The sequence below is a fragment of the Apus apus genome, chromosome 1 (genome assembly GCF_020740795.1).
Source record: "Apus apus isolate bApuApu2 chromosome 1, bApuApu2.pri.cur, whole genome shotgun sequence".
Classification (NCBI taxonomy): domain Eukaryota; kingdom Metazoa; phylum Chordata; class Aves; order Apodiformes; family Apodidae; genus Apus; species Apus apus.
Window position 1 is genome coordinate 89,121,004 of NC_067282.1, and position 144,179 is coordinate 89,265,182.

At 37.8% G+C, this 144,179-nt stretch overlaps 2 protein-coding genes across 2 annotated transcripts; one reads left to right on the forward strand and one right to left on the reverse strand.

The window, feature by feature from the left end:
• The first annotated feature begins 16,897 nt into the window (after positions 1 to 16,897).
• On the forward strand, positions 16,898 to 44,708 carry CHODL (chondrolectin). Its single transcript, XM_051613574.1, has 8 exons — positions 16,898 to 16,991; positions 33,325 to 33,637; positions 34,371 to 34,528; positions 37,790 to 37,837; positions 38,203 to 38,286; positions 39,907 to 40,009; positions 42,223 to 42,295; positions 44,171 to 44,708. Exons 1-7 carry the CDS (start codon positions 16,898 to 16,900, stop codon positions 42,290 to 42,292), a joined length of 870 nt encoding a protein of 289 aa, XP_051469534.1. The 3' UTR covers positions 42,293 to 42,295; positions 44,171 to 44,708.
• Positions 44,709 to 49,122: 4,414 nt separating this feature from the next.
• Positions 49,123 to 108,828, reverse strand: TMPRSS15 (transmembrane serine protease 15). The gene is made up of 26 exons (XM_051613703.1): positions 108,684 to 108,828; positions 106,466 to 106,596; positions 106,112 to 106,179; positions 103,906 to 103,947; positions 101,846 to 101,988; positions 100,090 to 100,134; positions 95,189 to 95,308; positions 88,962 to 89,070; positions 86,112 to 86,221; positions 84,900 to 85,037; positions 83,494 to 83,643; positions 81,069 to 81,171; positions 80,446 to 80,596; positions 79,318 to 79,459; positions 74,575 to 74,664; positions 73,178 to 73,303; positions 72,573 to 72,704; positions 70,077 to 70,187; positions 64,137 to 64,269; positions 58,315 to 58,410; positions 55,041 to 55,090; positions 54,431 to 54,605; positions 52,346 to 52,527; positions 52,005 to 52,100; positions 50,943 to 51,082; positions 49,123 to 49,278 (listed from the first exon to the last, which is right to left on the reverse strand). Exons 1-26 carry the CDS (start codon positions 108,826 to 108,828, stop codon positions 49,123 to 49,125), a joined length of 3,084 nt encoding a protein of 1,027 aa, XP_051469663.1.
• Positions 108,829 to 144,179: the final 35,351 nt, after the last annotated feature.

Genomic DNA, 144,179 nt, shown 5'->3' on the forward strand with positions numbered 1-144,179 from the left:
GAAGATGTTCAGATACACAAAACTTTTGAAATACAGCTCTTCCTATAACAGAGAGAAGAACCATTCATTTCTAGCCTCTGTGCTTTCAAGATGGAGACAGTCTTGATGTGAATGGACAACTGGGGAAGAACACTTAATGACAGACAAGCAAAACAAAATTTAAATTAAAAATCAATTTCTACTCAAGTATTGCTACAGCATTATTAGTAAACATTATCAAGTTCTCAATGGTTATAAAGATAACTTGCCATTGTTTTATTTTCTTTAACATGTTTGGGAAAATGTTTGAAATACACTTTAATATAATATGTAATTTAACTCACAGTTTTTTTCTGATGTTTCTAACAATTAGACAAAAACAATCCTTTCCTGAGCTAATTCAGCACCACAATATACCTACAGCCAATTCTGCCAATTAAGACAGCTACATCTAGGACATTTCCCATGCAGTCACTTGGCTGCAATCCCTTGGTCCATCTTACTTAGAAACACTCTCTGGTTTTCCATATTAGGCAGCTGGAACAACCACAAACACTACGATGTTTTGTATTTAATGATTTCATCAACTTAGCTCCTGGCTCAGAAAAAAGAAACAAACACCTTGTATATGAGAAATAACATTATCTTTTCATCTATGTCAAGATAACCTTATACTTTCAATGCTTTCCTAAAGGGTGGTTTTGTTATTAGCATTCTCTCTCTACAGAAAAGAAAGGGGACCATGAGTAGAGAAATGCATGCAACAAATGTTAATGGATGGTTCTCTTGGGAGTGGGATTGCTCAGCCTCAGTGCAAGACAGAACAGACTGATCTCACGTAAAAATCTAGAGAGAAGATAAGGGAGAATCTACAAAGAAAGGAGAGGAAAATAGCCTGATACAATTTTTTTTTTTGGAGGGGGAATAATAAGAGAGAGGAATAAGAAAGTAGTAATTATGATTTAAATGTACAAAGGTACTTTCCTGACACTATCTCCTGCTCCCCAACAGACATGCTCTTGATCCTTTAAAAATTTGGTCAGGTATATGTGTTATAAGGTTTTAGCTTCCAAAAAGAACCCCACCACAACCCTAAAAAGAATCAAAAACAAAATTCTGAACACTTTAAAAGTAATACAACTATTAGACACTTGGTTAAAGTTAAAATAGGAAGATACAGCAATCTTGCTTTCCTGATTGTATTAGACGTGTCACTAAAACTCTTTTAATTCCAGCAAAAAGATGGATACATACAATAAAAAGATCAGCTTTTTTTTTTTTTTTTTCTTTTTTTCCCCAGTTTAATGATTGAAGCAGCATATATAGAACACAGGAATTAATAGAATTTTGAATTTTGTTGAGACAGATCACTTACAGCATTTGATTGTTTTATAGCTATCATCACTGTACTTGGATAGTGGGTAATTTTATAATCTAACATGAAATATATACACATATGTATATAGATAAATAAATAAATAAATAATATATATTCTGTAACCTTTAATGCAGTTTGGTTCTCCCTGAAACTAAGTACTAAAAGAAGGTTTTGTCTCCTATTGAAGCAATCTTAATTAAACAACTCCAAGAGAACAGATATTTTGTCCATAATGTGAACTTCCAAAGATGAATGAAAATTCTTTCTCTTGCTGCTCTTAGGTATAATTTCAACTTGCATGAGCAATTCACCTAATCTGATGCTTTGGAAATTGCTAACCTGTATGAAGCTAATAGAAACCAAAAACGGGTTCTATTGCAACTTTTAGCAATTTTTGTTCTATTTTAATATAATTATGTATTTACTTTCATTTTATTGAACTATGAAATGTAACTAGCTTTTATTGCTGGGTAAGTAGCCTATTTACCTAACCAAAATGCTTGTCAGCAGGATTTTGGGAAAGAAGAGAATCCAGACTCAAGACTCACTCAGAGACTGAGTGGCCTTAGGAAGATGATTCTAAAAGGTTAAGAGTAATTCATACCTGGCTCACCTGAGGACTATCCACATGGTGAAAGCTTTGCCAGTAAAACTAACTCCAGAGTTTAACTGTCGACATTCCCTAATATCTGAATTGTTCTACAGCATGTTTACAAAAGTAAATGTAAGAGTTTATATCACACACACAAGAATGGACAGGTGACTTCAGAAGGAATAATAAATATTCAAGTCAATTTTCTGCAGTGAGTTTCTTCCAAGAGGATATGAAGCATTTTCCATCCCATGCCTTCAAAGATGCAGCCTGTCATTTGTCATTCAGCTCTAAATAGCTGAAAGAAACATTCCAGGTTTGGAAGCTCATGAAGCCATGGGTCAACTTCTGCAATATAGCGTTTGACAAGAATCATATTAATGAGCAGATACCCTTGAGGTATGCCCCATTTAAAATCAGAGTATGTATTGAATAAGCTTCTTACATAGACTTTTCATTGTAGCAAGTGTAACTGGCATTCTTGGCCAGTATTTGTTTTTGCTCAGGCTTAGTTAAGACAAATGCATCCAGATGTTTGTTTTTGAAGCAGCATCCTGTGTAGTATACCCTCTGGCAATGAAACTAACCTTTGCTAGAAGGTCTCTAGGAACAGAATAATCTCCTCCTTCCTTCCATAAAGCTATACACTTCTTTTCAGGCTTTTACTAATAAAAACTTTCATATAGGAATCTTTATTTTTTACATTTCTAGATTTCTTTTTGTGGTGCAGATGTCAGCAGCTCTTTTTACTTTGTCCCTGAACAAAACCTTCTACTCTTGGAACAATGGAAGCTTTCATTCAGTGATGTAGTCTCATGAGATTCTTCAGTCTTCTCTGTAAAGATGAACTAAAATCTACTGATTAGACTTTCTAGAGAGGATGATTTTGTATTGCATGCATGCTACCCATTAAAATTGCTGCTGTGTGGACTGACTCTTCTCTCCCTCCACTCCCAATGCCCCCAGGTGGTTTGCTTCTGGAAGATGAAGGGAGAAGGAGATGAAAAGAAATAAGGAAAACAGAATGATTTAGGATCAGTAACATGTTCAGATGGTATCAGTTGCCAAAACTCAGTTTTGGACAGAAGCATGACTGCCAAGGCTTCGGAGTTCCTGGCATCCCCACGATTGCATTGGGAATGCAAGAATAGTAGTTATAACTAGCATTCCTGCTTCTGTAAGCTAGGGAAGATCACAAATAGCTTAGCTCATGAAAAAAGATACCAGCACATACCTAGAAGAAAATGAATTATTTTTCTTGCTGAATCAGCCACCTTATTGTTGTAGAGCTGAATTAGCAACAATCAACATCTGCAACTGAATTAATCCCAGCTCTCCAGGAATTAGAATAATGAAACAGCAAGGAGTCACTGCCACCCTATTACTCCCTGAATTACTGAAAGTCATGAGATCATGGCAGTTGTTCTTACTGAAGAGAGATCTACCATAAATATACCTGTTGTTAGAGAAGCAACCCTTCAAGATATAGGTAGCCTCAACAGACCTTTCATCTGGAAAACACCAACACCTATAATTCAAGGGAACAAATCCATGGAGATAACTTTTTGTGCTACATGTTAGATTACAACAGCAACATGATACTTGGTTTAGCTTCTTCCAGAACTTTAGTATTTCAGCTCATTTGGTTCCAATCAGAGAATCATATCATGTTAACAAGTCACACTGTCTAGTCCTTCAAATGAAATGCTAAAAGACCAGTAAACAAGGCAGAGGACAACACAGGTATGGCAATGTACACTATGAATGAAAGGCAAGTATCATACTTTACAAATATCAAGCATTTTCCCTAACTAGAGCACCAAGGTTAGGTGCATTTGAGCTAACAAGTCTATACTTTTCCAGATTTTGCCTTATTTGCAGACAGCTACCAGCTGAAGTCCAAGTTTTTCTCCACTCCACCCCATTCCTCTTTCTCAAGCTGTATTTATACAAGCAACCCATCTTCATGACAGAAACATTTTAAACTGTAGCTATAGACAAAAAGTGCAAATGCATACAAGTCTGAAACTCTTGCTGCCTGGGCAGAAAGGCTGAGATCCAGCTGCCATGGGATCCTGTTTCCAGCAGTTGAATCAGAAAGATGGTAGGCCAGAAATCTGGAATTTTACAGGAAAACCATCACTCACCACCCCCTTCTGCTTTCATAAAGGGGCAGCTTTTGGCAGCCTCTGATTTCTGGTGGAACAAAGCCAGTGCTGTGAAGGACTGTTTTATGTAGGAAACATACTTGCATCTGGGAATGAAGGAAAAGACAAAGGTAGCAAGGGCAGCAACACCTAACTGCAAATCTTCAGTATTGAAGCCTGAGAACTAGAATGATTCCTTCTCAGAGAGAGGAATTACAGATTTAAGACACTAGATGTGAAGTTCTTAGTCATCCTTCAGATTACTGAAAAAGGTTGTAAAACGAAAAGTGGGGTTTGTTTTGTGTTTTTCTTTTTTCTTCTAATTGAATGCTGATTTGCTTTAGAGTTACTTGGGTCATTAAAAAGTTGAGACACTGACAAAAGCAATTGCTGAATGACAGGTAGGAGGTAGGATTCTTTGTTCTACTTAAGAAACATTGTATCCTTCTGAGAGATGCTGAGGACCAGCAGGGAGTGTGAGAGGGAAATAGACGCTTGGAGTTGATCCCTGTCTCCCAAGGTAGAAACCCAACAGGTGGAGAGAGCCCAAGCTACTCCAAACTCCCTGCCCTCTCTCCTACCAACTCAAGGTGATGCCCTGGAAGACAAGGGGCAATGGCAAGATGTTCCTGCCTGACGCAAGAGGCAAGGCAAATGCGTCTGCCAAAAGACCACGCCTTAACAAGTGTCACTCAATAACAGGTACAGTGCCTTGGAAGTGGGACAAGATAATGGTGAGATCAAAAATTCTCCTAGCTCGGAGATGCCATCCAAGTCTAGCCGGACCCCCCCACTGATCAAAACATCTGCAATAAAGAAAGAAAGATGGGTCCTTGTTGTAGGGGACTCAATCCCACAGGGAGCAGAAGGCCCGATATGTAGATCAGACTTGCTACATAGGGAGGTTTGCTGCCTCCCTGGTGCTAGGATCAAGGTTGTTCAGAAAAACCTCCCTACCCTAGTTAAACTGTTTACTATCCACTGCTGGTTTTTCTAGTTGGCAGTGATGACATTGTTACAAGGACTCCGAGGGCAATGAAGAGAGACTTCAGGGCCCTGGGACGGCTGGTTAGGGGGTCTGGAGCACAAGTAGTGTTTGCCTCTATACCTGTTGCAAGAAAGGGTGAAGACAGAAACGGGAGGAGTCTGCAGATCAATGCATGGCTACATGACTGGTGCCATAGGCAAGGCTTTGGGTTTTTTTGATCATGGGCTGCTATATGAGACACCTGGCCTGCTGGTGGCAGGTGGGATGCACCTGTCCCAGAGGGGCGAAAGGCTTTTGGGGCAGGAGTAGAGGGGCTCATTGACAGGGCTTTAAACTAGATATGAAGGGGGAGGGGAGACAACTGCGCCTGTTAGGAACAAACCCAAGAGAAGCATGCCAGGGCTTGAAGGTTGGTGGGCTAGGGAGGATCCTCACTCTGTCATTTCATTTGAGAGAAAGGATAGATATTTAGAAATCATGGAAGCACCTGAGAAGTGTCTGGTAGGAAACGGGGCCCACAGTAAAAAAAAACAGTTGTTGGAATCATTAGCTCATCTGAAGTGCATTTATACCAATGCACGCAGTATGAGCAACAAACAAGGGGAGCTTGAAGCCATAATACACCAGAAAAACTATGACATAGTGGCTATCACAGAAACGTGGTGGGATGCATCACATGACTGGGGTGCCACAATTGATGGCTACAAGCTCTTCAGGAGGGATAGAAAGGGAAGGAGAGGGGTGTGAAGTGGTCCTGTATGGTACAGAATGCCATGAGAGCCTGGAAATCAACCATGATGAGGTTGAGAGTGTTTGGATTAGGTTAAGGGCCAATAAAGCTGATATCGCTGTGGGAGTCTGCTATAGACCTCCCAACCAAAGCAGTGAGGTGGATGAAGCTTTCTATGAGCTGCTGGGAGAAATCTCCCAGTCACTTGCCATTGTTATTGTGCGGGACTTTAACCTCCCAGACATGTGCTGGGAATACAACACAGCAGAGAGGGAACATTCCAAGAGGTTCCTGGAATGTGAGGAGGATACCCTCCTCATACAGCTGATAAATGAGCTGACCAGGGAAGGTGCCCTCCTGGACCTGCTTCTTCTGAACAAGGAAGATTTTGCGGGGGAAGTAAAGGTTGGAGGCCATCTAGGGCACAGTGATCATGAGATGATTGAGTTTTTGATCCTTGGAGAAAAAAGGAGAGGGGCTAGTAAAACAGCCACCTTAGACTTCCGGAGGACAGACTTTGACCTGCTCAGAAGACTGATTGACAAAGTCCCTTGGGAGGCTGCCTTGAAGGATAAAGGAGTCCAGAAAGGCTGGACATACTTCAAGAAAGAATTCTTAAAGGCACAGGAGCAGGTTGTCCCCGTGTGCCAAAAAAACCCGTAAGCGGGGATAGGAGACCAGCCTGGCTAAATAGGAACCTCTGGCTGGACCTTAGGAACACAAGGAGCATCTATGACCTTTGGAAGAGGGGACAGGTCACTCATGAAGTCTATAAAGATGAAGTGAACCTATGCTGGGTGAAAATTAGGAGAGCCAAAGCACAGCTACAGCTCAAACTAGCTACAGCTGTTAGGGATAATAAAAAATGTTTCTATAAGTTCATTAACAGCAAAAGGAGGATTAGGGAAAAATCTCCATCCTTTATTGGATGCAAAGGGAATCTTGGTAACAAAGGATGAGGAAAAGCCTGAGATGCTTAACACCTACTTTGCCTCAGTCTTTAGCAGTGGAACTAGCTGTTCCATGGATGCACAGCCACATGAGCTAGGAGACACGGAGGGGATGCAGAATGAGGTTATCACGATTAAAGAGGAAGTGGTCAGAGACCTCCTACACCACCCAATGGACCAGAGGGTAGCAAATGTAACACGCATCTATAAGAAAAGCAGAAAGGAGGATCTGGAAAACTATAGACTTGTCAGTCTGACCTCGGTACCAGGGAAGGTCATGATCATCTTGAGTGTCATTAGAAGACACATAGAGGATAACCAGGGGATCAAGCCCAGTCAGCATGGGTTTATGAAAGGCAGGTCCTGCTTGACGAACCTGATCTTCTTCTATGACCTGATGACCTGACTATTGGATAAGGGAAAGGCTGTGGATATTATCTATCTGGACCTCCAAAAAGCATTTGACACTGTTCCCCACAGAAGTCTCATTAAAAAACTGGCTGCTCATGGCCTGGATGAGCATACGATCTGTTGGATCAAGCACTGGCTGGACAGTCAGGCCCAAAGAGTGGTGGTTAATGGAGTAAAATCCAGCTGGGGCCAGTCACAAGTGGTGTTCCTCAGGGCTCAGTGTTGGGACCGTTTCTATTTAACATCTTTATTGATGATCTTGGTAAGGACATAGAGTGTATTATCTATTTATTATAAGCCTATTTATAAACCTATAAACCTATTTATTATAGAGTTTGTAGATGACACCAAGCTATGTGGGAGTGTTGATCTGCATGAGAGGATAGGGAGGCTCTACAGAGAGACTTGGATAGATTGGATCATTGGGCTAATGTTAATGGTCTGGGCTTCAACAAGGCCAAGTGCTGGGTCCTGCACTTGGGCCACAACAACCCCGTGCAATGCTACAGGCTTGGGGAAGTGGCTGGAAAGCTGGCTGGCAGAAAAGGACTTGGGGGATCTAATTGACAAGCAGCTGAATATGAGCCAGCAGTGTGCCCAGGTGGCCAAGAAAGCCAGTGGCATCTTGGCTTTTATTAGAAATAGTGTGACCAGCAGAAGTAGAGAGGTGATTGTCCCCCTGTACTCAGCACTGGTGAGGCCACACCTGGAGTACTGCATCCAGTTTTGGGCACCTCAATTCAAGAGAGATCTTGAGGTGCTGGAGTGAGTACAGAGGAGGGCAATGAAGCTGGTGAAGGGCCTAGAAAAAATATCTTATGAAGAACGCTTGAAAGAGCTGGGAATGTTTAGTCTGAGGAAGAGGAGGCTGAGGGGAGACCTCATCAGTCTCTACAACTACCTGAAAGGGCATTGTCGAGAGGTTGGTGCTGGTCTCTTTTCACAGGTAATCAGTGACAGAACAAGAGGGAATGGCTTCAAGCTGCAACACGGTAGATTTAGACTGGACATTAGGAACATTTTTTTCACAGAAAGAGTGGTCAGACACTGGAATAGGCTGCCCAGGGAGGTGGTTGAGTCACCATCCCTGGATGTGTTTAAGGGTCGTTTGGATGTGGTGTTGGTGGATATGGTTTAGGGGAGAACTTTGTAGAGTAGGGATGATGGTTGGACTTGGTGATCCCAAGGGTCTTTTCCAGCCTGAATGGTTCTATGATTCTATGAACACAACCTGCAGCTCAGGTTCCACAGAGAAAGAAAGGAACCTGAGGCCATCAGGCAACCACTACTGCTGAGCAGACCTAATAGGTATCAACCTTTATTGGTTACCACCTCTCCTTTGAATCACTATTTCTTTTCAAATGCCTGAAAATCAATGGAATGGGAAGAATAGGTGTGTTGGCCTAGTAGCAATGCTTTAATAAACAGATATGGTTCTTAGGAGAAAATAAAACTATGACTAAAAAGCTGTACTCCCTCTCACATGCTTACTGGTTCACAAAAGCACTTGATCAACCTTCCTAGCAAACCTGTCCTGCTCGACTGTTCTTACAATAGTAGCTAAAAGTAAGCAGTGAACACAAGGTCTGAAAAATGTGACGAGTAACTCTCATGACATTCCTGAACTAACTTGCTGTCCAAAAAGTCTATAGAAAATTACAGACTTCAAAGGTTTTGATAAAATTTTTGAGCAAAAAGAACATCAATCACAAAGGTCACAAGAAAAACTAAATGTGCTGTTCATCTTTCCTGTGGGATTCAATGGCAAGACTTATGAAAATACTGCTGATATCTGCAACATGTAGAGATCCTAATACCCAAATGAGGTCCTATCATTGTCTCTTGTACACAGGGAAAACTGGGTAATGCAGTGAAAAAGCAATCTTAATCTTAATACTTCCAATCTCACAGATTTGCTATCTGATATTTGATGAATGCAAATAACCAGAAATTAAGTTCTCATTCAGGCAAATCAAGTAAAGATATATAGATGCTTGAGCTCAGCCAAAGATGTAACAGTCTCCTCCAGTAGAGGCCACCTGAGCATATGTCTTAAGAGAATGCTGCTGTATGCTTCCTGCTTCCCCTGAGAGGGCAGGGAAAGAAGTGTCCAGAAATTTGACTCGGCTGTGAATTCTGGTGAACCACTATTTTCTAACAATTTAGAAAATTGTTAGAATTTTCTAACAACAGTTGTTTTCAATTACCCACTTGCCTTGAATGTGTTTTAATAACAAAGCTTTAAAGTTGTCAAAATACTGACCTAGGTAGTTCAACACATGACTTATTGACTTGGTTTGGGACAGAACTCCTGCTCACTTACAGTTACTATTTTGCATCTGGTTTGATAATCAGGATTAATTAACACGCAGAGTATCATTCTACTGATTAGTCTGATCCAAGCCCAAAAAATATTAATAAATTTGTTCTGTAGCCATGAAAATTTTGCTGAAGAATTAGATGTTAAGGTATTTTAAGTGAGAGGAAAAGTGTGTTCTTTTAGTAGATAGAAGATACCACAGTTTAAGGATGCTTAAAAAATCTTTGAACTTAGAATTTTTGTGCTAATAAGTAAAAAATGTCCTGTGGCCTTTAAAAAACCTTGTTTATCTAAAACATTTTCTTAATTTTTTTAAAGCTACTTCTGCTATATGTTACATCTAAATGGGTTATAATCGAAGGAAATTAAATTACTTTGCTTCTCCTTGGCAGAAATTGGTGTAACTGTCAGTTACACTGCATTGCACGTACAGCCACCATGGCGTTTTGCACCGTGCACTGCAGCACTATGCAGAAATAGCTGAGTTAGCACTGAATTAGCTGGCTTCAGAGCTGGACAGATTAAGGTGGGAACAGTGCCATGCTAACTGGGGTATCACAGTTCTAGCCAGCATTCCTCCTTGGCCCCAGATATGCAGATCACTATCTGGCCGGTAGTTTGGAAGTTTGTAAGTGACACTATATTGTGCAGGCTGGACATACATTTTTAGACACTTGAATAATGAACAATGGTACATTTCATTTCTTCTCTCTTCTCTCCTGCTCCTATTTTTCTTTTGACTCGCATTAACTTCATGGGTGGATGGTACCTCAAATACTGCTAAAGGGGGGTGATGGAATAATAGAATCATAGAATCATTAAGGTTGGAAAAGATCATTGAGTTCAACCATAATCCAGCTACCACAACCACTAAACTATATCCTGAAGCACCACATCTAAATGCTTCTTGAACACCTCCAGGGATGGTGACTCCACCAACTCCCCAGGCAGCCCATTCCAGTGCCTCACCATTCTATCAGTAAAGAAATTTTTCCCAATATCCAACCTAAACCCATTTCTTCTCATCCTATCAATAGTTGGGAGACCAACACTGGCCTCTCTACAACACCCCTTCAGGTAGTTGTAGGGAGCAATACAAACTCCCCTGAGCCTTTTCTTCTTCGGACTAAACAACCCCGATTCCCTCAGCCTCTCGTCATACAACATGCCCTCCAAACCCCTCACCAGCCTTGTGGCTCTTTTCTGGACATGCTCCAGAACCTCAATGTCTTTCTTATACCGTGGCAACCAGAATAGATCAGAGTACTCAGCATGTGGCCTCACCAGCGCTGAGTACAGGGGCATGATCACTTCCCAACTCCTGCTGGACACAGTGTTTTTGATACAGGCCAGGAAGCCATTGGCCTTCTTGGCCACCTCGGCACACTGCTGGCTCATGTTCAGCCAGCCACCCACTGGTACTCCCAGATCCTTTTCCACCAGGCTGCTTTCCAACCACTCTTCCCCAAGCCTGTAGCATTGCTTGGGGTTATTGTGATCAAAATGCAGAACCTGGCACTTGGTCTTGTTAAACCTCATCCCATTGACCTCAGTCCACCAATCTAATCTGTGCCTTCCTACCTTCAAGCAGATCAACATACCCACTCAATTTAGTGTTGTAGTAAACTTGCTGAGGGTGCACTCGATCCCCTCATCCAAATAATTGATAAAAATATTAAAAAGAACTGCCCCAGTACTGAGCCCTGGGGGACACTGCTTGTGACAAGCTGCCAGCTGAATTTATCTCCATTTTTCACAGTTCTTTGGGCCCAGCCTTCGAGCCAGTTTTTAATCCACCGAAGAGTTCACCTGTCTATGCCGTGGACTGCAAGTTTCTCAAGGAGAATGCTGTGGGAGACAGTGTCTAAGGCCTTAATAAAGTTCAGGTAGACAACAACCACAGCCTTGCCCTCATCCACTAGGCAGGTCACCTGGTCATGGAAGGACATCAGTGTGGTCAGGGGGAACTGCCTTTCATTAATCCATGCTGGTTGCGCCTGATCTCACCATTAGCCTCCACTTGCTGTGTGAGCACACCCAAGATGAACCACTCCATAATCTTCCCTGGTACTGAGGTCAGGATGACAGGACTGTAGTTCCCTGGATCCTCCTTTTGGCCTTTTTTGTAGATGGGTGTCACACTGGAAAGCCTCCAATCATCTGGCACCTCTCCTGTTAACCAGGACTGCTGATGGATGATGGAGAGCAGCTTGGCAAGCTCCTCTGCCAGCTCCCTCAGCACTCACAGGTCAATCCCACCCAGCTCCATAGACCTGTGAGTGTCCAAGTGGTGTAACAGGTCATTAACTGCTTCCTTCTGGATTATGGGGAGTTGCTGTTGCTCTCCATCCCTATCAGGAGGTTGAATACCCTGAGGATAAATGGGTCTGACTATTAAAGACTCAGGCAAAGAAGGCTTTCAGTACCTCAGCCTTTTCCTCATCTTTGATAGCAAAGTTCCCCCATGCATCCAATAAAGGGTGGAAATTCTTCTTAACTATCTCTTTGTTGTTAGTGTATTTGCAAAAACCTTTTTTGTTATTTCTCACGGCAGTGACCAGGTTGATTTATAGCTATGCTTTTGCCTTTCTGATGTTCTCTCTGCATGACCTAGCTAGATCCCTGTGCTCTCCTTGAGTTGCCTGCCCCTTTTTCCAAAAGGTGGTAGACTCTCCTTTTTTACCTGAGACCCTGCAAGAAAGAGCTCCCTGTTCAGCCAGGTCAGTTGCCTTCACTGAGAAGAAGCTTAAAATTTCTTTAATCCCTTCCCTCCTCTAGTACATCTTGCATCTTCTCAAATATTTTTGGCATCCATACTGAATTATTTTCACAGAATCACAGAATGTTAGGGTTGGAAGGAACCTCTGGAGATCTTCGAGTCCAACCCCCTTGCCAGAGCAGAACCACCTAGGGCAGGTCATACAGAATGCATCCAGACAAGTCTTGAAAGTCTCCAGAGAAGGAGACCCCACAGCCTCTCTGGGCAGCCTGCTCCAGTGCTCCATAACTCTTAAAGTAAATAGGGTTTTTCTCATGTTGAGGTGGAACTTCCTGTGTTCTAGTTTGCATTCATTGCCCCTTGTCCTATCACAGGACATGACTGAAAAGAGATTAGCCCCTCCTTCTTGACACCCACCTTTCAGATATTTATATACGTTAGTAAGATCCCCTTTCAGTCTTCTCTTTAGACTAAACAGCCCCAGATCTCTCAGCCTTTTCTCTTAAGACAGATATTCCAGACCCTTAACCATCTCTCAAGCAAATCCCTGTCCCTCTTGAACTGGGGAGCTCAGAACTGGACACAATACTCCAGGTGGAGTCTCAGTAGGGGAGAACAGAGGGGGAGGAGAACCTCCCTCAACCTGCTGGACACACTCTTCTTAATGCACCCCAGGATACCATCGGCCTTCTTGGCCACAAGGGCACATTGCTGTTCCATGGAGAACTTGTTGTCCACCAGGACTCCCAGGTCCTTCCCCACAGAGCTGCTTTCTAGCAGGTCAGCTCCTAATCTGTATTGGTGCATGTTGTTATTTCTCCCCAAGTGCAGGACTGTACACTTATTCCTGCTGAACCTCATTAGGTTCCCCTTTGCCCAGCTCTCCAGTCTGTCCAAACCTCACTGAACGGCTGCACAGCCTTCCGGCAAATCAGCCAATCCTCCCAGTTTCATATCATCAGCAAACTTACTGATGATATACTCTGTCCTGTCATCCAGGTTGCTGATCCATAACTACTGAATAAAAAAAAAAAAATAAATGCTATTATAGTCCCAAGAAAATTGGCAAAAGCTATGTAGCTTAAACCAGTTTTGGAAGCCAATGAGATATCAAATTGATAGAGCTCTAGCAAAGCTACTTAATAAATTTTCCATATGCAAGGCACTGCACATGGTAAATGTACATTTTTTTTTCTCCTCTTACTTTCTGTTGTTTACCAGGGCAGCTTCAGAGACTGCATCATCTAAGTTCATGGGCAAATGTCAGAAGAATTTAAGATACAAGTGGAAAAACTAAAAAGAAAAATGAAAATAATTATTGCTGGGAAATGAACTCAGCAAACAGCTGTAACTCAGATTTTAAACAGCACTTCATGAAAGCAAAGTACACAGCACTACCACTTTGGTCAATGGCAAAACAGAGGAACTCCCAGGCCACCTCAAAGGGCAGCTATTTCAACTTAATTTTCTCTTCTTCCCTTCTAGGTTTGTTTGAAAATTGATTTGTTATGCTAAATAGTAACCATCTTTTAAAATGGGCTAACTCTGTTCTTTAAAGTGTTTAAAAAGCAATAAGGAGAAACACATCAGCATTTAATTATCATACTTATTTACAAATTCATAGGATAAATACCAGTTATCCTGGTAGTTATCCAACAACTTAGCTACCTTATGGAACAAAACTCAAGTTCACTAATTTTCTTCTGTGGTTTAGCAAATAATTCGACTTAGACTAAAATTTACATTATAAAAGTACCTAGCCTTGATTTGAAATTAACAATACTTTGAAAGCTTTATGTTCAGTTAAACTATTATCTTTCTAATTTTGTATTCTCCATATTATGAAATAAAACCTTGTAATGTGGCAAAATACTGATCCCTGAGAAAAGACAGTCCACCTTAAAAAGGGTCATTTAATGGACATACAAGATATTAGGCTTTTGCAATAATAATTATAAACTTTAATGCACTAGAAGTTATTCTGGGTACCAGAACCCTGAAATATGCATTGCCAGGTTTTTGAGTTCTAATACAATTACTGTAATTTGTTAAAATTCTAGGTTGCTCAGTCACTTCACAATGCCATCATATTCTAATGTTCATACATCAACAAGGTTAATGTATTTTAAAGACCATAAACCTGGTCCCAGCAGTGAGTCCTGTTTTCATCATTTAGAAGGCCCAAATGAACAATTGCAATTTATGCGGTTGCCAGGTCTGGGAAGTAATTCTTTTTAACTGAAAGTGAAATTGCTGTTTCCTGAAAAAAAGGACTGTGAAAGGGACAGAGAGAAGTAGACAAATTAATAGGTACCTTATTTGCTGGTGTGAATTGGCACTGGTAAGGAAAGCTTCTCTGATGAAGTATCACAAGGCTCTGTGTTTAGCATTTTTGTTTGTTTGTTTTTTGTTTTTCTGCAGGAAAGCAAGCTGCAAGTGGTTGCAAATATGATGAAGACAAGCCTGGAATGTTTCTGCAGATAATTATTGAAATGTGGTTTGGTCTCAACATGACTGCACTTATTTTTTTATATATATTTTTTTTTCCCAAGAGGCCTGTGTGATGAAAAGTGCAGCAAAGCTCAACAGAATGCCAGGAACAGTCACTGTATATGCAGTTTTGGCTAATAAACCAGCATAATGCATGTCAAAAAAGTCCTGCACAGTTTACTCTAGACCGAATTTGTTTTCTTTCCCTCTGCATGCTGTAAATTCCCTGGAAAAGAGATGGTGGTGTGGATGTCTGGAGAGTTTCTTCAGCTGTGTGAAAATACAACTATTTAATTTCAACATGGCTTTAGGAACCGGTAAGCTAACAAGGTTTTGTGAAGGCATAGGAAGAAGTAAGGAGACCTTTTCAGTATCTATGGCTGGTATTCAGCATAAGATTCCCACAAATTTGGAGGGTTTAATCCCTTAGTATCCATATGTCATTTCTGAGACAGTAGGAGACTTTCCACTCTGGAAAATTTGTAACATTTTTCTAGTTTTCCCAACCACCTTTGGCTGGACATCACTTGAGATCTAAGGTTATTCAGTTAAACTTGATCTTCCTCATATTTGCAACACAGGAGCAGGTTAAAAACATATAGACCTGAAAGGCTTTGATTAACAAGCATCTTTTAAAATTCTCATTGTATTCATTGTAGGTTTTGGTCATGCTATTCTCTTTCTGCATACAACCAGTTTTACATGAAGAAAGTGTTGAATCCCAGATGCCATGGATATTTAAGTTAAATTCCCTATTTCAGAGTGTATTGTTCAGTACACCAGGTTTAGATCACAGCTGAATGTACCTATCTGTGTAGAAATAATTAGTTATTGGCTTGGAAGTCTAAAAGCCACATGGAAAATAGTCGTATCAGTCAAGCTGTAACAGTCAGACTGCAAAATTTGTATCAAATAAATAACTCTGCTATTAAATAAAAAAAGTTGGTAGCAAAGCAGTGCTTGAAATAATTTTCCATCACTGCTTATAAATTTCAAGGGCTTTTTTAGTAAGAAACCGATCTCAGTTAGCTTTAAGGAGGCTAGAAAATCCATCAGGTTTTAAAATCTATAGTAATCTGAGATGTATTGACTTCAAAACCTGGCTATAAAAATCCAAAGGGAAAATGACTTACCAATATGCCATATATACTATCTCTAGCTAAGTTCTGAAAAAGGTGTTGACTGGCAAACCATTGAATAACTTGCATACAAGATGTCCTTTAAGCCTAGCTATAATGATCTAACCCATTTAAAAGCAAACCACTCACAAGTACCCAAGTAATTAAAGAAATTTACAAACTGTATTTGTAGAAAAAACCGTAACAACATGTTGGACTCTGAAGAACAAAGTCTTTAAAGTGGTTCTTTGAAGAGGTCCAAAGGAATTACCACAGTGTATTTTCAGTGTGACAGTAATGTACATTTCACTGCAGTATCTTCTAGGGCAGTGAGAAAAGGGGACTCTCCAGTACATAAGCCTGTATACATGGATATACAATTAATATGTTTTAAGTTTGCAACAGTACATTTCTATACTTGCTAGGGAAAACACAGACCAGGAGGGTCTATAAAGCCGTTAAAAGACATGAAATTCACACGGACTCAGGTCTAGATCACACTCACCAGCCGGCAAAACAGTTACAAACTCCGAATGACCGACGGCTGGAGGATCGACGGCGGCCGCCACGCCGAGCCTCCAGCCCGCAGCGGGAGGTGCCAGCCCCGACGGCCGCCGCACGCCGGTACCTCCGCCATTCTATGCCCAGCTCAGAGGCAGATGCGGAGAGTGTGCCCGTCGGTCACCCATCCCCTGCCACCTGGGACCCAGGCTGCCTGCGCTCCCCGGCCGCCACTCCCGCGCGGGACCCTCCGCGCTCCCCCCGCACCCAACCTCCCGCAGGCGCTACCCCCGCCCCTGGCCAGCCCCTACGGCGGGGCCGGGGTCTGCCGCCGCCGGGGGCCGCCGAGGGGCTGTGGGAGGCGGTGCTGGGGCGGTCCCGGCCGCCCGTCTGGGCCGGCCCCCGGCGTGGGGAGCAGATATAGGCAGGGCGGCGAGGCGGAGGGAAGGCGGTGGCAGCCAGAGCGCGGAGGGGGGAAGGTGCCCGTCTCTTCCCCGCCGGCGGGTTTCGGCCTCCCCTCAGCGCCCGGGCGCTTCTCGTTGGGGATCGGGCAGTGGCCAGCGGGGCCGGTACCATGGGATCCGGAGGCGGACTGGGGCTGGCGGCGGTGCTGGCGGCCGCCGCGGTGCTGTGCGCACCCGGGGGGCTCGCCGGGCGCGTCCTCAGCGGTGAGTGCGCGGGGACTCCGCGGGGGACTGGGAGGCGGAGCGTGTCCGGCACCGGCGCGGGGGCCGGCGTGGGAGTTTAGCGCTCACAGGAGCAGGAAAGCACCGAGGGGAAGGGCTGAGACCAGACCCCTCTCGTTAAATGTCCCGCGTGCTGGAGGCGGGCTGTGTAACCTTTTTCCGAGCCGGCGCAGCTCTGCCTCGGCGGCTTCTGAGGAGCTCTCGCTGCAGCCCCAGGCTTTAGTGTGAGCCTGTCCTGGCCAGTGAGGCTCACCTGGGGTCAGCGCATCCCTCCTCAGAGCTGGAGGCAACTCTCGGTTTGGGTCTGCAGAGGCGGAAAGCTGGGCTGCCAAACTTCTGCAGCAGCCTCAAGTCAGTTCCTTCCAGCACGGTATTGTCTTGTAGAGATAGATTTTTAGATTTGATCGATTGTCTGCATAATGTAGCTTTGTTTTAATTGCTTAAAAAGATGGAGCATGCACTTGCTACAGTGTCTTCTTGAGGAACAGCTGTACAGGGATGTCTCTCTTTGCAATACAGTTAGGAAGAAAAAAAACCTAAACTTTTAAGAACACACAGCATTAATAGTTTTGTTATGTGTGGGTATATCTACAATTCTCAAAAACCGAGAGGAAGACAGTACGTCAGAAATCTGTATCTAACATTTGAGTTTAGGTTCGATTTAGGATCTGTGGAATCACATTGTGTATTTCCAGCACACAGGTGCCTATGCACAGAAGCTGCTAAATTTAATTTAAAAATGCTATTTTTAATTATACCTTGGGTCAAATTGTCCAAGCTAAAGATAAAAGGATCCTGGAGTCATGTTGGATGTGTAAGCACATCCATATATTTGTCTTGAAACAAAGGTTTACACACTTGACTGCACTTGTTAACAAGTTCTGTGTGTAAATTGCAATATGTGCAGATGAAAATGTGGCTCCTTACAAACTGATTCCAGAGCAATGCAAATTATTTGTAGACAGCTGTTTCTGGGGCTGTAATCGTAGTGTGTCAAAAAACCTTTTGGTCGTTTTCTTGTAGCAAACACTTTGTTGCTGAATTCAGCTAATTTTCTTAGTTGCTCATGGAGTACAGTCACTCAGCAGTTTCAGTGATGTTGTATTTGAAGCAAATTCATATACAGAGCTGACACGTGCTGCTCAGCTTTTGGTGAAACTCTGTCTTCCAGGAAACAATAATGAAGCAGCAGTACTTCCAACATTTTGAAAAACGTTGCCTGTCTGAAGTTTACCCTGAAATATTTTCATCTACCTCTGTTATAATGTAAACTATAATGTCATGTAGGATACAGCAACACTCTTATTTTATATGAATACTAGGTAACACTTGGCTGTTTAAGGAATAGTGAAGATTACTCATCCATGAGATGCATTTTGCATTAGTATTCTCAGTGCTGGAGTCCACGTGTGACTGAAGAAACCCCAATCCCTTAATCTTCCATCTGAAGCTTTTGCATTTAAGTGGCATATGTATCAAACTGACTTGAGGTCCATCTTTTAAAACAATGTGTAATATGTGTATAGTGCTTAGTCAAACTGTTCCTAGATACATGTAAGGCTTTGTGGCTTTTAAAGAATACAGGCTCTACCCCAGATTTCACTGAAGCATTTCAAAGCATGTGATGAGTCTCATGCCACTCTATTATGTGACTAATAGAGTGCAGGAGGGGATTGGAAGCCACTTAGAGAAGGAACCATTTATGTACTATCACGTATATTAGATGAAATTGTATTTATTAGGTAAAGGGAATCCATACTAGGCAATGACAGCCAAACATATTTTGTGTGTTTGTGCCAGAATATCCTGAAATACTGGCAGGAGAACCCTGTATTTCTCACAAGGACCACACCCCTATCCTGCCACATGCACATGGATAAGTCTAATACTAGTAGTAGTTTACACTCTTTAAACAAGCAGTACTATGGAATTATTGGTCTGTGTGTGCTCTCTACCTAACTTAACTGGATATGAGTCAATACTTACACAGACTTAAACAGACTTTTATTTAAAATGTTGTCTACATCTTAAACAGATCTGTTTCTGAAAAATTGCTAACTGAAGCTTCAATTACAATAATCTAGAATAAATGGAAACCTCAGTGCTCTTACTCCAAATAAGTTAAATACATAATCCCTGTTACTCACATAGAAAATGTTGCTGAAACTGACTTGAGTGGTGGTTGGAACTTGTGGAAAGATTCCCATTTACTACAGTAAATATGCAGCAGATCTAGCAATAATTGGAAAATTGCAACCCTTTTGACCACAGTGTCAAGAGAACAGAAGGAAGGATCTACCTTTTCAAAATGTCACTTGTTTAGGTAAAGGTTTTATATTGCTTTCTCCAAGTATGTAAATTTTCCTAGAATATAATAAAAATGATTGTTGTGTCAAACAATTCTCATTTAGGTGTCATTTCTTTGTCATCTTTAATTTGGGAATTAGTAAAGAAATTAATACAAACACTTTCTAATTTTTAATGTAGTTGGATGGATTTTTTGTGATCTGTGCTCACAGCCTCCATATTGGAGTATCTAGTGTTGCCAGTCTTCACAGAGAAATGTTTCTTAAAAAAAAAAAAAATCAAAGCAGGCTCATGAGAAAGTGCTGAGTCTGCTTTGCTGTCCTATGACATCATGAAGAACATGAAGTGATGATAATGCAGTTTGCAAAGATGCAATTACTTTAAGTATCTGTTGGGCAGGAAAGATGCAAGCTAATCTTATTACTAATATTTAACAGCCTATGTATTAATCATAGATGTTACAGCTTAGTGACTGCTGTTTGCTGTCTTTTTGTATTTCTATGGCTTTAAAATTTTTGCTCTTTGCTCTTGCTGTGCATCAATAGCTGATTAAATACTTATACAGCAGTTTAAAGCAATAAGTACCTATTTTGGTGTACAACTATTTGAATATATAAAACACTAAATGAAGAAAAACATTTGGTGGGTCATGAAACAAGAGTTGCCCCTAAACTAAAGGCTGATTTGCCCTTAAGGATGTGGGTATGCTTATTCATATAGTTTACAACTGGATTTGAGTTGGTCATAAAACATTGTAAAGTAAGATAATTAAAGAAGTATCTTCATGAGTAATAAATTGTGAATAGAGATTAAAAAAAACCTTTCTCAAAAGGCAGAATTTAATTTTGTTCCATTGGCTTGGCCTGCTTATTACACCTGAGTTTTCTCTGTCAGACTAAAGCATTTTCTGTAGATGAAGCCTATTTGGTGGGGTATTTTTGGGCATGGACTGTTAATTTTAGGCTATATTTGTAGTTCAGAATTTGAGAAAGTGTAATTTGAAAAACCACTGCCAGTATCACCCAAGGATACACATGTAAGAGTTCTATGTTGAACACAACATTTTGTTGTTAATCTCCAGCATTCCAGTCCATACTAAAAAAGTTTAATGGACATGCATGCCAACATGGTATAAGAATTATTGTTCATTTGTAGGTCTCTGTAATCACTAAAGCTGAGATTTAGAAGATTGCTAGTAAAGCTGGGCACTTAACTCCCCTAGATGCTTTTATTTATTCCTCTCCTTATGCACCTATTCTGCACAATGTCTTCTTGGGGACAATTCTGTGTTCTTAAAATGAAATGAGGTGGTGACATTTGGATATAATATATTTATAATAAGCATGCCTTGCTCTTAACCAAGAAATTCCACAATACCCCATGGAAAGACACTTACATTAGGTAAGCTGCTGTGACTCATAAATGAGAATGTGGTTTTGATAACATGATATGTGTGATGGTGAATGAGCCCTAGAGTAGAAATAGCAAAGTACTTAAGTCAGTTTCAGGAATCAGAGTTCTGGATTAGAGATGATCCCTGTGTATCAACCCTGTAAAGCTTACCTTGCCTGTGGCAGGTTGTGGGTGGGGGGAGGAGAGCTATGCAGTTTGGCCACATTGTCTCTCTATTCAGGGACTAAGGAAGGAGTGATTAAAAACGTAGCATTTTGACTCAGGCAAGCATGCTGTTTTTCCAGGAATCAAACTTATTCTGAGTATATTTTGCAAATACGGAGGAAGGCATTACCATTCTCAAACTCATGATTGCTAAGCCCCACTTGGCTAATGAGCCCAAGAGAAAATACCTAACATGGAAGGAGTAATGCTAAATAATGGGTGGGATAGTATGGATAGCCTGCTTGTATTTCACATGGTTTTTCTTGCTTCCAGGGATACAAGGCTGGTGTGCTGTCCCAGTGCATCAGCTAGGTGCAAAAAAGTCTCTCACCTTGTTAAGTCATGTTCTGTACGTTGACCTGACTTCTCTGTAGCTGAGGGCTGATTCTATGTAGAACAAACTTCTTGGTTATAAGATGTTTGCTGAAAAACATGCTTTGTTTCTTAAAGTGCTCTATACAGCATTATTTTTTGAAACTATTTTTTGAAACTAATTTCTCTTTGCAAATCTCTCATGGATCAGGAAATAATTTATAGTACTAATGCAAAATAAGTAATATAAAGCAGTACCTTGATAGTAATTTCTGCATTGTAACCCTGTCCTCATGCCTGTCACTCAGTGGTAGGAAATAATGAAGTTCTTGCTGAAGTAGTCCCCACTCCCACCACTGACAGACTTCCAGTTCCAAGCAATCTTTAGAGATACTGTCCTGACTAGGCACTTGGCATGGATCTAGCAGTATACAGCTAGTCATTGTAGGCTCACTTTATAAGCATTGAAGGAAAAAAAAAATACGGTATTTTTAGTGTGATTAATTTTATTTTAACATTGATCTTTAGAACACTGCAGATACATCCTAAAAATGCCTCTTTCTTTCAGCTGTCTACACAGTGAGGTCAGTGAGCCAGCGAGCCAGCTCAGATATGGACAGGCACATAGTGAATTGCTAAATTTTGGTGAGATCAATCCCGCTCTATATATCTCAGCTGTTTCTTCCCAGACAGGATTGTGTACATGTGAATTAACCAATGATGCTTTGCCTCCACTTGACGTTATCATAAGGATAATGTACCCTAAGAGAAAAATACTCTTAAGTTATTTCTCCTCCCTTCGAAGGACCCTTCTATTTTTGCCTTAAGTGAACTGTCACCAGCTCCAAGATTCCATGTGGTTTGACTTTTTCCACTTTTTCAATGAAATATGAATGAACAAGGATCTGTCTCTTGCATTCTCCTTTAATTGTGGAACTACAGCAAACAGATGGACACTCTATTACACTCTTGTACTGAGATGCATATAAGGTATTCCACATGAAGAAACTCAAAGTCCATAAACCAAGGAAATTAAATTAATTTCACATCCATCCATCCAAATTGTACTTACATTTGTGGCAAATACAGTTATTTTGGCCATGTAAATACACTTCCTTGGAAAATGGCATTCAGATGCCATATCCAGGGACCTTTACAGGCTGGAGAGGTGGGCCCATGCAAGTCACATGAAGTTCAGTAAGGCCAGGTCCATGGACCTGCACATACATTAGGGCAATCCCAAATACAGGCTGGGTGGAGAACGCATTGAGAGCAGCCCTGAGGGGACAGACTTGGGGGTGTTGTTTCATCCAAAGCTCAACAGGAGCTGACAATGTGTGCTTGCAGCCCAGAAAGCCATGTCCTGGCCTGCATGAAAAAAAGAGTGGCCAGCAGGTCAAGGGAGGTGATTCTCCTCTCTGCTCTGCTCTCATGAGACCCAACCTGGAGTACTGTGTCTAGTTTTGGAGTCCCCAACAAAGGAAGGCCATGGAACTGTTGGAGCAAATCCAGAGGAGGGCCACAAAGATGATCAGAGGGCTGGAGCACCTCTCCTATGAAGACAAGCTGAGAGAGTTCGGGAAGCCAAGCTCCTCAGTTGGCAATTGCATCCCAACCAGAAAAGACCCAAACTGGAATGAGCAGATGAAGGTGCCCAAGTCCAGACTCTCAGTGAAAGTCTGCAAGAGCCTTGGAGTAACTGAGCTAGTCCTACTTAAGGAGGCAAGGGAAAGCAATCTGTCTTGATGAGCAATGTTGTTCTCCAGCAAAAAAACAAGATGCAAGCACACCAGCAACACAGGAAGAGATGAAAAAGAAACAAACCCCAATCCAGCCAGCAAGACCAGAGGAATGCTCTCTTAGGAGCCATTTTATACTGAGTACTGTGGGAAAGAATACTGTGATTGGTCCATTTTTGTCACCTGATCCACTCTCTGTGCCTCATAGGCACAGTTGCTCCACCCCATTGTAATGCCACATCCACAGGCTGCTGCTGGAGTCCTGGGTGGTCTCAGGTTGGTATAGCTGTAGGCAATTTTTATCCTGGCTCTCTCAAACCCAAACAGTTTTATAATTGGAGAAGGGTAGATTTAGATTAGGTATTAGGAAGAAGTTATTTACCATGAGGGTGGTGAGACACTGGAACAGGTTGCCTGGAGAAGCTGTGGATGACCCCTCCCTGGAAGAGTTCAAAGCGAGGCTGGATGGGGCTTTGAGCAACCTGATCTAGTGGGAGGTGTCCGTGCCCATGCAGGGGGGTTAGAACTGGATGATTTTTAAGGTCCGTTCCAACCCAAATAATTCTATGATTCTATGAAATTGCACTGAAAAAGAATAAAAAAATGGATGGTGCTTGCTCTGGATAATGATTGATGAAGAATATATTTTAATGGCCAAAAGATTTATGAAGTACTTCCTTCTAGAGACAGTTTAAAAAAAAAAAAAAAAAAAAGACCTGGGTAATCAGCAGAAACTCTCAGAATTGCTTAAATTTATGTCTGTGAGAAATCCTGTTGAGGGGGTCTAGTAATTTATATAAAATTAGGTATGTGTGAAAATGTTTGCTGATTTGGGACAGGAGAATAAGAGTATTCCCTGCTCCCTGATGCTGGTACACAGCATCTACTTGTGTACACCATTCAGACTCTACAGTTTTTGTCAAGTCTGTTCCACAACATGCTAACAAGATCTTACTGGATGGCATATTATATCTGTCTCAAAAGTATCTGGGAAATCTGTTCTGGTTTCACAGTTACACAGAAAACTATTCATGAAAGGACTTAATTTCCCAGTCTTGTTAGTGTTTGTGTCAGTATTTATGCTTTTTTATTGAACAACTGAAATAATGGAGCACTCTTGATGTGTCTTTAGGCTTTGATTTTACTATGTTAGTGTGTGTATATGTATAAGAGTTTTCAGAAAAATGGAAACAATAAAGCAAAAAAACACTGGAAGCAGCTTCAGTGCTAAGTCTTTTGTTTTTTTCAAGTCCTGAGTACATAATCCACATCCTGGATCAGACTTGCAGATGCATAATTCTTTCTAATACATCCTATTTCTTATTATTTTGAATAGGCTGGAATAGATTGCGTTGATATTTGGGTGTTATCATTGGCTTCCCTGCCTATGTCTGTGGAATTGAATAAGGTTATTTATACCCATGAAGAATGTTAAACTTTGGGTAATTTTGCATTTTTTTAACAAACATAATCCATTGTTGGGAAAACTGAGGCACTGAGTATATATTGCAAAACAAAATGTTCATGCTCCATGTCCTGTGCTTGTGGTGACTTTTTTCTTACTGACAATTGGTCAAGATGCATATTGTGCCATCATCTCTGAGGGTGCCAGCAATAAGTTTCTAAGTGCATTGTCCTCATCATGCTCAGTGATGCCAAGGAGCCTGCGTTGCTCACAGTGACATTGTTGCTAGACCTTTCAAAGACAGACAAGGAAAAAATACAGGTATGACACCAGTCTCAGTTCCGTCTTAACATGGGAAAAGGGAAGGAAACTTGCAATTTGGAGGGGGTTGTCTTGGCAATTTCTTTAGCACTTTGCATGAACTCCCAGGACAGTGCAGTTTTGGACTGGCCCCTTGTGAAAGCAAGTGGCTGTCTGCCATGATCAGCCCTATGATATACCCATATAGTTCACATGATCAGAGGAGAGGAAAACTTATTATAGAAAAAGCTAAATGGCTCTCAGGCTTTTAATTTATGATGTGCTAGACAACTGAAACAGAGATGGTGCCAAAAAGTAGGTATGTTTCACTTAGAAGAAAGGAAAACTGTCAGGGCTTTAATGATTTGACTGAAGGTGGGGAAAAATAAGTACTTGGAAATACATTATAGTCCTTTATTTTGACATTGACATATGACTTGAACCAGTGAATAAAAGCTGTCTCATAAAAATTGTTATTTTTTTTTTTTCTGGTTGAAGATACTTTTCCTGTATTGATTTCTGTAGTTGTCATTGTATGTTTTCCTGCAATGATAATTATGGCTGGTGACGTGTTGATTAGCTTCTAATGAGATTTAGACTTCAAGCTACTTCTTTACAGCTCTGTTATCAGTGTCCTGAGATCTCTGCCATGTGTGCCAGGGCTGAGAAGCTAACTATAAGTAATAAATGTGTGAGTTATTTTCTTTTTTAAGTGAGTGAATAAGGCTATCACTGATTGTTGAAGATGGCAGCTTTTCACAAAGGCAGGTATTCCAGTTCTCAGTACATCAAGAACAAGCCAGTTTCTGAAACATCATGTTCCTGATTTTGAAAATCCAGACAAATTTATAGTCTTCTCTGGGGGAGACAAATTCTCCCACTGCTCTATTCAACACAACAAAAAACTTATCTGTGCTTTGCAGAACAAGGAATCCTTGCCTGCATCTTCCCAAGACTTAGAACAGTGAGGATCCTGAGCACATAGAGGCTTAAAAAACCTCTCCAAAAATAATCTATTTGGACCAATACCTGTCATCAGTGTTCATATGTATATTTTTTTAACCACCGCTTTTACAAACCAGCTATCCTGCTGCAATATGCACATAAGCTGTTAGATTTCATAGTAATTACATTTGCATTCAGCCAGATGGCAAAATCCAGGTGTTAATGATAGGCAACATTCTTTAATATTCAAACCAGCACTACCCAATGCTCCTTTACAAACAGTCTCCCATCTGATTGCTTGGATTTGTAAAAGTGTAGCTATTATGGGTCTATTGAGAACAGCTGCTATTTGGAAATAACCAAGTCAACTCCTTGTCCCCAAAAGCACTTGGAAGCAGAATAGCATAAGTAGTAAAGGCTGACATACAGGTGAAGACTCAATTTCAGCAATAAATGAATTGAAAAAACACTTAGCTGGCAAAAGGGAAAACAGAGGATACAGGGACTGAATTGGGGGAAATGCTTCTTGTGTAACTTAATATTCTGTGTAACTGTACTAAATCTCTGTATGAATAGTATAATGCAATACTTTCTTTTTACTTACACCTTTCCTGTTTTGTCTCTGTGCAGAGTTGCGTTAATCCTAGAGAAGGCTATTTGGCTGGTGTCTGAGGAGCTCTATCATAATCTTTGCTAACTGACAAGATATGGGATGATAGATAGATTATCTGGCCTATGCTTGAGAAAGAACAGAAAGAATTTGCCTTTTACCTATCACTGTATACATGCTATCTATAAATCTGTAATTTTTACATGCCACTGTTTAAGAATTAGCAAAAAATGGACTCCATTACAACATGTCTTCTAAGAAGTCTGGCTAATATATCAGTTTTACTTAAGAGAGATAGTGGCCAGCCTCTATTAAGCTACCTAGACTTTGTCTACCTGCTAATGACTATACAATATGATGTATATAAACTGTCTGTACACATATCTACTGGAATTACAGTTACTTAGAAGGCAAATGTATCTCTCAGGTATTTGATATAAGCCCTTAAAAGGGACTTGTAGCCTTTGACATTTTTTCACAAAAGAAAAATCACTTTAGATAAACTGTTTTATGACAGTTAGGCTTAACTCTCGATCCAGAAAAAGTATCAGCCAGTAATCAATCTCTCCTCTTTCTGCAAACTTGGTTATTAGGTGGGTGGTAGAAAAAAATACCTATTAAGTTATGGAAGAGTTAGCTATGAAGATATTAATACAGATATAGGCTGGCATATGATCTGTGTAGCAGTTTGTATTTGAATGGCAAATTTGTTACCATACAGGATTTCTTAGGCAGCTCAGGAGCATCAGCTAAGCAACATCTGTTATTTGAATACTGACTCAACTAGAGAACGATGTGTCTTCAGTATTACAAACTTTGGGAGAGAAGATGGCAATTTGCTTTTATCAGAAATGAAGACAGAATGTAATTATGAGATCTTATCACAGTAGTATTTTTTTAAAAAAGTAATATGAATCATCAAAAAAACAAATTAAATTCAGTAGACGGGCACAAATATGATGCAGTAAAACATCAACAGCAGTAACATAATATTTCAAAACATGACCAGCAGCTGAACCCAGTCAAAATCTGATTGGGTAATACAAAGGTCAGTTGACAAGATGCATCAGCTTTGAATTTAAATGTGATTAAGAAAATTTAATACCTTTTAGCCTCTTACTGGCCAGATTCTGAAGTGCATTACTGGGACTCAGGGACAGGTGAAAACAAATTGTACCCAGTGTCCTGCATGCTGGTTACATAGCCCTTGAGTAAATGTGATCACACAAGCTCAAGACAAAGACTCGTCTTCACAACACGAGTGATATTATTTAACTTTAGTTAACTTATGAAGATTTATTTCTTGCTATTATTTAATTACCACTTTCACTTAAGTCCTTCTGTCTCTGTTTTTTTACTTTCTTTTCAAAGGTCTCCATCAGCCTCATGCTGACCTTTGGGACTCTGTTTAGCATTTAATTTGTACCAAATACTTCTCTGTTTGTTCTGCTAAATCCATTATCTTGTGAAGAAAAAAGTCACAGTATAAAAACATAATGGAGATTTCTACAGCAGGCTTTGTGCATTCCTTTCTTCTCTCCTCACAGATGCTATGCACATGCAGCTGCTGTTCCACACTAGCCTAGGTGGATGCTAATGGTAGTGGACCCTGGACTGTATGTTAGTTTGAGGTTCAAGAAGAAGAGGGATGGGATTTACCAGCAAGGAACTTTCCTACTTGACTGTCTTCAAAACCTCCAGCTGTGTCATGTTTGTTATCAGGAAAACCTTTATGCCCCTTATGGCCCATGGGAGCGTTGTTAGGACTGAGCCTGATGCTCCTAGGGAGATGAAAAATTGAGCTGGGTAATTTATTACTAAATTTTCTTCTAAATTACTCTTAGCTATAATTTCAGTTATGTCAGACCTAAAAGGACCCATTATTTCTTTTTAATGAATCATCATTATTAAAACATAGTGGAAACATAATCGATTGAAATACCAGCTGAGAATTTGCTTGTTTCTCTTTATCCTGAGGGATATTTTTTCCCTGCAGAATTATCTGCAGAAATATTTTAACTAAGTATCAAGAATTTTAACCAAAATCTGGGTTTTTTTGTTTGGGTTTTATTTTTTGTTTGTTTGTTTTGTTGTTGGGTTTTTTTTACTTAATGTTGATATCAAAACATTCTACTAGGGAACTGCTGTGTGACACCCAGGGATGAAAACTGATACAAATGGTAGCTCGTGCTCCTTAGTGCAAGTACTGTATACTTGCTTTCTTCAGCTAAGGGGATGGTGAGAAAAAGGGACTACAAGCGAATTTCAGCCAGTTCAGGTTTGCTACGGTAGGTGACTAGAGCTATGTTGTATGGCTGCTGTATCCAGGAGAGGTAGAAAGAATAAACCTGGAGACGTTTCCATTAAGGAAACTGGAAGGACCTAATCTTGCAGTTTTGCAGCCGGGAAATAAAGAGAACAGTCTTTATCTGCTTCAACACAGCTCTTATCCCTGAACAGGCAAGAAAAACAATTGTTGATGAAAAGGTAAGGTGTGGTTTCATGACACCAAGCCAAGTGTGTGTCTTGCCTATTTCTATGTCTGTTTCTGGCCAGAGTCTAGGCGGTTCTGCTTGGGTGAGGGAAGGTGGTCAAGGATGAAGGAGCTGGTGGAGTCTATGAAAGAAGGACTTAAGCACTCCATCTTCACATCATCATATAATTAGATAAGGTTGGCTGAAACCTCAATTTGTCTGAGCATTTGTAGGGGAAAACAGTAAGAATGAGTTATTTGATCTCATTAAATTAGTTATTTAGATCTTTGATGTTATGCTGAAGGGAGGACTAAATACAATAACAGAATCACAGAATGGTAGGAGCTGGACCTCTGGAGATCATCTCTGGAGAGTCCTGCTAAAACAGGTTTACCTAGAGCAGGTTGTACAGGATTGCATTCAGGTGGATTTTGAGTACCTCGAAAGGAGATACCACAACCTCCTGTGCAGCCCTTGAAGTAAAGAACTTTTTCCATAAATTCAAATGTAACTTCCTGTGTTCCAGTGAGGGCCCATTGCCCCTTGTCCTGTTGCTGGGCACCACTGAAGAGAGTCTAGCACGATCCCCTTGATGCCTGCCCTATAGGTCTTTATAAGCATTGACAAGACCCTCTCTCAGCCTTCTCCAGGCTAAACAGACCCAGGTCTGTCAGCCTTTCACAGAATCACAGATTTTTTTGAGTTGGAAGGGACCTTAAAGATCATCGAGTTCCAACTCCCCTGCATGGGCAGGGTCACCTCCCACTACAACAGGCTGCTCAGAGCCCCATCCAACCTGCCCTTGAAGATCTCCAGGGATGGAGCCCCCACAACATCTCTGGGCAGCCTCTTCCAGTGTCTCACCACCTCTTCATAAGAGAGATACTCCAGTCCCCTGATCAACTTTGTAGCCTTCCACTGGACACTCTCCAGTAGTTCCCTGTCTTTCTTGAACTGAGCAGCTCATAACTGGACACAGTACTCCAGGTTTGGCCTTACTAGGGCAGAGAAGAGGGAGAGGACCCTCTCTTGACCTGCTGGCCACACTCTTCTTAATGCACCCCGTGGTTTTTTTTTGCTTTTTTTTTTTTTTTTGCCTTTTTTTCTTTTTTTTTTCTTTTTCTTTTCTTTTTTCCCTTTCTGGATACCCTGTGATGAAACAATGTTTTCCTTTATGTTTTATTTCATCTCTCAAGCAGCAGAGGGCAGATTTTGTGTAAGGGTTGTAAGGGCCCAACTTGCCTATAGTTATTCACATTGTGTAGCCTGATTAATTCCAACAGACTTACTTACAAATCCAGTTTCAGTTCAATTGTGATGGAAAAACTGGAATTATACAGTTGAAATAGCAAATGTTGCTTTAGAATTAACAGTGGAGTCTTGTTTGCTGCAAAGATGTTAGAAGGTAAAATAGCCTGTAGTTCATGTTTTCATTGTTGTCTTGTGTGCTATATAATGTGGTCCATTCTGTCATTTTTCACTGGTAAATAATTTCTGCTTTGTAGTTCAGAAATTAGTAGTGAGAGCTGTAAAAAATTAAGCTTGAAAATTTGACATCTCATTGTGTTCTAAGAAGAGCACTAAAATGTCAACCGACTTGTCAGCTATTAAGGCACAACTATGGTTTTCCATTAACACATTGAACTAGCTCTGCTATGGCAGATAAAAGTCCCCTTGGAAAGAAGAAAGAAAACATTCAGATGAGGTCATTGCCTATACACAGGAACTAAATTAACTAGAAAAAAAAATCACAGCTTCTTCCAGAAAGTGTACTACTTTGTGTCACATACTTCATTCCCATGGGATGAGACTTAATGCTAAATATTTTTTGGTTCCTTGCTGTTTTCTCTGTTGTTTTCTTGTGCAAATGATCAACCTGTAAGGAATAAATTTTTCCTTTGCTGTAGGTGTAGAGAGCAACAAATGAAAGAGGAGTAATTTAGGAGTTGGATTGTACACAAATTTTCACTTGTTAAGTTCTTTAAGTTTATAATACTTGATTTTAGAGTTATTTAACCTTGCACAAACATCTGCAATAACTATAGCATCCTCAAAAATTATTCAGTTTAGGGGGAGGAAAAAAAAAGTAGTCACAAAAAGTTTGAATATTTTAGCTCATTAACCCTTTCAGATAAGTCCCTTGGTACAGATTAGGCCTTTACATCAAGGAGGCTTCCTGCTCCAAGTGCACAACAAGGGCAAGCTGTTACTGGACTCCACAAAACAAGCACTTATGGGTGGCTGGAGTGGCACCTCTTGAGCAGCTCTGCTGTCCCTGTGCATGACTGGTGCCTGTGCTTCCCATCTAAGCTCCATACAGTTCCATCTTGTTGCCTCAGCTTATTGTGGATGATGGAGCTGGCCCTTGACACTGATGCAGCCTCCTTATTGGACCAGTGTACAGCACAACTTACCATTTATGGACATGAGCCTTGTAGCATCTCCGAAACAGCACCTGTCATTTGGCAACATGAGTCTCTGTGCAGGAGCTGACTGAGAGGCAAGTACTTTGAAGAAGCCTGGACTCATTTGTCCTGTTGGAGAGGTAATTTGAGGTTTTGGGACAATCACAGAGCAGAGACTGTGCAGGAGAACAGGGTATGTGGGGGTCAATTCAGCCGCCTGAGACACACATGGGGAAGTGGAGTGTATGGGTGGAAAGCTAGCTATATACCTGTGAAAGGGAGGTGCATAATAAGAGTTAGAATTGGTAGTGGCATGACCGAAATAATGACAGGGATATATTGATAACTGAATTTGCTTGTAATTTACTACTTGGTGTAAAGAAGGAATATGTGCATAAAGTGAAAAGAATCATAAAAGAGTTTATTTCTAAAAATTGTCTGGGAAATAAAATGACCAAGGCAATGGGAAATGGACTCTCCATAAATTTGCATATGCATTTTTAATTAATGTATTGAATCCAATCTTTACTTACAGGGAGAGGTGTGGTCCCTTTTCCTAGTAAATGATTAGTGTCCTACATAATTCACTGCTAGCCTTTAGATGTTTGCATTGCTGTGTACATATGTGTACTTTGGCAATAAGCCATAGTCACTCACCCAGTGGTGAGGAGTAGAATGTTGAACAGCTACTCCTTCAGCATGCACTCTATCTTGTCAAGGAGGCAGAGCTCCCAGGGGGAAATAAATGAAAACTGTGATCATGTTAGCAAGATTTGAATTGAAACATTATAGATTAAGGGAATAAGTTGCAATTTCACATGCAACTTTCGTTCTTGGACTTTCTGCTTTTGAGAATTTAGTTATCACTTTTATTTTTATAATAGGGTTAGTTTCTTGTTTCAAGAAGTGTTATGAGGAAATTTTATATGCATCTGTAACAAAGAGTCTGCTCCTTGATTCTTCAAAACCATTGCCCAGCTAGGACTATGGCTTTTATGTATTCATTGACAGCAAGGCCTTAACCAATAGGAATAAAGGGAAATGGCAGGAAAAGAATCAGGATGGACATGGCCTTGTCAGAACATTATCTGGAAGAGTCTAAGTAGGCAGTCTCTTCCTGATCTTAGAGCCTGGCTTTTGCCACGGATATCTGTGGCTCACACTTGTCCTTATATTACTTTATTCTTATTCCTGTATTATTTTGGCAGTCACTGATACACAAGTGACTTTTCAGAAGTCTATTTGCCAAACCTAAATAAGAGTGAGATTGCAAAGACACTTCTACTGACAGTTTTTCTCCCAGATGAACTTTAATAGGGTGTCATAAATAAAAGGTTTCAGAGTTGTTGTTTGTTTGTGGTGGGTTTTTTTTAGAAAGATTGCAAGAATCATGGGAAACACTAGAAAACCAAACATAATTTATCCCTGTTTCCCCTATAATTTAGATAATTTTTCACAATTAAAAAGATCCCAAAAGAGGAGAGATTTGTGAGATTTAGATGTAAAGCATGAGATGGTCTTGTTTTTTACATTCCTATGTTTATGTAACGTTGATATAGTACTCATATTCTCTGCAAATTCTTGAAACTGTGCTCTGTGCGACTATAAAGGAGTCTTTCATCACCTCTTGTGTTATATGAAATCTGCTATGGAAAATATGTTACTCTGTCAATAAATACAAAAATGAAGCAACATTGAAGCAAGAAGAATTAATGTTATTGTCTATTTTAGGCTTCTTTGTTCACTTCTATGTTTGTTCGTTGTGTATAGAAAAGCAGAGCCTTCAAAAACTTAAGTACAACTTAAGCTATAGAATGATGTTGCGGTTTCCCAGTGACAATTAGTGTGAAGTAGTTAAGAAACTGCCTTCCAAACAGATCCTGGCTTTAACAGAGGGGCCTGATGGTACAGTCATTAAAGTAGAGAACATTCTTCTAGAAGTCAGTGGGAGTTTTGAGTGTCTTGCGGAGTTTCACAGGCCTTGGGAGGAATGCCATAATCCCCGTGTATTGTATGATATCTGCAATTTGAATTAAAGCTAAGGTTCTCTGCAATGTCACTGTATGACCGTGTCCCCTTCATAGAGGGGCACAGGAAAAAAAACTAACAGCCTTCTCCATCACTGAATGCATGCTGAGCATTTTTTTTTTTTTTCAGTTGTATGAGTATACTCTAAACACACTCTTATTTGTATTTTCCAGGACAGAAGGTGTGCTACGGTGACCACAAGCGTTCTTGTTACAAGTTAGCTTATTTCCAGGACTTGTCTAGACGTGTGGGCTTTCAGGAGGCCCGCCAAGCTTGTGAAATTGATGGTGGGGCTTTACTGAGCCTGGAAAGTGAAGCTGAGCAGCAATTAATAGAAAACATGTTGCAAAACCTCACAAAGTCAGGCTCTGGGATTTCTGATGGCGATTTCTGGATTGGGTTGTGGAGAAGTGACGATGGACTAGCTTCCTCACGTGCTTGCCCTGATCTCTACCAGTGGGCCGATGGAAGTATTTCACCTTTCAGGTAAGTCCATAAAACTGCTTGTTGAGATGGTTTCATTCAGAGAAATGGAGAGTGAAATGTCCAGCAAGTCTTCTAGAAAGAGGTTTTAAGCAGCCCACCATAACTTCTCCAGTACAGGGGAGCTGGCAATGAAAGTTTTGAATTTGAAGCTCTAGAAGGATGACATAGTGTGGCTTCAGCCTACAATTTTCTTTGCTTCTATCTCATGAGTTTGTGTCTGTATGGCTTTTGGAGATTTTCTGCTTCACAGAGAGAATTTGGGATGTGGTCTGAAAGAAGCAGACAAATTCTGCAAGATTCTGGCCATCTCAAATCAGGGAGCAAGCCACCAAGTAAATTAATGCATATTACTTAGTGTAAATTGTTCTGTTTCTACCCTATCTTTTGAAAAGCTTTTAATTTCCTGATCAAACAAGTGGCCAGAGTAGCAGCAGCTCACAGGACTCAGGACAGCAGGACAGGTAAGAGTCGGGTAGGAAAGAAAACAGGTAGCAGAGCAGTAAGGTGTTATTTCTGCAGAGGTGCTCTGGTCAGAATATTTTTTTAAGATCCAGAGATGTGCGCCCAGACCTTAAACTCTTTTCACAGAGGAGTTGTGGGAAATGTAGCCTATCTTGGAAGAGGATGGAGCTGTTGGGTTTGACATGTTTTCATTGATGTAAACACCTTTCCTTGGCATCTCGATGAACCTTGCCTTCAAAATTTGAAAGTTTGTCTTTATGTGTGCCACTAGAAATTGGTATACAGATGAGCCTTCCTGTGGAAGTGAAGCCTGTGTTGTGATGTATCATCAGCCAACTGCAAACCCAGGTCTGGGAGGGCCATACCTTTATCAATGGAATGATGATAGATGCAACATGAAGCACAATTTTATCTGCAAGTATGGCCCGGGTAGGTGAAACTTAAGTTGCATTTCACAAGTAAGACAATTTCTTGGACAAAAAAAACCCTTTTGTTTTGTAAAGGAATCTGCAAATGCCTTGTGACCTGTGATACTGATTTTTTTGGTGTGTGAATGCCTGAGCTGACCTAAACAAGGGCTGTAATATATAAAATCTAGTGGTAATTTAAATCTATCTGTATCCAAATAGAATGTTTTCATTGTTAGCTTCACTGTCATTCATTCCTAGGTTTACTTTAATTTAACTCATTCACTATTTATTTGATTCTCCAGAAAATATTTTCAGTGGCCATTTACTGCTTTCCTTGCTAGCTGTGAGGTGGTATGACCAAGATATTTCCTGGTCATACTGTAAAAAAATTACAATGTCCTTTCACTTTCAGTCCTCTGACATTTTATACCAACTTATGTGTGATAGCTGTTTCTAAAAGTTTTTATTAAATGAAGAAAATAGAAGACCAGAACATCAAAAAGCAAATTATGTGTTCATACATGTAGATTTATACATATGAAAAGCAGATGCACACTAGTTCAGATGATGACAGAAAAAGCCAGATTTTAAGCAGTTTGGCTGTACTTCCAGATGTTGCATAGGTCCTATATATGTCAGTAGAGGAAACAGGAACTATAAACTAGAACTTTGTACAAAGAGAAAAAGGACACGAAAAGTAAACTTTCAAGTTGAGCCTGTAAGCAGTTTCTACTTTTGGTGGCACTTCCAGTGAATAAAATAATGTTTTCAATAGGATCATGCAAGTATTTTCAAATAATATATAGTGTCTCTTCAAAAACTAAGCTGAAAGTCAGAATGCATATAAAATCCTACCTTCTTTTTCTATGCTCATGATCTAGCAATAGTCACACATTTTGTAGACATCCATCTGTCTGTAGAGATCCAGACTATTTTCCTCCTCCGGTTTTTGTGGATAGATAGCTTTTTCACTGTCTGATATCTTAATGGAGATATTAAAAATTAATATTGCAAGTAAATATTAAACACTTGGAACTCTTGATAATACCCACACATTTTATATCCACACATTTTATCCCCACCCTTTAAATCTGTTCCTGAATGTAAAATTATTAGTGACTAGTAGTGTCTTACAGTGATCAGTTATCATCTTGGTCACACAGGTCATTCAATGTCCTGTAATATATACAATTTTATTAATTTTACAGCTGATCAGAATTATTTTAAAGTGAGAGAACACAATAAAAATGTTCAAGGTTGTTAAAATAAAAACATTTTAATATCAGAAAATGCAGCTTTGATTGAAACTGCTAAGTTTCAAGTATATTTAATATTTTTGAAACCAAACAAGTTTATGTGAAAGAATTTTTCTGTAATAGTGAACTAGTTACCATTCTAGCTGTGATATTTTTATTCTCCTATTCTTTCACTGTCTGAAAAAATACCAAGTATTTTGGATTGGCAGAAAATAAAGTGATAAATGTAACAATGAAAATTATTTTCTATTTCCTTCACTGTTTAGAAATAGATTACTAGTGTATAATGAGGCATATAATAAGGCAAACTATGTATAGGTAGATCATTATTAGGACTGACATTGTTATGCAGCTAAATGCAGTACTGCTGAATTATAGTTATTTACTTTTCAAGCTTTGGAATTGTGTTATTTAGGCAAAGGGGCTATTCTCCAGACATGTATTTTTCTATCACATGAAGATGCATAAATGTATATAAATAGGTGTGTAACATTTCTTTCATTGCCTGAAGAAAGTGCCACAATGTTTCTAAGAAAATTACATTTGCTATCTAAAACCTAGTGAAAGTTAAAAATTACCTTCCCCCCCCCAAATCACTGTAATAACTTCAACGTCAGTCATTTGCAATATAAGAGACATCAATTTTACCAGGAATATAAAAGTGCCACATGTGTATTGAATTTCTCTTTGTTACCTAAGTGTATTGTTTTTTTACAACTTTCCTATCAGTTTTGAGTATATGGTGTATGATACCAGAGGTTGCAGGTGACCATGATGAAGTTGCATATGATTGTACCATCAGCAAGTTCAGAGCAATGTTTATTAGGCAGTCTTACAGGTACATGTCTGGTAATCACTTCCGTTTTTCTGAGCACTTTTTGTAGAACCTCCTTTGACAGCATTTACTGTTGCAATGTTCATTCTGGCTTTAGATCATATTGATCACTTAGTGATCTTAAATTTAGTTATAGATTGGTAATTGCAACCACATTTAGTTCCTGTCCAGCTCCTGTAAGTTTGATTATGCAATCAAATTAAAAACTCATCTCCTCTTCTTCTGTCTAGATCCAGCAACTCAGTTCTTCGTGGTATTTTGATATCTTTAAATATGGCCAAACAAAGCCAGTTTTTGCTGGAGTAGCTGAGATAATCACCTTTGTTCTAGTAGGCTTTATTGGTCCTTCAATTTCCTCCAGCATTTCACACTTATCAGGATACTCGGAACTGTAGGCTGATAGCACTACAATAGTAATATAATTTTATGATACAGGCATGGTATTCAAACAATCATGCAGATTCCACTCCTATGCTCATCCTTTCAATATGAGGTGATTGTTTCTGTAATCTTTGTAAACTCTTAGCTGTAGCAATAGGCTCAAGTAAATTTTCAAGCCTATGCCATACAAAGTCATGAAGTGGTTCTTCAGTTTCTGATGCATTACAGGAAATACACTATTATTGCTTTTCTGGTAATTTCACTTCTGTATGTGATGTTTTAGAACCCACGGCTCATGGTTTGTGTTTTCAGACTGCTCATTATAGATCAAACTATACGAAGCTGACGCCTAACCTCACGAACTTGTACTGCTTTGTTTTGCCTCATACCTAATATTCTGTAAACATTATTTGGGAAATGTTAATAAGATTTAAGTATTAATCAAGAGCACATTCTCTCTTATATTGTTTTAGGATCATCTGCACAAACAGAACTTTGAATGTGTTAGGATTTTTACTCAGCACAAGAAATTAAAGGGATTCAATCATTAGCCAGTAACCTAGCAGAGACCAGCAAGAGTTGGAACTAGAATAAACTACAGCACTTTTCTAAGGACTGAGAAAGTATGAACTAGAAGTAATTTGATGGTAGTTTGCAAATTGCCTTTGTTAAGAAGATTAAATGATGAAGAATTGTTTTGGAGAATGTATCAATTCCTGTGATACTGCATGCAAAATAATGACAATATCTCTTTTATTACATACACTTTTCATTCTTCAATGATTGATTTCAAATATTGATTTAACAGATAATGTCTTAGAAAAAGAATTAGGAGACAGAGCAGACCCAGATTACGGTAAGAAATTTTTAAAATATCAAATTTGTTGGAATGATAAGGCAGAATTACCAGGATATCTTACCTGTTTCCAAAATTAGTCAAGGTTAATAGCCACAGTTGAGAACTGGAACATAGGGAAATTAATCCTTTAGAGAGAAATAGCTACAAATATATGACTGTTTTTCAGAATAGCACTTCTCATAATTCTTGTTCCGGATGTAATTCTAATTTTGCAATAAAAACTTATTTATATCTAGCATCTTAATCAATCCTGAAAATGTTAATTTTTCTCATGTAAATTGATATGTAATTACTTTTAATTTAATTAACAACAGCCATATTTTATACTCACTGTTTCCTAACATTTCCAATATCCTTTTCAGGTATTTTTCCAACGGTGCCACCAGGAAATCATTATGACACAAGCAAACCAGAAGATCAGTATCATGCTATTGCTACTGAAGCAGGTAATGTGTTCACAGGAATTGAGTGTTCTGGTAAGAAAAATTAACAATGGACTCAGTTAAATTGATCTTTAACAATTTCCTTTATTGTCAGTGGGAGGAATTAGTGTATTTCTCCAGGAGGTGCCCTGAAAAAGCATACTTTAATAGCATTTATAAAGTTTTAGTTAGTCCGCTTCTTAACTGTGGAAACAAATAATTTCCATGCCTCCCCAAACTTTGATCCAAATCTACAGTGTAGCAGTCATTGAAATCTGCACTGTTGTCTCTGACCCTGGTGAGCCTCTGTCAAGATGCGAGATTTCACTGCTGTTCACCCAGCTGTGGAGCATCTCCTTCTAGGCCGTGATACCCATCCCTTGCCTCTTGCTTATCTCCTCCCCACCTCTTTCTGCAACCTGTGTAACAAATGTGCATACATTATATTATAAAGGCACAAATTATTCTTTCCTAACAGAGAGGATGTGAAGTTTTCAGTTTTCTGCAGAGCAAGCACTCTGCAATAGCTCTCTCAAGTACCCTGCATTTTAAGAAATACCGTGTGCTAAGAGGAGGTAATTGCAGAGAGGGCCCTCGATATTTTGAAAATGTTGAAATGATACAGCCAAGGGACTTGCTGTAATGCTACCAGCTCCTTCATTTTGCAATTTCTGTCCTGAGCAGAGTCCTGCAGTTCATGAGGAGTTGCAGCATGTCCTTAATTCAAGGAACTGAATATTCCTGAGGAGCATCTCAGAATCTTACAGTATTACAGAATGGGATTATAGAAAGATGGCATTCCTTTTTCAAACTTGTTGGCTGGATTTGAGCCATTTTTGAGCTGATGTTCCCATTGTTTGTAACTCCAGAGGAATGGGTATACCAACTAATTGTATTTTGAAGTCACTAATACTATTTTTACTAGCAATGCAAAGACTTTCTAACTAAAACTCATAAAGAAACCCAACCTGAACATCCACATTTATTCTTGCTAGTGAAAATATGCTCAAAAGAGGACAATGGGTAAGAAAGCCTCCATAATTTGTATGTTAAATGTATACTGTTTTAAAGCATAGGCATATACTTACTGAAAAACAGTCAGACCCTTTCTAGAAGTTGTAGACCCCATCCTCTATTCTAGACAAGATTGCCAGCTTGTACCATTTCCCACTCTTTTTGCCCAGGGATCTGCAGGGAAGCACCTTTAGCTCTTTTCGTATTAGAGAAGGAAAATGTACATTTGTCTTTTATGGGAAATGGGGAGACCACAGCGGGGTTTGTTCCACTAGTGGTCCTGCATGAGTGGGATTTCAACATGTAAGGGCGACTGAGTAGACAGGTTATATGGACTGTAAACATAATAGGCTGAAAAATACACTCTCTTTACATATTTACATTTTCAGTTCTCTTATTGGTGCACTTAGAAAATACCAGAACTTAAGTCCTTAAGATATGATTTGCACATTGCTGGAGAAGTACCATATTATTCTTGATATTTCTGAATCATCTGTCTGGAGCTCTTCCTATAAAGGGAATGTATAAATTTTCTCTTGTATAATTTAATATATTTCTGAAATTTTACTCCAGATCTGTACTCACATATTTCAACATAGGAGACATTAATGAGAACTTTTTGTCTTGTAGGTATAATTCCAAATCTAATTTACGTCATAATACCTACTATACCACTACTGCTGTTGATACTGGTGGCTTTTGGGACTTGTTGTTTCCAGATGCTTCATAAAAGGTAAAATATACTAATCCAAAATGGTCTTAAAATACAGAATTCATGTTTCCATTGGCAAGCTGTTCATACTGAAACTGCTTACATCTGTCCTCAAATATGCAAATAAGCATCTTTTCATCTATTAAAATCCAAGTAGGTGACAGCTGAACATTCACCATCAGGCTTTTCCACAATACACTGAAATAATCCCAGGTCTCTCAAAGTATATTGCCATTAGGAATTCACCTGTTTCTGAAGCAGGTATCTTTGCTAACCATTTGATATGCTGAGCACTTTTACTTTACCTCTTTCATCATGATTACAACCTATGCAGCATCTGGGCTTTGGCAAATAATAGTGTGGTCCTCACTGATACAGGATGAACTCAAGGACCCACTTCAGTTTCTGACCCCAAGTGCATTTTTTTACAAAGATAAACCTAAGGGGCCAGAAGCTGTTTAATGTAGTTTCAGGGCACATCCCATCTGAGCAACAAATTAGTCACTTGAGTAGACAAATTGAAAACAAAAAACAAAACCAAGTTGTGAACACACACCGATACAACTCCCCTGTACATCATGTATCTGTCAATGATGATGCATAAAATAGATAGATACATGTTCACAGATGTATTATTATGCAAATATGAAACATTTCAGCCTTTGAAACAGGATATGTTTTGATTCACATTTTAAAATTGTTTGAACTTTTTAAGTTTCTCAAAATATTATGTACAAAGATATGACAACATATGATACTTTTTTTTTTCTTCTGACTTCGTCTTTCTGAAAGTATCAAGGATACTCTTAATTCTGCAGGATTTGGTTTTTTTTTTCATGAAGAGTTCTCAAATTAATTTAATCCAGAAAAGTTTAAACTTAATTATGTTTTATGGACAAACACTATTTTGGTAAAATAACTAAAATAATAAACTGATTCGCAAGCTGTTGAAGAGCTCTTGAAGCTCTTGAAGAGCTGGAATGCTAATAAGGAATATGACATAAGTGTTTTAGGGAATCAGAAAAAAAAAATATTCCTCCTTTTAGTTTTTATTTTTTCTTTAGAGACTTCATCTAGCATTTTCTGCAATTAAAATTAAAATACCTTATTTCAAGTGAGAAAACACTCCAGATGTCAAGTCTGCTTTTTCTGTGTGAGGGAGTGTACACTGGTGTTTGCAGCACTCCTTAGTCATGTGTCTCACCGAAACAAGTGGACATAAATAGAAATTATTGAGGTCTGCATCATAAACTACATTGTGTCTTTATGTTATGCACTTTTTTATAAAAAAAGGATGATGTGCACTTTCCGACATGTCTTAATGGCAGGCAAGTTCAATGTTGTGAAAGGTTGCATTCAAACCTCAGTGCTGGGGCTGTAGAAGGTTGAAAACTCAAATGAAAAAGGGAAATAAAAGATGCATATGCATCATATGCAAAACAATGTCAATTACATAAGTAATCTAACTCTGGAACACTTACTACAATGGAGCTGAATTTCTTGGTAAGTATTACATACATGTTCATTTCTTTTCTGGAAGCTCTTTCTCTCCCCAGAAAAGGTTCAGCTCTCCGATACTCCTGGGAAAACAACGAGAGACTCATGGCCCACTGAAATCAATAGAAATACTAGTGTTGACTTCAGTCGGCTTTGATCAGGCCTTTGATGCTATAGCAGCTTATCCAGAAGTAATGAATCTGAACTTCCAAGACTTAAAAATGGCATGACATAGATACGGAAATTCATCTTGAAAGGTTGTACTTTTTCTGTTAGCTGATTATTTGGTAGATTAAATAATACAAAAGTCAGGGAGCAATTGATTTGAATAAAAACCAGATATTTTGTTCAGAATGTTTCTTTTGGGTTGCAGTAAAGCTTTTAATTAAAGAAAATAAACTACATTTTCATTAAAATTCACTTGTGTCAGAAGAGGAAATTCTGGTATCACAAAAAAATGAAGTATTTTCTTTTTTATTTGTTGAAACAGAATTTTGTTTTTAAAAAATGTTTCCCTATCTATTTTGAGTTATATTTCCACATATGAACAACCTTGTAAATAATTTTGGTTCATCACAAATACACAGTTCTTGGGTAAAAATCTAATAAAAAAAAAAAAAAAAGAGGCAACCACTTGAACTGGTCGTCTAGACACTGTAGAGCTTTAGGAAAGGGATTCTGTGGGAAGGAGGGATCCCCACCTTTCCAAATGAACCTGACTTCTCATTCTTTTTTAGGCTTCCACAACATGGTGACCTTTCCTCTGAAAGCCACAATCCATGGCCAACCAGGACATGCCTAGCTTGAAAGGTCATGACTAATTTTGCCTGCCATTGGGCTTTTAAAAGGGTAGTAATGAGGCAAAGCAAAATATCTTCCCTACAGCTAGTAGAAATGATCAGCTCATTCATGCTTAGATGCTCTCCCTTTCATTTCTTCCAGGGAAGCAAGGAGAAACTGCTTCAAAGACCCATCTCCATTATCATCTGAATGCCTTGCAGAAAGTTTAAATTCCAACCTGGTATATTTCTGTTTCTATGATTGCATTTGATGGTCAAAACAGTGATATGCTTAAGCTATTTATTGCATCTTCCTTACCTTTCTTACTAAAACCTATTTCCTGAACCACATGCATAGCTGTTGAAAATCAGCATAGCTTGGCTGAAGATAAGCTTATTTTATACAGCTAAATTCTGATCCAAGGTATTTAGAAATTGTTCCTGCTGTGTGGCAAGGACTCTCCATTCAAAAGCACTCAATCTTTAATTTACAAAATATGCCTGATTTTGCTGTACTAATCTGGAAGTAAATGTAGTGAATCAATTTCTTTATAGAAAGAAGTGCTGAACCTACTTGATTCATGGCAATTGCTTGTTGTATAGCATTGTGGCCTGATCTAAAGTCCACTGAAACCAATGGGAGTCTTTTTAATTACTCCAATGGGCACAGGTACATAATGCATTACGTTGTAGGACTTCAGAGGTAAGTCTGGAGGAACTAACAAGTACTCTACCATCCAGCTCCCTCAAAATACGTATTAGATCAACTCAAACTTGCCTACTTCTACACATCAGGAAAAGAGGAAAACTGAATGTATAGGACTGTTGGGATCTGGAGTCTCAGGTTTCCAACTTTCTGAATTATGTAAGGCTACTTTTCTGTTTTTTACTTAATTGGAAAAAATAAAAATCAGTGTGAAAAATTCTGGCCAGAGACTAAAACATTTTTGATTGAAATGAGGCTGAAGCGACTCCTGAAGTGCCTTTTCTGTAGACTGCAGTGCACTGTCATCTGCCATCTAAGTGAGGGGAGGTGGTGTGTTGTGTCAGTCATAGCAGAGATGCTAGCTGTGTGGAAAAACTGGTGTCAACTTACAGGATACCTCAGGGCTGCCTGTAAAATTCAGAGTAAATATTTTTTTTTTGCAGTGCAAGTACTTTTGGAACCTTTTTAAATTTTTTTATTAAAAAAGCAGCAAACATAAAAGCTATTACAGTTTTAAATGAAAATTGGGCCTAAGGAAGCTTTCTACCAGTCATTCATTGCTAGGAATCTGATTCATGCATCATTACTTCATTAGACGTTAGGTCAAGCCCTGAAAGGAAGAGGCTTTCTGATGTATCAGTACACACTGGTAGCTGTTAGTGTACTCTGGTCACTGGGGTGTAGCTCCAGGATGCACGTGGGCAGGGTTGTGGTAGCCCCCCAGGGTGGGTGGGCTGCACCCTGAGCATGTTGGACATAGGCTCAGGGGCATGTGTGCTCCCATCCCCCAAACATCCCCCCAGACAAGGGCAGTGCCCAGACTCCCACCAATATGGTCAAACAGTATCCACACCTATCTCTGAAAAGACCACTCTGAGTAGGTGTGGTTGAAAGTGGGGTGGAAAAAATAATAAAATAAATAAAATACAGGCCAAGTCATTTCTGTTCCTGGGAGAAGTGCTGCTAAGCAGGGTGGTCTGGTAACACTGATAACAGTTGCTTACCTTGACTCACCACCCCTGTGGTGCTATGCTTGGTGCAGCATGGGCAGAACCCTTTTGTAGATGGGGAACTCATGCTATGAAAGCAACAAACATGACCTTCAAATAGGGGATGAAATACCCACGTCTGATCACAAACCTGAATCAGGACTGCAAAAGCACACATTCACTGAAAATAGTTTGTATTTTTCTTTTTCAGTAAAGGAAGAACTAAAACCAGTCCAAACCAGTCCACACTATGGATTTCCAAGACGCCTAGGAAGGACAGTAGCATGGAGGTATAATGATTTACTGACTGGAAACAAAGCAAAAATAACATTTTGCATTCAGACTGTATTATAATGTTGACAAAAACATTAGCTTGGAATGGCTTGAAAATGCGAAGGATCTACAAGAATGAACTGTAAGCTCCCCCTTGAGGCAAATGTTGAGATAATTTTTATATAATGTTTGATTATTAATTCAGTAACAAAATATGCCATGCTAAATAAAGGGTATGTGTTTATTTTGCTAAGAGACGTAAGTTAGCTAGTTGTGAGCAATGAACTGAAGAGAGCATTTGAGGTTTTTATGGGGAAATATCTACAATGTATATCAGTTTTAAGATTGTTTGCAGTTAAAACCCCCTCTTTGTTTCCTTTAGTCCCTCATGCATTGTAATGTAGTTGATGTACTGGAAATGGAACTGACAATTTTACAGTGTAACAATTATTTATCTTTGCATAAATGTTTGATACAAAATATTTGTTTAGTATTTATTTGCTCACCTAACACAGTTTTTTATCCTCAGGCACACAAATTATTTTACTACATGTTAACATGGACACTAACAGAGATAGCCACCACAACAAACCCACTTTACCAGGGAATGACTATAGCCTTTTGACTTGGGTCCAAGGTCAACATAAATCCCTTGGCAAGTGATACCTCATTAATGAGGTGTCCTTTGAAGGAGGTCATTAATTATGATTGAAGTAATTTATATTTTTTTACTTGTTCTGAAGAAAAAAAAAATCACAATAGATGAGAGTTTAAGATTAAAAATACTTGTTTCAGTAAATCTATGTAAAAGACATTAAAGATCATTTAAATATAGCTAAAAGTTTGTTAGAAATAATGTCAAGTTAGGCCAAAGAGAAGACATTACTTTTTGTGGAAGTGAAACTAGTAGATTGATCCCAACAGTACTCAAGCTATTAGCTAGAAAAGCATTAAATATATTAATTGATAGACAGATTTAGAGGTAAGCTCAATGCATTTAAAGTATTTTAGAGTTATTATTAACATCATTAATGTCCATTCTCTTTGGTTCCTTAAGAGCTTTCTGTGTTCTGCTAAAAATGGTCCTACCAGACATTAGCAGTAAATCTTGGGGTGACAGCAATAGCACTCTGTCTGATTTGTTGGTGACAGTCTGATGCTGCAGCAGATGGTTAAGGGCAGTTGCAGCAAGAGTTCAAGAGCACAAATTCAAGCTAGTCAGCTTTCCAGTAATACAGAGGCAAAACTACTGCAGGGTGAAAGTTGGGGAGAGCTGGACAGGAGTAAAAATGTGTTGCTGTTTGGGTTGGCTACACTGTGCTAGCTGATGTTGACCACAACTTTAAATTTCAGAGACAAATGTGGATCTGTTTTTCTGAATAAAGGAAAAAAAAAACAACAACAAACCTGCACCATTTAAAGTTCAATAACACTAATATAATTTTGCAGTGCTATTGCTGAAAAACTTCTGGAAGCATCTTAAAGTTGCGGTTACATCATGTTTTTACTTCCTCTTGGAAGAAGCCTTCTTCTGTAGTTTAGGTTAAATATTGCTATTCCTACTTACAATATTCTGTAGAGTTTCCAGTCAGAAACAACTTCCTTTGCTCAGTCCCTCACTTCAATTTTCTTTTTAGTGGTTGTAAATTGAGAGAAAATACTATGATCCTGCATGATTACCAAGACAAGAATTGTTTTTCTCCTGACTTAAGCATTGCTTCACTCAACTGAGGACAAGAAACTCCTCTTTCATGGGAACAGGCAGTATTTTATTTTTTTTTATGGTCTTGAATGTTGAACTCCCCTAAGACAAAATATTTCCCTATCACATCACCTGCTTAGGAGATGGAAATAGGTTCCTTCCATGTATTCCTTTGTGTAGAATGTTGTTCCTAGATACCAAGTAAAAATGTAAATCTTAAGAATCCTATGTAGAAGACTATAAGCTGTGCACAGATCAAACTTAGTCTTATGCCTTCCATCTTTAAGTAGATGATCATATTCCATGCAAACTATACAAATACATATACACATATTTACATCTGTATTTCCTTTATTTCTACACACAAAAAGGAGGCAGGAATGAGGGTAAAAGAGGAAAGGGGGAAAGATAGGTATGTTTCACACTTGCAGAACAACTACCTAGAAATTAGACTTTATGCTAGTATTTCCTTTGGATTTTTGGGGGGATTCCAGGAAAAGAGCATTAGATATTTATGTGACATGTTCCATTAGTGGCAACAGAATTGCTATTTAAAAGGAAAACAAAAAAAGCCCCCAAGAACCCCCACAACTCTCTCTGTCATTTATATTCACATGAAACTCTACAGAGTGGAGAAAAGAAAATTATTTCCAACTGCATGTCAACTAGAGCCATTTTGAATAAGCTTGTTAGCTTTTATGTACAGCTATGGGGTCCCTTCCTGGTGACCATATTCCCTTCTGCTCACTGCCTCTCTAAATCTCTTCCAAATAGCAGCAGTAGGTGAGGCAAGGAACTTCAGTATGAGCAGTAAATCTTAGCTAGTCCTCAGGTGGATGGCATGGCTTCAGTTTGGCATTTTAAGAACAATATAGTCCTACCACCCCTATTGTCCCCAGGAAATAGAATTTTTCTTTTTTTTCCCCATAGTGCTGTTGGCCTTTTGCAAGCAAGAAGTATCTAAAAGAGAAGGCTCTTTTTTTGTCTTCAGTCTTTTAAACTTTTTTAGGTGCAAACAATTGTAATCAGCATCAAGCTTCTACTGCCTATTTTAAAGCATCTTGGACCTGTGACTCAACTGACAAAAATCCATTCTGTCCACATGTTTTAACATAACGACTGTTTTCTCCACAGAGTAATGAAAATGGAATGCTGAATGAAGGTTAGAATGTGGTTGACAAAGATTATGTTAGTTTTATTTAAAAATAAATTAGTTGAAACAAACCATTTATTTTTAATTACAGTATTCTATGTTACATGTAATTTTTTATACCAGAGTTTAAAATAAGAAATTTTTTAGTCTGAGGGGATGGTTTATTAATGTATACCTCAAAATACATTTATGATTTGCATTCTGGGAAGCAGAAAATACACATAAATAAAGTATAGTATTGCATTTCTGGGAAGCACATTTTACAGTAGCTGTATCTGCTATGAGTTGGCTCTTGTATTTCATTATTAGACTGAAATACCTTTTACAATAGTGATGTATGGTAAATAATTCAGAAATCATGTCACATTTTAATTAAGCATTTTGACATTAATTGCTTCATTGGAATCAATTTATACTGATAGCAGAGTGCACTTTATTTTACTGGCTGTTTTCAAGTGAAGGAGATTAATAGGAAAAACAGTAGTCTACTACGAAAGATAGGATTTGCAACTTTAACACTTCAGTGTTAAAAACTGTGTGGTTGATATGAAAGAGAAGGTGTCTAAAGCAGCTTTTATCTTCTCTCTGGTTTAGTTACATCTGTCTGTTTCTTGTGGTCACAGATGTATTGATAAAGCTAAATGTTTTGATCTGGACCTAGTCCTCTCATGCTTATGAAGACCTAAGAACAGTTTGGGACTTTATATTATATTTTATATCAGTGACTGCGTTTGTAAGCTAGTTTTGTATTTTCAACACTTCATACCTGCATTCAGCCTTGTAAGCACAAGGTGTGGGAACTCCTTACAAAAATCATACATCTATGTGCATATGTGTATATACACATACAATAAGTTAGAATGCATTTTGTATTTACATGCAGTACTTTGGAATTTAAAATATATTCAATTCCTACACTAGGCTGAAAATAGAAAGAAAGGAAGTGCATCATAGTACAATAACATTAAGAGACCACTGAATTAAGACATTCTAATAAGTAGATAATTATATTTTAATAGCAACCTGTTAAGAAAAGAGCTCAAGATTATAAAAAACACCCCCTTTTTCTCCCCCCCTTCATATTCTTTACCTTTTAGAATGCTGTAATGGGCTATCATGATAGTTTTTATACAAAGCACAAAATCTGTATTAAAAGTTACCAGTACAGAAAAATAATGTAATATTTAAAAGGAACCCTATTACTGCTTATTCACCAGGAATAACCGGTTCTCATGATTGTCAGATATTTTAAAAATACTTTACTTTTTATGAGAGGAAGTTACAGTATTGTGAGTCTATGCTGGGGTGCATAAGCATGTATCTATAATTGCTTGAATAAGTGCCAAAATGCTTGCCTAAAGAGAAAACTTAAAAGCTATATTCGGTACTTATTTAACTCTATGAATTCCAAATTAATTACATAAAAGAGAACTTTTGGCTTACATTCAGTGTATTCATTAGAAAGCAGCATGATACATGATCAGCCCCTATGCACAATCCATAAGCCTCATTCCAGGGCTTTTTGTAATAGACAAGACAGGAAAACTCCTAAGAGCCCACTTAACATATACCTTTGTTTTGAACCGTGGTGAGATTACTGAGAAGAGTTGACTGTGCATTGAAATGAAAATGCACATTGAAATGAAAACAAAAAAACAGGTTATGTTTGTCCTCAAATGAATCATTTAGACCATTTTTCAATAAAGCATTTGCAGTTTGCAAACTTTACTGTGCATGCTTTGGAACGCCTTCCACTGTGCATTTAATGCTCTGGCGTTCAAAGAAACTGTTTCCCCCAGTTCTTGTATGAAAAAATAATGGAATGATAAAACTATTTCTTAAAAAAACTACAACAGCTGTTTTGAAATATTACTCTCAACTGGTAATGGTGTTCACAATTATTTTCCTCTCCAAAATTTAAATATTTATTAGGTTTCTCTAAATGTGAGGTTGGAATGCCCATTTGGTTTACATCATTGTACAATGGCTTACTCTCAACCTTTAAATTATGTTCATATCATTAAAAAATACTAAGCTAATAGATTATTTTTTTTATCCAATCTGCAAACACGGTGACTCGAGCATACACTCCTGGTCGCTTGGGAAGTGCACACTTGTAGCCAAATGATGTTACACCAACCAAAAACCACTTGTTACCATCTTCAGATGTTAGAGGGCCACCTGAATCCCCCTGCAATATGAAATTAAAAAGCTTAAAGTAAACATTGTCATCTCAGAAGCAGAGCCTGTTTATGATGTTTTGTTTCTGTTGATTCTTAATCATAGGCATTGTATCCCGGTATGTCTTGGGCACCAGAAGCAAGGTCAGTTTGAATTCTTCCATGGGGAAAAATTCTTCAGATAGTTAATTGCTTTTTCTTTTTTAAAGGATTTGATCATAAGCTCTTATCAATCTTTCAGTACAGGACTGAGTTTCAAATGTTGTGGGTTTTTTTAAATTTTATTTTGCTTATTATTTTTATGTTTAACTCTTGATCTTTCACAAAACATGAGTAAAAGTGTAGGATTATTTTTTGGTTGAATCTCTTAAGCCAAAATGCAGTTCAGTTTTCAGGTACCCCAGAATTTCTGCAATTTCATATTTATAGAAAAAGATGGTGAGATTGTCAGAAGAGCCAAGAGCCCTCTTATCACTTCTCCTTCTCAATAGTTTAGCAGATGTAGCATTGCAATAGATGGTGGGAGTCACAATTTTATTAATATCACAGCCTGAGTGGGGAATGAGTCAGCCATGAGTTTTGATGAGAAGGAAAACAATTTATTATTTTTCATTGTTTATTGAGTTTGTTGAACCAGTATTGTTGTGTCTTCTCATGACCTTGTGAATGGAACTTTATGAGAGAGTTCTGCAACAACTTGGCCATTAAAATACTTCAGCCCATAACTCTAGGGCATCCACAAAAGTTCAAATGCTTTGACAGCAGTCTAAAGGCTAAAGTACTATCAGGACTCACTTGGTCTTCTTTGCTCATGGTTGAATGGTCATTGATCACAACGCTGGTCACTTGTACTCTCTATCAGCCTATGGTGCTACACTGCTTTTTTTCAGTATGAGGTTCAAAAATCAAAAAGGAAAGAGGAAAGCCACAGAGGCTGGAGGAATGGTTAGTGAAATTAGGCTTGCATACATGCCTCCTTTTAGATTAGACCAGGCAGAGTCACTGCACCTGATGAAAGCTTAGGTTGTGAGGCCAAAGCAAGAGCAGTTATGTGAGAGTGCTTCTCATCAGACTTGAGAAGAACCAGCCAGTCTCCATGCCACAGACTCCATATTGCTGGAAGTAAAATTAGGTGACAGTCAACTGTGACTACGTCCTCAAAGAGAAGCAGTGTGTTACGATCAGAGCTGGAACGGATTAAAACGAGATCCCTGCATGGGAGATCGGTGCAGAAGGGCAGCCTCTCCAAAATACTGTGGCGTCCACTTACAAAAGGTCTCCAGAGTCTACAGATTCTGGAGAAAGAATCATTCATCTCCCTCTCTTTCCTGCATGAAGCATCTCTGAGACTTCAGTCTATCTGGTATTTATTTCTTTGTACTCTGCTTTTCCTTGGGCATGTCCCTCATTTCTTCATGGATTCAACAGTAATTTTCCAAAGCCTAGTATAGAAAATGTCCAGTCTACATATTTATCTCCCCCCATGGTTGTTTATGTCAAGATGAAACAAAGTACATTTTTATCTTTTCAACTGGTATCCCAACAGAGGATTAAATGGGTGAAATACTGTAGCAGAAATTACATTCATGGACACTGATTGTCCTCGTTTTAATTATTGGAGAAATTTATTAAATGTGGTGTATGCTAGCAGTGGAAATGGATTGCTTGTATTTACCTTACATGAGTCTACTCCTCCTGTGTCGTATCCTGCACAGATCATATTCTCTGTAATACTATATTCTGGCATCCATTGTTGGCACTTTTCATTTGAAATGAGAGGGACCTTTGCTTCTTGCAATATATCTGAAGTGGGACCTGATGAAAATACAAAGTTCGTTTACCCACTGTAATAAATATGTACATCCTGCTCAGAACACCAATGATTTTGGTCCTGTTCCAGCATGCTGGGCACACCACTGAGCAGCAGGAAGCCCTGCCTCACCTCTGCATAATTCAGGCTTATACCCCTGTAACACAGTCACTGATTAAATGGTGCTCATTAACTGAAACTTGTCTTTCATTTGTGTAATGGGACTGAATTTGGTTATAATTAAATCAAGATTACTAAAATCAATGACTGTGAACTCACTGTGGGGAGATCTAAAAGATAATTAATGGTTTAGGAGCTTGGATTGTCTGGTGTTTCCCTACTACTCATTGTGTAACTTTGAGTACTTAATGTTCTTATAAAAATGTATGTTACTGATTCCTACAAAAAAAATTAAATGCAATTTTATTCTGAACATGTAGAAGCAAATGTGTACAAGTGACTATGGAAGTGAAATGGCATATTTATTATTTCACAGAGACTCGAAATCTGAAGCATGTGATGTACAAACAGAACATACATTTCACATTACAGCCAGTATTCTTGAGTCCTGGGGAAAATAATTGACAAATTATCAGAAAAACAAATCTTCCTCATTGCCCCCCCAATATCTGGAAATAAGATGTACTTATTTCATATTGACAAAAGTAGTCATCATAACTTCTAAGGGGACGCAATAAGATTTTCATAATTTAATGATCTTACATATGTGTATTTTGTTTTAAATAAATATATTATAACTCTATTACTTTGCTTTAGAGTAGGAACAGTGGAGGGGGGTAGTTCTTAAGTTTTCATATGGACAAATACCTCTCTAAACTATTAGACCTTTGCAGTGTCTGTGGAATCAGGAGCAAGCTTGCCCTCTCAGCTTCATGCCTGTCATAATTTTCCAGGTAGAGGACCCACCTTCATGCATAATAGTACCCCAGCCAGCAATGGAGCAGTTAATTCCTGGTAAAAACTGTTGGGATTTTTCTGGTAAGCAGATAGGTTGTATGTAATCTGTGAATGAGAAAAAAGCAATCAATTTCAAACTCTTCCCCGTATTTAGGTTTTTTTGAAGTAACATAAGAAAATGTTCAGTAGTCCAAACTATGTTTTGTGCAAGATATCCAGGAAGTATTGGACTTAATCCAGAACAATTAGTTGTAAAAAATGTACAGCTACCCCGTTACTCGCATATGCTTAGCACAGTTAGAGTTTTGCATAATAGAGTAAATCTGGTTTATGGGAAAATAATAACTCACCTGTATATTGCACTTTGTACTGAAGGTGCATGAGAGCAATATCACTATCTTTTATATTCTTCATGTAATGAGGATTTATAACTATTTGACTGATGTTTCGAACTACTGTTGAAAGCTGTGTCATATGTGATTGGTCATACAAGCCAAGAACTGCTTTCCATTGAGATGGTTTTAATTGCCTCCTAGAAGATGCAAGGAATATTCACAATTATGAATGGTTTATGAAAGTTTGGTAAAATGCTAATCTAACTTCATGGTAATTCATAGCATTTGCACATTTTGTAAAAAATAAAAATAATAATAAAAATGCAATGGATGTGCTTACAATTTTGTGATAGTAATACTATCTTAAACATCCACATTGAAGAATTATGTGGTTGATTTTTATGTTAAGTTTCTAATGCATTATTTATAAAGAATTAATCAGACAGTAGTGCAGAGGAAGAAAACACATTAATTAAATTCCTATGTTCTTTAAACATTGTAAGGAATACTGCTAACTGCCCACCAGGCAATTAATATCTGTCCCAGTTGCAAAATTTTTATGGAATATCTAAAGAATATTAGGTCTAAAATGTCTCTAGAAATGCTGAAGCTCATAGACTCGGAAAACCGATCTCTTAAATTTTTAATTTAAATCTAAAAATATATGGTAAGACAAAATATTATGTAATCTGCTTTTTTGTTGTTGTTGTTGTCGAGCTATACAGGCTGGTTTGAGGCTGTATTTAAGTTAGATAACTTAATTATTTACTATTTTATGTTCAACCAATTCATAGCTTCAAAAATATATTTTCAGCCCAGTTGTTTTACTGAATTGGTTTCTGCTGATCTTTTGGTTTGACATCAGGAGGTTATCTTGCTCTAAACTAGGAGTGTTTAAGATAAATGTTCAGAATTAAAGTATGAAACTGCAAGCTCCCACTTAGGAAAATTCTGGCAAAGTCAGGATAATAAGAAGAGATTTAAGTGAAAAGGAAGTACCACACCAGGACCAGGTGTGGATATATTGTGTGAAAACTAAGAGGTCTTGGCCCTTCTTATATTGTGTGGTTTATATCTCGTGTCATGCAATGAGGCAAAGTTAATCTATTGGCATAGTCTCCACTGCCTTGCTATGTAGTTATTTATAATTAAAGCTCTTCTTTAATTTTGAATATTAATGTATCTTTTTTTTTTTTTTTTTTTTTTACAATTTCAGATTCTATATGTATTCTACAGCACTTGTTTTTATTATAGATGTTATGGAAGCAAACCCTAGAAAATATTTAAATATGCATCACTTCTTCTAATGGTACAAATAACTCCATCTAGAGGATATCCAATATTGCCTCATAAACACACATAAATCAAGGCTAATTCCAGTGATGCACAGTAAATCTTGATCAATCTATGGTAATATACAGAAGGAGCAGACAACACTGAGTTTACCTTTATGAGGTATGATGTTATCCTTTATCCTACTGGCAGAGATTGAACTAATTAATGGAGACCCACAATAGTTGAGGTTTAAGTGCAAATGTTCAGTATTAATACAATATACTTAAAGTGCAATTCTTCATTGTTCAGAAAAGTTTCCATGATTCTTTGCTTGAAAGAAAAAACTGAGATTTTACCAGAAAGTAAAGGAGCCATTAGCTGAGCCCACAAGTGTTTCAGAACACAGCAATTACACAGTGAGCTAGTTGTTATTTTTTTACATCAGTGTCACCAGTTATTCATAATCTGATGCCTCCTTAGTGAACATGCACATAAAACAAGTGTTACACCCTCATTAAAATAAAAAAGACATGACATGGATGTCATGTGGCCATTTCAGCTCACTGGAAAGATGCCCTGGAGTCAGTGGAGAGAAGAGGCACTTGTGAATTTATATTCATTTAAACATCTAGAAACTAGCTAAAAAGTGCCTCTCACCAGTGATTTCAGTATGATCCTTTGAAAGTGTGTTTTGCCCTATACAGGACTGATCGATAACTCAGGTCATACTGCAACCCAGGTTTACTGATGACTATTCACCGTTTGGATACTTGCATATTGTGGGAGTATCAGAATGTGTCAGCTTCTGAGTGCAATGAACTTTACCCGTATACACAGTGTGCTGCTGTCACCAGCCATTCATCACTGACAAGTGAAGCTCCACAAACTGGTCTGGAATTAAAATGGAGTGAAACTATCCAAGGCCAAGCCTCTCTTCTGGCATCACTTCCACCTACAATCCTTGATCCATTGTTCTGAGTTACCAGGTGTCTTCCACAACCTAAAATAAAAAAAAAAAAAAAGTAAAAACTCTAGATTTTTAGGGGAATGTAGATTGTTTTAATAAACTAGCTAATATTCTTTGAAAAGTAGGCTTTGTAGTATCTGAACTGCTACTCAAAAATACTACTACTGTGGAAAAATTTTGGTGTTTTACAGCTGAAATCAAGTTGCCACTTTATAACTTGGATTTAATGTGTTCTTCCCTCACACATACTGTATTTTTTATATATGTGTTGTCAGTATATACCCATCTCTAGTCTATGCTTAACTCTGAAAACAATTAAAGACTGTAAATTTCCCTGTGCTCATATCATTATGAGCATAGCTTTTATAGTCCATACTCAAACCTTCCAATTCAAACTATAAACATTAGGCTTTATGGACCGAATAGTTTGATTTCTGTGTGAAATATTCCCAGGATATGTGTACTTACATTTAATGTTACATTGCAGATGAACCACCAGGTTGTTTAAGCACTGTTCTCTGGAATGAAAGTGCAATTAAATCACAAGTATCTGGGTAACACTAAATGAATGTCAAATAAGCACATACATACATAAACACATACATAAATGTATGTGAACATATATAAATATAAACACATTAGTTGATCAGTATCAAACTGTTAAATACAGTATTTTGTCCTATGTGCTTAAAATATTTTAAAATATAAATAGACATTATGTATTATATAATACTAAATGTACGTATTCCTCTTCAATGGACACCTAATTTGTGTGTGTTATGGAAATAAAAGTAGACTCCCCTTGTCTTTTAGGGAAATGAGTAATCTATGACAGATTCTTAATAACATTGAAACTGCATATGGTATCTTTTCTACTTTATGAGATATTTTCAATAACTTACCACTAGAGATCAGTGTGACCAAAGAATCTAAGAGGTTAGTTTGATATCACTGTATCTTTTTGCTAAGATTATAATGCACTGTAAAATACACAGCTGTGTATACAGGGTCAGAAATTATTTAGCAGAGATATAAAGCCAGAGTCTGAAGAGCACAAGACCACAGATCAAAACTGCTCAAGGATTTCTGATACCCAGAGGTTTTAAGATTATCTTCATAGCTTGTAATGAATCTGAACACTTGGAACATTGTGTGTGCTAGCAATTTAAATCTGAAACACACAGAAATATATCAGAGAGGAAAAAAAACCAAAAATCTGTTAAAGGCTTGTTTGTAGTGTGTATTTCCACATAATTTTTAAATAGAAAAAGAGAAAGATACTTTAAATGTGAGATGGTATTATGTATTCTTAACTATTTTTGCTTTGAAATTTGTTATCTTTTGTGAGGGAAATAGCACATGATGTGACCCAGCATTATTGAAAAGGCAGAGTGGTTCAAGAAGGGCAAGTGGGAACTGTAACCACCCCTCACCTCCCCAGTGAAATCTTCACTAGAAAAGGGTTAAGAATGGAATATATCTCCAGCCCTGAGTAATGTCCTACAGTGACTTTTCACTTCAAGATAAGTATGTAATTTTAAAGCTGTGATTTAAAAAGTAGAAATCAAATTCTGTAATTTCCATTCAAATCTGTACTGAATTCATAAGGGTGCCCTTTGGTAGTGAGCCAGAAATAAAGGAGGACAACCAAAAATGCATAAACCCACAGGAAACCAAGACCATCTTCTGCATAAACTTCATAGCAACTAAATACTCTTGACCAAGCTCCTTCAGTTGGCTTTAAAAGAGTGGTCAGTGGTACTGTATGTTACTGCACTTCAGTTCACCAGTGCTCAGCTGCCTCTTGGTCAGCACAGGAGAGTCCAAAAGGCAGCAGAGGTATTTCGTGTGTTGAATACCTATCCTGTGTGCTTCTCAGTGTCACCCATGCAGCAGCATGTTGGGCAGAAGTCTGGACTAGCTGGGACATCTCTGAGTATGAACTTCACTTAGCAGTGGCAAAAGCACTTATGCCAGTGTAATCTGTTCACAAATACCTTCAAGGCAGGATTTTGCCTTGTTACAAAGCTACCCTGATAAGGAATACATTATCTAAGGACTTCAAGGAAAAGTTTTGCTGCCTCTGCCACCACAGCACTCAAGCCCTGTTGTATGTGCCCTCCTTTGCTTCAGGGGTACTTATGTTTGAATAAAGACTGAGGGCAATGTGAGAAACAACTTTTATAATTTGATAATTTATTCATGTAAAGAATTTGGGTTTTTAAATTATCAAACCCACGTGATCTTTCCATCATTCATTATATGAACAAAAAAAGTGTGCAAATCTGTAATGGTTTCACCTTGTAAAATTATTCCTATCAGCTGTCCAGGTGAAACACGGTAGAAGATAGCTATTTTTGCAACAGAAATGCAACTAAAATGAATGAATTTATATAATCTCCTCCTTCATTAATCACTTTTTAGTATCTAATAGATATTAACAGAATACATTTTTAAATAATTACTGCTCTTTAAGATCTCTTGTGGCAATGCTGGTTTAGACATACACTCAAGAAAAAAGAATAAAAGCATGCAATGATATTCCATTACTTTAAGATACTTTCACCACCAGTGAGAATGAGATCATTCTGGGATTAACAGTATAATTAAAACCTAAAATGTGGTGTTTTTTTTTTTCATGTGGATAAAATACAGCAGACCAAATAAAGAATTCTCTCCTACTTTTTTACTATGTGTTATGTTTATAAAGGAAACCTGAAAGAACATGGACTCTTGCCATTCTCAACATGGATTCAATATTTTAGCAATTAGTAGGTTTTTGCCTCAGTGCTTTGGTGGGATTCTAGGAAAATGTGTATAGTAAGCCCTCTTATAAGCAGAAATGAAGTGATTTTATTATTATTTTTTTAAAAAAATTAATAATGGCAAGCCTTTCTTCTTTTGGAAGTGTACTGTAAATCTCAGAACTTCCAAATAATGTAATTCTGTGCTAATGTTATATTTTCATTTAACCTGCAAGAAAATGTAGCAGTTTGTCGGACCCTTCAGAATCACTTCAGGTGATATTTGGACTGAAAAATATTAGAATGATTCACTTCTAAATGTGGAGACAAATCCAGAAGTAGGTTTTGAGTGGGGCTGATTCTTCTAAATATAGATACCTGTCTGTCCTATATCTATATCAATAAAGTAAATGGACTATAGAATGTGACTCATTATATTTCCAGAGATGCCTTGATGGATTACAATTTGGAGTGCTTCTTTTTCTGTATTGATTACAGAGAGAACCTGGTGTGCTAACTACTATGTAACCGGTGGTGAATACCACTTAATTTTAATTATTATACTTTATTATTGTTATTAATTATTTTGTTAATATTTTGTTATTATTTTATTATATAATTATCACTATCAAATTATTATTTTAATAATTTAGAGATTTCTAGATAAATAATGTTCTGTAAAAATAGCACTATTTATCATTTTGACAGTAAATGTATAAGGACTCACATAAAATTCTACTGAATGCTAGCTAAGAATGTAGGAAGCATCTCTCGTTTTACGTTTACAATAGATGGACAAGAATGGAAGAGGGAAGAGTTAGTTGTCCAATGTTATACAGAATTCAGCATAGAATAAAACCTAGATATGATTATAGTCCAGATCTCATAAAGAATCTTGTTACCTCTCAGCTAAGGTTGAGATAGAAATTAATATATAAATTATCACCACCATTCTTTAAGCTATCCTTTGTATGAGGAAGAAGCCTCACTCTACTCACCTTTCTGTAAATACTAGGCTGTGGTTAGATGCTTTGGTGATGTTGACAAATGGGCCATCTCCAGTGAATAATACAGTTGATGACATATTTACATCTCTGGAAGGAAAAGACACACATGCGTATTTTTAGATGTTTATCCAGTTCCCCCAGTGGAGGAATATTTGGGAAATTATTGTGCTGGTGGAATAAACTGCATCATCTTTTTCCTGAAACTACTGTTTTTCAGGAGATTTTTGACACTTGAAAATCACATGGATTAAAATATGACTCACCTACTTTCACTCTTACATCTTATTCTAAGATGTAATACTACCATAATATTGAAATTATAATGCTACCATAATATTGAAAAGACACAAATTAATTGTTTTTATAGCAGCAGATTCTCAGCCTCTGCATTTCTGTGCCACAATGAAAGGTCTGCAATACCAGTTCTTAATTGTGTGGAGATAAAACCTAGTAAGCAAAATGGAACAGTGATATTTGAACCTTGGAATATCAGAGTTTTGCTTGTTTGAAGGGGTGTAATTACATTGATACTATAGTTCTGTGCCTAGAGAATAAATAAAACTATATTTTATATAATGAAGAATCTAATGGAATAAATGCTACATTCCCTAGAAGTTAAGTTTCACCTCATAGATCTGTTGAAATGAAAATGACTGTGAAGTATGTCGAGAGTGTCATGTTTGCTATTGAACAGAATAGTTTCCCTGAAGTGGGGTTTACTCCTTAACACACTTTTTTTTGGTATGTGTGTAATGGTGTACTTTTGAACACCAAGAATTCTGTGTACTATTGCCAAGATAAATTGTTTTTATGATTACAACCAAACTTCTGATTTACTTTATAGCCCGTTCTGCATCATATACTTTGTGATACGGCATCTGGCCAGCCTAGAACATACAGATGTGCTGTGTATGGAGCAAGAAAAGGCATAGGAGAACAAAGGTGTTCAATAGCCCTGCTGTGCCACCAGGAGAGCTGTATAATCCACCCTGCTGGAAAAGTAATCACTGCAGCATTTCGAATAATCGAAATTACAAAGCCAGCTTAATCCTGTCTCCAGATATATGTATCTAGATAGATGTATGTAGTCTAGTCTACAGATCTTCTTCAATATAAAACACTAGTATAGTAATACATCCTTCAGAGATTCCTCCAGAAACCTGGCTTGACCCTGTAGATGTTCTGGAATAGTAGTGAAGTGCCAACCAAGTAGGCAGAGTCAAATTCTGTAATGAGGAACTTCACTGAGACCAGTCTAATCACTGAGCTACAATAAGTGAAACTGTGTATAAAAGGCACTAAGTTCCCACTCTTCTGCTTCCATTTTTATTTATTTTTAAAATAAATTCTGAAATTTATGGATTACAGTTTAGAACTTCTCTGAAACCACAGAAGTTTTATTAAGCTTCCCGACCTTTTTGAAAGAAAATCTAAGTCCTTTTTTTGAGAAAATTTTCAGTAGTGGAAATATCCAGGCTTTGTGAGTGACCACAAAAAAAAAAATAATCTGCTACTCTTTTAATTAACTTATTAAAGAGGTTTAACATTTCTGTTAGTATACAAAATTAAACATTCTTCCTGCTGTTACTCAATTTAGTAACAGTAAATAGTTTGTTCTGCAGGTCCAGAAATGTAGTGTCACAGTCCTTTAATTTCTGTTAGTGGAAATGATCTCCTAGAAATATTGCAGGTTATGACAAAAATGGCCTTTAAAAGGCTAACCTAGTTAGTAAGTAATCTTCATTCCATCCAACATGCTCGCTAGGCAAAACTTACAGAAAACTCGGAGACAGAGAACAGTCTTAGAATTTTCTTACATGCAGATCTACAGAGATAACTGTGCAGTAAGTTCCTCACATATTATTCATCCTCATGTACCTGAACACTTGTTACATGGATCACTATAATTTCAGTCTTTACCTCTGCCTCAGATATTCTCCATAACAATAAGCAGTGGAGCAAATGCTGAGAAAGATTCAGATGATGTGGTACTACCATCTGTAGTACCACAATCCATGATACCAAAACCAATATTTAGAATATGGACAGAATTGCAATTTTCTGATTGCTACAATTATTTTTGCTGTTTGTTTTGGGTTAGTGCTGTGGGGTTTTGGTAGTGGGGGATGGGGGGCACAGTGGTGGCTCCTTTAGGAAGCTACTGGGAGCTTCCCTGACTCCAATTCTGCCCAAGGCTTAGCCGATTAGGGAAGTTGGATGCACCTCTGCGAGTAACATATTCAAGAAGTGGAAACTGAAGCTGCAGAAAGACCTTTAGGATTGAGGAGACGGGGAGGTGAGAGCAATGCCAGAGCAGAAATACCATGATCAGTGAGGAAGAAAGGGAGGAGGAACCAGAGCAGAGATTTCCCTGCAGCCTGTGGTGAGATGGCAGCTGTCCCCCTGCAGCCCATGGAGGAGCACAGTGGAGCAGCCTGTAAAGGACCACAGTGGGACTGATGTGGATCTGCAGCTGTGGAGGACCCCGTGCCAGGGGAGGTGACTGTTCCCAAAGCAGGCTGTGACTCTGTGGGAAGCCCACAGTCTGTTCCTCAGGCACTGCACCTCATGGGAGAGACTCATGTCAGAGGGATTTGTGAAGGTGACTGCTCTAGTCCCCCTGTTTCAGGGGAGGCAGGAGTGAAGTAATTTGGGTCTGGGAAGAAGGGAAGGGTGGGGAGGAGGTACTTCAGATCTTGTTTTATTTTTTTGCTTGTTCTGATAATTTTATTTTATTTTTCCCCAAGTTAAGTGGGTTTGCCTGTGACCGTCATTGGGAAGTGAAAACCTCCCTAGTCCTGTCTCAACTCATGAGCTTTTAGTTGGATTTTCTTCTCCCTATACCACAGTGAGGGGAAGGAAGGGGGCAAGTGCTGGGAGGCCTGGTTGTTACCTGAGTGCCCTATCTGTGGCATTGTTTAAAAAACTCAGTGCATTTCTTATTTGAAGAAAATATATTCACACAGTTTGTAATTAATTTTTTAGTTCTCAGGCTGTGGTTTGTATTTTGTTAAATTTATGTGTGAATCACGTAAGTCTCCATAGAAGGAGGCCTGGTTGTAAATTATTTACCTAAGCTATGTTTTGTAGATGAACACGTAGGCATGCCTCCAGATTTTCTTCCTGTTTGGCACATATCACAAGGATTCACATACGTGATTTATTAAAATCTGTGTGGAACATTGCACTTTCTAGCCCAGCGATATAAATAATCAGGACATGCTACAGGACTCCTATCATTTCAGTCCTTTCTATAATGAAACAGTAAATGAGACTAGCAAATGTATAAGCAATTAAATCAAAAGTAAATTGTCCCAGATGAACCTTTGCCTCTTTCTCTAATAAAGCATGATTCTAGGTAATTATTCTGTATAGGAGTATGAGCCGTAGCCTACTCAAGACCTGTTATTACAAACATCCATTTAGTAACAAATATGATGCCACTTATTAGCAAATCTGCTGCTACAGGTGAATTAATAGAAGGCAGAAATAGTGTGATGCTTACAAGAATTATATATACGTATATACATGAGAATTTTATCCTATTCTGTAGGATCAGTAACAGCAGGATGTAAGAATGCAATGCAGTTTGGGTTTAAAAATACTTTTTCTTAACAATAGGAGTATGTAATAAACTGAGTAATGGAATTATAAAGAAGTAACCAGGAAACCTAATAGGAATTTTTAAATAAAATAGGAATTTCCTAAATTTTCCTTTCCCTACACTTTCCTAAAAATAGGAATTTTTAAAACAATACATCTGACTGTAGTTTATGTAGATATACTGAAATGTATTGCCACAGAATCTTATGGAGACAAAAGCATAAGTAATTTTTAAAAGGTAATAGAAACTACCATGGAAGACTAAGTTCACTGAAGCCTATGAAATATAAAAATGTAAATTAAACCAATAGATCACAAAATTACTACTGTCCAGAAGTTATAGAGAGAAAGGAAGTGGGAGAAGGGGAGAAAGAATCAGAGGAGGGCAGCTAATGGCCACTGCAAAGAACAAGGTATTTAACTGAAGAACATTTAATTATAGTTTGTATATTCTTATATACATGCATAAATGAGGTGCCTGCATGAACCAATCCTGATTGTAATTTATGTATATAACTATCTGATATTTACGTAAATGCAGTACCCACCCTGTCCTGGTTTGAGCCAGGATGAAGCCAATTTTCCTTTTACTGATTTTTTTTATTATTATTTTTTTTTCCCTTCAGCAAGCTTTATTTTAACTAGTACCAGAGCATTCCAATTAAGACTGGTAACAATGGAATGTTTTTCTAACTGCTGGGTCCTCAAGGTTGCACCTTCACTCTGCCGGCTCAGACACTGCAGGGAGATCTATGACCCCCCTGTAGGAGGCTGAATTAGATAGACAGCAAAATTGGCCAGAGATATTCTGTTCCATGTATGCACGTAAGCTCAGAGGAAGGTCAGAGATCACAGAAGACAACTTCCTTCCTGTTTCTTCTTCCCTTCTCTTCTGTCTATGGCCGGCGTCCGGGGAGGACTCCGTCCATCCATCCCCATCGACCCCAGGCTCAAGCTCTCCTGACCCTCATCACTCTCTGCTTTCTCCAGCAGCAGCTCCAGGATTCCTCGGGACTGTTGGCAGCTAAGGAGACGCTGTGGGAGTTTTTGGGAGTGGGAGGAGGAAAGAGAATTTTGCACATATCTGAACATACTTGTACATAATTGTATATATTTTCTTTTATCATTCATTAGTGTTTAATTAAAGATGTGTAGTTTAGTTTTCAATCCAGCCAAGTCTCTCTCTTTTTCTCTCTCTCCTTCCCTACCTGGGTGGGAGGGGATCAAGAGCATTGTTGTCGAACCTGAGTCAAATGGTGACATACCCAAAGGGGAAAAACCTAAAAAATCGAACCAGCATTCATCCAATGATTAAATATATTTTTATATAACACATGGATATTTTTCTAAGTCCTCCTAACTGTGATTTTTACAATTAATTGATCAGGTCATTTACAGGAATCCTGCTTTGGTTGGAGACCAACATAATGAATTGCAAGCTTACAATTTAATTTGTGCATTACTTGGATGGGTAGCATTCCTTAAAATCCTCAGCACTGTAAGAAAGATATTTATTATTTAGCAGATGGCAGTGAAGTTGCATACACTGTAAGAAATGCCAGAATTTAAGCCATAAATTTAAGCATAAATTGAAAGATTTAATACGCTGCACTCAACCCTTCCCACCTCTTCCCTGGAAATTCTGCTGAACAGTGAGTGAAACCAAATCTATTTTTCAGTCATATATTTCCCTCCTCCCTTTAAGTGTACCTCAAGAGAAATACGGCTTCCTCTCCCAACAGCTCAAGCCTCAGGAAAGGTATGAAATGTGCTGGGAGCCCACAGCCGAATAAACAAATTATTATCTTGAATTAACTTGAAATGAACATTACTAAGACAGCAGAGCAGCCAAGGCTGCTGTTTTTTCCAACTCTGCTCTCGAGCTGTCCTCAGAAAAGTGAAAACATAAATGACATAAAGTGATAAAAGACTAATAAGTTCACATCAGTCTCCCAATGTTCTCCAATATATATCCTCATGCCTAATCTGCTATTTCAGAGTCATCAATCCTGTAATGAATGCCAATGAAGCAGGGTTTGCAACATTTACAATTTTGTTGGCACACCAGGGTTCACTTGCCACAGAAAAAATACATTTGCCCTTTTTCTTTTGGATGGTAAAGACACCAGTAAAATAATGAGGAAAAGAGCAATATACAAACTCAACAAACCTGCAAAAACTTACAAGAACAATGAATATTTTTCACTCACCCTAACCCCAGCAGCTGGCAAATACTGTTTGAAATCTGTTCATTCCAATCATCTGCACATGCCAGGTGCCACGTGTTCCCAATTCTGGCCTGTACCAGCCCTTCAGTGCTTAGAGAACCATTAAGCAATCTCACTGTAGACCAAAATGGACAGAAGCATTTTAAACAGGTAGTAAACCACCTTCCTCCCCCCTCTCCCTACCCCAAGCAAAGAGAAATGTCATATAAACAGTTATTGTTGCTAGCAAAAAACAAGAAGAAGTTAAAATACTTTACAGTGGTAATAAACCCAGCAACTCCAGGATGTTGTATTCCCACAGGAAGGAAATGTTATTTTTATCTCCTGCCACAGGAGAGTTTCATACCCTGTATTTTTCAAATGTCTCACAAATAGCAAATAAACAGTATATTTTCCATCAACTCTAACCCATGTCTTTTCTTAGCCAGCATTAAGTAATTTCCAGATACCGTGTGAAGCTTTAGCTACATGATGCTCAGTAACACTGATTGGAAATAAGGTTAAAACCAGAGCTGACAGAAAAAATGGATTTTCCAGTTCCAATTGCCACGAGAATTGTCACTGGTTTTGTTGCAGCTTTAGCTAAAACAAACACACACGAATAATAAAAGCTCCCTGAAGTCCAATCTTTTGATCAAAATTTTTTTCCAGAAGAAACCACTCAGAATAAAATTACAAACCCCATTAAGTATTTGGTGACAGCATAGATGCTGTCAGCACAGTGAGTACAGAAGTTGGACCATAAGGTTTAAGAAGGTCAACAGAATTCCATATATGTCCCAGGAGCTACAGCTGCATTTCAAGCAGATGACAGTTATTGCCAGCATGATTAGGGAAAAGCATACAATGTTTTTTGAGATCAACTGTTTGCCAGTATGTTTTGTTTTGGTTTTGTTTTTTTTTAAATCCTAGTTGTCCAGAAAACCTTTTCCCACAAAAATATTTCCACACACAAAAAAAGTGAAGCATACCCACTATAGTAAAAAAAATAAAATAAAATAATAAAAAAATAAATTAGATTTTTAGGAATGCCTCTTTGTCACCCAGAGCACATTAATGAAAGAAGTTATACACAGTGCTTAGTTAATGGTAAACCTAAGTCACAAGAAATTTTGTAGCAGTCTTGAAACATTTAAGAATCGCTTGCACTCCAAGATTCTTCAAATTACATTTGACACCCCTCTTCTCTTATACCTAACCTCTAATTCATTTTCCTTTCTCCTCATCAGATCCATGTGCTTCTCCAAATACATTGTTCGTAAGGAATAAGACAGTAATTGAGCACTCAACAACTGCTTACCTAGAATATTATATATTCTAGAATTCTGCAAAGGAAGAGATATCCTGTGCATTTCCTTTGTGGTCTCTGGGAAATTTCAGAAGTTGGAATATTTGCAAACAACAGTTTGTCTTGTTCAAGTTGCCATTTCTGATAAGAAATTAGTTTCAGGAAAATGGGCAAGACTTTTGGACACTGAAAAGACTCAATGTGAAGCTAACTAATTGAATTTTCATTTTATTTTTAGGCATAGATTGAATCTGCCAATTTTGGATTAAATAGGTTTTTGGAAGCAATTGTCCCAGTCCTTTAACATGAAGTAATTTTTCATTAAGTACTAGACAACCTGTGGCAAATGAGTCTTTAGGAAAATGAACATCATGTTGATGTAGGTGATGGTTGCATTGTTCAGAGCTCCTTTACTGATGGCTGGAAGAAACTGCTCAAGCCCTGTTTACTTCAGAAGAGGGTGAAATTAATTTTGTTTTATGCATTTCAAGGGAAGAATATGTTTGCAACAAAATAGCTAATTGCACTAATCTGAAGAGTGAATCTGAATCTTTGGACACATACGTATGTATATATATATTTATATATGCTGTATATGCCAATAAATATTTACATAAATATATGCATGTAAAAGACACTGAAATCAACAAGAATTGTCAGCGCATATCCAAGGATATATCTGATCCCTAAGCAGTCGTCTTTAAAACAAGGGAAGGTGATATGGTACTGTGCTTAAAAGCCTGCTTTTAACTCTGCAATTAGTGCTCCATAATAGATTGTCTGAACAGTACTTTCATAGAATCATAGAATCATCAAGGTTGGAAAAGACCTTCAAGATCATCAAGTCCAATCATCTGCCCTATAGGTCCTAACCACTAAACCATTTCCTGAAAAATCACAACTACCCATATATTGAATACCTCCAGGGATGGTGCCTCCACCTACTCCTTGGGCAGCCTGTTCCAATGCCTCACCACTCTTTCTGTGAAGAAATTTTTCCTAATATCCAATCTGAACCTCTACTGATGCAACTTGACCCCATTTTCTCTTGTCCTATCATAGTCACTCAGAAGAGGCTAACACCCACCTCACTAAAAACTCCTTTCAGTTAGTTGCAGAGAGCAATGAGGTCTCCCCTCAGCCTCCTCTCCTATAGGCTGAACAGCCCCAGCTCCCTCAGTGTCTCATAAGACCTGTTCTCCAGACCCTTAATTAGCCTAGTTGCCATTCTCTGCACCCTCTCCAGCATCTCGACGTCCTTCCTATACTGCGTTGTCCAAAACTGCACACAGTACTTGAGGTGTGGCCTCATCAAGGTTGAGTAGAGGGGCAGGATCACCACGTTGGTCCTGCTGGCCACACTATTCCTGATGCAGGCCAGGATGCCATTGGCCCTCTTAGTCCCCTGGGCACACTGCTGGCTTATGTTCAGCTGGCCATCAATCAACACCCCCAGGTCCCTCTCCGCTGAGCAGCTCACCAGCCATTCCCCCCCAAGCCTGTAGCACTGCTGGGGGTTGTTGTGGCCAAAGAGCAGGACCTGACATTTGGCTTTATTGCAACTCATACAATTGGCCTCAGCTCATCAATCACGACTATCCAGATCCCTCTGTAGAGCCTTCCTACCCTCAAGCAGATTGACATTCCCACCCAAGTTAGTGTCATTTGCAAACTTACTAAGGGTGCACTCTATCCCCTCATCCAAGTCATCAATAAAGATGTTAAACAGGAGCTGCCCCAGCACTGAGCCCTGGGGAACACCACTAATGACCAGCCACCAACTGGATTTAGCTCCATTCAATACAACTCTTTGGACCCAGCTGTCCAGTTTTTTTATCCAGCAAAGTGTGTGCACATCCAAGCCATGAGCAGCCAGCTCTCTTGGTGAATACTGTGAGAAACCTTGTCAAAGGCCTTGCTAAACTCAAGGTAGACAACATTCAGAGCTCTTCCCTCATCCAATAAGCAGGTCACCCTGTCATAGAAGGAGATGAGGTTAGTCAAACACAACCTGCCCTTCATGAACCCATGCTGACTGGGCCCAACCACCTGGTTGTTCTGCATGTACCACATAATGTTATTCAGGATGATCTGGTTTATCAGCTTCTCTGATACTGAAGTCAGACTAACAGGCCTTTCCCATCCTTCTGTCCCTCCTTATATATGGGGGTAACACTGGCTCATTTCCAATCTGCTGGTACCTCTCCAGTCAGCCTGGACTGCTGGTAAATGATGGAAAGTGGCTTGGTGAGCAGCCCTGACAGCTCTTTCAGCACTCTTGGGTGGATCCCATCTGGCCCCATAGATTTGTGCACATCTACATGGTGCAGCAGGTTGCTGACCAACTCCTCTTGGATTGTGAGGGGATCGTTCTGCTCCTGGTCCCTCTTGCCTAGCTTAGGGAATTTGATTCCCTCAGAATAACTGGTCCTGTTACTAAAAACTGAGGTGAAGAATTCATTAAGTACCTCAGCCTTTTCCTCATCATTCGTCACCATGTTTCCTTGCATATCTAATAGGGGATGGAAGGTCTCCCTGGTCTTTCTTTTGTTGTGAATATATTTATAGAAGATTTTCTTGTTAACCTTTACCATGAAGGCCAGATTATTTTGTAGCTGCACTTCAGACCTTCTAATTCCCTCCTTGCATAGCCTTATAGCATTTCTGTAGTCGTTGTTAGTGGCCTGCCCTTTCCTCCAAAGGCCACAGATTCTCTTTTTCTCCCTGAGCACAAGACAAAGCTTCCTCTTCAGCCAGGCTGGTCTTCTATGCTGCCCACTTGCCTTACACCTCATGGGCACGGCCTGCTCCTGCACCTTCAAGACTTCCTTCTTGAAGAGTGTCCAGCCTTCCTGGACTCTTATACCCTTCAGAACAGATCCCCAGTGGATTCTGGCAATCAGACTACTGAACTAGTTTGCCCTTCAGAAGTCTAGGGTGGCAGCTTTGCTGGTCCCCCTCCTGGTGTCTCTAAGAATAGAGAATTAAACGATTTGTTGTTGCTGTGCCCAAGACAGCCTCTGTCACACCTCCTAGCAGCCCTTCCGTGCTCACAAGGGGCTGGTCTTATCAGGGCACCTTGCCTGGCTGGTTCACTCATCAGCTGTATCAGAAAGATCTTTGACACATTCCAGGAATCTCCAGGACTGTTCCCTCTTTGCTGTGTTGTAGTTCCAGCAGACATCAGGGAAGTTGAAGTCCCCCACAAGAACAAGGGAAAATGACTGCGAGATTTCACCCAGGTATTTATAGAACATTTCATCTGCCTCACTGCTCTGGTTGGGAGGTCTATAGCAGACTCCCACAGAAATATCAGCCTTGCTCCTAATCCTCATCCAAATGCACTCTCCCTTGTCTTCATTATAGTCTAGTTCTAGACATTCGTAACAATTCCTAATATACAGGGCCACCCCACCATCTCTTCTTCCTTGCCTGTCTTTCCTGAAGAGCTCGTGGCCATCAACACTGGCACTCCAGTTAAATGAGGTATCCCACCGTATTTCTGTGATAGCCTCTGTGTCATAGTTTTCCTGCTGCATCATGGCTTCCAGCTCCCCTTTTTTTGTTGCCCAAGCTGTGTGCGTTGGTATAGATGGACTCCAGATAGGTTAATGACCTTGACACCTTTTTGTGGGCACAAACCCTAATTCTTGCCTGACCCTTCTCAGATATTCCCATGGTTCTAAACCATCAATAACCCTTGCCTTTTTGCTTCCCATTATATCTCTATCTCCTATCTCAACTGAGGTGGCAGAGCAAGAGTCTTCTCTAGCACACCATTCTACAAACTCTGGCATGCATTCCTCAGGCTTATTTAGAGCAGGGTCAGTTTTATCCCCTCTCCACCTTCAAATCTAGTTTAAAGCTCTGTAAATGAGCCCTGCTAATTCCTGCGGCAGGATCCTTGTCCCCCACTGGGACAGGACTTTTTCAGAAAGAGCAATTTAATTTCTGTGCTATGCTCAACATCAGTTTTTACATTTAAATTACTGTTTAGAGAATGCTATTTTCATGTTAGTGAAATGAAGCCATATACTTTACACCAACATTTTTGAAATAACAGTTTTAGCAGAGGACTAAATAATAGCAGCTCTTGGTGTCCTTGTTTGAGGAACATGCACATCTACTTGGAGCAATGGATGCTGCTTTTGCATCTGTGTTATCCCTTTACCCCATGGCAATGTTTCTGGAGGGTGGAGTCCAGGTAGGCTGAAGGGTGCCTCATACTGCAGTTTGGCTTCATACCCACAAGACTATCTGGGAGACTCTTATTCTCTACACTGCAGAATTTATAGTGCTGTGAAACTCAAATTAATTACAGCAAAATGTGATAGATTTTGGAAATATGAAATGGATACAGACAGAAAGCACATAATGGGTTTTCATCTAATCTTGAGGCTACAAAGGAACCTCTTACCTTTTCCAGAGATCTTTACCAGCTTACATACATGACCTCAGAAAAGTGACTTTGTTTTTTTGCCCCTGATAAACTCAACGAGATACGCTTCTGTAAATTGGCATGGCCTGCACACAGGTGCAGTAGTTTACTCTAGCTGAGGTTTTGTGTCTGTTTTCCTAGGTAATTTATACCAAATATGCATGCAATCCTTCTCTTTGTATGAAGGAAATCTTACCACACTTTGCTTCATCAGAGCCATCTTCACACTGAGGTAGGTTGTCACAAAGGTTATACAATGGTATACACTCCCCACTACCACACTGATGCTCACCAATTGCACAAGCTCCTGAAGGAAAACAGGGAAGGAATATTAATCCATACTGATGAGGAAAGTTGATGTCCACTTGAGATCATAGACCACTTCAAAGTAAAAAGAGAGTTGATACTGTGCAGAACCTTTGATTTTGCCTTGCCTTGCCTTGCCTTGCCTTGCCTTCCCTCCTCTTTTTCAAAATACAGATTATTTTCAGATAAACAGAAGCCAATTAAGAATAAAATCTATGGTATTATGCCTTGTAGTTTCTGCTATAATTAGCATTGCTTAGTTACTAATGTTCTTCTGTTACATGTAATAAACTTCGGAGGGATGAAAAAAGTCCTGTCAAAAGTCACTAAAGTTTCAAATTCCAGATTTTCAGCACTCTCACAAAAGTTTAGAGACCTTAACATAAGCCAAGTCCAGCATACAAGTAAAGAGGCATTGAAAGCCAAGAGTGGAAGAGACAAAAGTAACAGAAATTAATGAGGAAATCATTCACAAAAATAGGATTAAGATACTTCAGTATCCATTATCTAATAAAAGCAGGTCAGAGAGGGAATAAATATGAAGTTATAATTCTCTCTATGGCCAAAGTGTATTTTTAATGGCACCATTCTATATAATTACAAGGAATATACAATTATAAATTCTATTGAAAAATTGTGTTTTGTTTTCCTGGACTTAGTGATGGAAACAATTATATAGAAGTCTTATTTAAGGCAAGATAATTGCTTTGCTTTGAATTGTCAATATTCATACACAATCATTCATTCATCAGTCATTATAGCCTGCTGTACAATATAGAAACAAAAGGAGGTGGTTTATAAAAGGCCTGAACTAGATTTCCATGCATTCAGTGACCATAACTAATGCCAGCTTTCCCATATAACTTAGTTCTCACTTAGGTGAGTTTTTTATTATATTGCATGCTGCCAAAAACGATTTCTTTTCAAATTATGCTTCCTTTTTAAAAAATCAATGTTTCATGGAAAAGTAAAATATGAAGAAAAATCTGCTATTCTTGTAAAATTCATTTATTTACTGACAATCCTTTTATCCTTGGGCCAACATACTAATGTTATTAGTCTCTGTCTTTTGGCTGAAAATATCATGAATAAGCATAATTCTTTTCCAAATGAAACCTTTTTAATATATTTAACCAGAACTGGCAATGACGACTTTGAGAACTCTGCCTTACTAAGCTTAATTTTTATTTTACAACAAAATATGGGCAAAGCTGGCTCAGTAAATATGCTGAACCAGTTAAAAAAAAAGGCATAGTTTGTTGGACTGAAGAAATGTGATCAAGAAAGCAAAATAAAAAGTAATAAATGATACTATGTCCATATAAACCTACCTCTCAGTCTTGCACAAGGGAACTAAATGAAGTTTTTATATAGATAAATCAAAGCTTAATATTTTTTTAAAGGTTAAGAAAAATAACATTGTTATTACTATTAATTTATTAAAAAAAAAAAACCCTGCAGCTAGTTAAAAATGCTAGGAGACCCTTCCCTTTTATGACATTTAAAGTAAGAAAAAGAGTGTAGATTATTTTTGAATTTCTGTTCATGCAAATGGGTGGTGCTTCACACATCCCTGAATACATACGGCTTTTTTCTTTCTCTTTTTTCTACTGTCAGACTTCCACAGAAGTAATGCAAAGCCTCTAATTGATTCTGTAAAGATTTGGCCTAGTTAGTGTGTTTGTTCTGGTAAGCATATTGCTGTTCCATGTACTTTAGTATTTGGCTTCATTTCACATGTTATCGGAGAGGTGATTGCTGAATTAGTCATATGAGTGACAAACCTAAATGTAGTCCCTAGAACAATAGGAGTCTTTCAGAAGGGGACTAGCTGGGACCAGAAACACTTGTGTCCAAGTATTTAAAACACTAACTCTTCCCATATTCTTCACTTGCTAAGGAATGAATTTTCAAAGATGCAAGAAGGACCATAATGCAAACATTATTCAGAGTTACCATATAAATATTTCTCTTCTAGTGGATATGATTGTCAATAAATATTTTTAAAAAGCATTTAAACACACATTAATGACACCCCAAATGAGTCACAGAGTGATGTTCTTTACTGGATCTTTTCTAGGAGCTAGATCATATTTGCCCTATTAAGATTTGAACAGTGTTTTGTCCAAGTCCTGAGTAAATTTTTCACATAATATCACAAAGAGTTGCAGATGATACAGATGATACAGATGGACATTGGTCCAATTACACAAAAGCAATGAAAATGTCACTTTTCATGCTAGAAAATGTACAGATGGCTAAGAGATAGGCTATTTGACTTTTTCAAGTTTCTGTTGATCAAGTGCCAAGTGTCACCTTCTGATCTCCGTATATTCTCAGATGTATTTGGTCAGTGGTGTAATCTCTAAAAGGTTCATATGCTTACCTAGATTGTAGCCAGTAGTGAAGTTTGCAAGAAACCCCTTCTTTGTTTCAGACTTGTCTGTGAGGAGGATTACTGTCATCTGGTTTGTTGTAGAGAAGACATCTGACAATGGGCCTTTTCCTGTATAGACAGCTGTTCTCCAGGAAACAAGAACACATTTAAGCTTTTTTTGTTCTTATCTATGTCAAAACGTTTTGAGTTCAAAAGCAAATACTGCTATCACATGAATTCAGTTATTCTCCCAAACCTAACTGCTATCAGACCACAAAGATCAAAGATCAATCCCAAATTTGACATATCCGTATAGAAAAATAAAGTTTGACTAGGAGATAATGCTTCTCTGCTTGTCCACATACATAAGGAATCTTATTAACTAAGAAGTTGATTTCCATTGGATTGCACGGAAAGGTGAGTGTGTGAATATTTGGGAAATCTGATGTCAGATACAGTATGCTTTCCCAAGTTTTCCTCTTAATTTCTGAGACCCCAAAGTGTGAAGAAACATAGAATAAAATTAAAGAGAATTAATTTCCTTTGAAGTTATATCCATTGTTTTCTTCAGTTGTCTGATTACATTCATTTTAGTACCCAATGCTGTTACTTGCCCAAAAGTAACGAGTTTGGTCCTCTGCCATCTCTGACTTCAACTACATCATTAATGTTTTCCAGATCAAAAAACTGGAAATGAATTTGAATGTTTTTTCCCTTTTCAGCATTTAAATACCACACACCTAGAAAATAATAACACACACAACAAATTCACCTTTTCAGTTGTTACATTTACAGTGTCATTTTCATGTTGAATGATTGGGAGAAAAAGAAATGTCTCCTAAACTGTTAAGAATCATCCTAGACACTTAGAAATCTAAATTTTATCTTTAAAAGCAACTTTGGCTGTCAAGATCCAAAATTCAGTTGACTATCATTCTCTAAAACATTTTTGAAATCTGGATTTAAACTCTTAATACAAACATACGCATTTTTTTTACCATTTGTGACAACTGTGAGCTTCCCTAATCTAACAAAGCTAATTCTTTTTTAACTGTGAAAATGTGACTAATAGTCTTATCACTTTATTCTTATTTGATAGCAAGATAATTTTTATAATCAGTCACAGAAGCCTGTCTTTCATGTTAGATGTCTTTTTAGAGAGGTATTTGATTCTGTTTAGCCTGTTTTATCATACTTATTGGAAATCTTGTAATGAAAATTAAAAAACCCCAAACAACTGGTTTTAAACTTCATAGGGTGAAAAGTATGTTGTCACTGGTAGGAAGCTCACTTGGCAGCTTGTGAAATGAGAGCTGTATCTCAAGTGGGACAGAAAGACAAAATTACAGCTCTTGTCACAGACATCCCAAAACAATTCTCCAGTTAAAGGTGAAGGAGTAAGTAATTTCATTAAGAATTTAATTAAGAAGCAATGACAAGGTTCTATTCTTTGCTTTATCCATCAACACTACATAGTGGACCACCTTGAAATATTTTCCCTTTTGGTAGCTGTAGCTTAATTCAAATCAAGTAACATCAGTAGAGTAATGGTGTCTTTTTACTTGTATGCTAAGAAATATTCAAAAAAGAAAGGATCCCTTACAAAATACATACACATTTTTTTCCCCTAGAAAATGTTAACTATTTAACGGAAGACATAATTATATTATCCTGGCAAATACATTGAGGTGTTATGGTAAAATGGGGACTTTCTGTTGTTGGATTGATGTAAAGATATTTTACATAATAAGCGTGCTGGAACTGGCTTGTCTGAATCCATTCCAAGGGATTATGTTTGTCTTCATCACTTTTTAATCAAATTTAGTCAATTAAGGAATTTAATCAATTCCTTAGCTTCTGCTAAGTACCATATAGACTTCAGTTAAAAGATCCCAGGGTATATAGCTTAGACCTTTTTCTCTTGACAACATCTGACTTAGGAAAACAGATTCAGTGTCTCTACTCTTATATGGCCAATTTTTTTCTAAAGACTTGAAGAAGAATTACTTACAAAAAGCTTGATTAGGGTAATTGTTTGGAAAGTTTTCAGAGCTGAATGTACTGTTTGGCTCCCATAGTTCAACTGGCCCTCCACAGTCAGCTGAAAAAGAAAACATTTCAAAAATATAATTAATCTATTGTCTTACTTTTTCACTCCATTGTAACAAAGATAATTTGGAACAAGATAATTTATGACGAGAGCATTCAAGCTGACTTAATCACTGTAAGGGTTCAGTTATGGTGCCATTTGTATAAAGCTTGAACACTGAGTTGTGAGAAGGCAACACTCTGGTAAGGACACAAAGCATTGAGGAAACAAGGTATGTAAGAAATTCACTGTCATTATTTACTGTGTCTAAGCCATAGTGTTATCTACAGCTATAGTTCACATATTACCGTTTGTGAACTGCTAGTGCTCAGGTGCACAACTGTTTTTATGATGGTGCTATGAGAATTCTGTCTCATGTAGTTAGTGGAAGGGCACAACCTGTACTTTAGTGATTATTGGTCTGCAAACTGCACTTGACAGGAAATATGAAGAAAACAATGTGATACTGTTAACTGCATAATTTACAAGTGCATTAGTATAAAATCTAGAAAATGTCAAAAATAGAGAGCTAAGTGCCTCTCTCCGTCAGATGTATTTATGCATTTAGTTTGATTTTCTTGCAACATTAGCAGAGATACTGAAGTATAAAGCTTATTTTATCATATAAGCAACAAACTCCACCGCAAATAAAACTTTATACTGTTATTTTTATTTCATCAGGACCCTAAAAACTTTTACAGATCAATCTTGTAAATACTAAAAGTAACCATTTGATTTTTCTGTGAAACAACTGCTCCAATTGTCTGTATCATAAATATGTATATGCACTTATATATAAAAATTGAAATGTATTTAAAAGCAAATATTGTAGATATGCATATACATGCACACACTTGCATACCTAGACATAACTAACTGTACTTCATATATAAAATATTCTGTTTTGAGATATGGTTTAGATGGTGGTTTACATCCAAAATATTTCAAACTTTCCAAAACTTTACTTCATATTGAGAAATATTATTCATTGTCACTTCAGCTGCACCATCAGAATGTACTTTGGTTTTCTCCCACTTCTGTTGTTTGCAATTACTTTATTAAAAAATAAACAGAGTTCCTCCACCTGTTTCAGGAGATACAGGTTGAGGAAGAAGGAACATCTCTTTTTAATTTGTTTTGTTGTTGTTTTATTCTTTGAATTCAAATGGAGTTTTTAAAATTTGAGACTTTGGCTAAAATTTAACCCCCCCACCATCCCTTATGGCTCAATCTTATGTTTCATTATATCTGTCAGTATTGCATTCTCTGAGCCACTGGGCTGGGGACTGCGTAATCTCCAAGTCCTACTTAGTTTGCCTGTTGAACCTCACTGAAAGGAAGTTGCACTAAATATAAAAAAAGACTTGACAACCATCTAATAAAAGTCTGTTTCACCAAATTATTCCTGGCAAGAAACACTGAACTCTCTGAAATTGAAAGGAAATATGAACAATGACATATTGACTCACTGGTATATTATGTTTCAGCCACATGGCTCACAATGTGGACTATTTTCTGTAAATGTCATTAACAAGAAATAAACATTACATTGGTGTTCTTTTTTTTTTAATGGAACATTATTGCATGTACAGACACACAACTACTGTAAAACTGCATGAATAGTATATGATTTTTGGCCAGCATCATCTGATGATATGAGCAAAACAAAATCAACATTCTTCATAACAGAACAGGGGCAATTTGTGATGAAATCTGATCCAATGTTGCCTACATGTAAGGCACATTAGTAATTATTTTTCTCTTGGATGGAAAAACAATAGAAGTAAATGATTCCGTCCATGTGTAGAAAATGTATTTTAAAAATTTACAGTAATCTTTAAGCACATATTAATATGGAGTTATTTATATAGCTGTCACTGGTTAAAGAACCAAATAGCAGTCAGCACTGATAATCTTGTTCATTTCATTCAGCATAATAGATGATTTTCTTAACACCATAGAAAATGATAAATAACCTATTAATAAAAAATTCCTCTGTGCTTTGTCCAAAACTCTAATTTATTTTGACATACACATCTCAAGTGTGGAATCTACACTATAATTTCCAACCTGTTGTTTCTGTTAAAAGGTTACAAATTAATATAAAGAAGAAAGCAATCTTCATTTTAGATGGATGTATGAGCTGACAGTCTTGTGCAAAAGAGAACAGCAAATTCAGCTTTGTTATCCCACCATCAAATTTTCTTTTTTTACTTTTCAATGAGCTTTTGTGGCACTGTGAATGATGCCAATGTCTCCTACAGAAGCTCTAAGTCTAGAAAAGGAATTGGGTCAGCTCAAGTTCTTTCATCTTTTGTTTGTAGACATCACATTTGTAGTAAAACCATTAGATTTGGTAGTCTTGCACCACATCCATCAACACAATTTCATACCTCTTTGAAGATGATTGATAACATTCACTTTTATTCAACAGGTTACAGATAGTGTTTATTTAGCATAACTGGAAAAAAATGTGCAAACAAGTTTTTCCCCAGCAACAGCTCAGACTGTGGCTTTTGTATCATATTGAAGGACAGTATGGAATCTCTCTAATCTGTTTCACAAAGAACTATATGCCACATGACTACTTCCTTTTTTTGAATATTAAAAATTTCTCACCATATTTTGAGTAGAGATATACAGTTTGAATGACATTCTTTTGGTATTTTGACAGCAGCATTCAGCTACTATTTACCTTAATCATTAGGCTGATGCTAACTTGTGATGTGTGTTTACCCACAGCATCTGAAAGACAGCTGGAAGTGTCAGACATCAGCACCTCTCCACAAAAACACTGCAATCAAATTCCAGAACTCGCTCTAGTAAACAATGACTGGAATTACTAGTATTAGTAAAATCTAGTTTTGCTGACAGAGACATCTTAATGAACTTTGCCTCCTTCTGTCTCAGGACGGAGATCTACAATGGAACTTTGTTCTTATATCTAGGAGGTTTTGTTTTCTTCCCTGTCCTGATACAGTACATTTAGAGGGGATAGATTTGATAGAATGGCAATGTTAGTACTCAGTGTTTAAACACAAATACAATGCTAATAGTCTTTTCCTATTATTTTAATTTTAGACCATTTTTATTTCCTATATGCCTTCAAGATTGCAACTAGCTGTGCTTTGTAAGGGAAAGTAAATTTAATAGGTGATGTTTCCAGAACATATTCACTGTTTTAATAATTTGAAGCTACCTGTGAGTAAGACTTTTGTAGAAGCCTCTATTTTTCTAAAAGGTTCATGCCTTTCACAATAAATTACAAAGCCTTACCAAATATTTTAGTTATTTTTTTTTCAACATGCTCTATTCATATCTGTACCAGTTTTGCTCTGAATATATGCAATCTTTCTTCTTTGTTTTATACATATCTTCCAGATTTATAATGATGGCTACAGATATTATTTTCTCTGAATGAGATTCTTCTAACTACCTTTTGAAACGGGAATGTTTTGAGGAAACTGAAATCTCTGTCCTTTCCTCTAAAAGGCTCTGCAATGGGTTTGGATCAAGCTGTACAGCCTGTTTGGCAAAGTGCATATGCAATATAGGTAGACTTTTCATATTGCATTAAATTGCACTTGACTTGGAGAAGGTGGCAAAAATGTGCGAACAAAACCAACTCTCCTCCAGTTTCCCACTGAACCAGGGATTCAGAAGAGGTGCCAAGAAGATTGTGAGATGGAATGAGTTCCCATCAAACAGGAAAAAAGCTCCATCTGCTGTTACTAGAGCAAGCACCTATTCAATACTCCTGCCTTACCACAAAGAATAGAGTCAGCAAAGGCAAAGGTGAAGAAACTGGGCTTAGGTTTTGACACATTCCATAGTTTATGTAAATTCTGAAAACTCTTATGAGATCAAGGAATCAAGAGAGTACTTTGATTGGGTTTTTTTGTCCACTCATTTCCTCTGAAACCACAAGAATTGCTAATTGTCCTGGTATCCTTTGTGTTTCTCTAAACTTTTTCAAAGCAAATACTACTTAGTTTTTGCTTTTTAATGTAATCACATGTAGTAGGAATAGCAATGCAGCCAAATGCATTTTGGAAAGAACTCATTCATTCTGAACCTTGCTCCAAATAATACCTCCTCTTTAGGTATTTTTTGGGGTATTAGTCACTCATATAGATTTTGCTCCATCCTTAAACCATTCTGGCACTATTATAGATTTTTTTCCCCTAAGTATGGGATTTTTCAGTGTGCATGTGTTTTCAGAGCTTGGTGAATTTTTACTGTTGAGACTTCTACTGATACTGTAATGTGACTTTGCTCATTCTCATATTCCCCTACTACACGGCTTATAATTTCAAATGTAGAGGGTATAATCTTCCTTCTCTGTCTTCTTCCTTCCCCTTCAGTGTCTTCTTGGAAGCTTACTAATTAAAGCTTTTAAAGACAAATTCTGAACTCTTTAATTGTCTTTCTTTTTCCAAGTTTTGGAAGATACTGTACAGGTAGCTTAAGCTGTGAATCTTCCAGTTCTTTTGTTATCAATGGAGCCATGGGCAGCGAACTTGATCCCTAGTATGTTATCTTGAAGATAATTTTGTAATGCTGAAGAGAGATTTTTATAAAACTGAAGGCTGAAAATTCTGTATCACTCATACACAAATACAGTAACTGGAAATGGTGATCAACTGCAATTTAGTGTTTACTTACTGGGAACTGATGGAACAGTAGTAACATCTGGAATCACTGTTGGCTCTACATATGTACTTTCATTACACTTTCCCTCTGTCAGGCCAATGTCATCCAAGGCAATATCACTGGGGCCACGCTTTTTAAAGGCATCAAAAATAACCTGTTAATGAAAAAAAATACATAATTGTAGCTTAATAATTTTTAAGCTTTCTATGCTGAACCATTCTGTCTTCTGTCTTGAATGCTCTTACTTCCACTGGTGCTACACTCAGGGGAGGGCATCAGGGATGGGACAGGACTCCGTGTAAAACAAAACAGCGCTATGCAAACTAAGTGGATCATTGTAAGGAATGTAGGAACTTCATATAAATTATAAGCATGACTTAAAACAATTAAATACTTCTAATATATAAATATATGCAATTTTTGAAATGCAAATTCTTATCACTCATCTCATCAGCCCAAACTTCTTCTAATCTAATGGATCAGGATCCTATCTCCAGGAAAAATTGAAATGAATGTCATTTGTTTGTTATTATGCTTTAATGTCCATATATTTAAAGTAATCCTGCTACCAGGCAATTCATGCTGGAGAGATATGGTTAGGTATACCACTCTTCCCGAGAACATAAAACACACATTTGCTGGAAATTTAATGCAGCCAGGTCACAGAAGCATTTAGTTCCTCAGATGTTAAATGTGTCTTTTTGGTAGTGTTTTTGCATTAGTCAAAACTACTATAGCAGGACAAGCTACCCCAAATACCTATAAAAAGCACTTGTTTTCAAGACTGAAGAAATCATTTAGCATATTCACAGCGCTCACTGTTGAGATTTTATAGTCTATATCAGATTTTTTTAGGCTTTTACCACCTTTGTTTCCTGAAAACATCTCTTTAATGATAACACTGACAATGTTAAGGTTTTCTGTTTTCTACAATGATAATACTTTAAATTCCAGAGTAGGGAAGTGGGGGGATGGCAATTTAAATATGTACTCCAGTTTTCTTCAAGCTAACATTTATTTGTTGGTAAATAGTACTAGATACTATCTTTGGAGCTGTGGATTATTTGGTTCATTTAGCAGAAAATTCCTATATCGGTTTAGATAAAATATTTTTTTTTAAAACCTAGCAGTTTAACAAACCTTAAAATCAGATGTTTCGTTTAAAGTGACTTGTCCGTAATTCCACTTGTTTCCATAGTTTCCTTCTTTCTGGAAAATGATATTTTCCATACCATCCTTATTACTTATACTAACTCTTAAACGGTAAACATTAGTACTGTACATGAAATACCTGGAATGGGAAGAGGAATTTTGGTATTGGTAGAACAAAGTGAAAATTCATTTTAGTTTATAAAATGTTTTATGGACTTAGAACTAGTTTGCAGCAAATTTATATGAAAAGAAAATAAATCACAGTTTTAGGTTATACATGAAGATTTACTTGCTATTTTGTTATACTTTCTGCAGAGGCCTAGTCAAGCTTCATGACCAAAAAAGCATTTCAGGGATTCTTAATATAATTTCTATATAAAAAAATAATTTGTGTGCAGAGTGAGAAAGAAAGCACACTAAAGTTAACTGCAAGACTCAAACCTATAAAGGAGTCAAAGTTTTATATCTGAATTTGAAACTGATAATGGAAATCCAAACAGAAGCAGGCTTGTATTGCTGGCATGCTGGGTTGGAGTAATACTGTTTATGAAAGGAAGCTATTTGATTTTATTCTTAAATGAAGTATATATATAGGAATTATGGAATAATACCAAAAGCTTAGACAAAATATATTTGAAGAGACCAAAGGCAAACTCAGAATCCGGACTCGCTCTTCTCCAAATCCAAGTCCTGTGGGTGTTGAAAGATAAAATCCTGCAATATAACGAACGCATGTTAATCACAACAGAATTCCTATTTTTTTTTTTTTTTTTTCAAATGAGAGCTTTTACATTAAAAATAATAATAATATCAAGCACAGATAGTGTTGCATATCTTGGAAGATTCCTGACACAAAAAAATATGAATGGTTATCCCAAGTTATATTAATCAGTCAACGATACAGTAAAATGAGCTTTTTAGGTTCTTGGACACTCCTCAGAACTAGACATGAACAAGGAAACCAGCCCTTTTGAAGTCAGCAGGAGATCTGCCTTTTATTTAGGGAAGGCAGCAATAGACTTGAGTGATTTCTACTTAGTTTAGCAAAATGTCTTTCATTTGGCATTGCTTGTGATTTTGAAGAATTGCCTGATGTTTTTATAATCCACATACTAATGGGAAATATAAGTTGCGTGTTGAGGGGGGTGAGAGAATTACTACATTAATAATTTATAGCAAAGGGAAACATAAACAAGATAAAGAAATTTTTTGGAGGAATTTGTTTTTTTATCTTTTTCTGAATTAATCCCTTGCATTTGGGGTTTTGGACTTCTTGTTGCCATATGCAAATATAATGTGAGGCCAGGCAACTGAAGCATTGTGATTTGTCACAAGAAAACAACATTAGGCAGAGCTAAAAGTCCTAAAATGAAATTCTTGCTTTATTGAAATAATGGCCTTAATCTTATTTTTTATTCCAGTGTGTGTGTATATATATATAAAAATATTATAGTAATAGAATCCACAAAAATATAAATATATAATTTATAGTATGTATACTATATTGTTATTTCTACTGCTAGAATAACTAATAACTAGAATAACTTTTTTCATGTGAGATATTAAAGTACCTGAAAATTAGTCTGAAATCTGTCTAGCCTTTCATTTCTTGTGCTAGTTTAGAAAGCATGCATTCAAATATACAGTGTTTAGCATGAGGAAAATTAGAAAAGCATTCTTTTTCAGAAAAGGTCTTCATATAGTCAAAGAGATAATTCTCTTTTTTTTTTTTTTATTTCAATAATTCTCTGAGCATTCAGAATCAACTGTTCAGTATGTGTTAAGTCCTTTGATTTTCAAGAGCAGCAAAACAAAAATTCAATCTCACTGCATGTATGTAATAGCTAGATATTAATGATGAAGCTCACATTTTTACTTCAAATACACGCTGTAGAAATATTCAGTGTAATACAAACATTATATACAGCAACATCATACACCTCAGCTTAGATGAAGCTCAGTGAAACAGACATCATTTAAAATAAATTAGCATTTTCAAGAGAGCTAGAAATCATTGTCAAGTGTTTTATTAAACAAATTTTACATTCTTTCAACTGATTTGTATTCTAGGAGTCAACTGGGAAGATAAAACAGTATTCTGAAGAACATGTAGAGTATGTGCATTTACTCTGAAAGAGGTGAATAACATGTTGAATAATATTTTTCTTTTCCTGGGAACAACTTCTGCCAGAATACATTAGAATTTTTTTAGGTGTTTGTCCCAGAATCATTTCTGTACAAGTCTTGCTCTGAATACATATAGCAATTGCAAAATCCAAACTGTGTTAATTAATTTTAGCTGGACTGACAAATCAGCTGAGAAACAGACTGGTTTTCCTGTTGAAGCAGAAAAAACTTGCAGAGTCTAATTCTGGGATAACCATTAATTATCAACAAAATCTGATTCTTACCAGTATTTTCTCTTGAATTAATCCTCATATTTTATATGACCACTCTTCCAATTAAGCTGTTTTTCACTAAAGCAGTTGCTGGAGAGTTTGTGTGTTTGCACCAGTGTTGAAAATTAAGTGTGTTTAGTGTCTGATCCTAACTAGGGGCACAGGTGTGCTATGTAACCTTCAGTTCAACATCACATTAAATAAAAATTATCCTGTGACAACCATGACAATGCCACCATTAGATAGGGATGAAATAGATGTGATTTCAATAAAATGTAAGAATACTTGTTTTATTCCTTATGGTAAACATTAAGTTATTTGAAATATAACACTGTTACATAGAAATTCCTGTCTTAGATAAGGCACTTCAGTATGTTAATAGCACTGAAACTTTTCAATGCCTCACATTTTAAAAACTTTATCTCTTCCTTAATTTATTCTTTTTAGTTTTTCTATATTTCCACCAGATGTCAACCAGTAGCTTAAACTATCCTTCCTGGTAGCCTTGAGTCATTTTTATGGCAGAAAAAAATTACATCCCAAGTATGCCAAATATGAATAATTAATTGTACAGTCATATAACATAAGCTTAATCAAGTTTTCCATTAATCTGCAAGTAATTTGTATTTGATCTTACCTGATATGTTACTAAATGTATGGTCAAAATCAGGACCACTCATAGGAGGAAAGGTAGGGCCCTGAACTCTCTCCCAGTCTGAATCATCATCTAAATCTTGTATCCAGTAACAAAAGCCATCTTCAAAAGTGCAACTGACTTTCTCATAATCTGTGAATAAAAACTTCTAGTAAATAAAAACAACAGAGATGTCAAGTATTTCCTCAGAATTACATAAGAATGAGTGAAGAACAATTTAAATTTTTAAACGTGTGAAAAATGGAGCCCATAGTGCCTCAATCTTCTTTTCTATGAAATGCACTGTAATTACTTAATAACTGTGTTCTTTGTACTTGTTAGTAAAACACTGTCACTGACAGTAGCCCTACATGCTCTTGTACTCATTCATGGGCCTTCTTTTTTGATCCTTCACCAGTAATGTGGTGGGGGATTGAGAGGACCCCTTGCATAGCTAATACTAAGGCCTAACCCACATTTTTTTCTTTGTCAATGTCTGGATTGCTCCAGATGAAAGGTCTCACCACTGGAGTTGAATGCTTTGAAGATAAGTGCTGTGCTCCATGCACGAGGGATGACTCTGACTTTGTCTTTCTCCTTGCTCTTTCTTTGCCTACATGTATTTGCTGCAACATCCTCATGACTTTTCTTGCCATAATATTTTGCTCCGTGTCTTTTCATAGGGTCTTGAAGTGCAGGCCAGCCGCCAGGAAGGGCTTCCCCTTGACAAGAGTTTGCTGGTGCACTGGATGCTTCCTGCAGCATATCCCTTCCCAGTCACATTCCCTGTTCACATCCTGCTCAAAATTTAGCTGCTGAAGAAGCCTTGACTTTCTCAGTCTGCATCTAAATTTTTTTCTGAGCACTGAAGAACACTGATACATGGGTCATACTACTGATTTTTTTTTTGTAATTATAGATTTACTGCATCTGGACTTTTTACATTGCCTATTTACAGCACAAAGTATTTTCCTGAATGTTAGTTTTAACATTTGGGACTACTACTTGTGGCAATGAGTTGGAATATCAAAAACTCTGGAAAGCAGGTACTGTCAGGTGATCACGCAATAATAACTAATATCAATGGTTCAACAGTAGTCACCAGTGAACAAACTTGTTGAGAGAAATCTGATGGAGACATGGCCAGACTTTTACGGTTTTGTTTTAACAGATTAGCTTTTTAAGACATCACTCTGCTGCTAGATACAGGCCTGTAAGCCTGTGGACAGTCTTCTTCAAATTAATTATTCAGTCTTTAAAACACTATGAAATTTCTCAGAGTGGTTCTAATTACTGGACTAAGGCCAGGAAATACTTCTTCACTTTTCATCTCCATTTTGTCAAACTGAAAATATAGTTTCACCAAAATTTACATATACCAAACAAATACACACAAAAATAACACTTACTGTTTAGTTCACTTGCGTTAAATGTGGTGTACGTTGCATTAAAGCCATTGTAATTTTCAGAATAATCGGATATAAACTGTGCTGTAGCCTCATGAGAAAATATGTAAATTGTCTCAGGATTAGTCCCTGACAAAGAAGCTGAGAACAAAAAAGGAATAATTAAGTCAGAGAGAAAATATTCCCATGCTCATTAAAACCCCCAGTGCTGTCACAAAAATACAGTGGATTGTTTTTTTTGAGTCTTAAAGAATGCTTTCCGTCTTGTCCTGTGATCCTGCCTACAATAGCTTCAAAACCCTGAAGGAATTTAGCTGTTTAGCTGCATATAAGTATTCTGCATATTCCATCTCTCATTGCACCAGTATAGATATCAGCTGATGGAGAAGTGTCTCTTACAGTACACATATTCATGTCCATGCTTATGATGTCGTAAATGTTCTCAGAATTTTCAGGTATGCACACTGAAAGTCTCTGAAATTACAGAGGAATATGAGTTTGTGATGTATATATGAGCACAGGAACAATTGCAATGTTCTAAGAAGCACCTGGACAGGGTGCTACATAATCTTGTCTACTTTCCATGAAAGATTGGACAAGAGGATCTTTTGAGGTCCCTTCCAACTTGAACAGTTCTATGATTCTGCAGTGCAACATATCTAAGTTTTTACTTTAAATTCCAACTTAATTAAATTCACTTATATAAAAGTCCCATGGATGTGAAAGGAAAGGTAGAAGTCATAATACAGTAAAATACTTGATTTTCTATCTAAAGCTGGTATCATACCAGGCATCAACAGATTAGTGACCATATTCGGGATGAAGTAAATCCTGAATTCTCTGCAGTTCTGTGAAAGCTTTTGCCCTCACTCTTTCTCTTTTGAAGTCCTTGTCAAATTTTGCATGATAGAGAGACTTCTCTTTTCTGAGGAGGAGTTATTTACCTATTTGTAAAACTGTATTTTTGAAACAATGCCAAATTATTGTTTAAATAAGTTCGAATATATATATAAAAAAAGAGATTTGTTAATATATTATGGAAGAATTTATCTAGCCACTTCATAAGAGTAGATAACAAGATCACAGGAAAAAAACCTACACATATGCTTTATTCCACTTAAACATACACATACAATTTTTTTCACTTCAAAGAGCTTACTTTGCCACTTAAATTTTATTAATGGAAAAGTAATATTAGCTGAAAAGTAAACTTACCTCTTAAAATCTTTTTTTGTCCTATACCTTCAAAAACATTTAAATTGTCCGCATATTGTTGTGTATCAAAAGAAGTGAAATTCACTTTAATGGATAAACCTTGAGGCACTCTAAAATAAGATAAAAATAAACTTCAAATCTGTAAGTCATGTTCTAGTAGTAATTTTTTGACTAAAGTCATTGTGTACTTGAATTATGTTAAGTTCAAAACCAAAGAGAAATTAGATTAATCAAGATTATTAATCAAGATTATTTATTTGGTTAACTTTTCATTTGTAAAATTATCAAAGGAATAGGGCATAAACCTTTTGTAACAGTACAAGTAGCCCTTCACTCACTGGAGTTAGGTATATTTTAGGAACTGAATCTTCTAAATTCTGAAATCTGATATTCAGCTGAACAGTTTTTAATGTGGTGTTATTGGGTTTGTTTATTTGTTGTTGGATTTTTTCCCCTGCATCTCATTAATTTACAATTACTTTTAAATACATATTACTAATATATATAATCTTACTTCTCAGATAGACTTCCTAAACTCAGAGGAGTGGTATCATGGTTTCAATACGAATAAGAAGACACAATCTGTCTCCTGGAAGTCCAAAGTAATGTCTCTTATGACAAAAACAGGACTTGCAGGAAGATTTGAGGATCTCAAACCCAGTTCTTGGAAACATGTTATCAAACCTAACCATCACCAAGTAAGTTTAATAACAAAAGTCACTTTAACTGAAGTGTAAAAAAACACTGAGTTTTCTTTTCTTGCATTGACTTTCTTTCAGTAATCTATATTTAAGTAGTATTCCCATTACCTTTCCACTAAATATATATGGTAATACAAATTGTAAAACTCTACTATCATAGTCAGCTTAGCTTCCTATACCACTGTTGCTCAATGATTTCTTTTCAACAACAATGTGCTGGTGTTTATGTGCACCAATTAGTAGATAAACGTGAATTAAATATTTGAATATTTGTATTTACTTTTTTTGTTTCATTGTTTTGTATTTCTCTGTAGGAAAAAAACATCCTTGGTTTGAAAAGAGTTAACTATATAGTTGAAAGGTAGTCTTTCAGAAAGCTAATCTTTTAAGGAAATGTTGAGAATACTGGCTTTGCTTTTGGAAGGGGAGAAGTTAAATCATTTGGGGAGGAGTTAAATTGGGTGAAAATAGATTTTTTTTCCTAAATATAATGAGAAAATCTTATTTGACAAAGAAAAGCAGAAGGGAAATAAAATCTTGGATATGTTATAGAGTGACTTTAAACATACATTTTTATTCGGATAACAAAAATACCAGGACAAAATGTCTCTCATTGGTTACTGGAAATCACAAAAGGCTCCCTCATAGAAGTGTTTCCGTTCAAAATTTGAGTACCACATTGAATTTTTCAGGCCTTTGCTGGCAGTGTTACCAGATTTTTTTAAATCAGATACCTGGATAATAAAAACAGATGGTTGTTGTGGGCTTTTTTTTTTTTTTTTTCTCCTGTAATTATACTAATCTGCAGCACATCTACTGTATTACTTGCAATTACTTACAATTCTTTCCAAAAAAGTAAGTTTTTGCTTGTTACATACCTGGTATAGATATCTACTTAATAAAATGCTTCTTGCACCTACTGCAGCATATGAAGCAAAATTAACAGTTTAGAAAGAAACAGTACAACTGAGACATGATTATTTATTGTAGTCAAATTCTGCAACGCCATGAACTGAGAAACAAGTCAGGCATATATTCTGAAAGATACAATCCTATGCTTATCCTGTGACAAACCCTGAATTTTAAAACCAGGTGTAGCCAGCAAGTATTGGTGAATAGCATTGCTGAAGCTGAGAAGGAACAAAGATACTAACCAGAAGGAATACTATGACTTTTTTTTTTTCTGAAGTGTCAAGGTGAAGAATAAAGTCCTGATTAAACTCAAAGGTTAGTACTTTCAAAGGAATTCTGGGAATTAGAAGTCCAATTCTTATCCAATTTTAAAGGCTTTTCCTTAATCTCCTTTGAAACTTTTCTATGAAATCAATACTTATCAGAATCAAAGAATGGCCATTATTATGAAGCCATGGTAAAAATTACTATCTTTCAAAGCAGTAACTTCTGAATTAGCAGTCATTATAGGGACTTTAGGAGCTTCCAACTTTCAATAATCTAACTTAGTTTTGTTGTGTACTTTAGGATGAGATTTATCAGACACTATTGCTATCTTTTTATGTCCTTCGCCTATGAAGTGGACCTAGCGTGTCAAAGTAAGATAATTATTCCTCCCTCTAGGTATATACCTTGATTAAAAAATTCTACTTATTTTGCTTAGTCCTTAAAGGCATTAGGTGCTATTATGTCAAATGATACTTGTAAAATTTTAAATTGTATTCCTAAATGAGTTAGGAGCACAAATGCTGTTAACGCCCAGGTGGAATGTATACCTGCAAATGACAAGGGAATTATTGAAAATTTTATCTGCTAGTAACAGTTCTATCCCATAAAAATATTACTTAAAGATTAGTATTTCCTGTCATATTTTGAAACAACTATCTTGCAATTATTTTGTGTTATGTAATTTTTTTTTGATCTTACAAATATGTTCCCATGTGTGTATATAGTACACAAGTTTCTCAAAATCATACCTAAGAATTTTTGTAAGTGGTAAAATTACTGACATAGTTCTGATTTAGGTATGAAAGTTTTTATGTAAAAGTTACATAAACATAAAGGATAAAATGCTACTACAATTTTTTTTCTGCTAGGTTATTTGGGAATGCAAACAAATGGCTTAAGGTTGTTGTGCAGGAAACCATATCACCTCATAATAAAAGAAAAAATATTAGGTAGAAAACGATTGGCTTACAGTATAATCCATTGGCAAAAAATATTTGCATTATATGGTTTTGGATAATTCATAGAGTGAAAGAATCCAGAGGAATCAGTCAACATAAATTTTCCATCACAAACTGCAGCTGTAAAGATATAATGAAGAACATTTGTCAAAACACTATTTGAAAAACAGAATCAGAGCCAAAATGAGGGCAACCTGAGCTATTGATTTACATGGATTACATTGGAAATGCTTCATAAGTAACAGTGGAAAGACAAAGTAATACACTAACAACTTTCTCCCATTTTTAATTCCTAGGACTATTTGACCACAGAATCAAAGAATCTTAGGGGTTGGAAGGGACCTCGAAAGATCATCTAGTCCAACCCCCCTGACAGAGCAGGGTCACCTAGAGCACATCACACAGGAAGGCGTCCAGGTGGGTCTTGAATGTCTCCAGTGAAGGAAACTCCAGAACCTCTCTGGGCAGCCTGTTCCAGTGCTCTGTCACTCTCACAGTAAAGAAGTTTTTTTTTCTGATGTTTACATGGAACCGCCTATGCTCCAGTTTGCACTGAATGCCCCTTGTCCTATCACTAGACATCACTGAAAAAAGCCTAGCTCCATCCTCCAGACACTCTTAATATATTTGTAAACATTGTTGAGGTCGCCCCTCAGTCTCCTCTTATCCAAGCTAAAGAGACCCAGCTCCCTCAGCCTTTCCTCATAAGGGAGATGTTCCACTTCCTTTATCATCTTTGTGGCTCTGCACTGGACTCTTTCAAGCAGTTTCTTGTCCTTGAACTGAGGGGCCCAGAACTGGACACAATATTCCAGATGTTGCCTCACCAAGGCAGAATAGAGGGGGAGGAGAACCTCCCTTGACCTACTAACCACACCCTTTCTAATGCACCCCAGGATGCCATTGGCCTTCTTGGCCACAAGGGCACATTGCTGGCTCACGGTCATCCTCCTGTCTACCAGGACCCCCAGGTCCCTTTCTCCTACACTGCTCTCCAGCAGGTCAGCTCCCAACCTGTACTGGTACATGGGGTTGTTCTTCCCCAGATACAAGACTCTACACTTGCCCTTGTTGAATTTCACCAAGTTTTTCCCTGCCCAACTCTCCAGCCTGTCCAGGTCTCGCTAAAGGGCAGCACAGCCTTCTGGTGTGTCAGCCACACCTCCTAGTTTTGTGTCATCAGCAAACTTGCTGAGGGCACACCCTTTTCCCTCATCCAGGGCACTGCTGAAAATATTGATGTCAAAGTACTATATGAGAAGAAAAGCAATACATATAAGACACCTTTAAATTAGAGACAACCCAACTAATCCAAACAGTTAATATCCTGTGGTTGGATTCAACTAATCTAACTTTCTTTAATTACATTTCATTTTGTACATTTGTCAGGAAACAGGATCTTGTCTTAAATTTTTAATCCACAGCTACTTTAAACCAGGAAACTGTTTGCACTACCAGAAACAATTTGATATCCTGCAAATAAAAGCGAGAAGAGATACAGTTACTTATTGCTATATCTGCTTTTATGAGCTTCCTAGTTCCTCGCCTTATATGTTACTAAGTACTCAAAGATATAAATAGATATCACAGCTTCTCTGCCAGCTATGTAATCCATTCCCCTCAGGTAAATGTCGTCCATCATCACGCATTTTTTTCAAAAAGCCTTCACTAGTTTTTTTCTCTTGCTGCTGCTATTCTATCCTATGCATGTTCTTTAGTTTAAAAATCAGTTATTTAAAAGAAAAAAATATTTTTAATCCTCAGTATGATTGAAAATGCTAATTCATGCAGCACTATTTTATTTCAGCAGACACTGAAGCACTGTTGAAGCCTTTGCTGTATGTCTGGAACACTATGTTAGGTTTTTCTTCAGTTTTTCAGAAAATATCATAGAGCTTTCAAAATCAGTACCACACATGATTGTCTGGAGAGGTAAGGACAAGTTCATCAGTTTGAGGCAGATAATCAGAAATTAGATGGAGCTTTTCCTTAACATTGGAAATGAAATCATACTAAAATGAGTATTCAAATTATGAATAATCAATCATATTGAAAAGTAAATGGAAATTTTATTGAATGCAGTCCTCCTCTGGGCACTGATGTATAAAATGATAAATTAGCACTCCTTGTTTATTTATTTTAGAAGTGTGAAATTATTTCCGACTACCACTGTACCAAACACAACAACAAAATTAAGCTTTGTTTCAGCAAGGTTCAGTTGCACTGTTAACAGAGACTGCAGAATGAACTTCACTAATGGTGATTTATCTAATGCATGAGCCGGAATGGAAATATACTTCCTTTTGCAATTTTCTTGGCCTTTGAGAGGAAAACAGAACACGTTATTTTAGTCAGAGTAAGAGGTGTGTGAAAGAGAGGGTTACTATTCCAGATAAGCTTTCTAGCTAACTAGGCTACAGCTTTAGAGATGGGTATTGGTACAGAAGTACATTTTTGGTTCATTTTAATTCATGTGTTTCCCGTCCTTACCAATGGGCTAATGTTTACAACCATTTCCCATTGAGAAGAATAAAGTCAGTTTTGAGAAGAAGGAAAGTGCCCAGGTTGTTATTAATGAAGTGTGCAAAACATTGGTTGTTAACAAGTGGTTAACAAGACACATCCTGATCTAAAAGGAGTTAATAGCACTGGCAGTGATAAAAGAGATAACACAATGTTCTAATAAAAGTAATGACAAATTTTGCTCTTGTCAACAATTAATTTAGGTTTGTTTTTTTTTTGTGTGTTGTGAGTTTTTTTTGGTTGGTTGTTTGTTTTTTGACCCTTTATCTCTTAAGAGACAGTGAGTAACTTGAAACAGGACAGAAAGATTCAGGGAAAATTGCCTAGGCTGCTCAGTGATTCCTTGTTGCAGGTAGGAGGCAGGTGGTTAAAGCCAGGCAGGGTCACAGAAGTCATCACATATCTGCCTTCTGTAGCTCTCAGAAAAGCCTCAGTTGTTCTAAGTACACAGGAGGCATCTTTTGTAGGAACTACTGTCACTGCTTGCCAAACATGCCTCTAATTTGTTGTCCATTTTTATTTGTTGAATACAGGGCACATTAGGAGGACTTAAACCTGCATTCTTGAATTGCAGCAAGAAGCTCACCAAACTGGTCAGATCAAGCCTGTACATTTCACTTGACAGGATGTCTCTGTGCCAAGGACAGTACCTTATGTTCTGGTTTATGTATGATTAATCTCTCTCAGTACTGTAGTGATGCTGTGAGGTAGGTAATCACAAAATATTAGCCTAGACATAGAACTGCATAGAGCCTGCAGAGAGAAACATCTCCTGGGCTCAGCCTCCAGTCTCACTCTCCTTACACTCATGTGCTACATGGCTGCTTTTCAGCATTGCCCATCGTTGCTGTTCAGACTTCCACCTTTCTCTAGAGACCCTTTCATTGAAATTGCTAACTGCCTTTTGTTACTGCATTGCATTGTATAAAGAAACCTTTCAAGATAATTTTAATTAATAAAACAAAAAATGAATGTGTTCAGTTTCCTGAATCTCTGCTGATAATCTGAGTTTTTGCTGAATTCTGTCTAATGCACAAAGAGAATATTAAAATTCATTATTGTATCCTATATTTTAAAACCACTAACGTATTCCAAAATCTCAAGTAATAGTGGAAACAACAATCAAGATTAAAAAATAGAGTGGTTTAAAGGGTAGCAATCACTGAGAGCAAGAGCACTTGTAGCACCAATTATGAAATTGCTGTAAACCTCATTGTGAAAATCTGGTGCTTCTGAAAATCTAGACAATGTTAGTTTCTGTATTAAGTTATTCTAGGGATGTGCATATTACTTATTGTCACTCATTCTATTGTTTTTGCTAAGAAACCAAAATACATAAATTCAAGAAATGTCTGGAAAATTTTAGGACTGAAAATATAACATGAGAGTCATGGAGCAACAATTTGTCCTCCAGCCAGACTTATATTTCTGTAAGTTTCTGAGATGAAACTGCTAAACTAATAGTAACTGAATGAATTGCTTGGAAATATTAGACTTCTGTGAAGATAAACTGGGGCAAATAATTCAGCTTCCTGAAGCGTACTGTATCTAGCTAGTTTTATTATGACATTCTGTCTATTTTTACTTGCATGCACATTCCTGAAATTTTCAGCTCAGTCATGCATATAGTTTAGTGAAAACACTGATTGAGAAATCATGTCCTTATTTACAAACATGGCATTCACAACTTATATTTGGTAGAGATTCAGGGAGAGATGCAAATCAGCTCTAAAAGCCGTGTGTGTAAGAGGCTAAGACTCAGCTGAGAAACTCTACTAAGGCACAATTCATAATTTAAACCACCGCGTATCCTCCATGGCACAGCTGAGTCATGTCTACATAGCTTTGACTGCAAGTAGGTGAGCTTATTTTTGTCTGTATCTACCAGTGTATGAATATCAATTGCATTCTCTCCTATATAAAGGTCTGATGGTAGTATCTTTAATAAAATGTGAGCAAAATTCTAAACTTGCACCTAGTAATTCATAGTAATTAGAGAACATTCACTTTGATCAGATGTATAATACTACTTTTTGAGTAGTACTATAGTAGTAAGTATCTGCACACTTATTTAGTCTGGTTAAAGCTACTTCAGGACCTTCTGATTTCCTCAATTGTAGAGGGGCCTGCTCAGCCCCCATCATTGTTATGATATAGCTGGAAGCAACATTTACATGTGTTTCAATGGATAGTATACTGAAGTATTTTGATGGATATTTTTCCTCAGAAGTTCAGCTAAGTCTCCCTTCAGAGTTGGCTGAACTCAGAAAAATGCAGGTAATGGACAGGTTAGCAATTCAACTTTTTTTTTCTGAAGAAAATTCCACTTCTGGCAGAACGGGTCAGCATGTCACCAGCCTTCAGAATAAGTCTTGCAGATTTAAAAAAAACAAACCAAACTTGCTTGTTACTTGCTTGTTAGTTTTTAAACCAGAACTCAGCATTTTACATGTTTCTGAAAGCTCAGACCAGACTTCCCCCACCATTGTTCTCAGGAAAGCTCAGGGAGCTGTTCTCACAGCAGAAGCGAAATAAGTTTTCTATACTTCTAGCACCAAATTCTGTATTTAAGAAACAAACCAACCAACCATTCGGAGTTAACTGTTCCAGCTTTTCCTAAAACATTTGGAAAGATCTCTTTGCAAGAAAACTTCACAGATTTCTAACTGAGAGCAGAGGCTGTGAAGAGCAAGAGACTGAGCAGACAGCACTAACACGAATAACTCCCTAACAAAATGCTGCACACACACCCTTTGGTAATCAGCAATAGAGTCAGACTCCTTAGTACAATTTCATGGTGTTCACTACTACATGGAGCAGTGGCTTCTTTGCACAAAAAAGTGCTCAGTGAAACTAGGCCATAAAATAAAGGCAAACAAACTCACTGGCACTGAAGGATATATCATTTTTCTGTTAAAAACCAATTGGGTTTTAGGTTTTTTGAAGAATCACAGAAGGGTTGAGATGGGAAGGGACCAATGGAGGTCAATTGGTCCAACCCCGTGCTCAAGAGCAAAGAGATTTTCACATCATCATCTTGCACCTCTCACTGTAGTGCCTGCAACTCAGACATTTGCATCAGAGTCATACAGATGCCCATTACCCAGCACTCAGAGAGGTGCAGGTGGGTGGTCAGCAAAGTCAGAGTTCCTGCCTGGGCTCCATCCTGCCAGGTACAATATCAATGTATCTGAGTTTACATAGTAAGCTGGGAAGAGCTGTTTGCAGTGTTTGGTGTGATGACATTCCTAAAGTTGGAATCAAAAGAGAAACCTCTCTTCTGACTCCAAATATGCCATTATGTGGTATCTGACACTAAATAATGTGACTTCATATCTGCATAGGGTCATAATTTTCATTTATTTGGAGAGAACAGTATTTGCTATTACTGGTACACAACTTCATATGAAACATATATTATTACATAATTGACATTTATTTATACTACTACTATTTTCTTAGCAAAAAAAATTTGTTATTTTATACTAATATAGACTGATTGCAATATTTCTTCATTATTTATTAAGCAATTCTTAATTAATGACAATTTTAAATAAAATTGTTTCCATTTATAAGATAAACATTATAATGACCATGCTACTGGTTTTAGTAGAATTGATTTGGACTTCACCATGCAGTTTATTGCTTATTTAAAAACTACTGACAGGTTTAAGTATGTTTAAAAAGACTGATTTACAGGAATTTATATTCTTACCACATCTTTTTTCAGATTCATCTGAGCCATCTGGGCAGTCCAAGATTCCATCACAAAATAAATCTTTTCTAATGCAGGTTACACCATCATCACAAAGTTCAGCAGGTGGCAAACACTCAGCTGAAATAATAAGGACAACAGCAATAACAGCACAGCAGTAATGCAGTTTCACTACAAAGGAAAATTGATTTACTTCTGATTACTCTAGCACAAATAAAATCAACCATTTTATTGTGTTTTACAAAACTGCATTTTTACAAGCCTGGAATGAAATATCACATAGTAAAAAGATAAATTTGGACCAGGATAGAAGAAGGTCTCAGAAGTGACATATTTCTTGAAACTGAGCTTGAAGCAGGGCTGGCAGAAAATCTCCATAAAATCCCAATTTGTTCCCCTACCAACGTAAACTACTTTATGAAATATAATAAATGACATTTTTAATTTCTCATGCTTGAAAAACACGAGAAAACTGTACTTTGGTTTAAATAACAGTGAAAATTTCTGGTTTGAGTTTAATACAATTTAATTTAATTTCTTGAACTTCAGCACACCACAATGTTTCACTTCATCATGCTAAAGCATCTCATATTTTAACCAGCATATCCTGAAAATTTAAGTTTTAAGACTGGATTTCTAAATACCAGGAATATAAGAAACTCCATTATTTTCACATTTGCAAATTAAATACATAAATTAAGAGCAAATCTGTGCAAAAGAATACATGAGCAGATCCTTTAAATCATGGAATCTCACTATTAATATTTTCCTGGAGCATAAGTGTTCATCCACTGCAAAAATGCTCTCTTAGTTTATTGACAGTTTTGGTCTTAGACTTCTGTAGAATGTATGTAGGTCCTAATAAAGTGAACAAAAACATGCAGCCAAAGTAAGTTTCAAAGCTACTTTCAAAATTATTGAAGACACCATAAAATTATGTGGAAACTATTCACCTAGTACTATTCACACAGTTCCTTTTCTTTGCTTCAGTAAACACTTACTGGAATAAGTCAAAATTTCTTATGCAAGCAGGAAAAATATTAATTTGTATAACTGATCTTGCAGACTAACATATTTTTTTCTGATTTATGTTTTCATAAAACTCTTATTTCTGTAATTGGATTAATTAAATGCTTGTATGATATCATATTGGTTGATACCAGGATAAGGGGGAAAGACCAAAATTGGTTTGGATGTATAGCAGCATTTCAAAACACTAAACAAAACACTTTTTGTGTTAGCAAGGCAGACAGTGTAAAGCAAAAGAGCTGCCATTTTGCATCCGGTTGGTAAGAGAAGCAAACCCAACATATTTTAGTTGAGTGTTGGAGGTGACACAGTGCCAATGAAACCATGGCCACATGTGATCACAGGCAAAACTGCATTCTAGACTCAGAAAAGTAATCCAACCAATAATCTAGGAATAAGTTTTGCACAAGCTCAACATGCAAGAAAACATTGTTTATATACTACATGATCAATTCTGTTTTTATTCTTCAACTTAGAAAACTAAACAGCATTGCCACCTACTGGATAGGAAAAAAAACCCAACAATTTCTAGTAAAACATTTTGACTTATTTTTTAAACAGCAAATTGCTCTAAACTTCAATGTAAGTGCTACTCAGTTAAAAAGCGGCAGTAAATACATTTGACCCATTTGAAAATGCTTATAGATTTCATATGTGGTTCAGCATTTAATAAGGCTGGGAGAGGATTTCAAAGATCCAGGCAGCTTTGCTTTTCTAGGAGTCATGTGAGTGTTTGCTAACAGTTTTTTGTTTGGCTTTGGGGTTTTGTTGTTGTTGCTTTAAAAAAACTGCAATAATTAATTAAAAAATGAGTAGTCAGCATGAGTGTTAATAGATACATCAATGTATGCAATGCATATACCATTTTTGTAGAATGTATGGTCTTAGAAGTCCCTTCTCCTTGAAGCAGTCTCTTTAGTAAAATCAAAGGTAAAGCCGCATATCATGTATTTGTAGGAAAGAGCTGCAAGAACTGACCGATGTGAGAAAAGTCTATACACAGAGAGTGTAAAATCTAAGATCTCAGAATTTTTCATGTAGCCTCCCTGCTTCTTCCCATATGTAGTTACCTACCTGCAGGTGGTGAAGACTTCTTGTGGTGAGTTGTCCTGAACTTGGGCAAACACAACTCTACTTCTTTCTCTCTGGGAGCACCTCTGCAGTTGCTTGGGCAGAACTAACCAGCAGCTAGTCTGCTTTTTATATCTATGTTATTTGTTGTATACCCAAACCCCAGCTTAGGCAATACTATGTTAATGTCAGCTTGAGTGGCTTGATCCTGAAGGTCAAAGATCACAATAAAAATAAGAAAAATAATGTGGAACCAGACTGTATTTTAAATCTCATTCTTTAACTCTAGTCACATGCTTTTCAATCACTGCAAATTACTTTGGGGTTGTTTGGTGTTTTTCCCATTAAAATAACAGCAAAACTTTCTTGTCTGCCCCTGGTATGCAGAATTCTGACCTGCAGTTGGTGTCAGGGAGTTCGTCATTAGACTCATGGGATCTGTTGAAACAAGACAAGTTATGACAACTTTAATATTAGAACTAAAATGTATATGTACGTTTTTTGTTTGTTTGTGGTTTTGTTTTTAAAATAAATAACATTGCTCAACAACTCAATTATTGCAGTGTGAGGAGAGGAGTCTCAAACCTACCTAGTGTGTGTATATTTACATATAAGTATACATACATACTGTGTGTATACATATTTGCACATGAACAAATGCCTAAGAATAAAAGTAGATTTGTATTAGTGATAGTAAACTGCAAAATATTCTGGAAAAATGGAATGCTTATTTGTGGTTGTTCTACCACAGCTTCCACTTAGTGATGCTTTTAATAGCAATCATGGAGGATGTCCTCGGCATTTCCAGATCCCAATTTTTTAACTTTTTTTTTTTTTCCTCTTTGAATTTGCATTAGCATTCTTGCTTTTGACATTAAAACTCATATATGTGAGCAGTGTAACGATGACCTCAGCTGAAAAAGATCATGTCACTACAGTTAATAGATTCTGTCCCTTAACTTACAAGAAGAGCCACAAGGAATAAGAAGAGCCAGAGATGTAGTAAGGCCTTCTCTATATTTTGTCATCTATCAGTTTCACTGGCAGAAGTTGCTGAACACAGGCCTTCAAAAGCCTACTTTCTGTAGATGTTTCTGCTCTCCCAGACCTACCAGTGCACAAACTTGCATGAGAACTTCCTAATGAGTTTCTATTATAGCATGCTGATTTAGCACACACTATTTAAACTAAGTTAGGCCATTTTGTGTTAAATGGATTATAGAGCATTCTGTACCAGCAAAGTTAAGGACACAGTTCCTCTGGCAGAGAGAGAGAGCCCAGCAGAAGGTACAGGAAGGGTGCAGCTGGATGGACTGTTCACACACAGCTACATTCAGTGAAGGAAGCTTCACTCATAGTTTCACAGTGCTTTGCAAAGTGTTATATATGTGCATATCTACCTACATATCTGTCTATATATTTTCTAAAGGATGTCTATTTTGGAAGAAAACATTCAAAGACCAAAAACATGGATGCATGCATGAGCAAGCAATTTTTAAAAAGTAATTATCAGGAAGCTATGCCTTGATGACTGCTCAAAAAAGATTTGGGTTGTTACAGGCACCTACAGAAGTGCACACATAAGTTGACAGCAACAGCCATGAAAGCAAAAGCACAGGACAGTGACAGAGACATCAGTGGTATAAGCACAAATCAGAATTGGTCAATTACTCCGTGATCTCACTAAAGTGACACTTGAGACAGATAAGAATGGTTTTAGGGTCAACGGAGTCACAATCCAAACATTCAGAAGATATAAACCAGCCATATATGGTAAAACTTGAGTATACTGAAAAAGAGCAAGGAAGCAGACAGTGTTAGCAGACATACAAAAATTACTTCAAGCAGACCCAAGAAAAAAGCCAATGAACCTTATTCTCACTCCAGTCTGGGGTGCTGACAACATCCATCTCCCTTCCCCCTTCCTCTGGCACCTCCCCTCCACCTCCCAACTTATTCTTGAAGATGATTAGCAACACTGAACTTAGAACTCAGGGAAGCATTGAGATAGAACACCAGAGGAATGGATAGATAGGAGAAAATTTGTGTGTTAGCAGTTTTAACTGCATCATTAAGAATAAGCTGCAGCAATTGTACCCTTTGGACTATACACATTAGTAGGCCTGTAACTAGACTAATAATAACTCTTCCGTTGTTATAGCTGTAATTAGACTACCAATAAATACTTGGCTCCTATATTCATAGCTGCATTTCTTTATCTCATATAAATTGCACAGAGCTCCTGGTCTGGAATTTGTATGTGACAATTTCTATGCAGTTTGCAATCAACAACTCTACCTGCACCTAGTGCTACAGAATACCTACTATGTATTATTCACCTGTCTGACTGACTTTTGGCAGGTTTATACTCTGTGAATTTGTAAGACCAAGGAGTTCTGTCTGCTTCATACTCTATTGTTGTAAGTTTTCCAGTGATATTGGAAGGAAAATCTATCCATCAACATTGTTCAGTGCACTGGTAACCACAGCATCAGAGCAGGACTCCCCAGCCTCATATACCTACCTAAATCTGTATCATCTTTAGCTTGTGACTGATGGAGACTCAGCTTTTGTTTTGATCCACTAATTCATCTCTTAGAGCTTTTTTTACAGACTTCAGGTGACTACTTTCTCAAATAATCAGAAACACTGAAGGATGTCTAGATACCACTGGATGGATCCTAGCAGTCAAGTCCTAAATACAGTCAAGGCAGCTTTCCTAAGTTGTATCAGCTGAAGTCTTATGTTTCCTCATGCTGTATTGATAACAAAAAATAATTTCTGTTTTATAAGGGACTGACCTGATGAAGTTAAAGGCATCATTGTAGTAAGATTTTCAGCAGGTACTGGAAGAAAGAAAGTTCATTATAAACTCCTTTAATAGCACAGTATCTAGCTTTATATACAACTCAAAGAAAGGTTAAAAACCAAAACAAAATAATTGTGACTATTTCTCTTTGAATCACTAGCAGTTTCCCACTTCCCTCCTTTTGACCATCTAACCCTTTTCTCAAACTCTATGATCTTCCTAAGGAGGAAAGGTCTATCTCCTTTTCAGTCCCTATTTATTGTCTTGCATATAAAGTGTCTTCATCTAGGAAATCTCAGTCTTGACACTTCTTGTATTCTGGAGATTTTCACAGCACCTATGTCTTATAGAACAGTGTAGAGATCAGATTAATGAGATAAAATTAACCTGGGATAATTTGCAAGAAAGGAATGTACTTTTAATCACTATGAAAATTGATTTAAATCAAGTCACACCTGTGTTGTAGTTCACTCTCTCTCTGAAGTAGGAATAAGGCTTCTCTTGCAAAATATACTGAGATATAGGGTGCAAAAGTGCCATATATGATCACAATTGTTGATTAGTTAGAGTTGTTATTTTATTGAAGCATTCCTGATGGAATAGACAGATGATATCTTATGTGAAAGAGTTATTTTAATGATCCACAGCAAGAAAAGTTTGACTACTACAAAGTTCATCAGTGGGTATACAAACTTTTAAAAAGCTCTTAATAATTTTCTTTGGTGGCATTTTTTAAGTATAATTAGCAATCACTCCTCACATTGATGTGCAGTTATTTAGAACAACTTCTCATATATGGTGCAAATAGTAAAGAGAGGTAAAGATGTCAAAAATCTGAATTTAGCCTTTGAATCTCTGAATTACTTAGCAAAAAATCCATCTTTTAGAATAGAGTAAGAGACATTGCACACCAGATGTCCCACTCCCTTAAAGCAATCAGTTGCTACTTAATATTATCTCCAGCAGGTCTTCAAATGTCAGCTAATCAGCTTCCACTTCAGAGGATTCAAATTACTTTTTATCCTTGTCCCCACTGGAGGTTTGTTTTGAAGCTTATTGAGATAAAAACAAGGATTCCCATTGATCTTGTTCTGCTTCCATGTAGGCTTTGATAAATTTTCTAGTGTTTAAATAAAGTCAATATATTTGTACATTTGCAGAATTCATAGCTACCTAGTCTTTAAAGCTATATTCCTTAATTTTTTTTTTTTATTAATTTTTTTTTTTTTTTAATTTACCTAAGCTATGAAGTCTGAAGTTAGTTTCTTGGGGGTACTTCTCCTAAAGCCCACACTACGTATTGAGTTTGTTGCTCTAACTAACATATTTTCAATAAATGAGTCTTCACTCACTGTAAGGCTGAGCTCTTTTCCTTACTTTTTAGCAAAACAAAATGATAATTGTATTTACTTATGAAACAACACAGCTGGGTCTTAATTGCTTTAATTTGAGGGATTAAAAAAATGAATAATATTATGCTACATAAAAGAGATTAAATTCAGTAATTTTCACTGGGAAATCACTACCTTGTCCCTTACTCCTTCCTTAGTGAACATAAATAATTCTGACTCATTCTTTCAGGTTGAGAAGGTTGTAAACATTTCTTACTGAAAGTTCTGCAATGGGGAAGGAGGGCAGCCATCAGCATAAGTAACAATCCCTTTTCCTGTTTGCCAGCCATAGTTTATACTCATGCCACCCATAGTTCTCCAGGATTTATACAGAGAAAAAATGCTTACTATCATTACCTGTGATTTGTATGCTGTTCACATCAATTTTCAAAGTCTGGGTAAGATAAGTTTCATTTGTATTTATACCCAAAACCAGCTCATTTTTTACTTTCTCAACTGCTACCATCTGGGTAAAATAAACGTTGAAGTTCACAACAACACTAGCAATACAAAACAGAGAAGGTGATTAGTTATGCAAGCTAAAAAGCTGATATATGACATATCATCTAGACAATGTGTTCCGTTCCAACACAAGTTCCGTTTGTAAAGTCAGAGTATCTTGAAGTGTTGGCTGGCAAATATGACACATAAAGAAACTCCTCTTAATTATCAGGTAAATTGAAACCTTGGAGAAATACCTTTTTTCCTCCTATTTTTATTGTGGAAAAACCCAAAGCAACATTCATATAAATGGAGCTGAATTTCAGCAAACTGAAGGAGAAGTAGGTATAGAGTTATTCTTCAAGGCCTTCTAGTTTAAGCATTAAAAAATTAATGGTGAACCTTGAAGTGAAAATTATACACTATATTCATATTACAAAAACAATACAAAATAATAACTTCTATAAAGCAACCATCATCTGTGGATTCTACATCTGTGAGGCTCTGCTTTGTGACTGCCTGGATTCTCATAAAGGAACTGTAATGGCTGAAAACACAGTTATTTTTAAATTAGTGGTTAAATTACATTTAACTTGTATGGGGTCTGAATTTTATCCAGTGTCGTCTGCTTTCTCCTGTGTTTTCTAGAAACGATTATTATGTTTTATATTTATAGCTAGATTAGGGTACTGTCAAAGTATGATGCTGGCTGAAGTTTTTATCCATTTACTTAAATTTATGTGTAAAATTTTTATTCTTCAGCATTTATACAACCCAGTTGCGACTGACTCAGCAGTGCTTTTTTGTAAGGGTTGATTTATCCTGCCATTTTGCTGAGCATAGTTTACAGTCTGCAATATATGGAAAAACTCTCCTCTTCAATTTCTTACATGTTTCTGATAACCTCTAGGCCATGCTGAGCAAACAAAAGCTTTTCTTGCTATCCTTCTGACTCAGTACAGTTTCAAGGGTGAAATAACAAGGATATTGCCCAAAGGGGTAAACAATTTTTAAATTAAAAGAGTCAACTAGAAAATAATTTCTGACTCAAAGTAGTATTTCAAGTATTATTTCAAAGCAGACATGAAGACAGACCCTTACTGATGTATTAAAAACCAGGTCAAATCAAATTCTGCTGATTGGATTTACCTTACAAGGACAAAACCCTGGAAATTACCCATTCCTACCACTGTGTATTCCATTTCCCTTGATGTTATAAAATCCTTCATAAAGTGATCATACTCCAAGTTTCTAGCTAATTATATTTATGCTTTCACTATTCCAAAAAAAATATTGCTCTAATTCCACTCTGCTCCCCATTTTCAACATACGTGAATTCGCGGTTATCTAATATAAACTTTTCTTTTGCAATCATGGTCATTCAACTGAACTCTTTTCTCTTTTTCTGCGCTTAATTTATTTACAGAAAACATGCATGTCACAAGAAAAACTGGTATTGCAGAGTCACCCACTTGCATCATCTGTTGTTAATGTTCACTTTTATTTAATTTTGTGGTCTCACCTATAAGATGACTAATTATATAATTAATTTCTTAGGGTCTTGTAGTTCTTCTAGAGTCTTAATCTTTTATGCTCTTTTTTGCTCTTGCCTATTATACTGTGTCATGAGACTTTTCTTTAAGCTGAAGTTACTAATGATAATGTGAGATCTACCCTTCAGTCTAGGCCGCTTTCCACTGCAAGCTCAGCACAAACTTATTATGTGTCCTTACCTTTCCCATTTTTATTTCTAAGTTGACAGCCTCAAAGACTATTACTTTTTTTTTTTTTTTTTAACCTTAAAAGATATTTTTGGATGAAAGATATGTCTTGAAACTTCAAATGCTGTTTAGTGAGCCTTATCCAATCTCTAAAGTTCTATTTTTTCATCTAATTACTGTCCACAGAACTTTCAAAATTAATAGTATCATAGTGTCTTACTCAAATTTTAAGTAAACTTTGTCATGTGCAATTACCCAGTCTCTGAATTGAATCTTTGACGATTGTCTTCAGATTTCCTGTAGGAAAAAAAAAAAAAAACAAACACGACAATAAAATAAAACACAACATAAGAGCATATGGTTCCCCTTGACTTTATAATGATGTGGATAGGATGGAAGCATGTTCTGAAACTGTTTAATAATGGGACATAACATTAGATTTGTTTTGCTGAACCAGGACCTGATTCTGCAGAACAGCAAAGACAGAATTAACACTGCAGACCTCATTGCACTGACTAGTTTTTGCCAGCTGGCCTTCAGTAGGACAATCAACATCATATGGTATTGAAAAATGAGGCCAAACAAACTTTAATAAATGAAAAAGATTTTACTGTACCTATTTTACAGACTCTTTGGAAGACACAGGGTACAGCTGTACCTGGTGTCCAATGACAGCTTCACTAGCTAACACCCTAAGGAATATGAGTAAAGTACATCCATGTCCATATGGACATATGGGCCCACTTCCATTCATCCATTTTAAGCCAGCAGATCTCTAATCTGAACTTTATTCTAGATGGCAATGGCCAACAACCCTGCAAACACAGTACAACTAATAAGCCTCCGGGGGAAAAAAAAAAAAAGCGCAATTATTTAAAATATAGAAATCTTGTTAATTGGTCTTACGACTTAGCCTTACTGCTTTGATCAAGGCATGAGCATACAGGAGTTTGAGAAGGGAGCCTGCCCAAAGACAAACATTGTTGTCAAACTTCCCACAGCAACATCTGGAAGATGCAAGATGTGAAAGGAACCACAAATTCAGAGAATCACAGAATCCTAGGAGTTGGAAGGAACCTTGAAAGATCATCCAGTCCAACCCCCCTGCCAGAGCAGGATCACCTAGAGTACATCACACAGGAACTCGTGCAGGTGGGTTTTGAATTTCTCCAGAGAAGGAAACTCCACAACCTCTCTGGGCAACCTGTTCCAGGGCTCTCTCTTTCTCACAGTAAAGAAGTTTTTCCTCACATTTACGTGGAACCTCCTGTGTTCCAGTTTGCACCCGTTGCCCCTTGTCCTATCACTAGACATCACTGAAAAAAGCCTGGCTCTGTCCTCCAGACACTCTTAACATATTTGTAAACATTGATGAGGTCGCCTCTCAGTCTTCTCCAAGCTAAAGAGACACAGCTTCCTCAGCCTTTCCTCATAAGGCATATGTTCCACTTCCTTTCTCATCTTTGTGGCTCTGCCCTGGACTCTTTCAAGCAGTTCCTTGTCCTTCTTGAACTGAGGGGCCCAGAACTGGACACAATATTCCAGATGCTGCCTCACCAAGGCAGAATAGAGGGGGAGGACAACCTCCCTTGACCTACTAACCACACCCTTTCTAATACACCCCAGTATGCCATTGGCCTTCTTGGCCACAAGGGCACATTGCTGGCTCATGGTCATCTTCCTGTCCACCAGGACCCCCAGGTCCCTTTCTCCTACACTGCTCTCCAGCAGGTCAGCTCCCAACCTGTACTGGTACATGGGGTTGTTCTTCCCCAGATACAAGACTCTACACTTGCCCTTGTTGAATTTCACCAAGTTTTTCCCTGCCCAACTCTCCAGCCTGTCCAGGACTCGCTGAAGGGCAGCACAGCCTTCTGGTGTGTCAGCCGCTCCTCCCAGTTTAGTGTCGTCAGCAAACTTGCTAAGGTCACACATTCTGTTCCCTCATCCAGGTCGTTGATGAAAGTATTGAATAGTACTGGACACAGTACTGACCCTTGAGGGACTCCACTAGTCACAGACCTCCAACTAGATTCTGTCCCATTGACCACAACTCTCTGACTTCTTCCTTTGAATCAGTTCACAGTCCACTTCACTACCTGATCATGCAGACCACACTTTCTCAGTTCAGTTATGAGGATGCTGCAGGAGACGGTGTCAAATGCTTTATTGAAATCAAGACAAACCACATCTATTGCACTTTCATAATCTATCTACCTAGTTACATCCTCATAGAAGTCTATCAGGTTATATATAATATAGGATATATATATATATATTTAGGATATATATATAATATAGGATATACAAATATATGTAGCCCACATATAGGATGTATAGAATAATATAGGATGCTCCCAAGGATCTCTTCAAAAACCATGACTTGGTAAACACTCCTGACAGAAGTAACTGTGAGAACTTTTTACATTTATTTGCAAAGCTAAGTCAAAACTGTACCTACTTGAAATGGGAAATTCCACATCTCCGGTATTCATTTTTCAGATGGCTTGCTTGAAAGACTTTTTCTATCTATATGGAAAAGAGAAAACTTGAACCAATACAGTGATTAGAAGCACACCCAATGACACACTGCATTCATGGTTTTAATACTTAATAGATTTCCTTCCCAAATCTCGACTACAGAAACAAACTTTATTGATTTTCACAAGTAAGGAAAATATTGTGCCTTACTAGGTTTGGGACCCGAAATATCTCTTTTTGGAGAAAGAGAAAAGTCATCAACACAATGTCATGCTAGGGAATTAATATACCTACTACATGTTCTTGAATTAGGCAGAGACCAATAGGTTCTTACCAATTTTTCAACATCAAAGGCAAGGACTTTGAACTCAGCTGATGATCTGTTTTTCAAAGCAGGAGAGAATGATGTCTCAGAGAGTATTTTAAATGTTCCCACGTAGCCATGAGTATTCACATCTGCTTCATCTAGATAATTAAAAATAAAATTCAGTGTATTGAAATACATAGAAATAACTGTGAAACATTGCATTATATTTTATTCAACACAGGTCATCAAAACAATAGCTTTCCATATAATTTTGTAGTCAGATATATTTTGGCTAGTACCAATTTTTTTTTAAAAAGTGATAGACATTTTTCCATGTTTGCAATGGTTACAACTGTAAACATATTTTTCTGAATACTATATTTCCTTGATTCTCATTACTTTTAATTCTCTTAAATGCTGTTTTCCAGAAGCACTGTGAATGGATAAAGATTACATTGGCACGTGCAGTTATGTCTAACAAAGGGACAAAAATACTTGGAAAGAATGATAGTGAATTATGGGATGTTTTTAACCTGGATTAAAAATATTAATAATTACTATTTCACACTTTCTGTATTAAATGCTGTGCATTTTTTATATGAATGTATGCTGGGTTTGATGATGGCACTGGAAACACTAGTGTCAGAGTAGTTAAACTGGTTTTGATCTGACCTTTCTTACCAATACGTACATTAAATTCTGGAAGGATTTATGAGGAAACTAATAACTAGTACTTACTGTAAATTTAATTTTGATTTTTAGTATGTTACAGCATATAAGGTATGCATAAAGCAATTCATTATACATTAAAAATATTTTCACTCTATAACACACTAGAAATTTTCAGATAAGACCTGATGTTGATTGATTGGTTCAAAATTTCTCTTTCTTACCAGTTACAGTACCAGTGGTATTTTTAGGTTGAGTTAGAAAGCTAACATTAACATCCAAAACAAGTTTTATCACAAAAGCAGATAACTAAGAAATACCATATTAAATAGATTGTGATGGAAGGCATAGCCTAGTGACAATATGCTACAATCACCTAGTAACAGCAGATCACTTTGAGCTTCTTTGACGGCCATTTATACTTACAACAATTGCAAAACTGTTTAAACAAACATTTCTAAGTAGCAAAGGTCTTTTTTTTGTAATGTTTGTCAAATCTGATTTGAAAAAAAAATTTTATAATTATTATCCATACATGATTAAATTCTTGCTGTTCATCTTCTAAAACCCAAGCAATTAATTTAAAGCCTGTTTCCATCTAGATGCCATGATATATCATCATTGTCATTAACCTGATTTTACTTTACTGGAATGTGATAACAGTCTGGTAAGAGGGGAAGAAAGTCAGTAGGGACAACAAGTTTTAAAATCTGGAATTAAAAGCAATAGCAACTAAAGGAATAAACATGATTATTCTGATTTTATTTTTTTTTTTTAATATGGCTTACAGCAGTTTTATTCTTCATGTGTTTCAGTATTAAATAGCATGGACTTTTGGTTAGTAAAGGCAACAAAAACTTCAATGCATCAGAATTATGTGTTCAGCTACAAAAGACACTGGAATGAAAATGTTTATTTCTTGAATCTTTTGCTTATCCTGTTTCCTTCGCCTCATTTCAAAACATTTTTAAATTTAGTTTACTTTGAGTACCAGTAGCTTGATTCTATCACATTCTGAGCATTGGCTAAATACGAAGAATTACTTTACCTTAATTTTACATAGGGTTGGGAGATGACTGTCTAATGTAGGACGTCTCTCACACCAATAAATTACTTCAAAATATATTTTATAGAATTGGAAAGATTCCAAGAGATGTAGAACACCTAAGGTCCCCCACAGACTCCACTGGATTATCAGTGTCTCTCTGAGTCAAACCTCATACATGGAGAAAAAAAGCAAAAATTCACAATTTACCATATTACCATCTCTAGTTGATGAATACAATTGAGTAACCAAAATTTTGTAGCTCAGATTGCATTTGAGGGACCTCTCCCAAAGTCTAAACAATTAAAATTATTTTATGGTCCTTCAGGGCGTGCTTTGAGTTGTTCTATTTTTGCCTACTTTATGCACATCAATTTCTAGGTGAGGAGGAAAATATTAAAAAAATCCCCACTCATCACCCTCCCAGCATTAAAAACATAACATGAAATACTATAATTAGAGTGACAACACCACTGGCTTTGAAGTCTGAATGTCTACTGAAAAACTCATGAAGAGGTTAAAGGCACTTACCTCGTTCTAACTTCTGGATTGATAACCATGAAAGTATGACCAGCCCAAAAGAAACACACACAAAAACTGCAAGCAGAGAAGCAAACATAATTTCATAGCAACTAAGAGGTACATATTTCTTATCAGATAATGTTCTCAGCTTCATTTCTGTCTTGAATGCTTGTATGAATTAAGGACTGACAAAAGACACAATCTGCATAGGAGGGTAATAATCCACATGAACAGATATTTATAGGAGATGCTTGTAAATTAATTACACCATAAAACTTCATTAACATAGGTTTTTACAGCTTTCCCGAACAATCATATTCATGCACAAGATATGTAAATATGAAGAAAAGAAATCTCTTCAGAAGTAAAGCATGAGCTTTTCTTTCCTATTTTCTCCCCCTGTCCTGATGAGGAAAAGGGAGTGATGAAGGGGCTGAGTGGGCATCTGGCAGTCAGCCAAGATTAATCCACTGCAGTCGTTCATGCTGCATGAAACAATCCTAGTTTATTCCTGTCTTATTCCTAATCAGACATTTTCTTTTACAAATCTGAGGAGTTTTGTGCAGATAGACTTTGGATTCCTCTCTCAAATTTTGCATAATGTAACTATTTGTATTACTGACATTGTATAACACTAGTAAAAGTTAAACACTATTACCCAATGTTGTAACTGAATTTTAAATTCTGGGTTTATGCCCTAATGGTGAAGTGATTAACTGGAGAAAAAGCAGAAGTCCTAGGCATTTACAGTCAGTTCTTTTAACATGACCTTGTATGTGATAGCCAAGTTGTATATGCACTCACATACATTGATTACAGTCTGGCTGAGGATGTAACCTAGAACGGATAGTCTCCAATTGGAGTTATGACTCCTGAAAAGGAGCTCAATTGCTAAACAATACTGGCTGGCAAAAAGGCCTCGTAGCAATAATCAGTAGGTTAGCTCTGGACATTGAACTGATGATAATTAAGAGTGAGCTTTTTTGGTTTTTGGTAACATACTATAGCCTGTACTACTGTGAGCTGGCTTATTAAGAATGTAAGAACTTATAATTTCACATATTCATTTGTAAATCTTCAAAATGAGTAGGGCCAAAGCTAACTCACTGTTAATCATGAATAGTAGAAGCAGAATTGTTTATGCTGGAAGGGACCTATGAGGGCCATCTGGTCCAACTTTCTCCCCAAGCCAAGGTTAAGAGAAATTAGATCAGGCTGTTCAGGGCCCTATCCAGGGAAGGTCTGAATACCTCAGATTCAGGACTTTGCACTTGTTGAACTTGGTTGAACTTTGTGAAGCTTATGTCAGGCCATTTCTATGTCCTTAATGACAAGTACATGCTGTAACTGCAAACTTCCCTCTAGCCATTGACTCCACTTGCTTCTTCTCTTTTATTCCTCATTTAGTTACTTCCTGTTAATTCTCTTTCTACAACCTTAACTCTATATTTTTTTTTAGACTGTATTTTTAAGGTTTAATTTTCAGTTCCATTTCCTCTATAGAATATAGGACTCTTGAAAGTTTGATTTATCTGGTTTACTACAAGACTAAACTGATGAAATGGTGTGATCCATCCAGGAAAAGAATAAGCATGAACTGATTTTACTACCAAATTAGAGGGAATGTCCATCTATTGCAATTTGTGAGTATTCACAGGTCATGAACAGCCTGCTGCACAGAAATTATTCACTGGAGAAAGTAATATAAAATTAAAAATAGTAAGCTAGATTATTCAATTCTATTGGCAAACAATTTGCAAAAAGGAAACTAATGAAATCAGTTGAATGGTATTTTCTAAGCTCTAGTTGTATGATACTACCTGTGAACTGTATGACAAAATAATTATACCATGATTTAAAAATAGCTTAAATGGTACAAATGTAAAGACCCTTTATTAATTTGTTCAAAACCAGAGAAATAGAACAACTTATTTAAGTATTTATAATTGATAACTTTTAAACTATTGCTACAGTCATACCAGTGGAATATGAGATTATATATTTTTTAAAGAAATAAGTCTTTACCATCATAGAAACCTAACAGATTCACAGTTCAGTTCATTTGTGTTGATTCACATCTGCAGCTCCATAGGTTTTATAGCCTTAATGAGCTGCTTTTATTTTCTTCTCTCATCAGTCTCCAGCACTGGGTGAGAAGACTGCTGACACAGAAAGGAGGTGATGTTGTGCTCATATAATTTCTCTAATACTCAATCTATCACAATCATGCTTAAACCCTGATATTCCATTAATAGCTAGCTAGATGCAAAAAAATGGTTTGGTTACCTACACAGACTTGCCTTCCCTATAAAAATGAAAATCAGCTTTCTTATGGCAGCTGTTTTCAGATGTGACAAAGTGATTTGTCTCTTTTGCCATTGAGATTTCCATAGAGGGAGGTAGAAAACCAAGTCAATGATCAGGCAGTAAAAGTTCAGAAACAGACAATGAACTTATTTTTGCTATTAGATCATAAAGAGAAGTTTAAAAGGGAGTTCATACAGAAGAACAACTTCTCAGTAACCATATTTAAAAAGTCCAAACATTGAATATTTATTACCTTTAACTCTTCCAACTGCATGTATTGAGGATAAGGAAGAAATGTGGTAGTGATTAGCCAGCTGTTAAACTTTATATGCAACGAAAAATATGGAGCATATTTACTAATCAAGTTATCAGAATTTTTATTAGTTAAAATATATGACTTTGTTTAATCCATTATTTAGGATTGCATGGTTAAGAGTGGCATAATATACATTGCTATTGTGTTACTCTCTCTTCAAACATTTTCTCATGCATCTTCAACTCAGCAAGGCATAACCTGGCAGAGGAGTCACGATTTAGCAGAGGACTACATAGTCTTTATGTACACCCTATTTTCACCTATTTTCATTTTGTGTTATAAACACAAAAATGTTGAACAAATTTGCAAAGACCTGCATTTTAGTCAAGTGAAAGGTATGAAGGAACCATGTCTCCTTTTTTCCTCTCAAAGTCATACAGTTTGAACTAATAAAAAAACAACCAACCAACAAAACCATTTCAAAATGAAAACAAAAAAAAAAACCTGGTTTCAGGGTCATGTAACAAGTATAACTGCTGAGATGCTTAAGTAACATAGGTCTCCATTAGGCTAAGGTATGTCAAAGATGGAGAGACAGAGAAAGGAACCGGACACTGATAACAATTGTTGAAAATTCTGAGTTGATGTCTTTTATGTTTCATCACATTGGAAGGTTTATTGGTGGTGGGAAGATCTGCTCATGGAGTTATCTGAGAAGGGTGTTTTCTCTAAGACACAACCAAGAACTTCCATATACACACCTGACAAGAAATAAGCCTCCTGGGGGTAATTGCTAGACAGATGGGATAGGCAATGTGCAAAACAGTACAGTAATGGTTATCTGAATGCAATTAAGCAACTAACACATTTATTTTATATGGAAGATCATACATAAAGTCTGACAAAGGATTCTGAGGAATTTTAGATTCTTATCACATGAGCTAATATTTATGCTATTTTGTGCATTCTGAATTCAATTAAATTCTGACTTGCAAGAAGCCTGTAACAGCATATAACAAAAAGGAAAGGGAAAAAACCTAACCAAAACAAAAACATAACCCCTGCATTTATTAAAAAATATCTTTCCCAAAATTTGGAGGAAGATTTTTTTTTTTTTAAAGGCAGCAACAACAACAAAACCCCATGAAAAAACCCCAACCAAAACAACTAAATCCCACCAAACTACCCAGCACCAAACACAAAACTATAAGGTCCCTTGTTTAAGCACATCCAGAAAGATTCTGTAGGACAGCACTGAGGTTCCTTTCCAGATCCATCAACACTTTGTCTGAATTTTGGTAGCTTCAGCTTAATATTAACTTTTCCAGCTTTTCCCAACAGAGAATGAGAAAATCCTATTTTAAGTCAGAATCAGAGAGTTGTGTTCCTCATGAATTATAATAAAAAGTGGGGCAAATCAAGAGTATCTAGAAAGGAAAACTGTGATGAATCCAGTTTACTTCAGCAGAAGTGATCACAGAGCAAGCAGCTAGCACTGAGAGTAAAGGAAGACTTTCACCTAACTTTAGAGATCCAAAATAATTTTCTTCTGGAGGCAGTCAATCCTTCACTGACAAAAGAAACATCATAAATAAATACTTTATAATAAATTTTTAATTTTTTGGTAGTTAAAATTGTGTGAGCAGAGTATACTATCATGCCTTCCATTCAGAAAATGAGTTCTAATCATATTGAATTAGTTAGCTATTTTTGCACCTCTAGATTCATGTGCTTCCTTATATTCACACCTGTTATTAAGAGCAAAAATGCCTGGATCATGGAAACAAATGAAAGATAATAGCAATTAATAAATAAGACGCTAGTCAGTAGAGGCTGACAACAGAAGAAACAGAAAATAGCATGAAATGCTATCGAGTAATGAAAAGAGCATGCCAATACAAAGTTCTCTGTGACAAGTGAATAGGATGAAGCAAGAGCACATATGACACACATGGGAAAGCCTTAACTGACATATTGGAATGGGTTCATAGCGATGAGTAATGGTCCATGGTTGAAATGGATAAGGAAAGCAGAAACGCTAATGTGTAATACTGCATCATGTTAGGAATTAGTAGCTTAATAAATTTTTGTGTAAAACCTTCCATGCAGAGTAAATAAATTCCATATGCTTTGCTTCTTTTTGTGTGTGTGTGTAAATAAAATCAGACAGATGTAATATGTTTTGGGGCAAAATACAAAATAAGAAGGGAACAGTTGTTTTTTAAAGTCAACATGAAATGTGGGGGAAAAAAAAAAAAGTTAAAAGCTGACCAAATGGCAATGCTGCCATAAATCAGAACTTTAAAAATCCCCTAAAGATGAGACCAGTATTTCAGTTTTCATACAATATTATTTCCCTCATGGGAAGGGAGGGACAGGGAATGGGAAGGGGATGCTTCAGTATAATTCTACCAGAAAGAATTCTGGAGTTTGCAAATATATAAACATTTTATCTTGTATTTATCTAGCTTGGTTTTGCTATACAGATATGCAAGAGTTTCAACATTTCCAGGTAACACATAAATAAAATATTTAAATACAAATGTCAAAACACTGTAATCACTATGATGGCTATAAGCCTCCTATTTTTTTCCAACTTTGCATAAGTAGCACATTTCAAATTAATTTACCTTTAAAAAAATTTCTTATTAAGTATTACTCCTTCAAATGGATTTGACATCTCTGTTCCATTTTATTTAAATACAGCAGTGATTAAAAATTACAGAAGTGGAACCAAGCTGGAAATCTGAATGATAAAAAAAGAATGTAATTTCTTCTCTGATAGTTCTGTTGATTCTTTAAACTATAAATGGAAAATTAAATTATTTTCAGTCACAAAATAATCAACTTTAGTTTAGTTTGAGTTGTACATAAATTCTGAGGTATCATTATTATTAGAGTACAGCTATAGTGATGATCAGAAACCTCAGGCACCTGTCCTGTGAATACAGGCTGACAGAGTTGGGGTTGTTCAGCCTAGAGAAGAGAAGGCTCCAGGGAGAACCTATAGCAGCCTTCCAGTACCTGAAGGGGGCCTACAGGAGAGCTGGAGATGAAGTTTTTAGAGGGACATGTAGTAATAAGACAATGGGTAATGACTTTAAACTGGAAGAGGGGAGATTTAGGCTAGATATTAGACATTCTTTACTGTGAGGCTGGTGAGACTCTGAAACAGGTCACCCAGGGAAGTTGTGGAAGCCCGAACCCTAGAAGTGTTCAAGGTCAGGTTGGATGGGACTCTGAGAAACCTGATTTAGTGGAAGTGTTCCTGTCCAGACAGAGGTGTTGAAACTAGATGATCTTTAAGGTCCCTTCCCACCCAAACCATTCTATGATTCTATGATTCTGTGATATTGAAAGGTTTACCTGTTAGTACCAACTGAAAAAAAATAATAATTTCCATAAATATTTACAGTTATTGTATTGGGAATAGTCTGCTAGGAATTGGCCTCCAAGACTCTGCTCTGGAGGACTAAGGACCTATAGAAACAACAAGCTTTCAGACACCAAGGTTGGTGGGGCAACACATGTAACATTCAGAATCTGTAAATGCTGAATTAGTGGAATTGAACTCAGAGAAAAAGGAGGTAATAAAGTCAAATTGTATCATCACATGAATTTATGCAACATTTTCAAAAAAGAGTATGTGAAGGCTGAAACCAGCATAATCTTCCAGAACAATGATTTTCAGTGCAGTTATATGTGATCACATGAGTAGTCTTGTCAAATACAAAGAAAAAGGAAAATTTTTCAGGGTGAAGCCTATGTAAATGCCTATTAAATGCTGTAAATATGACTGTACAAACAACAATATTTATGCAAACTGTTAAAAAAAAGGGTATAATGGAATTATAAATAACATTTATAGTGTCATTTCAGTTGCTTTCTTTTGGCTAGAAATCAGAGACATTTCTGATTGAATATTATTTCTGAACTGTTTTCCAAAAAAAGCCCTAAAACAATGACACTTTTGAAACAGTGAAGATGGTATCGTTAATAGTATTTACACTGCCCTAGGACAGTCAAGAGAATACACCTGCTCATTAAAAAATCACAGAGATAAAGACAAACAATTTGTTACATAAAGTACAGAAGATAAATTTTCACCTTATTTCTAATAAATTTTATCTACTGAAAAGATAAGTCCTCTGTGAAAAATAAAAATACAGATAATTGGTAAATATTCTGTCAAAGTAAGATTTACATTTAGTTAGATGAAAATTAAAGAAGGAACATGTTGGAAATACATATGGAAAACTTAGAAGAAAAATAAAATCAAGGTAAAAACCATGCAAACTGAGGTAAAAAACAACACCACCTAGCAATACTAGAAAAGTTTTAAAAAAATGTTTTAAAAAAGCATTCATGAATTTTGGAAAAATACAAAATGTAGAGAATTACAGATTCATAAAGTATTTTGAGTTGGAAGGGACCCATCAGGATCATCGATTCCAACTCCTTTCCCCATGTAGGGCACCCCAAGAATCACACCATGTGCCTGAGAGCATCATCCAAACACTTCTTGAACTCAAGCAGGCTTGGTGCTTTGACCACCTCCCCGGGGAGCTTGTTCCAGTGCTCAACCACCCCTTGGGTGAAAAACCTTTTCCCGATATCCAACCTAAACCTCCCCTGACTCAGCTTCCTGTAATTTTCCTGAGTCCTGTCATTAGTCACAAGATCGAAAAGGTCAGTACCTGCCCCATCTCTTCTCCTCATGAGGAAGCCATAGACTGCAATGAGGTCACCCCTCAGCCTCTTCTCCAAGCTGAATAACCCAAGTGACCTTAGCTGCTCCTCATAAGTCATCCCATCCAGACCATTCACCGTCCTCATGGCTCTCCTTTGGACACTTTCCAATAGCTTGATGTGCTTTTTATATTGTGGTGCCCAAAATTGCATGCAGTACCCAAGGTGAGGCCGCATCAGCGCAGAGTAGAAGAGCGGGACAATCACCTCCCTCAACTGGCTGGCAACGCTCTGCTTGATGCACCCAGGACACAATTGGCCCTCCTGGCTGCCAGGACACACCGCTGGCTCATATTCAGTTGGCCATCAACCAGGACCCCCAGGTCCCTCTCCATCACACTGGTCTCCAGACACTTGTTCCCTAGTCTGTACTCACCACCAGGGTTGCCCCCATCCCAGGTGCAGAATCCAGCACTTACTCTTAAACTTCATGTGGTTGGTGACTGCCCACCTCTCTAACTTGTCCAGTCCTCTCTGCAAGGCCTGCCTGTCTTCAAGGAGTTGACAGCTCTTCCCAGCTTTGCATCATCTGCAAACTTGCTTAGAATTCCTTTGAGTCCTGTGTCCAAGTCATTGATGAAGTTGTTGAAGAGAACCGGGCTTAGGATGGAGCCCTGTGGGACCCCACTAATGACTGGTCACCAGCCTGATGTTACCCCATTCACTGTCACTCTTTGTGCTTGACCTGTGAGCCAGTCGCTCCCCCATAGACTAAGGTGCAACATAATATGCAAAAATATTTTCTGTCAACTCCAAGTATTTCGGACATTAATTATTACATTGTTTGTTTGTTTTTCTTAAAGGAACTAATTGATTACTTTTCTCTACAGTAATCGAAATACTGCTTTTAACAATGAAGAAATTTTTTGTAAACACAATTTTTAAAAGACATTGTATTGGAAGAAACTGAATGTAATGTGTTAGATAAGTTCATTTATACCAATTATGATTTTTAATTTAAATCTTAAAATCTAAGAAAGAGAGTATGTAAACAATTCCTTTCAATGTTTTGGAATGTCTGTATTTTTTGATGAATAAAACATGCAATGTTGAAACAGTTGCACATAAAAATTAAGTCAGTATTTTTAGGAAATACGTGTCATGAGGATGTCAATAGGCATTTAGATAAAGGGATACGATGGAAATACCCCAGTTTTGAAAATACTTCAGTAAGATTCCACATGAAGATACATTAAAGAAACTAAGTTGCCACAGAACTGGTGGATAGATACATCTAGAGGGAAAACAAGTCTAAAATACAACTACATTATCCTAAAGCTGGGAGTAGCAGCTATAACTCAGGAAAAAGATTCTGGGAGAGTTGTCAACAGTCATCTGAAATCTTCGATTCAGTGTATGGTGGCAGACAGGAGATAAAAAAAAAAAAAAAAAAAAAAAAATCTGAAGTCGTCATTAGGAGGATTAATGGCAAAAATAAAGAGGGCATCACTAAAGTGTACTTAAAGCACTACTTAAAACCCTTGGGGCACTCAAGTGTAGCTTCTGCTGAATGGGCAGGTTCCATTTTCTATATCTGAAGAACAGCAATAGACTTAGGGAGGGTACAGAGAATAATTAAAGTTATTATGTTTGGGAGTAACCAGGTTTCTCTATGCTCCCTATGTGATATCTCTTATTGAGAGACAGAGCACAGTACTGAGATAATCTGGATAGATGGACCATTGGGCTCACATGCCTTCATGCTCTTTATACCTTGTGCTTTTTTTTAAAGCCTACTTTATATATATATATAGTTGCTTCTTTTTTTTATTTTTATTTTTATATTTTTTATTATCAAATAATGATCCTGAGTTTACATGTTTACTGAAACTTTAACAGAATTTTGTTTATCCTGAATTGGTGAAGAATGAGAAATGTTTTCACCACCAAGCTTTTATATGGAAAGCCTGATACAACTACTAAACCTGTCAAAGCACTTTTGCCTCTGATCCTTGAGCCTGGTTCTAGCCGTTTGTTTCCTTCTCAGCTAAGAACAGAATGGGTTATGAAAAGGTGCTCAAAATTTCCTTTCCTGAACGTGACTTCCTTGAAATGAATGACATCTCTTGAAATGAATGAGGCACAACAGGGTATGAACAAACACTTTCACACCCAGTGAGTCATCTTGACTTTCAGAGGCACTGTTGCTCTTTTGTTGACAGAACAACTTCCAAACAGGAGCAAAGAATTACAAAGGTTCAAAGATATCTCCCAGGTAAGATTAGCTACAAGTATTTACAGTATTTTTTTTTTATTTTTATTGCTAAGAAAGATATTATATAGCATTATATATCCTTCTGGCTAATATGTTTCAGCTGACCTGGCTCTGACCCTGTGGGGTGGGTTGACCCTGGCTGGACACCAGGTGTCCACCAAAGCTGCTCTGCCACTTCCTTCCTCAGCTGAACAGGAGAGGGAAAATATGATGAAAGGATCATGGATCAAGATAAGAACAGGGAGATCCCTCACTGATTACTGTCACAAACAAAACAGACTTGAGGAATTTATTGTCAAATCCAAGATCAGAGTAGGATAATGAGAAATAAATACAAATCTTAAAACACCTCTACCCAACCTGTTCCTTTTTCCCAGGCTCAAATTCACTCCTGATTTTCTCTACCTCCTGCCCCACAGCAGCACAGGGGGATGGGAATGGAAGTTGTGGTCAGTTCATCACATGTTGTCTCTGCCTCTCCTTCTTCTCAGGGGAAGGATTCCTCATACTCTTCCCCTGCTCCAGCATGAGGTCCCTCCCGTGAGCGAGAGTCACTCACGACCTTCTCCAAAGTGAGTCCCTCCCATAGGAGACAGCTCTTCAGGAAGTCCTCCACAGGCTCACAAGGACTGCCAGAAAACCTACTCCAGCATCAGCTGCTGCCTCCATGGGTCTCCATTGGCACCCATGTACTCTGGCATGAGGTCCTCCATGAGCTGCAGATGAATACCTGCTCCACCATTAACCTCTATGGGCTGCAGGGGGACAACCTGCCTCACCATGGTCTTCACCACAGGGTGCAGGAGAGTCTCTGCTTCAACACCTGGAGCATCTCCTGCCCCTCCTTCTTCACAGATCTTGGTGTTGGCAGAGTTCTTTTTCTCACATATTCTCCCTCCTCTCTCTGTCTACTGTTCATGTGGCTGCTTTCCATCCCCCTCTCCCCTCCAAAAATACATTAGTACAGTGTCACTACCACCATTGCTGCTGGGCTTGGCCATCATCAGTTCTGTCTTGGAACCAGCTGGGATTTACTCTGCCAGACATGGTAGAAACTTCTAGGAGCGTCTCATATGTCACCATTTGACTCGAGTTTAACAACAATGCTCTCACTTCCCTCCCCCTCCCACGCAGGTAGGGAAGGAGAGAGACAATGAGGAGACTTTGCTGGATTGAAAACTAAATTACACAGCTTTAATTAAACACTAATGATATAAGAAAATATATACAATGATATACAAATATGCTTAGATATATGCAAAAGTCTCTTGCCTCCCCCCACCCCCAGCAACTCCCACAACATCTCCTGAGCTGGGACAGTCCTGAGAAATCCCAGAGCTCCTGGAGAAAGTGGAGAGTGATGAGGGTCAGGAGAACTTGAGCCTGGGGGTCAATGGTGATGGATGGATGGAGTCCTCCCTGGATGCCGGCCATGGACGGAAAAGAAGGGACGAAGAAGCAGGAAGGAAGTTGTCTTCTGTGATCTCTGACCTTCCTCTCAGCTTATGTAGATATATGGAATGGAATATCTCTGGCTAATTTTGCTGTCTAATTCAGCCTCCTAGAGGGGGGTCATAGATCTCCCCGTAGTGTCTGAGCCATCAGAGTAAAGATGTAACCTTGGAGACCCAGGAGTTACAAAAGCATTCTATGCTTATCAGCCTTAGTTAGAACACACTGTGACTAGTTAAAAGAAAGCTTGCTGAAGACAAAAAAAAAAAACACAAAAAAACAGTAAAAAGAAAATTGGTTTCATCCTGGCTTAAACCAGAACATTATAGAAGCCACTTCTTAGGTAAAGGCCAAAAAGCACTTGGAGTGCTTTATGTTAACATGATGGTAGCAGTCGTAGACATCTGAGCACAGTGGAGGTAGAGGCTAACAGCCTCTAAAAGCTAACAGAAGCTAGTTAACAGCATTATTATACCTGCAGCTCTTATGATCAGGAACTTCTGCTTTTCATGGCATTTCAAAAGCCTCTTGGAAATAACTTTTTTTTTTTTGGATGGAGATTGGATAGAATAGGACACTAAACAAAATAACTTGTATGAGCTGCTCAGCCTGGGATAGAGTGCAGAAAAGCAAGTAAGGTGGAAGAAATGCTCCTCTGGGAGGACTGAGCCACAGGAGAGGATGCCTACCACATTCCTGCTCCTCTAAACGAGTGCTTCTCATTCAGAATTTCTTTCCAATTCTGTGGCTTTCAGCACTTCCTCTTTCATCAAGAGGCTGTGGGAATTCTTGTTCCATCTGAAAATAAAAAAGCTGGGCTATTCCAAACTCTGAATTTAAGATTGTATTCCCATTACTCCATCAAAGGAAGAATGTTATCCTCTCTCTTATTAAACCAAAGTTAAAGTTGCAAGAAATTGTTGTCCTATTTGAAAGCTTCCACTCATGGCACATTCTTTCACTAGAGACCCTTTCTTGCATTGAAAGGAATTTTTTTTTTTTTTATTTATTCTACTGCAGTCTTCAGAGATAAAAAAGCAATTTCAACTTATATAGTAGAGCAGAGAAAACCGATTGGATTTTTCTTCTTTTAGTTTTTGGTTGTCTTTTTGTTTTTGGTTTGGTTTTCTTTTTACAAAGTATAAATTACTTGACTATTTCTCCATTTGCCTTTATGCATCTCCCATCAGACAGAAATTTTCTTAAATCACTGCCTGTCATTAGAAGAGTAAATATGTAATGCTAAGATCACAGTTTTAACAATCTTCTTACAGTTTTTGTTTAACTAATTGACTTTTTTTAGTTACCTGGATTTGTTTATCTCCTTCCTTATGCAATAATCAGCTTCCATCAGTTGTGAGAAGAACTTCTATTTATTAAAATTGATTTAAATCCATCTGGGCTAAGCTAATTTTTAAATTACCTTCAACCCCCAGATCCTCTTGATATAAACCGTAATTTTAAGTATTCATAACTTAGAGGATGTAAAATTTGAAATTATCTTTAAGTGACTAACCACAATTAGGAAAAAAATCACTCAATGGACACAGAATGAAAAACCACATGAACTTCCTGACTTTGAGCGCATACTCAAACAATGACTGAATATCTTGACATGAAAAAACAGTCAATGTTGCATGAGCGTTTATATACTACATAAGTTGCATGGGTGTATACAAACTGTGATTGTTATAATTCAAGAACATAAGAACTTGTAAAAAATTTTAATGACTAGAAAATTATGGACATGAAATTACATTTCAGTAAAAATTATCCTTTATTTCATTTTGTAAATCTAAAAATATCTAAGAAATTATTGATGGACTTGAACTTTTCTTGTCTCTTACTCCTTTCTTGGTGTAATTTTTCAGTCTATAATATAAGCAGCACCCAAATCCAATATGTAATAGAATATTGGGCTGTCTTTCAGTTTAAGTGGGTGTCCTGGTTTGAGCCAGGATTAAGCTATTTTTCATTTTTACTGGTTTTTTTTGTTGTTTTTTTTTTTCTTCAGTAATTTTTCTTTTAACTAGTAACAAAGTGTTCCAGCTTGGAATGATAACAAATGTTGAAATATATGTTATTGCTGGGACTCCAAGGTCATATCTTTGCCCTGCCAGCTCAGACACTACAGGGAGATCTATGACCCCCCAGCAGGAAGCTGAATTAGACAGACAGCAAAATTGGCCAAAGATACTCCATTCCATATATCTATGTAAACTCTCAGAGGAAGGTCAGAGATCACAGAAGACAACTTCCTTCCTGCTTCTTCTTCCCTTCTCTTCTGTTCATGGCCAGTGTCCAGAGAGGACTCTGTCCATCCATCACCATTGACCCCCAGGCTCAAGCTCTCCTGACCCTCATCACTCTGTACTCTCTTCAGCAGCTCCAGGACTTTTTGGGACTGTTCTCAGCTAAGGAGAGTGCTGTGGGAGTTGCTGGGGGTGGGGGTAGGCAATAGGGGTTTGCACATTTATGAACATATTTGTATATCATTGTATATATTTTCTTGTATCATTAGTGTTTAATTAAAGCTGTGTGGTTTAGTTTTCAATCCAGCAAAGTCTCTCTCCTCATTGTCTCTCTCCTTCCCTCCCTGGGTGGGAGGGGGAGAGGATCAAGAGCAGTGTTGTCTATCCTGAGTCAAACAGGAAACAGCTTTTTTTGTTCAGTTGTACTAATATTATGTGTAACATCCTTGTGTTACTTTTAATGGTTAAGTGCAGATTTAAGTAAAGCCTACTGGGTTCTCTAAAGGAGGGTTTGTTTGCATTTTTTGTTGTTGTTGTTTTGGTTGGTTGTTTTTCCCCCATATCAGATCAAAATGGCGCTCCTTGCACCAGCTCATCTACACCTGACATGTCTTAAGAAGGGTCAGAGAGCAGCAATCCTTCACTCCATACCACTGAACTGCCCACGGAACACGGCACATGGACTCCTCATACTGCCTGCCAACATCAAAGTGTGTCCAGGTAGATGATCCGGGGGATTCTGTTGATGATGAAGAGAGACACAGGTTAAGAAGAAGAATAAAGGCGGCAAATTCAGCATTTATACTCTGGTTAAATTCAGTGGACTACATAGAAAACTATAGCATGGCAGCCCTGCAAGCACCCTGACTCATTCATTGCTCCCTTGAACTTATACACCACAGTATGCAAAGTGACTATCTTATTATAAAGTGTGTCCTCCATCCACTGTACAGGAAGGAGGACTTTAGCTTTCAGTTGTTAAATAAAGTGTTTTTGGAGACAGTCAGACTTTTCTACTTTGTAGAGTCGATATGAAACTCTAGCTACATTTAAAGTCGAGAAAAACCCAACATTGTTGTATTTTTTCTCTCTGCGTTGATCTTGTTTAGACTTGGCTTTTTACCTCGTCATTTCTTGGTGCCCAGTGGGAAACATCAAGGAGGCTGATGTATCAGCTTTCATGATCCACAAACTAAGAAGGAAAAAAAACCCAGCCAATTTAATGGCACAAAAAGTCTAAGGGGATAGTAAAGGCAAAAGCGTCTAAATGCTGATACCTGCTGTCAGAAATTGATCTTGAAAAGCAGATAAAAGCTAATAATATCCCTAAAGTAAAATAAAGTAGGGATGTGAGGAAAAGATATTTATAGGGAATGAAAGAAAGTGCTTTGCTTGGTAATCAGGCCATAAGGAAAAGTGCAACTAAGGATAATTCATTTTATAATCTTCCCCAGGCTGTATTAGTCCTCTTGCAATTTTGCAGAATAATAGAAAAAAACATTTTTTCCTGGAGCTGTGGGTTCAGCTTCCTTAGGTCTTTTTTTGTATACTGGCATTTAGATAGCAAGTAAGTATATCTGTTTTATCACCCAAAATGGACAGATACAGGTAATTATTTTAGCTGCTCTAGTATCTGGAAAGTTCAACTAAGCTTAAGTATGTAGTGCATTTGTTTCTTTAGTAATAATTCACTCTTTTTTTGGGAATTGCGTCAACTAATTCTTACAAATCCAGTTGTTCACATTTGGAAACTGTTGTTAATAGGCTTGATCCAGAGACCACTCAAATGGGGAGACTCTTATTGACATCACCATTGCTGCCATCACTTACGTCAGTGGGTTGTGAAGCAAGCTCTAGGACACAGAATAGCAATTATATTAAAAAAAATTTTTTTAAAATATATTTTTTAAAAAACAATAAGCCACTGATATATTAGGAGGCAGAGAAAGAAAAGCCAAATTATGAGGGAAAATTTTAAAGAAAAGAAAAAAAAGGCAATAGTTTGAATCAGAAAAGGGACTAAATACTAGGTAGGATCGCAAGGTCCATCTCAAGGAGTAAAAGGATTGCCAGTGCTAAATATAGAGAAGCTCCACGATAGATGAACGGTTGATGTTTCTCAACATGGTTTTCACACTGTTATTTTCTATACCAGCAACTGTAATACACATTTTCCTCATTTTAAGTGCACAGATAAACATTTCATACATTCAAAAGTAATAAGCTGCCTCATTAGAAGTATGAATTTCAACACCCTTTAACAAATTATCAAAAGAAACTCAGATCACAATCTCTCCATTTCATTTTTATGAAAGATGCCTCATACATGATTTCAGGCAAAAAAATGTGTAAAAGTCCATTAAGAAAGCATAAATCACTTCTGAAAACTTATTATCTAGTCAGATTTTTACCCTGATACCCTCCATTATGGCCTAGTGTTTGATCCCTGTTCCTCTGAATAACTACTTCAATAAGTAATTTCATTCAGCTGGTTAGAATCCTATTTAACCATGCTTCTGACTCATTCGTGAGCTTAACTGTTTACAACTGGCAGCACAGGCTTTAGTACTTGAGCTCACATGTCAAGTAGACATTTGACTGCCTAACTTTTGTCTTACAGTTATTTCACAATATGTAAGAGAGTTTTCACATGGTAAATCATCAGGCAAGAAGTCAAGCACACAAGAACAATTAAAGTATTCAAGTTCTCTCAAAAAACAGCATTTGTTTTAAAGATAAATTTAGCAATAATGAAATTGACCTTCAACAAATCATTCAAATTGTATTCAAGCAGCTTAGCTAGAAAGATATCAGCAAGCTAGTATGATAATTCTAACTTATAAAGAAAATCATGGGCAAAGGAAGTATGACAGTTGTGGGTAAAATACCCTTTCATAAGTTTTTAATTTACTAAGGCTAGCAGAAGAAGTTTCTATCTAAACTAGGTCTTGAGAATAACTCACCTGAAAAAAAAAAAATCTGAAAAAGAAAAAAATGTTGAAAAACCAAATAAGCAAAAGCAAACACTCAAATACTGTCATCAGGGAAAAAACAGTATGACAGCCTAAGTTGTAGTTGGATTATCTACAAGTCCCAGTTTTCCTTTCCAGGATGACAGCAAATGTACTACAACTTTAAGTCTCCCCTTAAATGTCATGAGAGGCTCTCAAGGTGTGATGTCAAAAAAAAAACCATCCAGGATTAATTCATACCTAATAGGCAGCCATTGAATAAATCACCTTTTCTGGTTGTTAATACCACTGAATCAGAGGTGTACATTGCCATGTCAAGAAAATTCAAAATACAAAATTAAAAACCTGCCTTTGGCTTGGTATTAATGCACAAGATGCTCTCACACAAGGTCTACAAATCCAGCCCCACATTTCTGCTCCTATGTTACTAATGATGAAGGAAATCTGCTGTTTTAACCAGAGAAAAAGATTTTTCTTACCAGTACTTCCTGCTTTGACCTGTGCAGCTGCTTGAATGTCCAAAACATATCCTCCAGGAACTCTTATTGGGAAGATACTACCTTTACCTAGCTCTCTGTTTTCTTTGACATGTATGGAAATTTCCCACCTCCTGAGCAGTTTAATTAGGTGTGTTAATCACCTCACCTGCTATGGCTCCTGGGAAAAAAAAAAAAAGTTACTAATAGTAGCTAGGTTCACAGGCAGGCTTGTGAAACTGGTACCAGGGAGGTAAGAAAACAGTTTTGATTAAAAACACAAATCATCTGAGTTGTTGAATAAATTACAACTCCTTCATGTCTTCGCAACTGATACAGAGATCACTGACAAGAACACTGCAAGGTAATTCTAACAGGCAAACAGAGTAGAAAGTTAGAGTGAAGACTATATTTGACCATCTATCTTTTGGAAATTTTTCTTTCTTGTTTTGCAGGTATATTGTTTAATTTTCAGTTTTGTGTATCCTCCATGAGAGTTACGTGTTAAGTAATCCTCATGACAAGCTTCTTGAATTCCATTATGTTTTCCCATTCAATTTAGGGAGTCCCTATGATAATTTACTTTCTTCAGCATCTCAGAGTTGGATAGGTGTGTTCCTGGAGCTGCTGATTAGAATATATTATGGGCTTCTTAATGTTCATTGTGTTATAGTTACTTTGTATTTTTTAAGGAAAAAAAACACTGGGGTTGTTTAAGTGCTAAAGCTGCCATCTGTCTACATAGCATGGTGCATCTGAAGAGGAATCTGTGGAGGTTTCTATGGACCTAGAGTACCCCTCTTGATAAAGTGTGATAAGAGTTGCAAATGTAATTTGGAAGCTCATCTTCCTTGTGCTTCCAAGTGAATATCATATCCATTAGAGAGAAATGCAGGAAACAATGAAAAATGTGGTTCTGGTACTGGTGGCATAATATGTTGTGTAATGTCTGTGAGTCAGCACTTCTGCTGAAATGGGTTCATTTACGTATATTTGCCAAGACTGAGCTGGTTTGCTATGTAGCCTGGGTAAATCCGAGTTCTGCTCTAGCAAATACTCACGACCATGTGATAACATCGCATGCATCTCTCATTAATCAATCTCTCTCTGTTACTGCAGGTGTACTACTCTGCATCTCATGGGTTTGTCCTTATATTTTCCAGAATATCTAAAGTAGTCTGAAAGATGAAAGTGGCTGAGTTTGTGGGTATTTTCAGTTAAAGCAGGGAAAACATTAAAGCAGTCGGTAGCTCTGATGCGTAGTTTTTGCCTGAACTTCAAAATGTAACGTATTTGATATAATTCATTACAAATTAGACAATGCTTTATCTTATACATGCAGTAAACCAAATCCAGAGCTCTGTTTGTTTTACAGCCTGCATTTGGCTTTCATTCATTTATCAGTATTCTAAAGACACCTAAGATTATTAAGGAAGTTCTGAGGAACAAAATAAAAGTATCATGAATCTGCTGCAAAAAATCTGTGACATGCCCATCTCTGTTAATCAAGAACACAGAGGCAATAGAGTCTGAAAATACATAAAGACTAAAGAGATAGAGCAAGGGGCACCTCACTAGTTAAGAACTTGAAAATTTGGAGAAATTATGTTTGTGGGAGATACGAAGGAGAGTCATAAAAACATCCTTTGCCTCTCGTCCTATCACAGGTCACAACTGAAAAGAGATTGACACCTTGTTCTTGACAACTATCCTTCAGATATTTATAAACACTAATAAGGTCCCCTCGCAGTTTTCTCTTCTCTAGACTAAGCAGTCCCAGATCTTTCAGCCTCTCCTCACAAGACAGGTGTTCCAGTCCCTCAGTCATCCTCGTTCCCCTCCATTGGACTCTCTCAAGTAAGTCCCTGTCCCTCTTGAACTGAGGAGCCCAGAACTGGATGCAATACTCTAGGTGGGGTCTCACTAGGGCAGAGTAGAGGGGGTAGAGAACCCTCCTCAACCTGCTGGGCACACTCTTCTTAATGCACTCCAGGACACCCTTCGCCTTCTTGGCCACAAAGGCACACTGCTGCCCCATGGATAACTTGTCCACCAGGAATCCAAGGTTCTTCTCCACTGAGCTGCTTTCTAGCAGGTCAGCTCCTAATCTGTATGTGGAAAGTCAGTAAACAGGTTAAGTTACTAGAAGAGGCCAGCTGTAAGTGGTAAATCTATCACTTAAACATGTTGCTAATGAGTTGTGAAAGCCTTTTGTATGAGCTTATCTGTAGTTTTAGGGATAGACTACAAGAGTCCTGAAGAAGCCATTCAACTGAGACAAGGACAAGGAAGTGCTTGAAAGAGTCCAGCACAGAGCTACAAAGATGATTAAGGGAGTGGAACATCTCCCTTATGAGGAAATGCTGAGGGAGCTGGGTCTCTTTAGTTTGGAGAAAAGGAGACTGAGGGGTGACCTCATCAATGTTTACAAATATGTAAAGGGTCAGTGTCAAGAAGATGGAGTTAAGCTTTTTTCAGTGATGACCAGTGATAGGACAAAGAGTAATGGATACATATTGGAGCATAGGAGGTTTAAGGTGAATATCAGAATTTTTTTTTTTACTGTGAGAGTGACAGAGCACTGGAACAGGCTGCCCAGAGAGGTTGTGGAGTCTTCTCCACTGGAGATATTCAAGACCCGCCTGGACCACTTCCTGTGTGATGTACTCTAGGTGACCCTGCTCTGGCGGGGGCGTTGGACTAGATGATCTTTCGAAGTCCCTTCCAACCCCTAGGATTCTATGATTCTATGAAATAGTTTTATGGGAGAAATACATATTTTTTTGTGGTAAGGGGCATAACCCTTACACTAAATTGAAACATCTAGAACAAAAAAAAAAACAAACAACCCACAACATTCTGAATTGAGTGGATAGAATTCTAAGTTTTTGCAGTCTTATGGTTGCTTAGACCATTAAATAAATAATAAAAATATATTTTTCCTTATTGAAGGTTGATATACAGCCTGCAAATCAAAATAAAGGCTGAATGTTATTTCAGGGATGCGTCAGGCCTTTTCAAAGCCAAGTAGTGGTTCTGTGCCTGCATGAGAGGAGAGAGAAAAGATTATCCTTTACCTAACTGAAGCAATGGTTCCTTGAGCAAATGTTTTATGTTCCCAATGGACTCCCTGAAGCATGTGAAGCCTCATAGTATTTATTTGTGTCTTCCAGAGAGTGCTCCAGGAATGCTTTTGATACAAGAGACCCAACAGATGGGAGCTCAGCAGTTGGAACAGGGGTTCGATAGACTGTGAAGCATGCAGGTAAAACCAGTCTGTATTTAAATATTTGTTATGATGGCTGTTTGGACCTTTGAGAGCCAAGGAAAATTATGACAAAGAAGCAACTATTTTGAGATGGAATATATAAACATGTAATTTCTAATCTCTGAGATGTAATTTTTAGTTTGGGAATTGGCATTAATTTTCCCTTATTAGATACTGATTTTGGAGATGAATTCCTTTAGGTAGCATGATGGTTTGATAATGCAGAAAGGATATATATTAATAAATGTTATAGGAAATTGTATAGTGGCCTGTTAGCAGTTAAAGATTAAGAGGTCACTTTGACTTTTGTGACTTTGAGCTTCATTTATGACTGGCAGACATTATTAGTACTACTTTTCTTAAAAGATTAATTTCTACTTCAATTTTTGCTTCCTAGATTTGTGGATAGAGAGTTATTATTATTATTATTGCCTAAAATTGAGATAATTCAGACAGTGTTGTTGAGCTGCAGAACTTTAATTTAAGTATTAGTTATATTTTCAATCCATCCTATCACCCAATCATTTAATGATGTATCTCTCCTAGAAAGAATAAGTGCCTAAGAAAATCAAATGTGTATTTTCTGAAAGATCAATAAGATCTACTGCAAAGAAGCAATTTTAAAGTGAATAATGATACACTTGGAAGATATCCATTGACAAATTTGAAATTTAGAAGAGTGAATTTACAATCATATCAAAGAAGTGCACTCCAAATCTATCTTTCAGAGAGTTTTTTGCATAACTCTTCCCTCATAATATCCTTACTAAATGTGATGCTTCTCAGTGCAATCACATCAGGCTACCACATTCAGATGACTTAGCCTCTATCTTCCATCAGGAAATTTTCTTTTTTTTCCTACATCTTGTGGACTAGAAACTGGTTTTGACACTTTCCAAGGTTTCCAAGCAGCCTGATGTAGTTTATACCAAAAAAAAAAAAAAAAAGAAAAAAAAAAAAAGATGAGGGGGGGGTGCAACTTTGAATGTAAACCCAAGAAATAGAAAAGCTTGGGAATACTAGGGAGCCAAACCACAGAAACATTAAAATTTTAGAATGCTTAGGAGATTCTCTTTTGCCTCTTCATCTTTCGGTTGGTTTCTTAATATTTTGGTCCCACTTGCACACTCATCTTGTGTGTGTGTTTGAAAACATAATGTTTGGATAAAAAGGCTTTATCACATAAACAGTAAGATTGTGATGCATGCATAAACTATCCTAAATAACTATATATGAAAGTGGAAAAAAAATTAAAACACTCAAAATCTGTGTTTTGAGCTGGAACCCAAAACTGCACAGCAACTGTAAAAGATGTGCTTTCCAAATAAATACATGGCAGTGTACAAAGTTAGTATTCCCTGTGGCCCAGAAGTCAGTTCACAAGAAACTACAGACATTCCTTTCCAGTCATCAAAGAATAACTACAAAATCTAAGGGATAGTGTGTCTTTGGAAAGAGAAGTAAACGAGATAGTCTTCAGAGGGAGGTGAGTTCTAAGAAAACGCAGTCAGACATTCTGGCAGAAGTCAAAGCCTTTCTTAAAGTTTGCTAGAAAAAAAGTTTCATTATCTCCAAAGAAAAGGTTTAGAGGAAAGTTAAGTTTTCTCAGCTCTTAATTGTTAATGTAGGTAACTGGAGTTCTGGTGCCCTGAAAACTTGCTCTGGAATGCTATCAATTACTTCTGCTTCTTGCAACTTAGTAACATATCAGTCTTTTTGACAGCATTGCGGGGGGCGGGGGGCAAGTCTTGATCTGCCTCTAGATTTAAAAAAATAACCCTGAAGTTGATCTCTAATCAAGGTAAGTCTGGCAATGTGCTTCCAGTAAAAGAAAAATCTACTGTACCCTGTGATTGTATCCATCAACAGATTGATAGTCATCCACACCACCATCCCTCCAAACTTCAAAAAGATGCCCAGAAGGCAAAGGGAAGTGCCTGGCTACACATACCTTCTTGGTGAACAAATAGATATGCAGCCCTGCTGCATTCAACTGTTCACAGCAAGCAACATGTGTCTGCAGGACCTCGCAGGTTTACATACGATGCAGGAAGACCAAAGCAATCCAAGTGCAATTTGTAGTATCAGGGCAACAGAGTGGAAGGAGAGGAAAGCTGTTCTCAAATGTGAGCTGCTTGCTGCTTGCCTCAGTGATGCTGATTTACCAAAAAGCCCAAATGCCAGGCACAGATGTAAGTACAATTTACAGCAGCAGGAGGTAGCTTTATTTGTATTCTGCTCACGCCTTTGACACACACTACAAGTACAGTGTAGTGCCAGAGAAGGTGCCTGGTTGGGGCGGCAAAGTCCTTGCTGTCACCCTGTGACCAGACCATGAAGCTGTGCATCCATCCATAGAGCTGGAAGTGAGGGGTACAGCAGCAGGCAGCTTGGAAGCTACCTAGTGCTCCTGAGTCGTTAAAAAATGCATTGGCTGTTGTCTCTTAATGAGGTTCTTAAAAGAGAAGAAAATCAGTGAAATTTTCTAAATATTTTGGGATATTTCCTAAGAAATCATAAAAGTGGTTTTCATTCTTGTGAGCAGTGTTATGAGACACAGGCAACATTTTTCATCTCACACCTGTGAAGAGGACTGAGGGACAGCCACAAACAGACTGTCTCCGTTTTTCTCTGAGCAGGAGACAAAAAGTCACCTGATTCTAGTCGGGGCAGGCTTGGACATGACTCTATCAGCAGTATTTGCCATGGCTACATCTCATGCTGAAACCCTCTGCCCACCAGTCTGAGTAGCCAGTGCCAGGGAAGGCAGCAGGGAAATGGGACTGCACCATCAGTCTGGAGTGATGTGACACCTATGCCAGGGTTTGGAAATGGAGGCATCTGACTGGGAGGAAGGATTCACAGCACTTCTGCTTGTGTGCTTGTGAAGTATTGAAAACACACTGGAAGAAAGGTGGTGCCTCCAAAGACTGAATTCTGCCCATTCTGAGGAAGCTTGTAACTTTGAATCATAGAATCATTTTGATTGGAAAAGACTTCTAAGATCATCAAGTCCAACAGTTAACCCAGCACTGCCAAGTCCGCCACTAAATCATGTCCCTAAGCACCTCATCTATACTTTTTAAATACTTCCACAGATGGTGACTCCACCACTTCCTTGGGCAGCCTGTTTCAGGGCTTCCCAGGGCAGCCTGACAACCCTATCAGTAAATAAATTTTTCTTAATATCCAATCTAAACCTCCCCTGGCACAACTTGAGGCCATTTCCTCTTGTCCTATCAATACTTAGGAAAAGAAATTGACCTCACTTCACTACAACCTCCATTCAGGTCTAGAGAATGATCAGGTCTCCCCTCAGCCTCCTTTTCTCCAGACTAAACAAACCCAGTTTCCCTCAGCTGCTCATCATAAGGCTTGTTCTCCAGACCCTTCAGCAGTTTCATTGCCCTTCTCTGGACACACTCCAGCACCTCAATGTCCTTCTTGTTGTGAGGGGCTCCAAACTGAACACAGGATTTGAGGTGTGTCCTCACCAGTGACGAGCACTTCTCTACGGGTTGCAGAGTCTTTTTGAGAGTGACAACACAGGCTGAAGTGTCCTGCTAAGTCAGAAATTGCAAGCACCATGAGCAAGCGGTCTGATTGTGGATCTCCCTTCATATTTTTCTGTACCCTAATTTTCCCTCTGGACTTTTTCTCCTGTCTACATGACAGAGCCATCTGAGACCAGTTGCTGCAGCCTTGGCACCCTCTAGTAACGTGGCACGCACACACCACAGCCTCTTGCCTTTCCTAATGCAATGCCTCAGAGTTAAGATTATTTCTGTATGTCAACATAAGTAAGCATATATCTTATTTGGTGCCCTTTGGATTATGACTTCTAGTCGGTTTTAGTTTTACAATCTTGAATATCATAGAGCTATTAAAGGGAGCCTACAGCAATAAACAATTCAGTGTGTTTGCTCTTTAGTGTGAAAGTACACTTTCTGAACTGAGGGAACCTCCTTTATGTGAGGTTTTCTATCTTCTTAAACATTTTATCTGTGGGACCTTTTGTGTTTGCAGGTGTTGAAGGTTACACAGTGGTGAATCACTGAGTCTTTTGAAAGGAGAATTCTACCTCGTCTGCATTATGACTGGTTTTTAAACAGATTTCTAAGGAGATAATAACTAGTTACATACTTTTTTTTCCCCAAGAAAACATTTGTTTTTCCCGGGTTTGTTTTTCCCTGTTTTCTGCCACACAGCTTTTGACTGAGCCATGTAGAGAAGGCATTCTACTAAACCTGCTGTTGGTGGCTGTCTTGGGCAAAGTGACTATGAGAAGGATGGAGTTTCCAATTCCAGCTTTCTGAATTGGAAGATGGGGATGAGTAGAATGCAGCCCCCACAATCTGGGAAGTAATCATCAGTGACCTATTGTGTCACATCTGTGTTAGACAAATCTGTAGGACCACAAGCACTGGCAGAAGTGTTCACCAAGCCGCTCTCCATTATTTATTAACAGTTCCTCAGGTTCAGTTAAATGAAAACATCTAATTATCAAAACTACTCTCTAACATTTTTTTTTCCACTATGCTTCAGGCTGAGGCCTTGATTGACTCCTGATATTCATTTCTTTAGCCCCATGGGCATGGCTGAAATTTCTAATAAAGGAGTAATATTTACTCCTTTTATGTTTTTACTGGCACAACTTCCCTTACAAGTGTGTTTTTCAAGCTCTAAAGTAATTTTTAACCTTGTATAGCCACCCTGGCTCAACAAAAATTCCTTAGAGGGAGAACTTTTTACTCCCTTTCTCTATACTTACAGACTGACTTGACTTTACCATGTCTATGCCAGTAGTAAGACAGACGGCATTCGTGACTGTGACAAAACCTTTTGTTTCTTGTCCATCCAGTTGCTATCAGTTTTACATTAAGAAATAATAAACAAAAACTTCATATACCATCAACATTTTCACACAAATCTGTAAGTCTGCCATTACCATGTCACTGGTTCATAAGTTAGTTTTCTTGACAGATTTCCATTACCCCTGCCCATCTTCTCAAAGATGTAAACCCATACTTGAAATTTTACTTCACAGAATCCTTTCTCTTAGCATGTTCTTTATTTTAATTTACTCATTCATGTTGTCTGTACTTTACAGATAGGATTAAGCAAAATATAGAGTATGCTTAGCTTTAAACAGATGTTTCCGTGTTTTACTGAATCAAAGCTAAAATTATGAATCAAGTGTCATTTACTCTTGATGATTTTCCAACTGTTGTGGCAATGTGTTTCCCTCAATAACTAATTTTTTCAGTATTCATTAATGTGCAATATATTTTAAAACAATGGTATAGTTTAACATTGGTTAAGCATAAGCAGACACCCATAACCAAAAACATCCCTTATTGTCAGGCTCCATGAGGAGAGAGTGATTCTGAGTATGATTTATCTCTCCCCAGTTCATCTAACAATGAGGTACGTGGGTCATCCATGTAGTTCACAGAGTGGTGTATTGCACAGGCACAATTTATCCTAGAGATAAATACATGGCAGTGATAGGCAATATGAATACATTCTTGCAAAGGAAATAAAAATCCTTCAGAAAAATAAAAATATTCCATCTGGCATCAACTGGAACCAGAAAGGAAATGACATGGACCAAAGGAGTCACTGCACAGCACATAGGGATGCTGTCTCCAGGTTCTCTGTCATTTTGGGCATGTAGACTGATGAGATGCATGAGCTCAGGAGACAGTGTCAGGGCTCCTACTTCTGTTGTTATGCACTTTAGAGCTTCTTCGGCATGGCTAAGACTGGAAAGGGAAGTGCTGAGAACCCAAGAGAAAAATCTCCCTTTTAATTATCCCCTTAGGCAGATGTGCCGACTTTGTTCTTCTCCCTCTGGGAAATTCCTTATTGACCCCATTACTAAGTTTGCCCAAATAAAGACAGACTGGTTCTGGACTGCTTTGAGATGTGTGGACAGCTCAGGTAGCTATCCAGCTTTCACACTTCTGGTTTTATCTACATTTTGATAGTTGGCAGCCCTCGATCCACTAATACTTCAGCAAAAAATCTGTCAGACAGAGGTATGTCTAGCAACCACCTGGCAGGAATGAATGTGGCCAAAATCTCATCCTTGTTCCCAGATCCTTGTGACAGAGGAACTGTGTGCATATAAAATTTTAATTCATACATACATGTTTATGCATATAAGCACACAAAACCCTTAGGGTTCAAACAAACACCTGCTCATCATCAGTCTGAAGGAATTCAGAATAGACAGAGTCCATGTACTAAGCTTCTTCCTACAATCCATTACTCCAGAAGCTGACAAAGCCTTTAAAAATGGAAATACTAATTCCAGCATGGAAACACCTATTACAAATGGAACAATGGATTAATAAACAGAATATTTAGGTTGTTAACAAATGTGTTTTCTGGCTGTATAGCAGAAATCCTTTCTAGAAAAGAGCAGGTACTTATAAGTACCTGTAAAAGAAAAGGAAAAAAAAAAAAAAAAAAAGAATGAGGAGTCTTTTCTGTTGTCTAGGATCATAGTTGTGGTAGCATGAGTGTAGGAAACATCAAAAGCCTGGAGTACCTTTTAAACATTTTATTAATGAATAGTTTCATTTCCTAAAAGTAATTGATTTTTTAATTTTTATTAACACCTGCTGAACATTTTTTAGTATAGCAGGCAAGTAAGAAAAAATGTTTTCTAATCCCTCCTGATTTTTGAAGCAAGCAGAAAGTCTTGGAGATTGCAAAGGCAGGGCTAAAATCTCATCATCAGATTGGTGATGCAAAGCTGCAATTCAAGTGATGCAGTGCCATACAGAAGCACCTTTTCTTGTGCAATTAGATGTACATAGTTCATGGCACAGGCTTTTATTTGCTGTCAGAAGAAGCCTGACTTAGAGACAGTCCATGGCTGCTGTTGTGACTGCACATTGCCACTCTCGCAGCGCCTCTTGCAGGGGTAGCTGTGCAGCTCCAATGTGTGTGGGTGAAACACCGCTGATGAATCCATCAGAATTTCTACAAACCCAGACTTTTGGTAACCTCAGCCTTTGAGGCTGATATAGACTATAGTTCTCCACATTATTACACATTTTCAGGCATCTCTGGCCATGCACTCTCTGATTGAGATGGGACATAAAAGCTGAGATACCACAAGAAGGGCTCTTCTCACAGGAGCCAGCATCCACTTGCCCTTCCAGAGGCTTAGCAGCTCCAAGCAACGGGTTTAGTCACAGGGTGTGCTGAGGAGGAGGGTGGCAACCAACAGAGAGACCTCATGCCTTACAGAGCAGGATAAGAAAGAAGGATGAGAGGATACAGAGTTTCTCTAAGTGGCTTTGGTAGCATTTTTTAAGCCAAACAATCTGTGAACATGACATTCTCCTTGTCCCACTACTCCAGCTCCTCTGACAGTTGGCAAACTGTGAGAAATGATCTCTCTGTGGCTAAGCAATCACTCTCTAGCTACCCATGAAAGCAAGGCTGAAGCCGTCTGTTGATGTATAAAGCCTGGTGACTGGAGGTGTAGGCAAGTGACAGAAGGGAACCACAAGTGCACTGGCTGCCCCCAAATCATGGGGTACACATAACCTTATTCTCACAAAGTTTCCAGGACTGTGGGTGGCATATGTGCAAGCATGATCAGACACGACCTGCTAAATTACAAAATGAGTTTAAACCTGCTGAGATTCAGAGAAGGAAAAACCCAGAAAGAGAACCCAGAACTTGCTACTGTTTGTTTTGCATTTTTGGCTTATACCAAAATAATAGCTGCAGCTTCTTTTCTGCAGCTATGGAAAGCAAAAGCTTGCTTCTCTAAAAATGGCACAGTCCAAGACTTTTGTCACAAATTGAATACAAATTGTTAAGGACAGAGTCTTGTAACCACAAGAATTTTGGTGGAGTGTCAAGAATTGGCAGCACTTGCTTTGTATCTCAGTTGTATGGATGATCCAACAGTTGTAGTAACTTTAAGAAAACACCCCACATTTTTGGCATGGCTCTTGGAAGAGAAATCCTGACCTTTCAAGTATTGTTTTCTTTATTTCTATTTCTCTACAGTCATGCCTGAGGCAGCTGGTACAAAAATACAGCATTTCCAGTAATAAAATTATTATTTCTGTCCAAGCATAATAATTTATATAAAAATGTATGGCAACCTCAGGAACAAGCTTCTGGAGACAAGCTATTTTATGACAATTAGAAATACGTATCCCTTTCCCCACTACACTACACTGCTTGTACTAATATTAATCTGTAATAAATGCTTTCCTTCTTTCTTTCAACCAAAACACGGGCTGAATGATAGATTAAATATTTATACTGTATTTGCAAATATGTTACGCAAAATCCACTTTATGCATAATGTTGGCACTATATGACATACTATAAACCAAGTATTGCTTTCCAGACTGGGACAGACACAACTAGCACAAAACCAGGCAGGCTGTCTCCCAGGGACCACAGGGTCCCAGGCTGCCTGGACACTAGATATGTTGCTGTTATCTCCTTGTTCCTTTTCTGCTCTTTGCACAGCACTCGGTGGAGGGGAGCCTGCCTGTGCCACCCCTGCTAGGTCCCACACTCCACTCCCAGGGCACCATGCTGGAGGCCAAGTCACAGTGAGTTTCTGTTCAGAGGCCTTGGGCCCAGGACAGAGGACATGCTCACCTAAGCAGCTATTACCCCCTGAAGTGCTGTTGACTTGTGTTGGACTCTATTCTGCCATGGGACTCATTCCCAATCCTTGTGAACCCTGCATAGACCTGAGGAGGAAAGTCCTACAGTCACCGGGGTCCCTTTCTCAAGGTGCTCTAGAGTTCAGTACAGGGGTGGTCATCCAGACATAGAAGAAGTGCTGCTGAGGAAAGTGAGCCAAGGGTGGAGTTCACATCTGTTTCTATTTCAATTAATTGAATACAAAGATCCACAGAAGTGGGACAAGTCTTCTGAGGCTGTTGATCTCACTGGCAGCAGAGCACATTACTGGTCTTTTGCCTAACTTCTTAATTGAAATAACTATGTTCTTCTTTGCTTCAGTGGCATTTAACTGAGGCATTTCAAAAACATGGCAATGAGCAGGAATGTGACAAGCTTCATATTATTAAACATAGTGGAAGGGTTGTCTTTACAAAGACTTTGTCAGCACTATGACATTTCCCAAGGCAGTTTAAAACTTCAGTTGTATCTGAAGAGAAAAAAACTGAGTATATGCTTGTGTTACAGCCACCATGACAATGAGACACCAGTAGCTTATATTTAGATATTCAGAGATAAAGCTGGCTAGGCTTAACCTAAATAATTAACATCAGAGGCTATTGGTGCTCCTTATAATAGACCTTGAATAATGAATTACAGCTCTTGCACTACAGATTGGATATTAAAAAATAAATTATTTACTGTGAGGGAGATGAGACACTGGAATAGGCTGCCCAGAGGACTTCTAGATACTCCATCCCTGGATGTGTTCAAGGCCAGGTTGGGAGGGCTTTGAGCAACCTGGTGTAGTGGGAAGTGTTTCTGCCCATGGTACGGGGGTTAGAACTAGATGGTCTTTAAGGTCCCTTCCAACCCAAACCATTCTATGATCACTGGGTATTAAAATTGCTCTGTGAGTCTGGGGGCACTCACCTAATGAAGGTCTAGGTACAGCCGAGAGTCTGCATTGAGTTCCCACACAATAAGCCCAAGGTAAAGAAGAACATGACAGGGAAAGGTGTGCCCAGGATTACTCAGATTATATGTAGTTCTCATCAATGAGTAACATGGTGGTTGTGTAGTAACCCTCTCCTTAATGTAGAATCAGATTTTTGTGCATGCCCCCTCTCCTCAGCTCTTCTGGTTTGTGCTCACACATGAACCTGCCAAAGCAACCCCCTGAGATGACTTGTTTGGCAGGCTGTGCAGAAAGTTAATCCATTGCTGTAGCAAAGAATGCCTCATGTCCCACATGCTTTGTGCCAATTGTTGCTAATGGATTGCTGAACTTAAAAGGTGAAAACTCCATTATTTGGATCAGTGTCCACTATTAATTCATCAGTGGACACTATTGATAATTTCAAGCTTCATTAGGCATGAAATTGCACTGCTAACCCCTGTTTCTCAGGTGTGACTTGGATTACCAAGAAAAGGGAGTAATTTAGAAAAAAACCACAACCTCTGACTGACTTTGCCCAAAGGCCAAAACTATATGTGATAAAAGAATGCAAGGATCAATAAAATATTCCACTTCTGATCATAGCTTTTACATTGGTGCATCTTATTTAAATCTACCTGACAGGACTGTCTGGAAGGAATATCCAATGGATACCAAAAAGAGTCTGAGGAACATCTGAGATGAGGAGCCCACACTATCCCTTCTCAAATACTGGTAAGAATAAAGATGTATGGGCTTTCAGAGGGACAGAGAGTTAGTGGGGAAAAATTAAGCACCTGTCTGAGAAGAGCCACTGGACCAGATCTAGGTGACATTGCCTGGGTCTGCCCTGTTTCAGTGGGCTTTGTCTCATGTGGATGGTTCTAGTGAGGGACCATAGCCAAGCTGGAACTCAAGCTACCAGAAAAAGTACAACAATTAAGATTCCTTGTTTAATTGATTGAGTGCACTGTAATGACCAGAAACCCCAACAAAAACTGCATCAGCATCAATAAGTGTAGGAGAGCTTTGTTTTGGCCAGATGAACACCAGTATGTTTATTACAGATGGTCTGCTCCTGTAAGGATGTGGACTGAAGGTTAATCTGACTTGTTGGATGGCTGGACCCTGTTGGAAGGAGTTATGAGAGGAGAGATTTAGACAGGTCAGAGTCAAAGGGTGGCAGGAGCTCTAGAGACATGGCTAGCCTATATAAAATTTGTTTGGCATTACTTTCTTAATGTTTGTGTTGGGATTAATAAACATAAATGTTTAGTCTTCTGTAAATCACTTTACATCTAGTAGGCACATGGATGGAAAGAGAGGAAAAATAAGCCAGGTCAAGAGAAGTCATGGTCTGGCAGGGTTGATAGTGGAGTCCCTTTCTAAAATAAGAAGGATTAGAGTAAGATACTTTATCTGTTAGTTTAACACATGCTAAGCAGTTAAAACAAGATCATAGCTATACTGCTCTGGAGCCATACTGTGTGCTTGGAAACAGGACTAAAGCAATTGGTGACAGAGGATATAAAGAAGGCAGAGTTACTGAATGTCTTCTTTGCCTCTGTCTTTTCTGCTGCAGACTCTACCCAGGAGCCCCAGATCCCTAAAGCCCCAGATGAAGTCAGGATAAAGGAGGAGTTTGCTTTGGTAGATGAGGATTGGGTTAGGGATCAGTTAAGCAATCTGGACATCCAGATGGAATACACCTGTGGGTGCTGAGGGAGCTGGCAGAGGTCATTGCTAGGCCACTCTCCATCATCTTTGGCAAGTTGTGGGCAACAGGACAGGTGCCTGAGGACTGGAGGATAGCAAATGTCACTCCAGTCTACAAAAAGGGCAAGAAGGAGGACCCGGGTAACTACAGCCCAGTCAGCATCACCTCCATCCCTGGAAAGGTGATGGAACAACTTGTTCTTGGTGCTATCTCTAGGCATATCAAGGATGAGGGGGTCATTAAGAGCAGTCAACATGGTTTTACCAAGGGAAAGTCATGTTTGACCAACCTTATTGCCTTCTATGAGGGAGTAATTAGGTGGATAGATGATGGCAGGGCAGTAGATGTGGTTTATCTTGATTTCAGTAAAACATTTGACACTGTCTCCCACAGCATCCTCATAGATAAACTGAGGAAGTGTGCTCTTGATGGTCAAGTAGTGAGGTGGATCATGAACTGGTTGAAAAGAAGAAGTCAGAGAGCTGTGGTCAATGGGACAGAAACTAGTTGGGGGTCTGTGACTAGTGGAGTCCCTCAGGGGTCAGTACTGGGACTGGTACTATTCAATATTTCATCAACGACCTGGATGAGGAAACAGAGTGTACCCTCAGCAAATTTGCTGATGACACTAAACTGGGAGGTGTGGCTGACACACCAGAAGGCTGTGGTGACATTCAGCGAGACCTGGAGAGTCTGGAGAGTTGGGTGGGGAGAAACTGGATGAAATTCAACAAGGGCAAGTGTAGAGTCTTGCATATGGGGAAGAAAAACCCCATGTACCAGTACAGGATGGGGACTGACCTGCTGGAGAACAGTGTAGGAGAAAGGGACCTGGGGGTCCTGGTAGACAGGAGGATAACCATAAGCCAGCAATGTGCCCTTGTGGCCAAGAAGGCCAATGGCATATTATAAAGGGTGTGGTTATTAGGTCAAGGCAGGTTCTCCTCCCCGTCTATTCTGCCTTGGTGAGGCTGCATCTGGAATGTGTCCAGTTCTGGGCACCTCAGTTCAAGAGGGACAAGGAACTGCTTGAAAGAGTCCAGCACAGAGCCACAAAGATGATTAAGGGAGTGGAACATCTCCCTTATGAGGAAAGGCTGAGGGAGCTGGGTCTCTTTAGCTTGGAGAAAAGGAGACTGAGGGGTGACATCATCCATGTTTACAAATACGTTAAGGGTGAGTGTCAGGATCATGGAACCAGGCTTTTTTCAGTGATGACCAGTGATAGGACAAGGGGCAATGGATGCAAACTGGAGCATAGGAGGTTCCATGTAAACATCAGAAAAAAACTTCTTTACTGTGAGAGAGAGCGAGCACTGGAACAGGCTGCCCAGAGAGGTTGTGGAGTTTCCTTCACTGGAGACATTCAAGACCCACCTGGACGCCTTCCTGTGTGATGTGGTCTAGGTGACCCTTCTCTGTCAGGGGGGTTGGACTAGATGATCTTTCGAGGTCCCTCCAACCCCTAAGATTCTGTGATTCTGTGAATCTGTAAAACAAATGTCTGGCCTCAGAGGTGTTAAGCAGAGATATTTGATGTGATGGTGAGAAGCTGACAGGATCCCTTCTTTTAGCTTTTATCAATGATTGACCAAATTATTGTTTTGGTATTTCGGCTATTGTGACCTCTGCAGAATCCTGGTGTGTGTTAGCAATGCTGCCTGTGTTGGGAAAGGTAGGAGAATGGGAGCTCACACCTTTGTTATAGGAGGCAGACAACCTTTGCTTTCTTCTGGGATTTTGTACACAGGTCCTAGGCAGCACATGCCCAGAGCTGTCTAGAAACGTTTGCTCAAGTTAAGGTGTTTCGGGAATCTTAGAGGTAGCAGCTTGTTGGTAATTATCTCTTACTCAGATCTGAAAGTGGATAAAGGAATGAAATTTCCTCCAATAGCTCTGAGGCTCAGCACACAAACATGTCTTTTACAGGGAACAGGCAATACCACAAGCCCCCTCATTTGCCTGACCCTTGGATTTGAAGCTCTGCAGGGCTTTTTTGGCTGATGGCTCGCAAGGCTCCTGGGCACTGGTGCAGCGGGCATGATAGGCACAGATCAGGGAACAGGAAAAGCCCATTTCTAAACTAGTGAGGCAACCTTAGCCTTTTTTTGGGCCATACTGTGCCAATAGATACAGACTAACTTAAATTAGATATCTTTTAAGTGACATATTTTATTATTTCATATGGATGCTTAGTAATTTATGTTTAGTGTTAACAATATGAAAAAGTGAAACACCTGTGCTGTGTGCACAGAAACACCTAAACAGAACCATGCTGATCAGATTAAAAAAAAAAAAAAAAGAAAAGAAAAGAAAAGAAAAAGATAAAAAGGATAGAAATCTGCCAAGTCTTTAAACCCTTTGTTGTATTGTCTTTCTCAGGATGACCTCCCAAGCCTCACCTTATCTTCTGCAATTTCTTGTTTTCACTTAAAATGCAGTTTCTGGCATGAAAGCTGATGGGGAAAACAGCCATGTGTTTCACTCCTTATAGATACAAATTGTGGCAAAGGGCTATTTTTATGATGAGGGTATGGTTACAGACCTGTATGAATTGCAAATAAATTAACTCTTACAAGGATTTGGAGCAACATGGGAAAAACTGAGCAGTCACTAGTGCAGATGCCCTTAGCTTTGCTTTTCCTTCCCTGAAATCAACAGAAGCATGCGTGAGCTGAAAGCACTTTTCTGCACTAAGCCTATTAAAGGAACCACAAGGTGTCCATGTGTACTTCATTATATCAAGCAGCAAAAAGGGAAAGCAACAATGATCACCAAAGAGACTGAGATGGAGCACATGTTATGTAAAGGTTCATATAGATGAGATTAGTAGCCTGCTGCTCCCTCTGTTCATCCAGAAAATATTAAATCCATGAATAATCATCAAAATCAGCATGCGTTTGCAGTCTTTTTTTTTTCGCAAAAGATGCCAAAGTGTGCTACAAATCACAATGTATAACAATAGTTATGTTCACAGTTGGCTGGAAAGCAGGAGCTTTTTAACCACACGTGATAGTAAAGCTGCAGGGGAGATTTTGCTTCAGAGGCATGATTGGGCAGGGCCCTTTGTAAAGAAGGATAATTGATTATGTAATAATCACAGATGTCCAAGACCTGTCTATTTATTTTTTTTATTAGTAGTATTTTTTTCCAAAATCTTCCCTCTTCTGTATGGTTTGGATCCCTTTCTCTAAAATGAATGCAGCCCAGATGCACCCAAATGGTCTCTGAACTCAGCAAAACAAGATGTCAGTGCTTCTCAACCTGATGAAAAAATTACAATCTTAATGTGAAAGGTTTGGGAACTTGAGAAGCAATACTCAGAAGCCCACAAAAGTGTCTTATAAACACCACATTGTGCAATGAGAAAGCTGGATGCACAAGACTGCTTCTTTATTTATTTATGTAAACACACAGTTTATAGCCACACTGGTGATTTGTTTAGCCATGACTGGTTATACAATGATTAGGCAGAGCAATAGATTTCAACCAGAGTGTTAGCTTGGACCTTTTGTACCTCTTTTTGGCTATTATATCTAACAGTGAAGACACTGAAATAAATTGTTATTGCAAGAAAATCCTTGGGAAGAGCCTCCTTGTGGTGGGTTTTCTACACTGGCAAGTGAGTGTACTGGAACTGAGTCTGCAGTACCTTATTATCCTTTACATTTGGGGAAAAATAAGACAGTGTAAAATGCTTACAGGTCCCTCTAGTACCATGGCTATATCCTTCAGACCTTTTGTACTAATGTTCATTTTTTTCCTTTGTCATCCTTCCAAGACCAGTAACTCTGCAGTGCTATTCCTTGTCGTACCCAAAACTGCTGTCAAGCTCTGTGGTACAGCTGCACAGACGTGTGGGAGCTGGAAAGCTGGGCACTACTGATCCCAGGAGATTGTGAATAACATAGCAAATAAATAGGATTTACTCTTGAGATGAAGTATTGGGAGCTCCTGCACTCCATTTCCATAGAAAAATTAAATTAGTGGGGGAAAAAAAAGTTATCCACTGCCCTAGCCACTCCATGCTCCTTGGACCCCTGCAGCCTGGGGCTGGGTGAGGCAAAAGCATGGACATCCTTGTTGCTACTGCTTTTCAGCTTTTCTTGTTGCTGTGGCCCTGAAGCCTGCTGCCAGCCAAGAAATGCCTACAGATTATGACAGGTTGAAGACATCTCAGACCATCCAATGTTACAACTGTTGGAGTATGCACATGCAACTTACAAATAAT

What these genes read in the sequence shown, in the direction of transcription:
- CHODL (XM_051613574.1), top strand. Translation starts at nt 16,898, where the DNA reads ATGGGATCCGGAGGCGGACTGGGGCTGGCGGCGGTGCTGGCGGCCGCC. An exon ending in GGAAGTATTTCACCTTTCAG is followed by an intron (nt 33,638 to 34,370) that starts GTAAGTCCATAA and finishes GTGTGCCACTAG; the next exon opens with AAATTGGTATACAGATGAGC. An exon ending in TTCCAGATGCTTCATAAAAG is followed by an intron (nt 40,010 to 42,222) that starts GTAAAATATACT and finishes ATTCTTTTTTAG; the next exon opens with GCTTCCACAACATGGTGACC.
- TMPRSS15 (XM_051613703.1), bottom strand. Translation starts at nt 108,828, where the DNA reads ATGAAGCTGAGAACATTATCTGATAAGAAATATGTACCTCTTAGTTGC. An exon ending in GATGCCTTTAACTTCATCAG is followed by an intron (nt 95,309 to 100,089) that starts GTCAGTCCCTTA and finishes TTATTATTTCAG; the next exon opens with CTGAGTGTTTGCCACCTGCT. An exon ending in TCTGCAATGTAACATTAAAT is followed by an intron (nt 54,606 to 55,040) that starts GTAAGTACACAT and finishes TTTTTATTTTAG; the next exon opens with GTTGTGGAAGACACCTGGTA.